Below are 144179 nucleotides of genomic sequence, written 5' to 3'. Positions count from 1 at the left end.
AACAGTGATCTGGTAAAAGTAAGTACTTTGCTGAATATTAAATTGTGATGACAGATTGAATGCCAAAGAATTTTCCAGTTTTAAACTTTTCTTTTTGTTTGCTTGTTTTTACATTAAAAAAGTATTTGGATACCAGATTACTTTGAATCCTAAATACTTTGGAATACATTGCAATAAACCTTACTAGAAGAATCGTGCCTCTATAGCAATAACACTAGTTTCCAAAATTATTAATCTTGAAAATTAGGTGAAATTTCAAACATTTTAAGCTCATAGAATCATAGAATCATAGAATATTCCGAGTTGGAAGGGACCCATAAGGATCATTGAGTCCAACTCCTGGCACCACACAGGTCTACCCAAAATTTCAGACCATGTGACTAAGTGCACAGTCCAAACGCTTCTTAAACTCCTACAGGCTTGGTGCAGTGACTACTTCCCTGGGGAGCCTGTTCCAGTGCACGACAACCTTCTCAGTGAAGAACCTCTTCCTGATGTCTAGCCTAAACCTCCCCTGCCTCAGCTTGACACCATTCCTGTGGGTCCTATCACTGGCGACTAAAGAGAATAGACTGGTGCCTTCTCCTCCACTCCCCCTTGTGAAGAAGCTGTAGACCGTGACAAGGTCTCCCCTCAGCCTCCTCTTCTCCAGGTTGAAAAGGCCAAGTGACCTCAGCTGCTCCTCATATGTCGTCCCCTCTAGGCCCTTCACCATCTTCGTAGTCCTTCTCTGGACACTTTCCAACAGTTTAATGTCCTTTTTGTACTGTGGTGCCCAGAACTGCACACAGTACTCAAGGTGAGGCCATTCCAGTGCAGAGTAGAGTGAGATAATCGCTTCCCTCGACCAACTAGCAATGCCATGCTTGATGCACCCCCGGATGTGGTTGGCCTTCCTGGCTGCCAGAGCACACTGCTGTCTCACATTCAACTTGCTCTCAACCACAACCCCCAGATCCCTCTCTGCGGGGCTGCTCTCCAGCGTCTCGTCGCCCAGTCTGTACTTACAGCCAGGGTTGCCCCGTCCCAGGTGCAGGATCCAGCACTTGCTCTTGTTAAACTTCATGCGGTTGGTGATCACCCAGTTCTCCAATCTGTCCAGATCTCTCTGCAAGGCCTTTCCACCCTCATCAGAGTCCAGAACTCCTCCAAGCTTAGTGTCGTCGGCAAATTTGCTCAAAACGCCTTCTAGTCCTACATCCAAATCATTTATAAAAACATTGAAGAGGAATGGCCCTAAAATGGAGCCTTGGGGGACCCCACTAGTGACCAACCGCCAGCCAGATGTCGCCCCATTTACCACAACCCTTTGAGCCCTGCCCGTCAACCAATTGCTCACCCATCATATGATGTTTTTGTTTAGTTGTATGCTGGACATTTTGTCCCGTAGGATCCTATGGGAAACCGTGTCAAAAGCTTTGCTGAAGTCCAAAAAGATCACATCAGCTGGTTTCCCTTGATCGACTAGATGGGTGATCTTGTCATAAAAAGAAATCAAATTTCTTAGGCAGGACCTACCCTTCATGAACCCATGTTGGCTGGGACCAATGACTGCACTGTCCCCCATGTGCGCTTCAATAACTTCAAGGATCATCCTCTCCATAATTTTACCAGGCACTGACATGAGACTGACAGGCCTGTAGCTGCCAGGGTCTTCTTTCTTGCCCTTCTTGAAAATTGGCACAACATTTGCCACCTTCCAGTCCAATCCTTTTCCCCCTCTGAGAGAGGCACATCCTATCTGGTGCCAGCAGGCTTGGTGTTGCATAGATCTTCCCATGATCAACAAACCCAAAGTTCTGCCGGTTGCACCAGTTCCAAAGCCACATGTTAATATTACAAGTCTGCTTGTCAGCATCCATCCCCCCTATCGGAAGGACAGAGGCAAACACAACCTGTGCCCCTGAACCTTTAAGTAGTCACCCTAAAGTCCCTTTTGATTTATGTCGGTCTTCTTGCTACTTCATCATTACCAGCCCAAAAAAACAGTAGTCGGTGGGCCGTACCAGGCAAGTGACTTTCCTAACAATGTCTCTCACCCGAACCCCAGAGAGGCAACAGACTTCCCTGTGGGTTGTGTCCGGTCGGCATATTGGGCCCTCTGTCCCTTTCAGAAGGGAGTCCCCCATGACAATAACTCTTCTGTCTTTCTTGACAGACGATGTAGCAATGCGGGGGGTAGGTTGCCTTGCCTTAGGCACCCTCTCCAACTGGGATGGGCTTTCATCTACATCGTTGTTTTGACTGTCATGTACTAGAGCATCATACCTGTTATATAAGGGTAGATGGGAAGGTGAGGCGGGCAGGGACAGGGCTCGCCTACCACCCTGAGCAGGAACCTGCCTCCATTACCCCCTTGGCCTAGGTCCCCTCCTACTGCTTGGCAGGATGGGGGAACTTTTGTCTTCTGTGTAGCAGGAGACACTTGTGCTGTGGCAGGCTCATGAGTCTGTCTCAGAGAGGGCAGAGTATACTTCCACCGGTCAATTTCCCTCTCTGACTTCCTTATGCTCCTGAGCCTACTCACCTCCTCCCAAAGCTCCGCTACCTGGCTGAGCAACTCTTCAACCTGGGCACACCTCCCACAGGCATACCCACCTCTGTCGCATACCAACAGAAGACCCAGGCACACCCTGCAGCCCAAGACCTGGACGGCTGCATGTTTCCCCGAGATCTCCATCTGAGTAGCCACATTGGTGACTGTGGCTGGAGAGGCCGCAAGAGATGTGGAGGCCATGGTTTTCTGCCTGGTGGATACTGTGGCTGGGCTCTTCACAAGCAGGTTACAAGCACTGTTGGGAAAGACCGCTGCAAAAGAGCGGTGAGGGCACCCTCCCTGCTTGCCCTGCCTGCATGAACTGCCACGCAAACTGCCGCGCCTCGCCTCACTACCGCGCCTCACCCTGTTTGCCCGTCTGGGTCACCGCGCTCCCTAGGGGCTGCCTTTGAACTGCTGGGGAGGGGGCGCTGCTGGCTCCGCCTATGCCTCGTCAGCCTTCCTTGCGATGGCTGCTGGGCCCTGGCGGCTCCCTCGGCTGCCTCGAGTGGCCTCGATGCTGGAAAAAAAGCCCTGCCTGCCTTGATCCCCTGCTCCGCTGCAGAACGCGTCTGCCCCGGAGCTGATCGCCTCGGCTGAGTTGAAAAAGCACAATGTAGATATTTTAACTAACCAAAGTTTATGTGAAGTTATTTTTGTAGCTTTTAGATGTTGGAATTCACAGAAACTTCTAAGAGTATTATGAATAAAAAACAACAATTTTGGATTACATAACATGAGATCTGAAGATGAGATATGGTGATAAGATTTTTGATACCAAACCTGAAAAAGCGATGTTGCCAGAATAATGCTTCATTATGTTGTTGTAAATACGGAAAATGTTTACATACTGGTAAAATTGTGCATACAATAACACATATGTAAAAATAAATAAAATAAAATAAATAGAAGATGTAAAAATAAATAGAAGATGAAGTGTTAAAAAAGGAAAAACAGAAAAACAAAAAACTTTCCTTGAAATAACTTTGGGAAATACTTTCTTGGATTTTTTTTTTTTCAGTAATATTTCAGTAATATTTAGTAGTAATATATATATATATTTTTTTTCCTGGAACTTGCCTGCCCTCGCCTTTTATGTTCTACTAAGTCTGTTTACTTAATTATTTCTGTTTCTTCCAAGCTCAAGCATTTATACAAAAGACAAAAGAGTAAAGGTCTATCATAAGACACCTGTGTATCCAGGTGTTGTGTTGTTATAGCACCAATTTTCATACTTTTTCAGTGGAACTAAATATAAAGAAAATGAGAGAGACAATTAAAATAAAATAAACACTGATCCTACATGTTATAGTTTCTGTAAAAGATTTTAATTATTAAATAGATTATTTATTTTCCAAAAGGTAAACTGTGCTTTCTATCAATATTAAACATTCTCTGTCTGAATGCTGAATATAAATATTTTGAAAGTAAGTTTGACCATTTTTAATGTTTCTGTGATATAAATCAATATCAAATTAGAACAAAGATGTCAAACCTGAAGGATAAAATGGCTCTGCTTGACCAGGAACTAGACTACTCAGTCATAAACATTATAACATAAAACTACCTTTGCAATACAAGATCTACCATAAGTAAATAAATAAATAAATAAATACATACATACATACATAAAAATACACATACCAATATCCAATATTGATTTCCTGAAATCATCCACACCTATTGTGGTTTCTTCTAAGGATCTCTTTCCCTCTTTCCCATTTTACTTTTTTTCATGTTCAGTACATTTTATTTTTTATTTTTTGCTAATATAACAATAAAAATAAACTATAATATGCAAGAGAGTTTATCCCCAAAGTAAATAATCTTTCCTTCATACGAAAATTAGTAAACCAAAGGGAATAAGAAATATTAGGAGTATAATAATGATAACAATGAGAATAGTTTATAATTTTGAATATAGAGATGTTATCATCTGAAACAAACATAGAGTAATGGTCTTCTACAAATTGATATAGAAGTTTCCTACTTAAAGAAAGTGGGAAGCAGAATGCTTTGACAATTTTAAATTTGCTCTTTCTCTTTTTTTTTTTTTAACCTGAGAATTTAATCAAGAATGTGGGAATGATTTCAGTTTTGACAATTCACTTACTGTCAGAAACATTTCAGAGGAAAAATTCCAATCAATCACTTCATGAGCTCTCTTTTAAATGCTAGCATCTAATTTCCCCATAAAGATTGTGCCCATCAACAATTTAAGTGTCTGTTTTCTCTCTTTAGCTAAAAAAGCAATCTTTTTCTTCCTTTTTTTTTTTTTTTTAAATGAAAGTTTTGTGAGTAGATAAAGTATCTCTGAAAGGAGATAGCTTACTCATTCTTCAAAGCTTACCGACTCCTTCCAAGATTTGCTTCGTTCCAGTCCTTGTGATCTCCATCCATGAACTTTCTGGATAAAAATGCTGGTGTCCATGTTCTTCTTTCTTTACTTCTTTTCTGTCTGGATGCCTGCATGAGCTTCTTTCTACTTTCTAGAGGCTTATGTGGCAGATCAGACCTCTCCCATATGTAGATAGAATAAATCATCCTACCCATTATCTTACATGGTTTGCCTTAATGTCAGGGAGCAGCAAGAGCTGATGACTCCATGAGGGAGGCAATCCAGGAACCAGAAGCAATTAAATGGCTGTCAGGGCAGGGACCTCACAGATGTGCGATGTGGTCCCACAGATTTTTTTATTCACATAGATCCATTCCATGTTTCTTAGTTATTATTGGCTTTGCCAGAGACCGTATTTCAAAAACACCTTCTAGAGAAGCCATAACTGCAGCACAACTGTGGGTAACTAGCAATAAGTCTGGGTTTTGCTAGTGATCGCATGCTATCTTACTAGTCCCTGTGACAGACTTCCCAAAATTCCCTCTTCAGAAAAATCTCATGTCATTCATTTTTTCCTTGCCACATTTGAAAGGAAGCAAAATATGCAAAAACTTTATGCAAAATGTAAATGTTTTCTTTGCTGTGTAATCATTTGAGTGACAGCTAATCCTTTTTATGGGTAACCAAATTCAGTGTGAATATTTCTTTTCTCCTATAAGCTGATGAAATGGGTACTTGAGAAGGATCATAGCTTCCTTTTCAGCCCTCCTTTGGACACTCTCTAATAGTTTTTAGTCCTTCTAATGCTGTGACACCCAAAACTACACACTACTCAAGGTGAGGTCACACCAGCTCCAAGTAGAGCTCGACAGTCACTTCTGTCTGCTGCCTAAAAATGGCTGGTAACAATAACTAACAATAACAAATGCTGGCTCCCATGGAGCTGCTTTCCACCCTCCCCATATATCCAGGGTTGCCCTGTCCCAGGTGCAAAGTCCATCATTTGCTCTTGTTCAGCTACATGATGTTGGTGATTGCCCAGCCCGCTAATGTGTCAAGATCTCTCTGCAAGGTCTCTCTACCCCTGATGGAGTCAATAGCTCCTCCCAGTTCAATGTTACCTGCAAACTTAATTATTATTCATTTGAGTCTTGCATTCAGATCATCTATAAAAACATTGAAGAGAACTGGCCCTGGGGAACACCACCAGTGACTGGTTGCTAGCTTGATGTAACCACATTTATGATAACCTTTTGAACCTAACTCATCAGCCAATTGTTCACCCATCGCATTATGTTTTTGTCTAGCTGTATGATGGACTTTTTGTCCAGAAAGATTCTGTGAGAAACAGTATTGAAAACTTTGCTAAAAACCAAAAAGATTACACCAGCTGGATTTCCTTGGTCAACTAGGTGGATGACCTTGTCATAATAGGAAATTAAGTTTGTTAAACAGGACTTTCCACTTTCCACATGAACCTGTGTTGTTCTGACCAAGGACTGCATTGTCTTTCAGATCTTTTTCAATAACTCCCAGAATAATCTCCACAATTTTACAAGGCACTGAAGTGAGATTGACAGGCCTGTAATTACCAGGGTCCTGGTTAAGGGGTTCTTGCCCCTCTTGAAACTTGGAACAACATTTGCCAGCTTCCAGTTGACTGGGACTTCAGATTCCCAAGACTACTGAAAAATAATCGAGAGAGGTCTCGCAATGATATCAGCCAGCTCTATGAGTACCCTGCCAACTCAGGGCACCTTGGGTCCCAGGGCTTATCATTGATGTTGAAGACAGAGGTGAAAGCATTAAACATTTCTGTTTTGTCTGAATTCTTATTTGTGAGGTGACCACCCTCATCAAGTAATGGACTAATGTTATCTCCTCTTTTTGCTGTTAACATATTTAAAGAAGACCTTTTTACTGTCCCCCACAGTACTGTCCAGCTTCAACTCTCATTGAGTTTTGGCCACACATTTGTTTCCCTACAATGGCAAAGACCATTTCTGTAGCCCTCCTGTGTCACCTGAACTTGCTTCCAGAGGCCATGCACTTTTTTTTCCACCTAAGATCTAGAAGAAGATCCCTGCTCAGCCAAGCTGAACTTCTGTCACACCTGCTTGACTTCTGATATTTTGAAATTACCTGTTCCTGTGTTCTTAAGTGGTACTTAAAAATTGACCAGCACTGGACCCCCAATGTCTTCAAAAGCGGTTTCCGAGGGTAGCTTACTAAATTGTCCCCTGACAGCCTGAAGGGAGAGCCTGCTCTCCCCATATCCAGGGTTGAAGTTTTTCTGGCAGTTTCCCTCCTATCACCAAAGATTTTGGTATGTTCAGCCTAAAGAGGAGTCTGCTTAAATATAAAGATATTTCCTTTATGAATGCATAAAGAAACAAAAAAGATTGGTGGAGTTTGCTAATTTTATGGCACCCATTTTTTTCTGTTTATTAAAATGTTTTTATTTCTCTTTTGAAAAACACTTTTCACAGAGAGAACATAGGAATCATGGATGACACCTCTGCAGAGATGAAATATATAAATGCAATTTGTAAGTCTAAATGAAAAAACAAACAAACAAACAAGAAAAGAATATAAATGAAATTATGATAAAGTATTACTATTTCCGGGGTGATTTTTCCTTTCCTAGTATAAGCCTAACTAATAGCAGAATCAGAACACAAAGGTTTACACATAGTCTCTCTCTTTTCCCCTCTTTCTCGCACATGTATGCACACACTCATTTTATCTCGTCACTCTATTTCTCACCATTTAAATGACAGTGTTTGTGAATACGATACTAACTAGTAGGCAATAACCAACTATGGTATGTCTCCATGATAAGATCTGTTTGCATATTATAGCTAAACATCATGTGAATGTTCTCTGCAGTACAAACATATGATTTTATTTGGCATAATTTAAAATGTGATTTTTATTTATTTATTTATTTATTTATTTGTTAATGTCTTCTTTAGCCTAACGGTGTCCCTCTGTCCAAAATACATTTCCTTTGATTGATCACTATTGCAAGGCTGGAATTTAGGCTTCATATCCTGTGTCTGTACTAATCTTTTTTTTTTTCTTTTTTTTCTTTTTTTTTTTTTTTTTGTATTCTGGTGAAGTTAAAATTATTAACATGATGCTGACAGAGATGCTGACATTAGGTGTTTAAAACAAAAGTTTTTGAATTATTAACAAAACTAGAAGGGCAAAATCAGATGATTCAATGGAACTTGGGATCTTAAAAATACCAATAACAGGTACTAAAATTTGATAAACTTCCAAAGTAACACTGAAATGCACCATTTAATTTTCTGTTAACCTCTTTGATATGCTGCTCTTTGGACTTTAACTTCTTTAAGACAGGGTGCCTCTTAATGACAAGGACAGGTGACCTTTCCATTTAAGTGAACATGCTTAACATGAACATGACAGGGAAGTTAAAGTTAACAGGGGCTAAACATGAAGCAATATAGCACATTGTTGTGGTTATTGTAGGCAGCTAAACATCACACAGCTGTTTGCTCACTCCCCCACAGTGGGGTGGGGGATGGGGGAGAGAACTTGGGGGGGGGTGGCTGAAGCAGAACTTCTGGGTTGGGGTAAAGACAGTTTAATAGGACAGAAAATGAATGGAAATAATAATAATAACAACACTAATAATAATAATAATATATACAAACCAAGTGTTGCACAATGCAAATGCTCAGCACCTGCCAAATGATGCCCAGCCAGTCCCTGAGCAGTGCCCTCTCCCCTCCATCCAACTCCCTTCAGATTTTATTGTTCTGCATGTTGTCATATGGTATGGAATAACCCTTTGGCCAGTTTGTGTCAGCTGTCCTGGTTCTGTCCCAGATTCTTGTGCACCCCCAGCCTCCTTGCTGGCAGGGCAGCAAGAGAAGCTGAAAAGTCCTTGACTCCGTGTAAGCACTAATCTGCAACAATTAAAACATCAGTATGTTATTTTTCTCCTAAATCCAAAACAAGGCACCATACCAGTCCCTGGGAAGAAAATTAACTCTATCTCAGCTGAAATTGGGACACGGGTTTAGAGGATATCACTAAAGACAGAAAGGAGGAGGAGATATGTAGAAATAGATAACACTGTCTTTCCTGAAAGAAAAAAATATATATATATATATATATATATAATACTAGTGAAGTGCTCTCCTACCAACTTGGTTAATTTTTAACAAAGGTGTAAGCATCTTTATGAAGTTTATAATGACAGTGAAATTAAAGTTATTTTCAATGATTGGCATGAAAACTGAGTCCTCACTTCCTGATTTTTTTCTAAAAAACACAACAAAACAAAACAACCCCCTACGGTTTCTACTGTTCCTAAAGAGCTGTTTCATAGTGCACTAGTTTCTATCAGGAAATTTGTTCAGCCTGTGATTCCAGGAGCCTTTGGGAAAGGCAATTTTCTTTATGGAAAAGGCAAGAAGGAATCATGACAGACTAGTGAGATGAAAAGCTTTACTTGAGACTAACCTGTACCCTCCAAAATTTTACCTGTTACAGGATAGTTACTGCTCTTCCTTCGGACTGTAGGCATGTATCTGTAATCAGCAGCCCCAGAGGCAGATGCTTTCACTGATTAATCACTGACTTCAAAAACTGCCATATCCTCATGTTGGATTATCTCCAGCCCTTCACAGATGATCATTTGTATTCATTCATGTTTTATTTGGGTCACCAGCTTCCAGACATTCTTATCTGGGCCCTCTGGGAGAAGATTCTAATGTTTACACCATTTTTTGTATTCCCTCTGACAATGTCCTAACAAACGTTATCATTTCTTCTTTATTCTTCATTTTTTTCTCTTGATTCTTCTTTTGTGCATAATTCCTTTCCCCCTTTTGTTCCTTTTTTTTTTTCTTCATAATTCTTTAATGACACAGAAGAAAAAATCTATTAGAAAACTATCTCTCTAATCTGCTAAGGGATTGCGTTCAATTTTTATTATTTATTTATTTATTTATTTTCATTCAGTAATTCCAGGTTTCAATAATTCCAAACCTACAGGTTTGGAAATCCTAATTACTCAAAAGGGACAAATTACATTTTCTACAGCAGATGTAACTAACAAGAATCTCAGTTTTTATGTGGGGTTAATTTCTTATATGATATGAATGAGCAGCAATATGAATAGCTAGGCAAAAAGTCTCTGCTGGAACTGTGTGCAGTAACTGAAAGACAAATGACTATGAGATTCATTTGGAAACAGACAGGAGTGAACAAAGTATTTATTTCCTATGGTCTCCTCTCCTTTGTGATTCCTTTTTTAATAGTTATAGTGCACCTGGAAATGTGAAGTTTCCTGATTTGTATTACCATATGTATGGAATAGTTCAAATTTCCACATAAAGTCAAATAATTATTTAACAAATGATTTTAAAAGTTACTTATCTTTCTAAGAACACAATCAGAGCATTTGCACTTTCTGACCAGAAACCAATATAAGTGATACAGGAAGGAATAATGCTAATTGAGGAGAGGTTATGAGTCTAGAGGAATAGAGGAGGGATTCAATCACAAATGTGTATTTAACTTGGCTTATAATTATGACCCACTCGGTTCAAAACACATCTTCAAAATGATTTTGAAAATTAATCTGAACAGTTGCTAAGTAGGGGAGATTTAATAGAAAATCTGTAAAATTCTCAGCTCAAGACCTACTGTTAACACTTACAGTATGTATTTTTAATCAATAAACATGTATGTATCCCTTGCCGGAATTTGCTACGGTACCCAGATAAAGCAAAATTAATTACTGTTTTAAAAGCTGATACTACCTGATAAGAACATTTATCTACTTTTCATTTTTACAGGACATCAATATTTAACTAGTTGCATGGTGTTCTTTTTGCTCACATAAGTCTTATCTAGAAATCCTCCAATTTTGTTCACTGACTATGAACATGGGAGCTACAGGGAGCTGTTAAGAAAAGATGTAACATTTCTACACCTTTGGAAGGGAACTGTCTTGTAAGTTTAGAAATCTAAGCAATTGTAGCAATTTTCTCTCTAATACATGACTATAGTCGAACACAACCACTTTTTTTTTTTTTTTTTAATATTTACTAAAGGTATTTAATACCTTGTAGGCATACCAAATTAACATGAGTAGTGAATTATCTACAGCAGCTAACTAACACAAGGTCACAAGTAACAGTAAATCAGGTGGGATTATACATATTAAAAAGTCCAGCAGGTGGTTCTCTCTCTCCTCTCCATATGCACATACTGCATCTTGCACATGAACAGCAAAAAAAAATAATACTAAAAAACATGACTCACTACACTAGCATTCAGCATCTCACATCATTGTCCTTCTATTATTTACACCAAAAAAAAAAAAAAAAAAAAAGGGTGGCCTTCCTTGCCAGCCTTAAGTTACTTAAACTATTATTTGGGAAAGGTTTTCTTGCACCTGCAAAGTGATGTTGCCAGCACAATTACTACATGAGTTCACGTAAGAGGATGGTTACTTGCTAAAGGCATAGATAGCTGTAAAACTCATGCAGAAATAAATGCACAAATAAAAGGATTTGCAATGTTGGGGTCTTGTCTGTATTTACTGTCCCAAGTAATTTTTTATTTACAGTATTTACTGTAGCCTTCTTTCCAGAAGTTTTGATCATTCATTGGATCCCAGAGATTTTACTGTGAAGTGTAAGAATCATCTGAATCATCTTAATATTCACTGAAGACCAGTATTCATTTTATACTTTTTACCGAAAATTAAACCTACCATTAATTTCTGCTTATTCTGTTCTCATTAAGTACTTCTTCTAACCTAGACCACCTGACATATTATGAAGAGCACAGTGAAACATTCAATACTTATCTGTTTTGTATGATAGAGGTAACTTAAAAATCTTGTTTGGGGAAATAAATTAATGAACTCTATTTGTCATTGTTTCCCCCTTAACCTAGTTCTGCAGCATATTTTCTCTGATTTTCAAAAGCTTGCAATAGTATCTATGATTTCTAGGTGCATCCTAAAAGAAGACAGTAATGTTCTTTCAGTACTTCTGGGGCTTTTATGCTAATCCATTCAAAGAAGACTTGATTGCTTGGCAAAGATAGTGTTAAAAAAGAGCTGAAAGATGCACAGAAACATAAAAATTGAATGGTTAAAGGAGAAATCTGGCACAAGAAATACCTACTGCATAGCTTACCTAGTTATGATAACTATTTTCAAAAGTGTGAAGCTCTTATGTCTAATGTGGAGAGAAAAGCACAATAAAATCAATAGCTTGATAAGAAAATTGTTAAAATGTGGATTAGTTCCCCAAAGGACAATTCTTTATGAAATGAAATATGTGAAGTAAAGGTACTCCTGTCACCAGTAACAGATGAAATTGAGATAACTGCATACAGAACAGTAATGGCACTGTGAGGGTCAAAGGAAGAAACATGACAAAATTCAGAAGTAATATAATGGAAATCATAAGAAAAAAAAAAGGTAAATATACTAATTACTTCTTCAGGTCTTCCTATGCTTTGGTTACTTTTTAAGAATAAATAAAATAATATCTCAGATGAAATATCAGGTTAAAAAATCGGTAAAATTAAGGGAGTTGTTTAAAATTTTAAATAAAAAATAAATTTAAAGTAGCAACATCACAGGGCTTTGAGAATAAGCATTAAATTCATTACTGAACAGAGGCTTGTCCTAATCGTGTTCATTATAATTCACAGAAATATGGATGGGTTATGCTTAAAGTAAGCTCTGAAGCTTACCTAGTTCAGTCTTATGCTAAAGGAAGGTTAAAATTCAACCTGAGATGAAGTCGTCCAGCTGAGTTCTGAAAATTTGTCAATAATGAAAGCAGACATTGGGAAAACTGAAAACACGAATTTTAAAAGTGTGAGCTAAAAGGCCAATATTTTAGCAACTCTTATGTACCTCTATATATTAATATTTCTCCTGAACTGAGAAAGGTTGTGTGCTTAGCCCACATTCACCAGTCTGCTACACTTGTAATTCATCTTTAAAAGAGATTAGGTTAGTTCCAGCCTGTACTATGTAATAAAAAATATAGTGCCATACAACTAGGTCTTGTAATGCTGAGAGTTATGCTGACAAGGGCGACTTTAAAAATGTCTGTACCTGGCATTAGTTAAAAAAGAAACAGAAGCCCAGCAGCATACCAGCTGATTGAAGGAAAAAACTCAAATACAGAATGAAGTTTGGGAAATAAATTAAAGGAATCAAAGGACAGTAGAAAGTAGTTTAGATTTTTAAAGTGAGGAAGACCTGATGAGACAGCAAGTATCCAGTATAGAAAATTCATTGCATACACATCTAAAAAAGCAAGACATAAAGGATAAGCTACTGCCAAGTTGTGCTCCACATTCTGTTGCCAGCACAAGCGTAACAGTAGCAATAGCAACTGGGGAAAGATATTGACTATAGAAGAAAACTGGGAAATCTGGAAACCAACAACAACAAGCAAATAAAGTGAAAAAAGACGCCTCCCCCTTCCCCCCCCATATTAAAAGTCAAAGACTCAACAAGGTTATTCTTTTTACACTATATGCATTTTCCCCCATCTTTTTTCCAGTGTAGCTCTTTCTTTATTTTATTATCATTATTTAATTTTATATGTATTTATTTATTTATTTCCTAGGTGATAATTACCCCTCCTTGTTTTGGCAGTCTATAACACCTTTCTTATCCCCTCCCACATCTAACTTTTTTTTTTTTGGTCTTTTTTTTTTTTTTTTTTTTGACAGGTTATACCTTCTGCTCCTCCAATTTTAATTTCTGGATACATATTTTGATTTTTAGTTGCTAACATCCTAACCAGAAAACAGAGCTGATTGGTGTTCAATTGTTCAAAGCAAGGAAGACAGTTTTATCAGGCAGGATATGACAAGTCTTGTTTTTGCTTTAATTCTGATAATTAATGAGATAAAAATATTTTCTTTCAAGTCAAAATTTCCGGAAAAAAAAAAAAAAAGAAAGCTTCTGTTTTTCTGTATATATATATATATATATATGTATATTTTTAAGGGAGGTAGAGGTCCCTGTGTTGAGATCACCACAATCTGCTGTCATTGTAGCTCCTGAGTGCTGGGACAGACTGCCTTGTCTTTGAAGTCCAGGACCTCAACAGGGAGAAGAGAGGAAATGGGAAAAGGGGGCCCCAAAACACACCTTTCTGAAAGAGGTCCTAAAAGAGCCCTTCTTAAGGCTCTTAAGGACTTTTTAAAGTAAGGGGACACCCTGGACCAATCTTGTCCCATCCCAATCCCCACAGCCCTGCCTTTCTTGGCCTTGGGCCCGCCCACAGGCCCATGTCTGTGGTGGTTTTACTCGGGTGGGCGGCTGAGCTCCACCACAACCGCTCTCTCACTCCTCCTCCTCAAAGAGGAACAGGGAGAAAATACTATGAAAAGGGCTCAAGGGTTGAGATAAGGACGAGGAGATCGCACAGTAGTTATCGTGACAGGCAAAGCAGACTCAGCGTAGGGAGATAGTAAGATTTATTGCCTATTACTAACAAGCTAGAGAAGCAAGAAACAAAGGAAAGAAACCAAAAGCACCTTCCCCCCCATCTGCCCTCTTCCACCTCCTCCCCCCAAGCGGCGCAGGGGAACAGGGGAATGGGGGTTATGGTCAGTCTATAGCACTTCTTCTCCGCCGCTCCTTCTCGATCACTCTCGTCCCCTGTGCTGTGGGGTCCCTCCCACGGGATGCAGTCCTTGCTGAACTGATCCGGCGTGGGCTTCTCAGAGGCAGCAGCTCTTCAAGAACTGCTCCACATATGGGTCCGTACCACGGGGTCCATCCCTCAGGAGCAAACTGCTCCAACCTGGGTCCCCCATGGGCAGCAGCTCCTGCCAAGTCAGCTGCTCCTGCGTGGTCTCCTCTCCACGGGCTACAGCTCCGGCCTGGAATCTGCTCTGGCGGGGGTCTTCCACAGGCCGCAGCCTCCATCATTGCAGGTCCACCTGCTCCACCGTGATCTCCTCCACAGACTGCAGCGTGGAACCCTGCTCCACCGTGGTACTCCATGGGCTGCAGGGGACAGCCTGCTTCACCATGGTCCTCACCACAGGCCACAGGGGACTTCTGCTCCGGCACCTGGAGCACTTCTCCCCCTCCTTCTTCATTGACCTTGGTGCCTGCAAGGCTGTTTCTCCCTCCTCTCACTCTCCCAGCTGCTGTGTGTGGCAGCATTATTTTTTTTTTCTTCCCTGTCTTAAATATGCTCTCACAGAGGTGCAAACAACATCAGTTATTGGCTCGGCTCTGGTCAGCAGCGGAGCCCTTACCTAACATGGGGCAGCTTCTAGGTTCTTCTCACAGAAACCACTCCTATGGTCCCCTGCTACCAAAACCTTGCCATGTAAACCCACTACAATGTCCTGTCCTGGCTTTGGCTCATCCCTGTACCCGTGGCTGTGCCCAGTGCTGGGGCTGCTGTACTATCCCCAGCTACCTTGTTCCTGGTGGAGTGGTGGGACTGGCCTAGCTACAAGGGCCTGCCCTGATGGACTAGAGGAGTCCCTGTGGTCCCTGGCCCCTACAGCACCCTGACAGGCTGCTGCCAAGGATCATGAACAAAACAGCAGATCACTGGTCCTAACAGCTTTTAACCTGTTTTCATTCTGTGCTTTAGCTTGCTGTAGTAGTGATATCAAAATTAAATAAACACCAAAGAGGAACAAGAAGATAGGAGTTACTTACTTATTTTCACTTAAGTTTAATTGTTGACATTTTGAATGGTAATTTAGTTTCCTGAGTTCTCCCCATCCCTCTTTCTTGTTAATGTTGGGACTCCTGCCAGATTTTTATTTATTTATTTATTTATTTTTTATTGCTTTGGGTTCTCTCTGTGCTGTTTGGAAATGAAGAGTTTTAAAATCTGAAAAGTTTAAAATCCATTTTAGTCAAGTGACTACATGGAGTAAGAATACCATTTGAAAGCTTAGCACTTCATTTGGGGAAGGGAGGAGTGATAAAAGGACCCAGTTCATCTCAGTACACTGAAATGCACGTTGACAGATTTGCATATATATGCTATATAGAGCCACTGCAATAAACACTGTGCAATATACCAAAAAAAGCCTTCAGTGCAATGTACAATAATAAATAAAAATAAAGCCCTCAGGGCCATTTGGACTAATAAAAGGAAAGATATTGGAAGGAAAACCATAAAAAAGGGGTTGGTTGTTTTTCTCTGCTGTTGCTGCTCTTTTGTTAAAACCGGACCAAAATAAATAAATAAATAAATAAATAAGGTAAATCTTATTAGACAAGATGGAAGAAAACCAGCAGACAGAACTGACAAGAAAGAGCATGTGGAGTTTTAGATACCATAATCCATTTATAGGTATAGTCATTTTCAGATGAATATTTCTTAAGAAGCCACTTGCAAACATTTGCAAAACTCCCTGCAGTTGTCAGCTGGATTGGTCTAAGGTAGTCTCTTACCCTTCACTGCATAAATGCTGACACCCTGCTTTTTTCTTAAATACACAGGCCATTCATTACTGACAACTTGCCTTCAGCCTCTGAGGTACCTCGGTGACTAGAAGATCTATTCCAAGTTCAAAGTTAACCATCTAATGTTATGTCAGGTTTTTGCTGCTGCTGTGTTTGTTTGCAGAAAAAAATAATTGAAATGTTCCAACTATCTCATTTGAATCAATGTCTCTGTTTTATTCATCTGGTACAGCTCCATACCACTCATAGATTTCTTAGTGCCAGTGTTTTCAGCATTATAGCCAGCATAGTTAGTGAATTTGCATATCATCATGATCAAAAACTTGTGAATCTGCTCTTTTACTGTTATGTCATATTGCTGAATATATATATATATATAAAAAAAAAGGTAACACACCAAAACACAAAAACACAACTCATGGTGAAAAACTGCTAAATGACTTGTGATGGGTTCAGTGAAATTGCAGATGATTCATATTGATTTTCCTGGAAGGCAGCATTTTTCTGCATTAAAAATTAACGAACAAATTACTGGCCATTCCTATAACTTAATCCTGCATTTTAACAGTTAAAAATGCTTCTACCAAATGCCCATATTAATAGAAAATGGTCACACGTTGTACTTAGATAAAAGCACAGCTGGATATTTATGAGACACCAGTTTTCTATAAATATAGAAATTCAGTAATTATCACTGTTGTGCAGTAGTAATAAGCACAGCTGGGGAATGCTTCTGCTGCTGCTGTTTCATTGGCTACAAACCTAAACTTCAGACTTATAGGTCCTTGCTTGTTCTCATCTGTTTCTTTATTCTACATAGGGAAAAAAAGAAAAAGAAAAAAAAAAAAAACACTAAAATGTCAGAACATCACAGTTAAATCAGTGCCTGATCCATACAACTGGTGGTTGATGACATGTTCCAAGGCTAGGGGAGTCAGCATAACAATCTTTCTGCTTTGGGATAAAGCCATGGACATTTTTCAGAACTGAATCACTGAAAAGTCTAAGTAAAAAGCTGAAACTAAAAATAATTGTATATTCTGTCCACACACACACATTTAATTTTTTAGCTCTCATAATAAAAACCTGGAATTATCTCAGAGCTCTTAAGTACAGCTTGCATGCTCATTTCCTCCCTCCCTCCCTTCCTTCTTCCCTTCCTTCCTTCCTTCCTTCCTTCCTTCCTTCCTTCCTTCCTTCCTTCCTTCCTTCCTTCCTTCCTTCCTTCCTTCCTTCCTTCCTTCCTTCCTTCCTTCCTTCCTTCCTTCCTTCCTTCCTTCCTTCCTTCCCTGTTTTTCTTTTATCAAATACCAGTGCTGTTGAAAACAATGTGCAGTATAGTATGGAAGAACAGTATCTATATAGTGATAAACAGCTAACCTGAACTACTGTTCAGGAGTCTCTAATTACTTTGAAATTAGCTGGATACATAAGCATCTTGTGGCTAACATTCCAAACTGTCACCTACAAATTAAATGTGAGGTATACATGGTTAGACTTTATTTATAGCCGGTAGAGCTTGGAACTACTTGACTAGATAGAAATTGTAGTATAGTTAAAAATAAATAAATAAATAAATAAATTGCCTGAGGCATTTCTTTCCTGTCATTTCATGTCACTTTGGACTCCCTGAACTGATGTAGGACTGGTGTCTTTTGTCTACTCCCTTCAGCATGTTTGAATCCTTGAAAGGGTCAGATAGTCCTGTTTTTCCACTACCTCCTTCATGATCTGATACAATTATCTTTAAATTCAGAATTTACTTTATTTATGCATTTCCCCTTCAGAAACAAGATGTCTCCAAATGCTGACTGGAAGAATTGCCCCTTTGCATTAGCCTTCCAAGCTGCCTGGCTGCACAGGGGACAGCTGAATACGACACTGTGAAAGTCATTACACATTTTTTTTAATTCCACTTCCTTCTCCCCTTTTATTACCAAGAAATATTTTTTTCTTTCCCTTTTAGAAAATTATATGGGCTCTAGATCTATGTCTTTTATCCATTTTAAATATTCTGTGAAATACATAGGTGGGAAAAATCATGTAATCACCAAGGCAGACTAACCATTGGACTATACTGGACTCTACACAAATATTTTCAAGAGTCCTACAAGATCTATGAGGTACCAAAAGCCAGACTAATTAGGATCCTCTTCAGGGAAGGCAACTTGTTTAATGGCTATTAAGGGAGATGGTTTTGGAATACATTCATAATCTCGCTGTGCTCATGATTTCTTGTAAATCTCTGTGGCTAGAAAGTGTTATCTGAAACAAATGTCTAGGGACCACATCTCAGCTGGTTATTGTAGGCAGTATTGCTGTTGGTAGTTTGTGATTGGTTGTGTTTTCAGCTCCCATGCAGAAGGACCGTATATAATATAAAACAGAAGAACAAAACATAAGGAGGGAATGGATAAAGCAGTGTCAGAACATAGCAGCATCAACTTCACAAAACTCAGTGCAGGCCTTCTAGGATGGACAGGTCATTTTATTAAAATAAACATACAATGCAAAAAGCTAATTGCACTCACTAATGCTCACATCCATACTCACATAATCGTAGTGGCATGGTTTAACGGCAGCAGGCAGCCACTCACAGCTCCTGGTACACCCCCAGCCTCCTCGCTGGCAGGGCAGCATGAGGAACAGAAAGATCCTTCACCTGTGCAAGGACTGTTCTGCAACAACTAAAATATTGTTGTGTTATCACCAGTATTTTCATCAAAAATCCAAAACACAGCATTGTGTGAGCCTCTATGAAGAAAATTAACTCTATTCAAGCCAAAACCATGACACATAGTAGTCACCAGGATCTGTGTGTGCTAGCAGTCTCTCCAATATGCAATTACCAAGGTGTTCGTACAATGGCAGTTGATTCAGGATGATACAGAGTAGAAGGAACACCAGGTACTCATCAGTCTCCTCAGTTTTTCTTAGGTTGGTGACTATGGACTAGTTTTGCACGTGTCTGTTGTACTCTTCAGAGGTTAATTTTTCCATCCTCTCCAACCTTTATGATTACTCAAAATTTACTCGCTTATTTGTCTGTTGATATGGATGGTCTGAGAATCAGCATATAAGTGTGGGTGTGGGAGAGGTCTTGATGACTTGATAATCTAGGCACTATCAGCACATGCTATTCTTACAAGCCTCTCTTTCTGCTCATTTTCCTTCTTTAGTTTCTATAGCTGAAAAGTCCTATTGATTCTCCACTCACACCAATCTTAATGATTTTACTGCATTTCCCAAAAAATGAATTTTGGAGAGCCAGTTTCCTTTGTTTGTGATTGTTTCTCCTTTATCAAAAAGGCATTAAGGCAACTCTTAAAATGGATTAAAATTATTTCATTAAATGCAGTGGTTTTTATGTTTTTTACATATTTTGTAAGCAAACCATGCAAATCAGTAATCATTATGTCTGGTCAGATCTGACAGCCGAGGAATATGAGTGACCTTGTAATGGTTCACAGTTCTCTGACTAATATACTCATCAATACCAAAGAATAAAAAGTGTCTGATATGCAGAATATTGACAGGCAGATTGACCCAAATCAGCAGCTTCAAGGAAAATAAATAAATAAATAAGTGTGGCTGGGTTAAAGACAAGAAGAACATATCTGCCTAGAGATGTGAAAACACTTTTCATCCCCAACTTTTGTCTGGCTAGTACAGACAAGGACAAATCAGCTGCTTAGGATCCTGGAACGACAATTCCTATTTCAAGGCTGGGAAAGTCTTTTGACAACATTTCAGCACATTCTCTCCTTGCTAAGTTTCTTCTGCATTAATTTTTCACTTCTGATTACAGGGTCCTTTAGTCTGAACTGAGGTCATTCTTATATTCTTATTGGTATTAGCATCTTGATCTGGTCCATATCCTGACATATCTTTCAAAATACTCAAGGCTTCTTTTAATGCCATCATATTTTTTGATAAATAAAATGCTAATGCAATATTAAAAATTATTCACATAAAAATATTTTAAATTCTCAAAAATACAGCAGAACATGGGTATTTTCTATTCTCTGCAGTTTTATCTAGACTACAATATTTGACACATATTTGACTAAAAAAACATCAGAGCAAAACTGTGTGAGGGGTAAGGAGAACATAAATGATAGACAATTACTCTTGGTTATAGTGCTGAAAGGCAGTCAGTCATATCTCCCTTGACTGAAGTGCTCTATGTTAAACATGTGAATGAAAAATATAAGTATGAATGATAATAAAAATGTAATGCGAATGTGAAGCAAATGGTTAATCACATCTTGTAAAAGCTTTTGTAGGATATCATACAACAAGAATCCTACAAAAGCTGTTAACATTTCAAACCTGTAGTCCTGTACTGCAAACCACCCTTAAGGTATGTGACAAATTAACTATGGTTCAGCAAGATATAATCAGAGACTATAAAAGATTAACAAATAGATGTTTCACATTCATTCTGTGCATTGTTGTATAATTTAGACCACTAGCACTTTCAACAATGTACTAATAAGTACATTATAGCACCCAAAAGTAATACAGAAAGTCTCTAGTTTTCTAAATCTCTGCATAAATTTAAAATATATTTTCTGCAGAGATGATTAAGTTTTTCATAGGTATGTTAAAAAATGTAATTTAAAACAGGTTTGAATGCATTGGGAAACCATTGGAAAATTTTATACTTTTGGAATATTTTAACTCTTGCCTGAATTCATAATTAGAATTTGATTAATACTATTACAAACTCTGGATAAAAAGGCAAAAGCTCATGCAAATGCATGTGCTTGTTATTGTTACATATTTTCTTGCTTCAATATCTATCATGAGGAAAAATTATGATATTTTTCTTTCTTTCTTGGTCTGATATCACACTGCCCTTATCTTGTGCCTTAAGTGTGAATATGATCAAAATAGTGGTATTTTATAGGCACTCTGAAAAGCTGTGAGAATGTACTCAGGCTTTCAGCAGTAGAGAATTGGATTCCCTACATTGTACATTTCTGACTAGTGCCCAGTTTTGCAAAAGTAAAAGATGCATAAAAGATGCATTGGTAGCTGTTCTATCAGGCAGTGAAACCTTAATCAAATGCTCCTCCTGACATTTTTATCAACTTATTTTTGTTCTTGTTTTTACCAACATGCACAGATCATTCTTCAGGAAGCAGAGACAGAGATTGCCAGCAGAGTGCAGCTATTTTCCTGGCAAACTTTTATTTAGTGGTTATATAAAAGTACATGACAAGCTAAAAATCAACTAAAATAACTAACTGCTGATGTTAGAAATGTTATGGGTCTAAATGTCTCTCCGCACTGACTCATCCCTTGAAAGTTACACCTGCTTTTGGGAATTACTGTTGAGAAAGGCGCATTGTGTTACCTCGGAAACAGCTGTGACTGCATGTGTATATTTAGATAGAAGGTATTTCACTTCCTTCAAATTTCTGTCTGATATGTCATTTGCTTTTTCTTTAAGCTGTTAATGCAGTCAGTTCTTTGCTATCACATCTGCTCTCTTATACTCTTGAGTCTAGCCAGCTGCAGAAGATGGTGCTGTAAGGATGCGTGTTTGGTGACACAGCCCTATTTCTGTTATATCCAAAAGTTCTCCAAGAGCAAGATAAAAAGAATATTATTAACATATTTAGGAGCAGAAAGAAAAATTCTATGCACCATCTTTAAGGGATGCAATATTTCATCAAGACATGTCAGCTAATAAAATCACACAAGGTGACTTCATTTCCTTCTATTTCACTTCACGTTTGAGACCAAGGATATTTGTCTATAAGACAGGTGCTTAGCAGGAATGAGGTCTAGCCAGGAAAAAAAGGATACTGAAATTATGGGGTCTTATTTTTGTTGCTGGAATTGAATTGCTGTGTGGCCTTGGGTAAGTTACTTAAACTGTCTGTGCCTTGTTTTTTACCTTCTCTGTAAATAAACCACTAATACTTATCTAGATGCTATTAAGCTTGAAAAAATACTTTGAATTCTTCACACAGAACACATAATAAAAGTGTACATTCATCACTGATTATTATTCTCATTCTACACTGACCTTTCCCTAATTAAGGGAAATAATCACATTACTGATTTAAAAGTAGCATGATTCAGCTGTCAGAAAAATGAACCTCATATTAGAAGACATTCTGCTTTCTAAGATGAGATATTTATTTTAAAAATATGTACTGTATCAAGTTACTATGCATAAATTACTAAATGCTGCTTCAAAACAGACAACAAAAGAATTGAGAAAATATGATCTACAATTTCCTGTTAAAGAATCAGTCAGAGGAAACAGGGGAAAAAACAAAGATTAAGAAATAAGATGAAAAATTTATTGTCATACAAGCCTGTTTTCATAATGACCTACACTTGCTTATTTTTGTATGTTAAAAATAGAAAAAATGTTAATTGAAAACATGGAAATGTGTTTCCTTTTCAGTATTCAAAATATGAATTTCCCTTTGCTAAATCTCAATTAATCTTCTCTCTCTCTCTCTCTGAACCTTAGAATATTTTTCCATTATTCTTTCCTTAAACGCTGTACCAAAAATAATGAAGATACCTTCTGAATTTCTTGCTTTCTCCTATACCAGGAAATGTGGAGCAGCAGCAGTCACGATAACTGAGTGATAAAGACTCCTGTGCACAAATATTATGAGGTGAGAATCTGCCAGGGTGGGATGTTTTTTCCTAATTAAAGTGGTCTTGAGTGAAATACAGTAGGGGAATTATAATAGGTAGTTTCAGTTATTCAGCCAGAAATGACAGAAATTGGGAAAGTTGAGATGAGCATCAGTAAAGGGAAAACAAGAAAACTTATAAGCACCTCACTAAAATCAGTGATTTGGTAGGTATGTACACATGCAGTGTTTAAGAACCTCTAACAACTAGAATATTGTTCTTTCCAATATCAACCCTAAATTTTATAATATTACATGTATTTCATCTAATCCTAAATCAGATTTATATTCATTTAGTAATGTGAACCCAGAATGTTGTTTTATGTCTCAAAAAACAGGAAGTGTGGTATTACCTCTGTTATCAGGTTGGGAAAAGAGTCAAGAATATAGTTTACACTCAGAAATTAACACAAATAAATAAGGAAATAGAACTGGTAGGAAAACAAACAAACAAAAAAATGTAGCTATGGAGTCCAGTGCTCACCAGATATAGATTGATATAGATTACTATTTAAACAACATTTAATTGAATAGGCACAAAAAATCCTTATCAGAATGTATTGTAAGTCATAATACTATGAACTTTCAAAAAACCAAATACTTCACTAATTCTACACAATATAAAAAGCTAAATGTATGGGAAATATAACTGAGGACATCATAGGAATTGATATTGTCTTAGATTCCTGGAAGACTGTGAGCGTATATTGGATGACACCATCTAACTAAGGCCACTGAAAAGCAAATTAAACCAGCTTTCCGATGTTTTCTGCAACTCAGCCTTCAAAAGGACTTCTTGACCACTAATTTAATGATATATGATAATTGCCTGAGTGTCTGAGCAAGAAATGCCAAGAGGGCACATAAAAGATTTTCAGGATTGCTCCAAATGCTTTACAGGATGGAAAAAATAAATATATATATTCATCTAGGAGGCAATCTCAGAGACATGTTACTTCTATGTAATACCAAATAAATGGGGTCTATATTTAAACAGCCTTTGAATATTTAAATTAGTTGAATACACACAGCCTTTCATCATGAAAGTTAGGGTTGGTGTATTTTTCTCATATGTATTCCCTTCTTCTATAATCTTATCAATCTTTGTGTTAAAGCCAAAGCATTAGAAAGGCTATGGCAGAAATTTGGTAAACATCCTTCTAATTGTGATGACAGAATTATTACCATGTTACATCCATATGGTTATGCACAGCATTATTTTCTAAGACAAATCCTTCCTGTCCTTCTTATATTTGTATATTTACAAAGAAAGTCATGGTCTCTCAATATTGGTTTTACTAACTCTTCTAACATCATTTCGTATGGAGTTTTCCATTCTCATGGTCATGCATAGGCTTTCCTGCACTTAATACAGGTTAATTTCATAATTATCAGATGATTAAGACTGTATAGAATATTTTGAGTAAGAACCTGCAAACGTGTTACACAATGGGAAGAACGTTTTTCTGTCTCTGCTAAGAATACTTTGATGCATCCTAGAATCTCATTAGCTTTTTCACAGACATGTCACCCTGTCTTCCAATGACACACCAGTGTATTCAGATTTCTCCCTTTGTCACCTATAATTGATGTGGTTTCTATTTGTAGGCTTAAATTCTATTTAAAACTAAAGTGTATATCTTTGTACTTTGCATTATTTCATTTAATTTTATTTCCATAATTTTAGTCCACAAGTTCATTTGAATCTTCCACTTATTGATCTGATCTTTCTGAGTATTCATAATACTTTCAATTTTGTGCCACCTGCACATACCAGAGAACACATTTAGTTCCTGCATTTAGTCCCCCGTAGTGATTTTACCCAGCTGGGAAGCCAAATTCAACTACAACTACTCTCACACTCACCCTCCAGAGAAGAAAGGGGGAGAAGAAAGTATGCTGGAAAGAAACAAACAAACAAAAAAAAAGACAAAAAAAAAGGCTCATGGGTTAAGATGAGGATAATTTAAAAGGAAAAGGAAGAGAGAAAAACAAAAACAAACAAACAAACAAAAAAACTAGCAAAAGCCACGTGGAAGCACAGAGAGAGAAAAAAAAATAATCTTCCCATCAACAAGTGATGTTTGGCCATTATTGATGAATATGAGCATTTGAAATATCACTTTCTATAGCAGATGTATCAAGTGCTTTCTTAAGACTAGATAGGTAGTACTGACTTGACTATGATGATCTAACCATCAGAGATCTTCAAATATGCAAATATATATGTATTTACAAACATATATGAAGCTGTTCTGGTTTAAACCAGAAGGCAGCTAAGCACCATACAGACATTTGCTCACTGTTTGACCCCCCTAACCCCAGTGCGATGGTGTAAAGAGTCAGAAAATAATAATAATAATAAAAAAAAGGGGTAAGAACTCATGGGTTGGGATGAAGACAGTTTAATAGGACAGAAAAAGGAAGAGAGAATGATAATAACAATAGTAATAATGATAAAAGAATATCAAAAACAAGTGATACACAATGCAATTGCTCACCACTGACTGACGACCAGCCAGACCCCAAACAGTGCCCTCTCCCCTCAAGTCAACCCCCCCTCAGTTTTATTGTTCAGAATGATGTCATATGTTTAGAATGTGCCTTTGGCCAGTCTGGGTCAGTTGTCCTGGTTCTGTCTCCTCCCAGATTTTTGTGCACCCACAGCCTCCTTGCTGGCCGGGCAGAATGAAAAGCTGAAAAGTCCTTGTCTAAGTGTAAGCACTGCTCAGCAAAAACTAAACCATTGGTGTGTTATTAGCATTATTCTCATCCTAAATACAAAACAGCACCACACCAACTATGAGGAAGAAAATTAACTCTATCCCAGATGAAACCAAGACAGAAGTAAATCAGATGTGATATCTCTTTAAAAGAATTTTGTTACTTGCTCAAGGGTCTGCAGATTTCCATGGATTTGGTAATTTTTTCTCCAAAATATGTTCTAATGTGTTTTGCAACATTGAGGCCTATTAGACGTCTGCTCTTTGTAGAATGTTTTTATTTGCTCCCCTCCATTCTGAGAGCATTGCCACCATTAATTTGTAGTACTGGACTTCTAACCTCAAGTAATGAGTCTTCCAAGGATAGATTCTTTAGAGACAGAGATTAATGGATGTGGTGGTTTTACCCAGATGGAAAGCTGAACTCCACCACAGCCGCTCTCTTAGTCCCCTTCCTCAAAGGGAAAGGGGGAGAAAATACAATGAAAAGGACTCAGGGTTGAGATAAGGACAGGGACATCACTCAACAATTATTGTCACAGACTCAGCATAAGAAGATTAATCAAACTTATTGCCTATCACTAGAAGACTAGCACAGTAAGAGACTAAAAAACAAACCTGAAATGCCTTCCACCCATCCACCCTCTTCCACATCCTCCCCCTGAGTGGCACAGGGGAATGAGGAATGGGGGCTGCGGTCACTCCCTAACATTTAGTCTCCTTCACAGTCACTCTCTGCCCCTGCTCCACACAGGGTCCCCTCCCACGGGATGCCGTCCTTCCCAAACTGATCCTGCGGGGGCTGCCCACAGGCAGCAGCTCTTCAAGAACTGCTCCAACATGGGTCTGTACCATGGGGTCCATCTGTCAGGAGCAAACTGCTCCAGCATGGGTCCCCCGCAGACAGCAGCTCCTCCCAGACCCCCTGCTCCTGCACGGGGCTCCTCTCCACGGATTGCAGCTCCGGCCCAGGGCCTGCTCCTGCGGGGGCTCTCCATGGGCCGCAGCCTCCTCCAGGCCACATCCACCTGCTCCACCGGGGGCTCTTCCATGGGCTGCAGCGTGGAGACCTGCTCCATGTGGGACCCATGGGCTGCAGGGGGACAGCCTGCTCCACCAGGGGCCTCTCCACAGGCTGCAGGGGAACTTGTGCTCTGTGCACCTCCTGCCCTCCTTCTGCACCGACCTTTATGTCTGCAGGGCTGTTTCTCACTCCTTGATCTCCCAGCTGCTGCTGAACAACAGTTTTTATTTCCCTTTCTTAAATATGCTGTCACAGAGGCCCAAACAACATTGCTTATTGTCTCTGCTCTGGCCAGCAGCAGGTCTCTTTGGAAAGGGCTGAAACTGGCCCTTTTCTAACATGGGGCAGCTGCTGGACTCTTCTCACAGAGGCCACCCCTGCAGTCCCCCGCTACCAAAACCTGTTCCAAAACCTTGCCATGTAAACCCAATACAACAGAGTATCCTGACTTTGTTAGAGTATGCAATCTAAGCTTTGTCTCCATTTCAGATATCCTTATTTCTGTTACAGCATCTATTGCTTTTTTATGATAGGTTACCAGTATTTTTCTCTGTAACAGTCACATTTTAAAAAATCTGAGGCAAAATATCCCTTTGGCACTGGAATAGATTAACCTTGATCTTTAATCCTTTTTTAGTACGTTCTAGTTTCACTTTTCTTCTGTTTCCTATCTTTGCTCACCTTTTTCTATGACAGCTGTTGTTTAGCTTAACTAGGTTGTAACTATTTTCACTATATTCCTGTACTTCTTTGAAATCGATTCATAGCCACTCTTCTCACAGATTCTTTCTCTATTCTTTGTGCTTGTCTTATTAATATTATTTCGGAAATGTTCATTCATGCAATAAATCTCATACTTTTTTCTATATCCATTATTTTGCCCTCCTGCTTTGAATACAAGCTCCAGTTCAAGGTTGCTCTTTTTAGAGAAAATAATTCTTTTTTCCATATTCAGAGACTTTCATCCCTCCTTCAATCTAGTCAACATCACCAATTAGAAGAAAGACACTAAAAATTCAGAGGCTTATTTTTGTCTTGAATTTCAATGCATCAGTCACAGATTACTTTATGTGGCTAATTCTGTTATAAAATACTTTCTGCTTGCTGATCTAAAACAACTTATTTCACTTTCTCATTTCAGATTTGGTAGAGATAACTGCCAGCCCAATGCACTGGGTCTGCTACTTATTTCTTCCAGATATCTACTGAGGTTTTTACATACTGAACATCTACAATTTCATATAGTTTAAAGGAAAAAAGATGTAAGAGAAAAGGAAGACATCAGAATTTTGTCTGAAATTGAATCAAAGTTTTGTTTAAAGTAATCAAATGCATCCATAGCTTGATGAGTACTTTTGACCTGATTTGAACATAACTGCTTGAAGTTTTGAAAGTTGAGTATAGCATCTGATTAAACATCAGTAAGGTTTTACGACTGATCTTAACTTGAATTGTATTTGCTTAGTTTACTATTTTCGTTTCTAATGCTCTTATAAAAGTGCTGAATGAGGAGTCCGTTAACATCTGAGGCTTTCTTGATCTTGTTCTGCAATAGCTAATGCAGGTTTTCTCCACAGGTGTGACCAAAAGAAAAATGACCTGAAGAGAAGTTTTGAAATAAGATGGAAAGACAGTGGGTAGTTTAGTGTCTGTGTTAGTTCAGTACTTTTTGTTCTTTAATGAGTCTGCCAACAAAGATGTTATTTAACGGTCAGCAGTAACGTGAACAATTACCCTCTATGAACTAGGCCTGTTAGTTTGACCTCAGTGCCAGGGAAGCTCATGGAGCAGATTATCTTGAGGGTCATCACGCGGCACTTGCAGGGCAACCAGGCGATCAGGCCCAGTCAGCATGGGTTTATGAAAGGCAGGTCCTGCTTGACGAACCTGATCTCCTTCTATGACCAAGTGACACGCTTGGTGGATGAGGGGAAGGCTGTGGATGTGGTCTACCTTGACTTCAGTAAGGCTTTTGACACCGTTTCCCACAACATTCTCCTCATGAAACTGGCTGCTCGGGGCTTGGACTGGCGTACGCTTTGTTGGGTTAAAAACTGGCTGGATGGCCGGGCCCAAAGAGTTGTGGTGAATGGAGCCAAATCCAGTTGGAGGCCGGTTACTAGTGGAGTCCCCCAGGGCTCAGTGCCCATTAATATCTTTATCGATGACCTGGATGAGGGGATCGAGTGCACCCTCAGTAAGTTTGCAGATGACACCAAGTTAGGTGCCTGTGTCGATCTGCTCGAGGGCAGGAAGGCTCTGCAGGAGGATCTGGATAGGCTGAAGCGATGGGCTGAGGTCAACTGCATGAAGTTCAACAAGGCCAAGTGCTGGGTCCTGCACCTGGGGCGTAACAACCCCAAGCAGCGCTACAGGCTGGGAGATGAGTGGCTGGAAAGCTGCCTGGCAGAGAAGGACCTGGGAGTACTGGTTGATAGTCAGCTGAATATGAGCCAGCAGTGTGCTCAGGTGGCCAAGAAGGCCAACAGCATCCTGGCTTGCATGAGAAGCAGTGTGGCCAGCAGGTCTAAGGAGGTGATTATCCCCCTGTACTCGGCCCTGGTGAGGCCGCACCTCGAGTACTGTGTTCAGTTTTGGGCCCCTCGCTACAAGAAGGACATGGAGGTGCTCGAGAGAGTCCAGAGAAGGGCAACGAAGCTGGTGAGGGGTCTGGAGAACAAGTCTTATGAGGAGCGGCTGAGGGAGCTGGGGTTGTTCAGCCTGGAGAAGAGGAGGCTCAGGGGAGACCTCATCGCTCTCTATAGGTACCTTAAAGGAGGCTGTAGAGAGGGGGGGGTTGGTCTATTCTCCCACGTGCCTGGTGACAGGACGAGGGGGAATGGGATAAAGTTGCGCCAGGGGAGGTTTAGGTTGGATGTTAGGAAGAACTTCTTTACTGAAAGGGTTGTTAGGCATTGGAATGGGCTGCCCAGGGAGGTGGTTGAGTCACCATCCCTGGAGGTCTTTAAAAGACGTTTAGATGTAGCCCTTAGTGGTATGGTTTAGTGTAGGACTTGTTAGTGTTAGGGCAGAGGTTGGACTAGATGATCTTGGAGGTCTCTTCCAACCTAGACGATTCTGTGATTCTGTGATTCTGGGAACTAGTTTCAAACCACAAATCATTTGATGTAGGCTCCCTGATAGCCAATCAAGTATAATGTAATGTCTTTCAGATATTGTTGACTATCATCTCCTTTCCACTCACAACTCAGTTTATATATGCAGTGGTTCTTCCTAATTCATTATTAACTTCTGGAGACATCAAGTCCCTTTTCTTACTTTATTATTTTCTCTACACAGTACAATGTTATCTTGAAAAGTTTTTATTTTAGAATTCTTAGACTACATGGCAGAAGAGGAAGACATCAGGTAATGTGTTTGTTTTATGTCTTTCATGAGAAACAAGGTTCAAATTCAGTTCAAATTCAGTTCAAATACCGAACACATGTATAAACTGCTGGAGAATTTTGTTCTAAACAGATCTAGAAGGCAGCACTACCAGCAGCACTGCTTTAAAAAGTACAAAGATTTTGTTTCTGTATAGCGAGAGCACCTGGTACATCCTAACCTTTAAGAGACTGAGAGGTTGTATGATATAATAAATTTATAAAGCAGGGAAGTGGAGGGGAATTAGAAGAGGGAAAAGACAGATGAGTGAAGGAATACAGGCTTAACAGAAGTCTATAGAATCATGTGACACATCATTTATTTTTCAAGCTGCCAACATGACTAACCTATAAAATACTGATGAAGTACCAATATGATTACCTCTAAATCCTCTTCTTACATTATACTTTAAATCCATTTTAGATTTAGGAGAAGGTTAAATTTATTTATTTGTTTGTAAACTATAATTTTTATTTTTTGTGTCCCATACTCAATTACATTATTTGAAGTGCACTAGGTTTAATAATTTGTACTTAACAGTTCTCTGATTAGCTCTCCATGGTAAACAAGTTTCTGAGCTGGTTAAAGTCATATTCTTTTAGTCTAGCATCATGTCATCTTGCATATGCTCAATCTTCTGCCTGTTGTGTGTAAATAAGATGTGTTACTAGCTCCTTGGATAATATGTATAAAAACTATATAATTTTCTGTCTTATAATGTGTAGGAAACAGGAAAAATATCAATAAGAAAAAGAAAAGGATGCTTCATGAGCAATTACAGCTGTATTCTAAGCCCAGATATCTTGCTATTCTAAACCATGTCTGATTCTACATCTCAGTTCATATTCACTATCAAAAGACAAAATTATTAAAAAACAAACAAACAAACAAGCAGTTTTTACTTCTCTCTCTCTCTCTTTTTTTTTTTTTTTTTCCGAAGCTTTAGTATTGACCTACTGCATAGTTCTTCATGCAGCAGGTAAAGAAAGGAGGCATAGCAACAGAAAAATAATTAGAAATGATAGAAGAATTCATTATGAACTACCAAAGATTCTCAAGAAAGGTCAGGGAGGCTTTCTAAAGAATTTAACTTATACAGTTTTAATGAGAATTGTTCAGCTGAAGTTTCATGCAATACTTTGGACATTTGTAGATGAAAGACTGGTATGATCTCTTTTTCTATAGTAACAAAGTATTTAAAAAATGGAAGATACATATGACCTTTTTTTCTCTTGTAACTAGATTTCCTCAGGTAGAGAGTCTTGACATAGTTCATTGTTTAAAGAGAGTTGTGTTCAGATGTCTGGTTTCCAGGGAACTTAGAAGATGAGGGAACAGCTCTGGTCCTGACTTTTAGAGGTCTTTAGCTGCCATACACCATTGATCACATTGCCTAAACACCTTTGAAGAGCTGAACCATGGCCTGATTGATCCCATTCTCTTGATCAATCTACTGCTCTACAAACTTATTGCCAACATATTACACCAAATATGAGTGATTGGATGACAAAATATTCCAGTAATAGCTGCTGTAGTTATAAAAAGTCATGTTTGAGTTCTTTGAACTTATCTTCTATGTCCTCTGTTTCTTCTGACTTTTGTCATTTAAACATGTTGAAAGCAAACAGTGAAACACATGTTCTGTGTGGTCCTATTTAGATTAGAAAAGTGTTTCAGTATCATATCATGGGCATCCTTTTCAATTCACTTTTAGAAAAAATTGAGTGGTCCAACATGAGGGGCCTGAAACTTGTTAAATTATTTCACACAAAACATTTTCAGAGAGTATCATCAACTTTAAATTACCGATGTATCAAATTTGTCTTATATAATTTCCATCCACGATCAAATCACAGAGATAAAGTGACAGAGCAAATTTTGTTACTGGAGCTGATGATGGCTTACCTAAGCTGCCTCATTTGAATTTACAATAGAGCAGTGATTCCTGTTGCACATGGTAGATAAACTTCAGAGATATTATACAATGAAGTAGTCTGTTCAAGACCATAGGCTTTTCCCATACATTGCTTTGCCAACATGACTTGGGTGACATTAATTTCACATTTCCAAAGGCAGGTCAGATTTTAAAATTTACTAAACTATAGTTTTGTGGGTTTTTTGTTTGTTTGATTGATTGTTTTTTGTTTGTTTGTTTTTAGATAAATGGCAAACAGGATGAATGAACTTTCCCTCCTCTGATGAAGCTTTCCTGTCGATAAAATTTATATTTATTAATCTCATTAGTTAAACCTTAGGCTTACAAAGATGCATTTTATATTAGGAATGGATTTTAGCAAGTTTCAGTTGTTGAAATAAACTGAAGACAATCTATATCCTCAAATCATTTCTTGATTACATGCAAAGATGGCTCCTTCCACAGTAAAACACCAATGAAGTCCTTGTACTATCTACCTGCATACACAAAGTTCTTTGTAAAAGAAAGCTTTCTTCAATGCCACTGTTTCATTATGGCTTTGAGAGTACACTTACTTCAAAAAAAGAATGAATAAACAAATCAGGTCACTCTCTCTTTCTTTGTCTGAAACTCCATGGAACAAAAGTTGTATGAGATGAGTTTGTAAAATAAAAGCAGTCCTTTTTTTTTGTTTGTTTGTTTGTTTTATTTCCTACAACATTCCTTTCTGCTGGCATGTTTGTCACATTGCATTCATATGCTTTAGAAATGCCAAATCATTTTTAGGAATGCTTATTGTCTCTTGATGTTACCTTGTCATCCCATATGCAAAACTGATATTACATTGCTGCTGACTTTGGCTCAGGATGTTTACTCCAGACTTAGAACCAGGACTGAATTTTATCCATAAGTATATCTCATAGTTTCTATTAAACAAAACAAACAAACAAGCAAGCAAACAAACAAAACCCACCACATTTATTATATAGATGTTGCAATACCATTTTCATTCTCAAATATATCAGAAACCTGCTGTTTCTCTTCAGGCCTCTATATCAACAGATACAAAAGATGGATGAAACAACCAAACAAAACAGATCTGTGATAAAGTTGGGCAGATAACTTGGTATTGACTCCAAGGCTAACAATGTCACATTTACCCACCATCATTATTAGTAGTAGTTAAAGTAACAGTAGCATTGATTTTCTTCTTAGAAGGTTTGATCAGAGTCTGGGACTAATTGTATGAAGTACAATACTAAAAGAATTCAAAAACAAACAAACAAACAAACAAAAGCCCACTTTCCTCATGGAAATAACAGCTAGAGAAAGAGATAAGAAATGGGTGTATACAGGAAAGAATGAAAAATGAGACAGTAAGACATTGTCATTTGGTGTGGTCTCTGTATCACCAATCTTAACTATATTGCAGGTGAGACCAGAGTAACAGTCTGCCACAGCTTTGTTACATATTTGCCTTACCTCTTCATGAATGCAAACTTACCAGAAGACAACAGAAGTCTTTTCAGTTTCTGAGTTGTGGGTTTTGTAGAATATACAAAGGCCAAGCTAGAGCAAGACAACTTTTAATATAAATAACAATAAACGGCCAAGTGAGGCTGATTAAAATGCATGTCATTGAAAGATGCCTCCTTTGCTTCCGTCTTGCTTTCAATTGTAGTCATTTAGATTCAAATTCACATTCACTACAGATCTTAAGTGCTAACAGATTTGCCTTCCTATCATCTCTGTATATATCTACCTGTAAAGACAAGAAATTTGGATTTTTGGTCATGTCTGTTTATTTCCAAGAACCCTTGTCTTTTGAATATTGAAATAACCTCAGATTTTTGCTGGAGATGTTTGAAAATTCCTTCTTGGATGTTCTTTGTACACAAGGCAAGAAGTCTATATTAATCTTGGAGTCCTAATAAAGTATATTGACCTGTGTTAAGCTACAGTGAAAAAGAGATATTGATTTCATGCATAATATATTAACCAATTTCTCATGATCAGTAGTTCCTAGGTATCATTTTTTTCATATTATTTTATTTTGCTGTCATATAAGTTATACTGAAAGATAAAGAATAGTTCTACCTTGAATCAAGTTTGTCAAGGTCATATAGCAGTAAAGTGTAGGAAACTATTAAATCTTTTTCCTAATTCTCAGGCTTTGACTTTGATGCTAGCTTGTTATCCATTCACCTTCTACATGTGACTACTACAAAACATAATGAATGTGTACCCAAAACAACAAAGTGATATATTAGAGAAAGATTTAGAGTCATATGTTATCTTTGAAGGGACTGAGGACAAAAGAGGAGGGGGGAGACCAAATGTTTTTCTTTTTACTAAACTCTTTAAAGAAGTAATTTTATTTATTTATTTATTTATTTATTTATTTATAATGCTTGAGTCTTCACAATGTCCCAATGTCCTTGGTCGTAATTACACAGTACTTTTTTATCCCTGTAGTTGTTTTCTATATGTCACAGTCAAACTCTACTAGAAATTGAGGGGAAGAAGAAAGTGAACAAATATCCAGCCATTCCTACATAGAAATGGTAACCACATCAACAGATTATACATCCTATGAGAGCTCGTTCACAGGTTCATTACACACAAACTAGGAAAACTTAATGTTTTGAGGAATAGCAAGTTTCTTATTAAGCTTGCCACTGAGATATTTAATCTTCCTCCTTAATAGTTTTTTGTTTTTGTTTTTTAAATATGTATATTTCAATAAAATGAGACTAGACCAAATACTGTAGATTGTTGGAAGATATCATTCCACAGTATGGAAACATTGTTAGTTCAGAGGAAATTGTATTCCAGTAGCATCTGCTAAAATGTTATTTTTCACATCATTAGGCCAGGTATGAAGCAATAAAAAATATCAGGAGTTCTTAATCTCTTTTTTGTTTTGTTGCTGCTACCCCTTTCTATGTTAGTAAAATCTCAAGCAAGAGCAAGAAAACAGGCTCCAAAACAGGAAGATTATAATCTATTTAGGTTGTATCTACAGTCATGGACATGATAAAGCTACAGATTGTCACAAAGTCCTATTAAAAGTGAAGTGTCATAATTTGATTTTGATAACATGAAAATTCTATGTGTTCTTAATTATAGGGAGGAAGAGCTTTATGTACTGTCTATATTTGTCTATACTGTCTATAGATATCAGAAATGAACTTTGACAACAAGGGTACTGTTTGTCACAACAACATTGTATGTACTGTGCTGATAGCAAATAGCTTATGCTATTAAGAATTTCCTAGTAATATATTTGTTTTACCATCAAAAGAAGAGAATTGTGGCTTATTGAAAATAAGAGATTGTGCAAAAAGAAAGACTATCCAGTTCAAACTGACAGACTTGAATGGTCTAAAGTGGCTTAAATACCTGGCTAGATATCATACGTCTAATAGATGAGTAGCTGGTCTCAATGAAAGGAAAAGAAATCAATGGAGTGGGGAGCACTAAGGGAGAATGATGAGTAAAGTACTGTATTAAAAGTCAGTGCACATAGGGCCATTTTGTACTTGTACTGTTTCACTTTTTGTAACTTTCCCATCTTTTTCCATGCATCAAGAATATGATATAAATAGTAATGGTGAAACTGCCGAGTGAAGAACCTCAACTATTCTAAATTCTTTGATAAACATGTAAATATTACTGATATTAGTGCTAGAAAATGACATCATGTTTTAAGTTGTAAGATTAGACCCGTATCATGATTTGAATGGTGCTAATGACAGCTTTGTTTTTGTGAGCTCATGTTTAGAGAAAGTGATGCATTTGTTTCACTGCAGTCTGCTGATACTGTCTTTAGCTTTTTCTCCACAACTTCTTGAACATCTCAGGACTTTCTTCTGTCCCATTAACAGAAGACAATAAGATGGGTTTCTAGTCAAGACTGCAAAAAAGTCAAGATATATTTTGGCTTGTATAGTTTTGACCAAAAGAAAAACAAAAACAAACAAACAAAAATGAATGAAAAAAAATTAACTCATCCAAGCATAAGCCTTTCACCAAGAATACCAGATTTAACAGAAACAAACAAACGAACAAACAAAAAACTTTGCAGGTCCAAGTTAGTATGACCTGTGAGTCAAGACATCATCACACAGGAATAATTGAACTGAATGACCTAGCAAAGAGTCTATTAGCCTTTGTGAGGAGGAGACTAAAATCCAATTGCCTGCTCTGTCTAGCTTCATATACAATGAAAACAAATTCTGGATTTTGCAGAGATGTTGGGGAGTAGAAGGAGAAAACAAAACTTTTAACTTTTTTTCCAGTCTTGGTTCAACTTTAAGCTCATTGTTATGATGTACAATTGCTTTATGACCTTAATTAATCAAGCAGTCATTAAACTCCATTAATCTTTATATCGCTTCTAGGAATAAGAATTTCAATCTGATTCTATAGTAAAATAACCCATGGCTTTACAGCATTGTAGAAATAGTAGTTCTTGCCAAACTTCTAACAGATATTAAACTATTTTTGGAAACAATATGAAGAAAAAAAAAACAGTAAAAAAATAAGGTTTTATTGCATGGGCAGTCTTAAAAGTTTTGCCTGAGTCCAGAAATAATTTTCTACTATGCTCAATCAGATAATGACAGGAAAAGGGGGAATGGTTTTAAACTAAAAGAGTGGGGACTTAGATTAGAGATTAGGAGGAAATTCTTCACTCAGAGGCTGGTGAGGCACTGAAATGGGTTGCCCAGAGAAGTTGTGGATGCCCCATTCCTGGAGGTGTTCAAGACCAGGTTAGATGAGGCCCTGGGCAACCTGATTTAGTTGCATGCCTGCCTATGGCAGGGGAGCTGGAACTAGATGATCTTTAAGGTCCCTTCCAACCCAAGCTATTCTATGATTCATTCTGTGATAACGTCAATCAAATATTCTGTGAATTATTGGGGATAAATTTGAGGGTAGGGTTAATTTGTTGGGATATTCTCTGGTTTAATAAGGCATTTTAAAATAAACAGTAGGTGGGTGGAATTTTTAAATATATGTATGGTTTCTCACCTTTTGGATTCAGAGGAGAAATATGTACATATAAATTTAGTCTTTAAAAAAAAGTTTTAACTGTTGTTAAAAAAAAAAGCATCCACTGTTTACAATAATGTAACTCTTCTGAATTCAGTAGATTTTACACTGGTCAATGCTGAGTCTTGCCTTAAATCTTCAGATGGTGTAATTTTACCTAGGTATTTTTAGTAGCACTCTTAAAGCAGACTTTTCAAGGGGCTTGGAAATCTCAATTTAAAAAAAAATCTATTCAGTTGTCGTATGATGAAAGGAAAGACGTGTTGGTATTTTACTCTAAGATGGATGTTACTGCAACGGTTGACATACTCTTTAAGGAAGACTTGAGGCGTGTAGGTGGATACCACAGCTCTTCAGAAAGTTTAGTGAATAAATAAAATAAGGATTCTTTTTTTAAAAGCCATTCTAATTAATCTGATCAACACTTCCATAATTTTTCAGGCATAGAGAAAATATTTCTTATATTTTACATTATTTGGTCAGTAGACTGTAGATTATGACATCAGACTATACAACATAAATAACACTAAAAGAAAGAATTTGAATCAGAACATTAACCACGGAAACCTATAGACACATGGTAACTTACGGAGAGCATTATATTATGTACACCAAATGCATATACTATAGTAACATCTGTCACTGAATGTAAAGGATTTTCCTCTTTCTCTTTTGCTGAAATAATTGTTAATATGTAAGCATATGTAGTGTAATAAAAATTTACTAGATTATATTAGAACTGTGCAACAGCAAACAAATATATGCAGGATTTTTTATGGCATTAGAATGAAACATTTCTTTTCACAGAAAACACGTACATAAAACTAATGCAGTTGAGCTATGAGGAGGGGGTTTTCTTTGTTTGTTTGCTTGTTTTTGGTTTTGTTTGTTTTTCACAGAAATATACCATAGGAAAGCAAGAAAATTGTGTTTACTCTAAACCACATTTAAATCTCCTTTGAGTGTTATGTGCTAAAATCAGCATCTTTTGACACCTTAGTCTTCCCACAAACAAAAAGTAGATTAATCAAAAACTGTTCTCCTGACACCTTGCTGATCTAATACCCCATTAACTCCCGCAGTATTTTTCACTCTCATTGAACTACAAATGTGGATCATTCTCTCTCTCTCTCTTTTTTTTTTTTATTTTATTATTTTTTATTGAAAATCTTACAGGTATGACTAAAAGTCATGGGCAATATCTTTCAGTTCCATTACAAAATCTGTCATATATATATATACATATATATATATATTTAGTACAACTAGAAGCAAATCTACTCAATTATGAATCAATGATTGTCTACCAAAGTGTAACTCAAAATTAAACATCCATGTTGCAGATGATTAAAATTATTTTGCTTTTCTCTGATGAAGCTGAAGGCCACTTTCACATAGTTAATTGATAATGCTGGGCTGCAAAAATTACAAAGCCTTAATGGTAATTTCCCTTCTCCCAGCCTTGTGTCACCCATACATTTCAGTACAAGGATCTTTCTTTCAGAAATAAGTACTTCTGGAGTGAACATCATTCTCTATGCAGTACCTTCTATTCACAGATAAAATCCTACAAACAATTCTGAATGACTCTCAGTAATTGCTGGCAAGTCAAATCATTGTAAGTTAGGTACAAGCAAAAGAGTTTGTAGGAGCATAGTCTAATTTAGAAACTCATCTACAGATTATCTAGAACAAAAGGATCTGAAATAATACTTAAAAACACTACTTTACTTGATTATATGCCTTATTATCTAATAATAAATCATGAAAGATGAAGTATAAATAGTCAGAATAATAAAAAAGTTCTCTTATTCTAAGAAATCCTACTTCAAAACCATACAGTATTTTAAGCAACAGCAGTTGTCTTTCTGTTTTGGCACTCCTGAACCAGTGTAGAAATTATGTGTACTGAGTTAACATCTTTGGGGAAAATACATATGTGCAGAAAGATCTAAAGATGGTTTCTGGAATTAATAGCATTACATTGCTTAACATAAGAAAGAAATTTAAGAGTCTTTTACTGTGATTCATCATCAGCAAAAGATAATGGGAGGGGGAAAAGCAGGGTGTTTAAAGTCTTTGAAGCATACAGGATATTTGACCTTGAAAATTATATCTTGCATTAAAGACACTCCCAGCTACTCTGTAGTCTTCTTTCCAGAGCTGCAATGTACAAATATTTTATTTGAATGTCTCAGACATTGTAGTGGCTCAGAAGAACAACTGTGTGTCCTTGCGGCTGCTCTCAGTTCTGAGAGATGAATGGTGGGCTCAATTGCTTTACTGTAATTTCTCTATTTCCACGCTTCATTTATCTGAGACTGGAGAAAAATCAGCATGTTCTGACAAGTCTAATACCATGAGGCAGTAAAATGGACCTGAATTTAGTGGAGATTAGAGCTCCAAAATAAATATAACGCTTTATGTAAAAATAATAATAAAAAAGGATAAATTCTCCTGTACAAATCAGAAGAGATAATAAAAAAAACAAATAGATAGCAACATCTTTTCTATACCTACATGGGCATCACAAAACTTTTCAACCTTGAGGATACCACTCTGTATTTCTCATTTTATGTGGTCTGTAAACTACATCAGTAAGTTGATGACAAACATGGAGTTTCTTAGAACAAATTGTAATATATATCTCTTTATATATATATTCATAATGTTACCCAGGAATTTACAGAGACTTTCAGTTAAATTAATTTGAAAACAAACAGGGACAAACAAAAAATGATCTGGGTTTTTGTTTGTTTTATTTTCTGTACTTCTGGTTTTGGCTTAGCAAGCTGCATGCAGCATTATAAAGAAAATTTGCTAAAAGGCCTACATTTGCAAATACTATATATTGTCATACTGTACTGAATTATGTTTGTTAATTTGCTTCTTCTTACACTTATATCAAAGACTTTGTGTTCTAGATGTAGCAATACTGTAAAGGCATCTACAGAGTGTAATTGACTCATTGAGGTCACAGTGCATAACATACTCTCGAAAGTGAGTTGCCTCTGAAGGTATCTTATGGTTGCTATCTATTTGAACGTGTCTGAGCATTTCATTTTATTAAAAATGCCTCAGATGATCATATGCTATGTGGTCAGTGCAATCCCTAGGACAAGTTTAATGAAGATATGTTCCAACAAGGCAAAAAGAAAAAAAAGAAAAAAAAAAAGATTCAAAATGGAGAACTATTTACAACTTTCTTCTGTCTGTAAGGTTAAGTTTTTTATTTTAGTATTCTTCAGTGCGTTTTCAGAGAAGGGTTCCAAGGCTATGAGTATAAGCAGTCTGGTCCAGTCCCATACATATCCGCAAGCCTTTTAAAGCGAGGGCCCCAGTCACTGAGGTAATCGTAGTTCTGGTCAGAGTTTGAGCTGATCGAATCTAAGGAGCTGAGCGACTCTGCAACTGAGCCATTCCCCTCAAAAGCATATGTCTGCAGGGAGTCATAGGGTGGTGCGCAGGGGTCCACATCAGCTTCTTTTAGTCTCTCCCAGATAAATTCCCTAAAAATTACATTATCTGGGATGCTTTTAAAAGTTGGTCTGCTCAAGAACTGAATCTCAGGTGTCACGTCCCTCCTGGTCTTGGTGTCTCGGATGATGTTGAGATTTCTCAAGGCAGCCATGTCAAAAGCCTCAGTGTCTTCTTCTCCACCACCCTCATCATCATACCTGACAATGTTCTCTCTGATGTCTCTCTCTTCATCAAAAATGAGGGGTTCTTTTTTCCGTCGCCTCATGGTGACAATCAGCAAGACAAGAACTGGAATGCAAAAAGACTGAAGTTTTAGCAATGCTAAAATTTGATCATATTTTTGTAGTGGTCGAAACACTCATTAATTTATATGGTAAAGACACAAGGAGTAGCAGGTAATTTATAGAGTTAGATTTCAGATCTAGCAGGTTATAAAATGGCTTTTAAAACATGAGCTTTTTAGATGTTAAAGAATCTATTTCCAAAGCCATTGTGAATTAATGTTTTCATCTCTAATTCTATATCCTATGCTATCTGTTAAATGTAAATTTTAGGACTGTTTCAGTCTGAGTGTTACAATCTCATAGCTATGAAATAAAAATAATTTATTTTTTAAAAAAGAGCTTTTCCTGAACACTTAATCGCCCAAGCGGTAAAAGCACATTTGCAAAGTAACTGAACAGAATTTAATGACCACAGTTTGGGAAGTCACTGAATTAAAGTATATGGCCAATCTCTGCTGGGAAACAAACAAACAAACAAAAACAAACAAACAAACAAACAAACAAAAAATCTTCCTAGATTGGGGAAGACTGAATTGTTAAGCAATGTGTAACATAAGACTGTTTCAGCTCATGGATTAAAAGAATGTATAAGAATGCACTTTCCTTTTAAGTGCAAAGCACTGTACTTCAGACTTATGAATTACTTCTAGTGAGAAATTCTAGGACTGAAATTTGCTGGATCAGCCAGTGCTAGAAAAGGTAATCATTTTAGAACTATAATCCTTAAATTTTCCATCAGGTTGAAAGCTAAAATTAAATGTCAGTGACAGCTAAAAGAACTGAGAGAAACAAACTCAAGACTCATCTTTTTCAAATACAGATTTGGTAGAGAAACACCATTACTGATACACAAATTATGGAACCAGTAATATGAATATTGCGCCCATATGTGGGACATGATGAAATGTGAGTCATACCCCTACAAAGTGATTAATATTATCCTGTAACATCTGGATAACATTTGCTGAGTTAATGATAATCCTAGAAAAGAGCAGGCATCTCTACGACTGTAAAAATAATGGTACATTGAAAAGTAAGTATCATTCCACATTCAATTGATCATTCCATATAACATTAAGTATATTTTTAATGTTAAGAATATATTATTTTTTATATTCAAATATCTAAGGTTTGGCATTGTTACTTACAGTACTTTGATATGCCTACTAAATTCCATATACATTTCTGAAAAGGAAAAACTGGTTCAGATAAAATTAAGATTGATTAGGCTGTCTAGGCCGTCTCAGAAATGTCCTCCATAAATTGAATAATATAGAATATTGTTGAAAGCCTTTCTTTTCAGGGAGGAATTTTTAAAATCATTATCAATCTAGTTATCGTGAGACATGACTTATTATGGGGATCACTTGGTTAGAATTAAACCAGTCTTTCAGAGACTATACATGTAGAAAACTGTCATATTTCCACAGATATTATCGTAATTTCCTTTGTAGTAATGTTTGTTTAAAAGTAAAACTGGAACAAGTTAATTTTTTCCCTTTTTAAAATATATTAATATATTACAAAAATATTTTTAATTTATTTATAGTAACTATGAGGCACAGGTCCAATGATCCATCTATTAACAGATGTCCTATGACTTTATACCACTTCAGCATCATCATAACTATTCCACTTTTTTTTTCCCCCTGGCATCTCACTGAATCATGTCTTGTGTACTGAATTTAGGAGCCACTGGTTTGGGGCACTTTGCTTTCAACAACATTTACATAAGTAGTTTGACAATGTAGGATTTTGAACTTTTAAGTGGCTTTTATGAAATTTCAAAACATTTTGATGATTGTATAATACAAATTAAGTTGTAAATTATACAACAGATAACGTAAAATTATCATCGTATAGATAACAGTTGCATTCCACTCTTACTGTTTTTCCTTATTATAAAAGGTATTTTTAAGTGAAAGACAAATTAGGTTGCTGACAGTACTAAAATATATTTAAGTCAAGATTGCTATTGATTTCTCTTTTTTGAGCATTTTTAAAATTTACTTACACATTTTTTATTGCCAAGTAAGTAAGCAGATAATCATTTCCTTTAATCAAGTGCACATGTGTTTTCACACCACTGTCACTCTTAACAGACTTCATTTTCAAAGTTAAATACCTTTAATAAGTGAAAAATATGAAGCTCAGTAGGTAGGTCTGCCTGAAGGTGCAATAAAGTCAAGATGCAATGAGTGTTTTATGTAGTATTCCTTGTACATCACATCCCTGCTTGAAGTCAAGAAAAATATGGAGTCTTTCTAAAGGTTAAACCTTTTAGCATGTAGATGGCTTTATGAGATTATTAATTTCTATCTGTTCCAGCAGCTATGAACAATAATGTTTAACCTCTAAATGAACAAAGCTTTAGCTGTATTTCAACAACTGCAGAGATGAATACAAGTGCAAACCAAATTACACTGGTAACTAAATCAAGTGAAAATGATTTATAAAGCTTATCCATTTCTCATTGTCATTTTTCCCCCTACATTTATCACAAAAGCAGAGATCAAGTCAGTGACTGTCTGAACATCTAGAGAATGCAATATCATAGAGGAGAAATAAAACACAGTGAAAAAGCTTTAGGAACACATGTATTGTACATTTTGGCCATCAGCTCTATACCAGTACACTGAACTGATGCCAAGATGATGAAATGCCAACACTGATTTTGTATGTGATTTAAAAAATAAATAAATAAATAAATAATTTTAAGCTAATAATTATGAGTGAATAACTAAAACTAGTAGAGAAACATCTAAACTAACCTTTTGTTCTGGTTTACCAGAATTGTTGGAACTGTTGATTTTGTTTAACAGGTACAACAGCTGACAGAACCTGGGCATTTGTATTTATATTATCTGTGATAAAATGTAATTTTATCTTTGTGTTGGTATAACTACAATCATAGTATCAGTAGTTTCAGTTCACTTAAATCAGTTTTTAAGCTAATGCCCTTGAATGCAAGAAAAGTTTTTTGTTTGTTACAGTGCAGTGTGCTTTGTGGAATTATTATCAAATTTCCACTTTAGTGTGATCTGGCAAAAAGTCAGGTTTAGGTTACCTGTGCTTCTCTGTTTTAGCATTAAAATTTCTGTTTGTACTCAGGGCAACTACAGTGTCAAAGTAAAGAAGCCATAATAGCTCTCAAAAAAATTGAAGGAAAAGCCTACACTCAGAAACAGGAAGAGCTGTAAAGGGACAGAGCTAAATCACAATCGTTATCATACTCTGTACATACTTCACTCTGAAGCCTGGCATTTACTATAGCAATAAGCCATGTCAGCTACAAATGAACATACCATTGCTTTATGCCTTAGGTGTATCATGAGTTATAAAGCTGAAGATTGGAGACACTTAGCCATCTGAGAAGCACACTAACCTGTTTAGTTACACATTGCAGTTGCTAGTACAGTCAAAAGAGATTTGAGAATACAGAGGCCAAGACTCAGGAAACGTGTATTTAATTTCCAGTTAACAAGTTTCATGTATAACTGTTGCTTAATCAGTTTACATTGCTATTTGCACAGTGATTGTGACCTTTGAATGCCCAGACTGAGTAACGTTAGTAGGCTCTATAATTTTCAGAAAATAGGTTCTGCATTGCGTAGTCAGCCACCTTTTAAATGACTCAATTTGAATTACCTCTAAATTGAAACAATTATTGATTTATCATTTTTCAGCTGTAAGACCCAGTCCATACATACAACATTGTCCCATACCATATCCATTTTACCCATTTAGAGAATAAGATCCTTATGACTAGTATTGTTTCTTCCTGTTTAAGAGTCACAAAATTACATGTGCTGATTTTATTAGGCTTTTGTAAGTAATATGTTAATAATAACTTACTTGTTCCTTAATTGAAAGCAAGTAATGATTTAAATCTGTATTTTGAAAGGTAATCAACCTATCATTAACTTGTAAAATCTAAAGCCAGATTAAGAGGAGGTTTGCTACATTGTTAGTGAGAAAAATGGTGGGGCTAATAAATTATATTCAGAAATACGGAAGATAAAAATAATGAAAGAGAATATGTCAATCTAGCTTTCTATTGTTTCAATACAAAGAAAATCTTTAACCTCTCAAATATGATTGGGTTATTTACAGGTGAATATTCTTTTTGTATGTATGATTTTATATATACATTTTATGCTAAACACTTGTTACAAAAGCAGTTATTTTGTCTGGAAGATGCTAACTGAAAAACAAATTACCTTGAATTAAATTACCATATAATTTTAAAAGGAGGTAAAAGTTCCTTTTTACTTCTCTAAAAATTATGTGCGGTCTAAAATGAATACAAACTAGCTTTTCATATGCTTTTTATAGAATAAATTGCAAGCACTTTTATTTGTTTTTTTTTTTTTTTTTTTTTCTTTAAAACACAGCCTCACTGCAGAGTGAATAATTATAAAGGTTTTGGGGTATTAACAAAGTACTGGAGCTTGAATGTGGAATAAAATTTAGAATTTAATCTCCATCATTCAATCTAAGAAGGAGAAAAAAATGGTAAAATGTTTATGACTTTTAAGATTATTTAACTTTGAAAAAAAAAATTAGCTATTCCACGTTATATGTGATTATAATAAACTGGTATAATGTAGTAATTTTTTTCCTTCTTACCATCACTGAAAACATTGTGCTTGTCTAAAATTGATCAGTTGTTTAAGTAAAAATAATAACACTAAGAAATCCCACTGAGACAATCCGAGTCTTCTTTGAGACAAATGGTTATTTATTAGGCAAAGGGATGTGCAGGGAGGAATGAATGTCAAAGCATATCATACTAACTTTAAGCAGATAAGAGTTTGTTGCAATTTCAAGATATTACAACCAGAATGTATTCATTCATGATAATTATGCAAATCTCATCTCTTCTCTGCTTTGCAACTGAAACTTACGTTGAGATGACATTGATGAATGTGACTAGATTTGCAGTGTATTTTAAAATTTAATCAGAAAAAAAAAAAAAATTTGATCCAGTAACCTGTTTCCTCTGATAAACCCTTACACGAAAATGTACATTGCTTGGTCCCTGGAACCACTTGCTCACAGTTTAAACTTATTTTTTATGCAGCACTAGTTGATCTTCATTATTTTATTTGTTTGTTTGGTGTTTTTTGTTTGCTTGTGGTTTTTTTGTTTGTTTCTTTGCTTTCCTTGGGAATTAATGTAAAAAGAAAATTCCTAGCATTATTGCCATTCAGCTGATCCAGCAACTGCCTTCTGGGATGAAATAAGAGAAGAAGAAAGGCTCTGGAACAAGACAAGCAACACTTGATTAGTGTTTCACTGGTCATCAGTGACGCTTTGATACCTCTACTTTATGAAGACTGACACCTGACCAGGAATAAAACAGCTGCAGGATCCAGCACCTTAGTGCAGGACTCAAAGCCAAGTTTAGCACAGAAACACAGACTAAACAGTGCCTTCAACTCTGAACTGTATCCAAAAGGAAAAGTTTAGGAAGGAAATGATGAGATCACATAGAAATATCTACTTGGACAAACAAGAGTAACACATTCAGATAGCTAAATTTGAAGTCCAGTTCTTTGACAACTAAAATCAATGGTGAGGTGGTTGTCTGCCAGATTCATTTGGAGTGCACAACCCGTTATTTAAACACTATGTTCACATAGTTTATCCTCAGTTCTTTACCAAATGCTTGTTCAGCACAATCCAGAAGTGACTGGGATAAAACCTCAGGTTACCTGATTTATTGGTTGTGTTTGAGCTGTGCTACACTGAGTGGAATAAGCAAGTTACTCTCTGGCACAATGCTGTGTCTCCACTGAGCACTCTTCTTCAACACATATGGTTCATATTTCTCAAAAGCTCATGCCCAGGCCAACCTGACTTTTAGCTACAGTAGTTTCTTATGCATTATTCAGAAATTCCCTTGATTATATATAACAGAAATGGTGACATTTCAGTTTGGGTTTAAGTTAATTGCTATCGTTACAGAATTCTTAAATACATTGAACCAATGCTTTCAACAGGTGATTTTCCATTAATGTCAATGCCAGTTGCTACAAGAGAAAAGCCTAATATTATATGTTTCTTTGAACTCTACTATTTACCTGCATGTGCAAATAAAGTTCATTTGGGAATAGATATGGACTAGAAATATTGCTAGAAGAAAATGTATTAAAAATGTTGATTAGAATTTTTGATGATCATTCACTTGTATTTCTCCTTAAGCCTTGGTCTTTACACATGTTGAATGAGATTAAACAACCTTATGTTTTTAGCTCTTTTTTTTTTTTTTTTTTTTTGGTCAAAAAGCTGAAAAACTCGGGAAATGTCTCCTCCTATACACAGACATTGAGTAAATTGTTTGGGTTCATTGCAGAAGCAGTGATTTTTCTTATTCTCTAAATGCAGTAAAAGAGGATTCCTTTTTCTGAGTCCTTTGGAATTGTTTGTAGCAGAAGAAACATTTCCTACTAATGGCTTACAGTGAGGTGAATCAGTCAATGAGAAGTCTCCCATATGTGGATAAAATACTGGCATGAACAAAAATGCAGACAAAAATCTTTTGATTTGATTTATGCAAATTACTTGGATAGCAGTGACAGATAAATCACCACTGGGATTATACAAATTTGAGGAGACTTCAGTCTTCTCCTTCCCCTTAGGCTGATATGTGCAGCCAAGGAATAGACGAATCTCTCCAGTGATAACACTCGTGAGAATTCTTATGTGCTGAATCGGGACCTTTTTACAGTAGATCTTTCTGACAATAAGTAAAATTGCACCTCTGCTTATCTGCATCCCACAGATGCAAGGATAATCCTTCATCTTTATTCCCTGATTTGGCCCTGTGTAGTATCATCTAGGCATTTTGTTTCAGGACTTGTCATGGAATGAAAAATGCTAACCAAACTAAGCTCTTGACACTGTTCTGCTGTTCACAAGCTGGTTGATCCCCTTGTCTTCTATCTAGCTGTGGTTACACTGCACAACATAAAATCCAAGAGAGACACCAGTTGCAGGAGTAACAAAAGATCCTTCTGTAGAAGATGTTCAATTAAATAAGATGATTCTAATCAGTAAATTATATCTGTTGTATTTCCTGAGTATCTTTTGTTCTCTACAAATCAATTTTTAAAAAAAGTTACATCTCTGAAAAGAACACACACTGATTAAAAAGTAAGTAATCTGGAAATAACTGGCTTTTATACTAAACTAGAGAAATACTCCCATAAACTGCATTGTTTATCTTTTAAATATTGAATTTGTTGTAAATAATCTTTTTTCTTCTAATATTATTTCATATGTATCTCTGGAGGCAACTTAAATTAGAAAGTATCTGATCTTGAAAATCACAGAATGAAGGTTTTTGTGGCTCATGATACAAAATGCTGTTCTGCCTGGAATGTGATTAATTTAGTGATTAAAAATGAATAAATAAAATAGTGTGTGTATATCTATACATATTTTTTTATTTTTTCTTTTGCTAATTACAATGCATTGCACTGAAAATAATTGTAACAGGAAGAAGACTTACCCAGAAGCGTTAAGACACAAGCCAGTATTGCTATCAGGGCTCCAGTGCTAAGTCCTGCAGGCAATATGTATGCTTCTGCATTGCATGTCTGAGCAATACCATCTGCATCACAGTCACAGACTCTGATGGTGAGTGTATTAGTGCTACTTAGTGAAGGTGACCCACTGTCCACAATGAATATTGGCAAATAAAAAACAGATTGTTCCTGTCTTCGGAAACCATTTCTTCTGGTTAATACTGTTGCGGTGTTATCTAGATAAAGGAATAAAAAGATAAATGTAAAATACTTGGCCTTTTAAGAATATAAGTCTATAAGAAATACAGCCTTTCTCTCAGAAGACTTTAGAAACACATTGTATTATTTCAATGAGCTTATATTGGTCATATATTCCTTAATCTGCAGAGGTAGGATTGGCTGAGAATTCACGTTCAACTAAACAAAAATATTCCTGTTGTCCATGAAAAACTATTTCAAAATTGCAGAGGTCTATTTGTTTTTAGTATGCTCAGAGTTCCACAGTCTCAATATATAGCTAAAGAAAAAAAAAAAAAAAAAACACTTCAGTAATCAGTTTAAGTATTTATATTCATGTTTCAGGTCTAAGTTCCAAGGATCTATTTCAATTATTCACAGATATAGAGAGCATGGAATAAGAGAATATATTAATACGTGAGTAGGTTCTGAACACCAATTAATGATTTTTTTTGAAATGTAAAAATAACCTCTTGGAGCACAAATACATGTAATTGCATGTATAACAAAGATGTGTTTGTTTTCAGTCTCAGCTGAGAGTCAGCAAGTTGGCTAATATAATCAATCTAAAACATGTGCTTCAACGTTGCTCTCATTTGTGTGACTAAAATGTCCATGTGTTCCAGAAAATATGTGCAAAACTCACTGTGTTCAATACAGGTTGACCGCTCCTGAGAAGTAGGGAGATACATCTCCTAGAAATGTATAGAAAAGGTTGGTCGGTCGGTCTGTCTAGCTATCATCTAGCTATTATCTATCTGTCTAACTATAGACAGATTCATTGATAATCCAGTATAGGTATCTTATTGTGTCATCTAATATGACCTATCTAGCAAAAAAATACAAACATTTCCTCATATAGCACCATGTGAAATATGTCTAAAGCTAAATAACATCAGAAGAGGCAACTGGTTCTGTCTCATAACTCCATTGATTTTACTGGCATTGCAATGGTCTGTTATCACCCTTTGCAAACTGTAAGTTCTCTGGAAGATGGACTGTCTTCTTACTGAGTACTTTGCAGTACTTGTAACAGCATCAGATTTCTGAACAGTCTTATTCTAATGCATTTTTATTATTTTGATCACTATTTACAATTTTTAGTTTCAAATTGTATGCCTGTGTGAGAGGTCTTTATTAGGTCTCATGTACTTAGTGAGTGTTGTTCAAGGTCTTTCTGTACAAACAGTACATCTTAGTCCACCATATGCTTCTTTCTTCTTATAAATAATGATCGCTTTGTAACTCTGGATAATACTGATAGATAAAAGAGCAATGCAAGGGTAAGATGGTGTCTATTTAGTTCTACTTGCCTCAGCTAACAGCTAAACAGTGAAACTAATAAGAACACTAATTAGAAGCATGTTCTCAGATATTTAACTAATAAAAACGTGATGTCAACAGGAGTCTTTTAATAAGTGTTTGGGGGAATAATACTAAGAAGTCAGTGTAAATGCTTCTGTTTTCAAAATCATTCCTCAGTAGGTAGTATACTTATTGAAAAGGTGCATAAAACAAAACAAAACAAAAATAACAAAAAATGAACAAACAAATAAAAACAAACAAACAAAAAAATGTGCACTTATTTTTTATGCCCTGAGTTGAATTAATAAAATATTGATTCATGGACATTTTTCAGTTATTGCTCCAAAGTATAATCTATTTTGGATTAAAACCAAACCAAACCAAACCAAACCAAACCAAACAAATCAATAAATACAAGGGGAAAATGTGAAAAGACTGCCTTCTGGAAAGAAAAAATAAAAATAAAAAAGAAGCTACTGTTTGGCTCAAGACTTTAAATGATTCAGACACCAGCTTTACTCCCTTGACAGACCATCTACAGATAAAATCACTTTTGAAGCTGATTGCACTTTAATTTACATCCTTACCAATGTTTATGTAGGTCATACTCTGCATGATATATTCAAAATGAAAGGTGTTGGTTGTCAATATTTACCCCCCCCCCCCCTCCCCCCGCAAAAGGTTATCTACCTTTGTTGTCCTGAAGTGTAAAATTGTGGTTATTTGCTGCCTCTGCTGTTAAACTGAAGTAGAACTGATGGCCGTTCGGTGGGTCATCTTTATCAATTGCACTGATTTTCTGTATGACCTGTTTTGAAATACATTGAGGTTTCATTATATGAAATAAGAAGAAGCACAAATACATACATGTTGCATAACTCCTCTGTTACATATCAAAGTATCAATCCTCTCATGGGTCCTGCTCATATATTATTATTGTTTTTTAATTTTCTGAACTCCCAAGCATGTAGAGACACTATTACATGTAAAATGTGACTCTTTTCCTTACTTTCCCTGTATCTGAACTTTATTTACCAAAAGCAATTCTCTGCAGTGCCTATGAGAGAGTTAGGTCCTGTCATGCACCAGCGCTTGAAGTATAAACTGCACAGCAGCGGAAGAATCATATCTTCCAGATGGCTATAATATGGCCCTCTTATTGTTAGTTACCTGTTGCTGTGATCAGTGTTGAACTGTAATCTTTTGCAAAGGAGAGATTATGCTTATGAGCACTCAGTTACTTTTTTATGAAAAAAAAAGAAAGAAAGAAAAAGAAATAGTATGAAAAGGAAAAATCCAAGTCCCAAGTATATTAATATATTCTTTTTTTTTTTTTTCAAATTTATTTTGTAAAATTCTGTCAAAACTTGTCTCTAAAGGAAAGATTTCAAAATTGCTTACAATTCATAATGGAAAGAATAGTAAAGGTGACAGTTCTGACTGGATCACAGGGACAAGAAACAAGTATTCCAATAAGAACACTCTTATTCTATTCCTGTGCTTCTCATGAATGCAAGCTAATGATAGTGTTTTCTGTTGAAGACTTCAATTCTGCTGTACTTTTGAAATGTGTAATAGACAACATCTGCCACAGAAAGGAAAATATTCTGGGAGAAGGCCTGAAAGTGCAAAGCATCCCCGGGATTACGTGGGATCTATATGTATGAGACATCTACTACTTTTCTGAGAGAGAGAAGAGAGAATTAGAAAACATATATTTCCTTAGGTCTTAAATATCAAAGTCGAAAAGCTAAAATATGACAGACACCAAAGATAAACAATACCAGATACTGTTTGTTAAGTCTAGGACTGTTTGTAAGTCATGTTGGGAGTTAAAAACAGTTTGGTAGGAATAGGTTTTGTGAAATTCTGACCTTATGGACCATACCTTCTAAGGGAAATAAAACTATGTGCTCATTTTAGGAATGGTAGGCCTTTAGTTTCGGAATAAACTCCATGTTAAGATTTCCCACTTCCTAGTAAAATGAGGAGGAAGTATATATTCTTAGTGTTATTAAAATTTTGGTGAGCTTAAAAATGTGTCAGTTATGTTGTAAGGAAACCTTCTTGTGTAGGTTGTAAGTAATTTTGAGAAAATTTGGAGCCTTTTTACCCTACCTCGAACACATTATTTTTACATCTGCATCTTTTTCTTCAAAAGTAAGGTGGATATGTTAGGACTTGAGTAATATTTGCTTGTGCTGCACATCAAAACATTGTTTTTACTCTCATAAACAGACTATATTTTATCTTAAAGCTGTCAGGCTTCTGAATTGAATGACCACCTATCTGATAAAAGTAAACATTAAAAAAGTATAAAGCCATACCTGGCCAGGTTGAGCATTTTCACAGACAGTTGTCTCATATTCCATGGCAAACTCAGGGGCATTGTCATTGATGTCAAGGATAGTGATGGCTACATATCCTCTCCCAATCTGTGCTGGATCCTCTGAGAAGAAGCCAACAATACAATCAAGTAGAGCTGCTTGAGAGTTATACTTTGGGTCAGTATGTTTCTCTTTTGTAATTTTCTTTTGCATATGCTTGTCAAATCAATTACAATCCCTTCTAGAAAGACAAAAGAAGCTCTTGGCTTGATCTTTTGGACAAAATGAAAACAATGTATGTGTTTTCCAACAGCATAAATGCAATTGAGGTTTTACTTTCAGGAATAAGCTGAAAATCTAACTCACTAATCAAAACATTCATTTACATCATATGGAAAGATAAGAGTACAATGATGTAGAACCATCACCCAGGGCGCACAGCGAACCAAAACAACCCTATTCAAACTAGGAATAGCCCAGATATCATGGGTGAAATTATATGTTGCAACTCTAACTGATCAGGCCAGTAAGAACTTAAAAACAGCTATTCCTTCAGCTATGTAAAAAAAAAAAAAAAAAAAAAAAAAAAAAAAAAAAGTGTATTTCCAAGCAAACTTGAAGTGGAATCACATTCTCAAACAGATGTACATTTCTAGCTAAAATACGAGTCTGTGAAAGACCTAATGTTATAATTTAATCTCAAAGAGTAGATATTTGGTGGACTAACCATAATGGACATCGGTGTCTACTATACCTATTTTGCAAAATAACACTTCTGGTTTGGAGCAAGGAAAAGAGAGATTGTAGGTGGTGACATGAGTGAGATTGCAGGGCAGAAGGAAAAACTTCACAAACATTAAAAGATGTATCTATTTCTTTATATGGTATTGCAACCAAATTTTATTAAATATTTTATATTTTGTTAAATATTAGCATTTTTAAAAGAAATGCCCAGCTGAAGTGCCTCTACACCAACACACACAACATGGAAAACAAACAATGGCTTAATTAGACAAATATTACCTGATTGCTGTCATGGAAGTGTGGTATCACCTAACTGGAAAACTGGAATGGAGGGCTACAAACTCTTCAGAAGAGATAAACAGGGAAGGAAGGGAGGGGGTGTTGCCCTCTACATTAGGGAAGGGATTGATTGTGAAGAGATGCCTCTGAGAAACAGCCACGGACAGATTGAGATCTTGTGGGTGAGAGTTAAGGACCATACCAATAAAGGACAGCTTGTGGTTGGGGTCTACTACAGGCCACACGATCAAGGGAAGCCTGTGGATGAGGCATTCTTGCTTCAACTATAAGAAACATCACGCTCGTATACTCTCATCCTGATGGGGGACTTGGACCACCCAGATGTCCACTGAGAAAACTACACAGCAGGCTGTAAGCAATCCAAGAGATTCCTAGAGTATGTTGAGGATAACTTCCTGGTATTAGACAAACCAACCAGAGGAGAAGCGTTACTGGACCTGGTGCTCACCCATGCAGAAAAGCCAGGTCCTGCACCTGGGACGGGGCAACCCTGGCTATAAGTACAGACTGGGTGATGAGACGCTGCAGAGCAGCACCGCAGAGAGGGATCTGGGGGTTGTGGTTGAATATGAGCCAGCAGTGTGCTCTGGCAGCCAGGAAGGCCAACTGTGTCCTGGGGTGCATCAAGTTGCATTGCTAGTCGGTCAAAAGGAAGTGTTTGTCTTGCTGGACTCTGCGCAGGTGCGACCTCACCTCAAGTACCGTGTGCAGTTCTGGGCACCACAGTACAAAAAGGATGTAAAACTGTTGGAGAGTGTCCATAGAAGGGCTACGAAGAAGGTGAAGGGCCTAGAGGGGACAACGTATGAGGAGCAGCTGAGGTCACTTGGCCTGTTCAGCCTGGAGAAGAGGAGGCTGAGGGGAGACCTCGTCACGGTCTACAGCTTCCTCACGAGGCATGGTGGAGGGGAAGGCACCAATCTGTTCTCTTTAGTCACCAGTGATAGGACCCACAGGAATGGTGTCAAGCTGAGGCAGGGGAGGTTTAGGCTAGACATCAGGAAGAGGTTCTTCACCGAGAGGGTGGTCGCACACTGGAACAGGCTCCCCAGGGAAGTAGTCACTGCACCAAGCCTGTTGGAGTTTAAGAAGCGTTTGGACTGTGCACTTAGTCACATGGTCTGAAATTTTGGGTAGACCTGTGTGGTGTCAGGAGTTGGACTCAATGATCCTTATGGGTCCCTTCCAACTCGGAATATTCTATGATTCTGTGATTAAAGAGGTCAAGACTGGAGGCAGTCTGGGATGCACTGACAATGCCCTAGTTGAGTTTGTGATCTTGAGGAGTACAGGCCTGGCAAAGAGCAAAGTCAGGACCCTGAACTTCTGAATGAGCAAATTTCAAGCTATTTAAAGACCTAGTAGCTGTGATTCCATGGAACACCATCCTTAGGGACAAAAAGAGCTAAGCAGAGCTGGCAGCTCTTTAAGGATGTTTTCCTTAAAGCGAAACTCTCCATCCCTCTGCATAAAAGAGCAAGCAGGGAGGGCAGACAACTGGGATGGCTAAACAAGGACCTGTTGGTCAAACTGAGGTCTAAGAAGGAAATGCACACACAGTGGAAACAGGGACACATGGCCTGGGAATAGTACTAGGATGCAGTCTGGATATGCAGGGATGGGATAAGGAAAGCCAAGGCATAGATGGAACTGAGCTTGGCAAGGGATGCAAAGAATAACAGGAAGGGATTCTGAAGTGACATTGCTGAGAAAAGAAAGGCCAAGAAATGTGTACCCCCTCTGATGAATGAGAAGGGTGAACTGGTAACAACAGACATGGAGAAGGCAGAGGTACTCAACAACTTCTTTGCCTCAGTCTTCACTGCCAGTCAGGCTTGCCAAGTATTTTGGTTCCTTGCACCCGTAGATGGAGGCTGCGGGAGCAAAGTCCCACCCACTGTAAGTGAACAGCAAGTTTGAGACCATCTGATGAAACTGAGCACCTACAAGTCTATGGGGCCTGATGACATGCATTCCAGGATCCTGAGGGAACTGGATGGTGTAGTTGCCAAGACTCTCTCCATCATATTTGAAAAGTCCTGGCAGTCAAGCAAAGTCCCCTCAAGAAAGAGAAACATCACTCCCAGTTTTAAAAGGGTAGAACGGAATACCTGGGGAACTACATACCAGTGAGCTTCACCTCTGTGCCTGGCAAGATCGTGGAAAAGATCCTCCTGGTAGCAATGTCAAAGCACATGCAAGACAAAGAGGTGAACCGAGACAGCCAGCATAGCTTCACCACAGGTAAGTTGTGCCTGACCAATCTGGTGGCCTTCTATGATGGAATGACTGCATCAGTTGACAAAGGAAGAACTACTGATGTCATCTACCTGGACTTCTATAAGGCCTTTGACACGGTCCCACATGATATCCTTGTCTCCAAACTGGAAAGATATGGATTTGATGGGTGGACCATTCAGTAGATAAGGAATTGGTTTGAAGGCTGCTCCCAGAGAGTGGTGGCCAATGGCTCTATGTCCAAGTGGAGACCAGAGACAAGTTGTGTAGTACAGGGGTCTGTCCTGGGACCGGTACTGTTTAATATCTTTATCAACGACATAGACAGTGGGATCGAGTGCACCCTCAGCAAGTTTGCAGATGACCCCAAACTGAGTGGTGCAGTTGATACAACAGAAGGAAGGGATGCCATCCAAAGGGACCTGGACAAGCTTGAGAATTAGGCCCACGTGAACCTATTGAGGTTCAACAAGTCAAAGTGCAAAGTGCTGTTCTGGGTCTGGACAATCCTGGACATGAGTATAGAGCTCACTGAGAGCAGCCCTGCAGAGAAGGACTTGGGGGTACTGGTAGATGCTCATCATGGGCCACCAGTGTGCGCTTGCAGCCCAGAAGGCCAACTGCATCCTGGGCTGCATCAACAGAGGAGGAGTAGCCAGCAGGTCGAGGGAAGTGATTGTTCCCCTCTATTCTGCCCTCTTGAAGCCCCACTTGGAGTCTGGAGCCCCCAGCACAAGGAGGATGTTGATCTGTTAGAACAGGTCCAGAGGAGGGCCATAAGGATGATCAGAAGGCTGGAGCACCTCTCCTGTGAAGAAAGGCTGAGAGAGTTGGGGCTGTTCTGCCTACAGAAGAGAAGGCTCTGGGGTGACTTCATTGCAGCTTTTCACTAGTTAAAGGGGTCTTACAAAAAAAGATGGAGCGCAACTCTGCTCAATCAGAAAATGATAGGGCAAGGAGGAATGGTTTTAAACTAAAAGAGTGGGGATTTAGATTAGAGATGTAGACTCAGAGGGTGGCGAAGCACTGGAACAAGTTGGCCAGAGAGGTTGTGGATGCCCCATCCCTGGAGGTTTTCAAGACCAGGTTGGATGGGGCCCTGGGCAACCTGGTTTAGTGAGTGGCATCCCTGCCTATGGCGGGGGGGGGGGGGGGAGTTTTCTGGCAGGAAGCAGTTTTCTGGCAGGAACTGTGGCCCTTGAGGGACCTGTGGTGAAGCAGTCTGCTCCTGATGGCCTGCACTCCATGGTATGAACCCATGTTGGAGCAGTTCTTGAAGAACCACATTTCACAGAATGTATTCAGAGCTGAACAAGTTTAGGTTTAAATTTTCATACAGCATTCTTGTACGTACTTGAAGAGTTTGATTCTTCATTATTTTTCAACTTACACCAGAAAAGGATACTGTGTACAAAATATCCTCTACCATCTTACTTGAGATTCAGGAAAGTAAAACAACATAGGTATTCACATGTCCTTTACTTCATTCTTTTCAAGAGTGTTGTGACTGACCAACAGCAATCAGCCTGAGTGTCATCACTAAGAGGAGTTAACTGCTCTCCTCTATTCCATATCATTTTTGCTCTAAATTATATTTAGTCTGAGACTCCTGACATTTTCAGCTTCTTTTGTGCTTGCTTTTCTAAAGTCAAAAAAATACATGAAGTGTGAGGCAAAAGAAAGTGTAAATGCTTAATCTGTTGTATTTCTGCATTTTTATCACATAGGTGTCTTTTACATTGAGTAAGAAGAACTGTTTTTATCTGCCATGTTTTGAAACATTGTCATATTTTCACTTGGTGCAGCTCATCCCAACTAAACCTGAAGTTTTATACATAAACAACTAATAAAATCTTTAAATTGTTACTTACGACTCTCCATAGCCAAGACTGTGATATTATGAACCGCATTTGTCTCCCTGTCCAAAGACTTGGCAGTTGTAATGACTCCACTGTTGGCATCAATATTGAAATACCTCTCAAGGTCTGTGTTTCGATCTATTGAGTACCTAGGTGAAGAATGAATGAAAACTTTTGATTTATGTTCAATTAAAGCTTGTAAAAATGTTTCATTGATTTCTCATTAGAGAGAAAGTGTTTCCATTGTTTCCCCATTTTGGACTTGGTTTTGTCCAGTTTCTCTAGGGTGTTAAAAGAAGGAAAGCTGCAAGCAAAGGCAAGACCACACAGGCAGTGACCTATGCTGACAGTGGCAGGCTCCATTACCACAGTGACCTGTTAAGCAAGATTATAGGCATTCCCCTCTCTTTTCTATCTCCCTCTCCATTGTAATGCAGCCATTCATTTACTTATGGAATAGTATCCTACTGAGACCAAGCTAAAGAGAAGAAGAGTTGGAAGTGTGCTGCATGGCTGTACCAGTAAGGCATGGCTCCCATGGGGGCTGGCAGCCTGAGCACAGTTCTCTGTCAGAAGCAAAAGAGCCCCTGAGTCACCCAGAGCTGCCAGGGCAGGGAAAAGAAAAGAAAGATAACGCAGAGTATGTCAAGGGATTGCATGTCATCATGCATCCCGTCAGCTCCCAGTGCTTAACTGTCATTTGACAAACACAGGCTTATGCCCTAGACTTAGCATATCTTTTGCCTCCAAACTTGTTTTAGGGAAGGGAAACTAGCTCCTTAGCAAATAGAAAATAGCGTAAGTGAAAAGGTCAGACTTCCTGTGGGTATTTTGCTTATATCCCTTTTGAGAGAAAGGGATAGTTGATTAGGCAGTGTTAGATTTACAACTATAGTATTCTTGACATTCGGCTTAATATTGGGTCAGATTCTTGCAGTGTCATTTAGATCAAGTACTTCAGAGCATTTCCCTACACTCAAAATGAATTAAAATGTCTGAGTCAGACCAAGTTTGATCATTACAATTACTGTCACACTGATGATATATTAGATTATTGATATAGCATTAATCAAAACCTTTGAACAATGTGGAAGGAAAGAATAATGGAAGATAGTGCAAAGACAGGACTTCCCAGACATAATGATATGACAACACTATTTGCTTGTTCTATGTTGTAATATACTAGCTTCTACTCTGCTGTATTATGATTATATCTAACCCTCCTGGCTGCAAAATCTCTAGAGCACAGACTTGTTATGCATTTAGAATTACTTTACTGCATTATCTCACTGTAAGAGAAAGGGATAAAGAGTCATAAAAACAACAGTAAGAGTTTTCATGGATTTAAATTCTTCCTCTTTCACTTTTCTTCTTCTTCTTCTTTTCTTTTTAAGTCAACCATAGTTTTTTTTTTTCTGTTTTTTTTTTTTTTTTTCTTTTTTTCCCTCCCTTGTTTTGTTTAGTTTTGATAAGCTTCCCCTGGGGACTATGCCTGTCACCTCTGCTGTGTGGTCAATCATGTCAGGTTCAGTAGTTTTGATTCAATATCAGGCCAGCCTTTACATTTCCTAATTATTAACACTGTTACTACATAACTTGAAAATTCAAAGGCCTTTCTTAAAAATATAGTAAGAAAGAGAGAAAAAGGGAAAGAAAAATAACAGAGAGGGAGAGAGAAGTGAGAAAGAGGCTGACAAAGAAAAAGAATGCACAAAAACAATAAAAGAATTCAATAAAAAGGAAGGGAGGAAGGGAGGAAGGGAGGAAGGGAGGAAGGGAGGAAGGGAGGAAGGGAGGAAGGGAGGAAGGAAGGAAGGGAGGAAGGGAGGAAGGGAGGAAGGGAGGAGGGAGGGAAGGAAGGGAGGAAGGGAGGAGGGAGGGAAGGAAGGGAGGAAGGGAGGAGGGAGGGAAGGAAGGGAGGAAGGGAGGAAGGGAGGAAGGGAGGAAGGGAGGAAGGGAGGAAGGGAGGAAGGAAGGAAGGGAGGAAGGAAGGAAGGAAGGAAGGAGGGAGGGAGGGAGGGAGGGAAGGAAGGAAGGAAGGAAGGAAGGAAGGAAGGAAGGAAGGAAGGAAGGAAGGAAGGAAGGAAGGAAGGAAGGAAGGAAGGAAGGAAGGAAGGAAGGAAGGAAGGAGGGAGGGAGGGAGGGAGAGAGGGAGGAAGTAGTGAGAAAGCAAGAGAACAAGTTATGTAAATTAGACAACAGACTGTAATGAAAGAAGAAAAAGTAGTTTTTATGCTTAGGAAACAAGCAGTTTTCCTTAACTTTTATTTGCAACTATTGTATCCATGTTGAAATTCTGAAAAAATATTTTAAACTCTCTAATCCTTTAATTCCTTGTGGCCATTAATACTTGAAAATCTTTGAGCTGCAGGAGTTTTAAATCCTTTGTTTAAGATAGTTCAAACACCAATAGTTCTCACTCCATATAAAATAACCTCATTTTCTTTTTATTGATTTATTTATTTATGGATTTGTTTAATTATTTTAATGTAGTATTGTCAAGGTATGGCTTTAAGAGTGTCTGATCTTGCAATTGCAGCATTGTCTGAATTGTAACAAACCAAAAATTTTAATCTATCAATATAATCTAATGTTTTGAATATGGAGTACTTATTTATAGATTAATAATTTAAACTTAAATAGATCATGAAAAGTATTATGCTATCATCTTCCTTAACACATTCCATTTTTCTGTGTCTGGTCTCCGATGTACATCACAGCAGATGCAGGACATCTTTACATTATATAGTTTGTCAATACCCCTGACAACGTAAATAGCAGGTTCACAAGCATAGAGATAAACCTTCACTATTTCTTATTTTCATCTCCCTCAAATTCCAAACAACTTTGAAGCCGAAGAAATCTAGATGTCTGTTAAGCTTGTGATATAGTATTTTTTGATGCTGAAATTCTAAAAAATAACCAGAACAAGGCCAATAAATTCATCCTTACATTTACACAGGAGTCAAAAGCATACAGAGCATAGACTTAATTTATGGAACTGGATTTAATCCTACTCTAAATGGTTCTGCTAAACCAGATATTATACACCAGATGCTAACATCAGTGCCAGAAAACACTGCCACTGTAAAGAAAGAGCTCAGCAAAGATAAATTTCACAAGTGAATCCCTGCCAACCAATCCATCTAGGACTTGTTTATACATGATAGGAAGCAGCTATTTCAAATCTGCTGCAAATATATAATGAAAAAAAGGGGAGAGAACACTTGTATCACCTCTAGGAGTGAAACATATGCTTTATTTTTACAACTGAAATTGGTCCTTCAGAAATTACAGAGCTACAGTAGAGTCACAATTTCATATTCAATACATTAATGTAAAAATTTAGCATCTCAGAAAAGGTGACATCTAAATGAGTTCTGTATCTGTGAAGTTTTTTTTTTCTGTATATGCTCTAGATGAACAATAACAACAAATGGAATTTAGTACTAACTTTTAACTGTATTATTGTCCTACTCCTGAAGATGTTTAAGTTCTCAGAATTCCCCTGAGTCAGAAGTCATGGGCTCCAGACCCTTTGCATGTTTTTGTTGTTGTTGTTATTGTTGTTGTTGTTTTTGGCAATTAATATTACTATTCTGCATAACAAAACTAACAAGTAACTCAGTGTTTTAATTAGAGTTTTAATTTAGGTGATGAGTCTTTTTCTCTGAACTTTTTCTCCCTAAATACAGGCAAACATAATATCAATATATATTCTTTTGTTGCTGTTGTCTACAGGTTCCTTATGTTCTTGCACAATATATTATGAAAGAATTATTATGTATATATATATTTTTTTTTTTCACACAAAACAAAGGAAGAAGCCCTTGAGAATTTTTGTTTCTCTAGTGTTCATATCTCTTCCCTTTCAAAAGGAAGATATTTGGCTGCAGCAGAACTTACAAAAGCCAAAAGAGTTTTGCCTTTAACCATCCTGGTAAACACAGGACGTCTTGTTCTACCCATTTCTTTCGCATAAAAAGTTTGTAGCAATACATTTTTTTGTGGGACATCAGTTCTGGTTTACCATGTAAAAGAGTCCTATTACTTGCTTGCACATACTGCATGCAGAAAATTAAGAGAGGGAGAGAGAAAGAGATTTTCATCCTGATTGATTAAACAGAACATAATTTGTTATAGATTGTTATAGATATGGATATAGATATAGATTTGTTATCGATATGGATTCTTTCTAAATTTACAAATAAATCAATATGTATAATAAAATAAGGATTATTTTTGCTTTGTAATCCTGAAATTTTAACTTTGCTAATTTATTTATTTATTTACTTACTTATTTTACAGAGATGTAAATATATTATTTTTTCAAAGGTTCTGCAGTTTATGAGTATAAAAGTTAAAATATGCAAACTCTTAGAACATTTCATTCTCCCGCTGTAAGGGAAAAAACAAAAACAAACAAAAAAAACCTAGTTGCTTTCAGTGCAAACAATCTCCCATCACAAAACAAACAGCTTAAAATAAATAAATAAATAAACAATTAAGAAGTCTTACAAATTGCATCACGGCAGGTTTGGATTGGATATTAGGAAGAATTCCTTCATGGAGAGGGTGATCAAACATTGGAAGGGGCTGCCCAGGGAAGTGGTGAAGTCCCCATCCCTGGAGGTATTTAAAAGACACGTGGACATGGCCCTAAGGGATACGGTTTAGTGATGGGATTCAGTAGGTCAGGTTGATGGTTGGACTTGGAGATCTTGAAGGTCTATTCCAACCTAGAGGATTCTATGACTCTAATTACCTGACAGGACTATTTGAGGCATCTGGATCATGGGCTGCTACAGTTCCAATGATAGTGCCAACCTTTGCTGCTTCAGACACCACCATGGAGTACAAACGTGAAGTAAACACAGGCGGCTCATCAACATCTTCTACAATTATCTTCACTGTTGTCATGTCATTGAAGGGTCCAAGACTCAGGAAGCGAGGGTCAACATGCATATTGGCTGCTTCTATCCTCAGGGTATAGCTTGTTTTAGCTTCAAAATCCAGCTCCTATACAGGTAAAATTATTTGGAAATTTTATTACCCAATAATATTGCAGCAAAACTCACTTACAACACCCAGTGAATATAAAATGAGGTTTTCCATTTGTATTCAAGCAATACTTTTGATTGGCAAAGCATAGTTGATGTCTGTTTTTTCGGCTTTCTCAAAAAACTGGCTTTGTAGTGTCTTGCTCAGTCTTATCTGAGATAGCTCAAAAGACTACTGTAAGGTGATAAGATAAAGTTATTTTTCATCAGTGTATTAGTATTGTTAAGAAAATCTATAATTGCCTAAACATGTTTGATTTTGTAGAAATATTATGAGTGGGATTTTCAAGAATACTCTTAATTCCACTATAATTATTCCTAGCGAGTATTTCCCAATAATTTAATGGGAAGGATAGTTCTGAAAATTCTGCCCTGTGAATTAAATAAGAATTCTCTGAGTTAATACCAAAACTTTGCGTGACATCTTTGGGAACCAAATTCTCTTTCATTATTTCATTTCTGCGAATGAATTCTTTTTGATTTATTTGTATTTTTCTAAGGTAATATTAGATGCAATGCGCCATACTACCCAGACATGAGAAATCAATATAACATTCACTAGTGAAAACACCTCTTTCAGGAAACTATGGTTTTGTTTTGCTTTGTTGTGTTTTTGCATAACGTTGGCACTATAAACTATTACTCCCAAGTTCTTTATAAGTTTGTGGAGGAAAATATGGCAATCAATCCAATGACATTGCTTATATGACAATATTTTGTATTTAGATACAGCCTGGAGATTTATTTGTTTTATACATTAAACAATTTTTTTTCCATCTTCTTTCCACTTTAATTTTCTTTGATTAAATTAGAATTCCCTTTGGAATTAATACTGCTTTAGAATTAAAAATATAGCCCCCAGAACTCATGGTATATCTGTGATCCAGATAACAGTAACATTAAAAAAAAAATGTTTTGGAAGAAAAAAGTCTTTTTACCTCACAGGTAATTATTGAAGGAAAGCACCATATTAATATTAAAACCATTTACCCTACTTCTATAGTCTTAGACCATTAGCTTGCACCAAATGCCTGGCTAATTATTTCTTTGCAATTCCAAATTTAATCATCAAGAACAACAGACCCAACTGTTTCTAAAACTGCAATCTGATTACTCAACTGTCTTTTCAAACTATGTTTCCCAGTGTACAAAACTGATTTTAAAAGGGTTTCAACAGTTTTGATCCTGAGCAAATCATAAGTATCCAAAATGGCCCTGCAAAATAATCTGAGAGCATCCACAAAACATTCCTGTACTCACTCAGAGGAGCAGCAGGGTGAAACACTCATCTGTTGACCTACTAATGTGAGAGTCTAAGTTGTCCATCAAGTTACAGTAAAATAAATCCCAAATGAGCATCTTAAAGTCAGTGATTAAGCCAACATTACAATACATCTGTAAACAGCCTGGATTTTAAAAGGAAAAATGATTTGCAACATATCACATTTGGAAAGGTACTGAACTTTTTTAATATCTATGTGGCAGCAAAAAGCTTTTCTGAACAGGAATGCTTATGATCCTCAAGATATGTAAGCACTTACTTCCTGCATTGAATCAGAGAGCTAGTATCCATAGTTCTCCAAAAAGGGTTATGCCGTAAAAGAAGGGTTGTCTGGATACTGGTCAATACTCTGCATTCAACTGGTCAGTGTTTATTACTAAAGAATGTTGATATTGTTTTGAATCTTTATCTTTGTTTTACATTTAAAGTACAAAATATGTGCTATGGAACGCACCTTAAAAGCATAATGCAAATGTACTGTGATATTAGAATGATGAAAAATTTCTCAGAAATTATACTGTATGGTAATAACAATGAAGCAACAGATATAACCAGATAAGTGGCAAGGTTAAGGAGAAGAAAACCAAATGCAAATATGTTAATACTCTTCTCACTTTCAAGTAGAATCATCATATGAACTAAACAAATGAAGATATGAAGACAAATGAAGACAAATGAAAACAAATGAAGACAAATAAAACCTGAAGAACTTCACAGACAAAAGACTGAGATTTGATGAATGATAATAATAATAATAAAGCCTTAATCAAACTATATATTTTCTGTTACAATGAACAAAAATATATGGCTGACTTCTGTACCTCTCTAACATGGCAGACAAAAAAAAAAAAAACTATGCTGACTTAATTTTCATTAGAAACTAGTGTTTTCAAATGAAATAGAACAGTACTCTATTATACAGTACTCCTGATTCTGCTTATTTTATTATTCAATTGAAATTGATATGTGCTATCACATGCCATTTATTTTTAATCTGCCCTAGATGCTTAGAGTAACATTGTATAACTGAATTACACTATAGAAAAGTTGAAGCTGTGGTCCGCTGCATGAATATTCTAAACTTGGGTATGTTTTCTATTGAATAAAAGGATAAACTATTAGTGTTAATTTCTGTTAACACAGAACAAAGGAGTACCCAATACATGGTAAATTATGAGGCAAAATAAGTATGCATCAAATAGTGATGTTTCCACTTAATTCTTACTACATATATCATGTCTTGTGACTCCAAGACAACAGTATAGTACCATATAACTAGACTGTGCTTCTTTTCTTTCCTTTTTTTTTTTTTTTTTAAATTTTATTTTCACATTACACTTCTAACTTTAAAATTGCATAGGGTGGAGAAGGGAAGGCCACTTTGTTTTCATTAATTAGTAATATCTGTTTAAATTGGATGATACAGCAATTTTTAATCAAACATGAAAGTCAAGGCAGATGCAGACAAGATACTTTCTAATGACATGTGAATGTCAACACCAAAGTCATCCTAAGGAAAAAAAAAAAAAAGTTTGTGAAAATTTTGAATTAACAGAAAATGTGCATAGAGCAAATTATATAAAATTTATTTTTATAGTCTAAGACCAATAGTGAAGTAATTATTTAAATGAAAATTTTGCAGACCTTCTCATATTTCCATATTAATTTTAAAAAGACTAAATTAGAGCCTTTGTTTTTAATTAGAAGTCATAAACCCATTTGTTTTCCACGTGAATTCTTACCACAAAGCTTACATACTTTTAGATCATCATATTTCATTCTTTAATATAGAAAGAGATCATCATTTATTTGACTACAGTACAGGAGTGTTAGACAGGTAGGGAATACACAACACATTCAGTAGAAAGGCTTTTCTTCATAGAGAACGGTGGAAAACTAATGATGGTGGAGATGCGTATTTTTAACAGGTTTGTTTACTAAGGACAGGTTTCACCTTCTCTAACTTAGCTGCATACATCTGAGAAAATCAATATATGCTGCTTCCTCTGAGTGGAGAGAGATTCTTTTAGGGAAGGAGTCAGCTGGCCTACTTATGAATGTTTGTTTTTCACCAGGCAGTAGAAAGCATGTCTCAATAACTGGAAGATGTAAACACCTGCTTTCAGTAATATGAATCCTGCCCTAGGATTCCCTCAGATATTCTCTGGTACCCAAAGCTGCTAGTAGTTTACAAAAGCTATAAGGTTCTCTGTTCATAGAACACAAACAAACAAACAAACAAAAACCACATAAATCTAATGTATGTATATATATGGTGGGGAACGGTGTTTAGAAGAGGGAGAGAAAGGCAGGGGTTGCGTCATCAAATGGTATAGAGTTATAAAGGGGCAGTACTATAGTTTGTTTCTTAGTTCTTTGCAGTAGAGTCTGTTTCCTGTTGGCTGTGACAATGACTACAAAAGCTAAAGTCATCAACCTCAATCTCTTCCTATAAGATACACATCCTTAGATCCTATGGTGAGTAAACAAGTATCAAGTTTTGACGCAGAATATAATCTGGGAAAATAAACAAGATCTCTAAAATATGGTTAGCATGCAAATGTTCTTGACCTGCAGGAAATGCTTAGACATTCCATATAAAACATAATGAAGGTATTACATACTACAGACACTAACAGAAGACTGAAAAAGTGAATTGAAAAGATCTCCTTTTTTTCTCTCCTTATCTAATTATCACTGATGCCTGTTATATAGTGAGCATTTTTTAACTGGCCTGTGAATCATATCTTCATTATTTCCTGCCATAACAAAAGCACAGATTCCAATAACAGAATACCAAGTCAACAGTTTACAAATCACTGCATCAGCATTGAAGGTTAAAAGGACAATATATACTTCAGTTCTTCAGTACAGTGAATAGAGCTTGACAGCTTCATTAATATCTGTGTATTAGTGTTATCTGATTAGATCTTGTTCAGGATCATTCATCATTCTCTCCTTTTGGAGCTCTCATGTTTACTTTCTTTTCTTTCTTTCTTTTCTTTTCTTTTATTTTTTTTTAAAGGGTGAGAATTTTGTCCTGTCTGAATGAAATTACAAAACAAGTCACCTATATCACAAAGACTGGATATGAAGTTATCTTTCACAGGAAGCCTATTTTTGTAATGTTTATTTTTTACTGTATGGTAACTTTGTAATAATGTAGCTTACAGAGGTGAAAATCCATTTTTAAGCCCAGTTGAGTTTTTTTTTTTTTTTTTTATTGAAAACTGCAGTACAAATGAACATTATCTCTCAAAGGAACCATGGAAGGCTCAAGTTGTTACATTGTAAACTCTGATATAGAATTGAAAGCAAATTTTCCAGCTGAAAAGAAAAAAAAATGTTAACACTAACAGAAAGATAGCTTTTCACTCAATGGCTTACACATTACTTTTAGAATGAGATCAGGTTTTAGAATACCATCTTAGTGGCCTTTTCTTTTTTTTTTTTTTTTATGCGAAAGTAGTTTGCAACACTTATTTTCACATTTCTCCATATAACATTCAAATTGTTTGATGATATTGGTGGTAGGGCTGTGTATTGGGGGGGGAAATTAAGACAAAGTGGGCAATAATTGTATAGTGGAAAATCTTGATGCTGGTCACTTGGTACTGTAAGACATGACAACCCTCTACAGAGTCTTCAGACATTACATCTATATTTATTTTTTTAAATTGAGTCCACTAAAATTTTTCCCTAGGCTTCAAAAACTTGAATCAGATCTCATAGCCTTTCAAAAAGTTACATATAATGCATATAATAAAAATATACCTTGCACACTTTTTGTTATTTGTAAATTACAACTACAACTTCAAACACCAAGTAACTAGGAGGATGCATATTATCTATCAGGTTTTATCCTACATTTTTTTGCCACTCAGCTATTATTATTACTGAGGCCTCACTGTAGGCTGCAACTTTATGAAGAAAGTGGAAGCCATACTTATATGATGTTCTTCTCAGTGCAATATTTTTAGGAATAGTGTTTTTGAAAATCCAAACGATGGGGTCTCTGTATTCTTTTCCTTAGTAATTAAATCCAAAATTCCATTCATGTGTATTACGATCAGAATTCTGTGAACAGCAATCCTGAATTCACTTTGAAATTGTACACACGTAGATTTGCAACACTACAAAATTTGTTCTATTAATTGATTAATCATTCACTTTCATAAATGTTACTTCAATTCTAAGTCTGCTGCTGCAGAGAGACCAATCCAACACTTTTTCTTTTTTTAACTCCAATATCTGCAGAAGAATCATGCATTTTTTCTAAACACCCTCACCACTGTCAAATGAGATACTGCTCGTAGGCAAATAGTTTGCGTCTTTTTTAACAGAGCATTGATAACAGTATGTTAATTACAAATGAAACCATAGGAAGGAATTGATCCCACTCTACAGATGGAAAACTGAGTCACAGTGTGAATGAGGATAAAATTTTCAAATACTTCTAAAGAATATAAATGCCTGATTCCATTTCAAAAGCTGCACAAGACAATTTTTCCAAAAATATCACCTAAGGTGGATGTTTCACTAGTCCTCCTTAAAAGTAACTTAGACATCTAACTGAACTTTGCTTAAGAATTTACCAAAGAGAGTTTGTGCCTATGTGGTGGAGGCATAAAAAGAAAGAAATAATCTGGGGCTAGAGAATAGCCAAATTCTCCGACTATTTTCAACATCAGAACTCTACCATTGACTATGAGTAAGTGATATATCTGATCTGTACAGGAGAAAAGTAAAGGGAAAGCGTTCTTTTATTTCACTTAACAAACCAGAACTTTTTATTTATATATTATTATTATTTAATAAAAGAGAAAGTAGAAAAAAAGAAACAGGAAAATTTCCACAGTGACTTCAAACTGCTAGGGAACAAGTAGTATGAACATAGTAGGTTACAGGGAAAGACCCCTACTAGTTTTCCCACCATTTCCCACCCTTTCTGGAAGCTGAGAATACTGTACTGAACTTTGCTTATGGGTCCCATTTACTTCTTGTTTATTCTAGCTTATGAAAAACAAAGTTTTTTTTCTGGCTTATTTTAGGTTGGGAACAGAGCATGACATCTTAAATACAGCTTGCATATTTTTATATGCCTTCCTAGATGCATACTGGATATTTTGTTTGCATGCACTTTCAGTTAATGAATTCAGTTAATGTATTGTGGTAGAAGTTAGACTTTATTTTTTAGTGCCATCAACCAAATAAATGGTTCAATACTGTTTTTACTAGCTCCTCTCATAAGATGAAATTCTAACTTCACTGGTCTCATGAAAAATCTATGCTGTCCAGGTCAAAACTTTTGTTATTATTTAAGCCATAAGACCATGAAAAAAAGGTAACACTTGTCCCATTTATTATTTTATTTTATTTTATTTTATTTTATTTTATTTATTTTATTTTATTTTATTTTATTTTATTTTATTTTATTTTATTTTATTTTATTTTATATTTTATTTTATTTTATTTTATTTTATTTTCCTAGAATGAACTTAGGAAACTTGCTGCAACACATTAGCTTCACATCTCATTCATTTAATTCATCTTCAAGCATGCTGACCAGGACATAGGAAAATAAGGTGTCTCAAGCGTAAGAAGAGTCATAGAGTAGCAAATTTTATAAAGTGCTACAGCATGCATGTTATTTAGTCATAATGAATAAGGTAGCACAATTCTTCTCTTTACTTTTTGGAGGGGCAAAGACCAAGTGGAAAAAAATACAGGAAAAAAAAAAAGTATTCATTCTTTGTTTGATTTCATATTCTCAAGGAAATTATTATAAGAATATCAGCCTATTGTAAAAATATTACCTTGAACTAAGATTTAGCCCAGCAGCTTGTATATACTGACATTAGGCAATATGCAGCAACAGCATCAGCAAGCTCAAGAACACATATTCTAGTCTTGCCATGGCTATAAAAATTATGAGCAACTTTCAATCTGTTTAGAGAAAAATCCATCCAGAATAAACCACAAAAGCCAAGCTGATGTCTGAATTTAACAATGCAAAATAGATAAATGAAACAGCATACAATTCGTATATCAATGAATATCACTGAATATCCCTGTTAGGATAAAATCATGTTTGTTTCTTTATTTTTCTGACTTCTGGTATTTTGAAGTCTCTGTGTTCTTACAGTACAGAGAAGAAATGTGTTAAAACGTGCATGAATAAATAAATAAATAAGCCAATTCACATCTCATTCATCAGACTTTCATGCCAATAACATGCATTAGTCAAGGACATTATAGACAAGTAAGCTTGAGAAATACATACAACATTATGTTTCTATAACATTTTATTAATCCTACTGTCACTATCCTTGTTACATCTCTTTTTCAAACTTGTTCAGTTTTCTCTATTTATATATATAAATGCATTGTTTGAATTTTTATTTTGCCAATCCTTGGACATTTTCTTTCATATTCCATTCACTTGGAGAATACAAAAATTAGGCTTTTCTCACCAAATGCCTAAATCTTGTTTCTTTCTTCTTTTCTCTCTCTCTCTCTTTTTTTTTTTTGTTTCAAGAAAACTTTTTTTTTCTTGTTATGAGTTAAAACATAATTTTTAACATAAGTTAACTAGTTTGGGAGTCAGCTTTTCAAATTTTTTCAGAAAGGTTATCTAGGAACAGAACATATCCCCAGCTTGTGTGTGGAACTCTGTTAAGCAAGTGCCAACTTTCTCCACAAAACCTAGCGCAAAAGTGGATGGAGTAGTGCCTCCAGCTGCCCAGATATACTGACAGTGATTTGGATGTTTGGCCTGTTGATTTGTATGTACTATTACAGCAGAAGTACACAAAACTAAGTGTATGTATATGCACTTAGAACTGAAGCACACCTTTTCACAAGTCTTTGCAATGGCATTTTACTGCTTGATTTGGATGCAGAAGTGTTATCTGAACATATAAGTACGCACGAGTTTAAATGATAGGCACACATTTAGAGGCTGAGCTGTTTCTCAATGTCTCAGCTGACTTTAGGGGCATGAAAAGAAAAGAGCTAATTGTACTCAGAGGTGTACAGAACATCATGTGCCAGGTAGTAAAATGTTTAGGCAGTTTCCATGCTATAATTTCTTCCCTCATTCCTTACTGAAAAGCACACATCATCATGCAAGGATAACCTCTGCCTGACTCCGTAGTGACCTATAAGGTTAGGCTCTGTAGTTGAAACTCATTTAACCTGTGTACACTTGTTAATGGCCTTCCATGTGCATGCCCTCCAGAGAACAACAAGCTGTCTCATAGCTACTGTGCATGGGATCTTCATTTTATTTCTTCCCTCCAAGTCAATGGTCTCTGCCATTTTATTTGCAGATTTAGTAGGGAAAATATTTCAGCCTTGAGCAAGACATCAATTTCCCTGGAATTCAATGGAGACCTAAGAGGACAAAGAGGTTTGGGAGGTGCCCCTCAGTATGGGGACTCACTTTTAGGTAAAACAGGGGAAAGGTAGTTAGTAATCTTAGGAAAAAGAGAGAAATATTGTAATGGTGCAGAGGAAAAAAACAAACAAACAAACAAACAAAAACCAGAATTCTTGTGTCCACAGCAGTATCCACTAGGTTTAAAAATGATTAGCAAATGGTTATTTCATTGGGTCAAAATTTGATAACTTCTTTAGTTCAGTCCAATAGCCATTTCATAGAGCATTTCTCAAAACAAATGTTCTTTACTGGAAAATCCAGTTCAGCTCCCTAATGGAAATGATGACAGAAATAATAAATGTCAATTATTTGGCTCACTGGAATCAGGAGAGTCCCAGAACAAACACTGTGACTACAAAAACATAAAATTTAAAACATTCTCATACGCTCCCAAATAAGACTGTTAAAGCCCCCAACTGATTCAGTGTTGCTCACTGTGACACTTGATAAACACTCTCTCTCTCTAGAATGGGCATATGTTCTTCCAGATCTTTCCTCAAAAACCTTAAATGAATGAGCTAAAGGAGCCACATTTAATTTGGCTGTTGAACAGAGTCAACTGGCTTTTCATCCCTTGTATTTCAAACATGCTAAGCAGAAATTAGCATAGTATGCAAGAAGTCTCAGACAAATGCTTTTGCCTTGAAAAAAATGATTTACTTTACATGTATTAGAGCCTGATCTTTCAAGGATGCTGAACATCCTACATTTGCTCTGACATCTATGGATGCTTACCAGCTCTCAGCAGGTGTTCAGGGCATCAGAGAATTAGCCCATTACTTTGCAACATCATGCAGTATTAAATTCTTTCAAAAGAGAAGTGATACTGAAATTTATATTGCTTTATAAAGAAATTGATGCACCAGAAGAAAAAATAATGAAAATTGGTACATGAAATTTGCAGAGATTAAAGAGTACCTAGGCAAGAGAAATCACTTAGAGGATCAATTTAACTGTAACAATATGTCAGAATTCAGGAACATAGCTACACTTAAAATACTAAGTCCCACATTTTGGAGGATAATTAATAGCTTAGAACAGTTAGGACCATGGCTTCAGTGTAGTCAATGCCAAACATTCTCATATTAAGAGTATGAAATTTTATGACATCATGTTCTTCTGTCTAAGGCTTTGTTTGTTAGTTTTCCTGTTCTACTCAAAATTGAATATTTCTGCCAAAATATTTAAGCCCACTGTTATTTTGGAAAAAAAAATACTCTTTAAAATGTGTTGCATCAAGGCAAGAATGCTCAGTTTTAATATTTTATATAAACTTGATTTTTCTGTTTTAAAATGCTAGTTATTTAACTGCATGTATGGAAAGCTAAAATAAAAATATTTCTAAAAATATCTCTATTTTTTGAAATAATATTTTGATAGTAAATTATCTTGTAAAACAGCTAGTCTTACTGATACATATTTTTAATATTAATATTGTGTGCTTTCTGGATAGAACAAGATTGTCTAAAGATAATTTGATCTTTATTTATTTGTTAGGCTTGAGATATATTTTGGATTTGGAGCTTACATTTTTAATGTCTGATATATTTTTCACATTTTCTATTTAATTGAAAGACAAATGAGAGTAAAATTGACATTCTCCTTCAAGCTTGTATGTTCTGGGTCTTTAAAAACAGACTAACAAGCAAAACAATAAAAACAAAATACCCTTGGGAAAAAAAAAATCACAATAATTTTCTCTGTAAGGCATTAAAAAGCTCAGAACCAGGTACACACACATGCATGGTGAAATTCACCAGTGGAAACTCTTACATCAGAACAGGGTTTTAGAAACAAACAAACAAAAAAATCACCTTCATAGTTCCTGCCCTTATCTTGCCCAGGTCCAAGCAGAATCAGTAAGAAAAATTAGACTTACCTTCTGAATGGTGATGATTCCTTCCTGAGTGTCTTTGTCCACAGAAATTTTGAATACTCCCAAACCATCACCATCTACAATCTTATACTCCATTTCAGCATTGGGTCCCACATCTGCATCTGCAGCTTTTATTCTGGCCACCACAGAAGCCACAGGTAAAGACTCTGGGACATTATATTGATATGATCCTGTGAAATTTAGAAATTGAATAAATTCATAGTTTTCTGAGACTGTAAGCTAATATATACGTATATATTCTATTATATATATTTTTCTGTATTCATGCGTCTGAGTACTTGCTCAAACTACCAGAAAATATTCTTCAGTTTAAATAGAAGGTTTGAACCTTCTACAGATGGACTCTACTTTGAATACCATGGGTATTCTTTTTTTTTTTTTCTACCAGAATTACAAGACAAAGATGCATGAACATCTTTCCACACCCAAGTGTAAGTCATGAGGCAAATGTATGCAACTTTCCAATGAAAAAGATGTTTTCCTTATTTGTTTTCTACGAAAGGGGAAAAAAAGTTAATATGTCAAATGAAATTAATATAAAGACATTACTTTACAAATCTATATCTGAGGGGAAGGAATTCGCAGGTGGCCTTGCACTGTTTCACACATCCCTGAACTAGAGATAATGAGGAAGTAAGCTGTATAAACAAAAACTTGAGCAAGTTTGAGATAAATAACTTGGCTGCAGTGTTAAAGATGAGCTTTGCGCAGTGGCCAATTGCTGGCTGGTTTGAGGCACGTGTCCAAGGATCTCTAACCAATTGTATGACAGATTCAGGCGTGTGGACAGCGCATGGAGCTACAGGGAAAGTATATTAGTGGAGAAAAATGGCAATAAAGGTTTCCTATTCAAGAGCCATCAGGAGTCCGTGTCTTTCATCCCTTCATATATCTTGATAAGGCAGTTTACAATGTGAATATGACTAGAAACTGAGAGATATTCATTTCTTTGACAATAAATGCATCATCTGCACTCTTGAAAATTCCAGCTTTTTCGTTCAAGTAGAAAATTATATATATGCTGTCAAAAGGATATCTGAATGCAGTCAGTAGCCAATAATATCTTCACCTTCAAAAATAACTTGTTATCCTATGATTATTTGGAACAGTTAATGGTAGGAAGCCTGTTTTATACTGTTGGAGGTGAAGCTGGAGTGAATATATTCATCACATTATTTTTGTGTTACTTTACAAGGACTTTATAAGATCATGTGACTTTTGTAAAATTATCCCAAACAGAATGTTATTAAAAACTGGTCTGAGAGAACAACTGTGTATTCCTTTATTTGGCTGGGATGAGAGCCACCTTGGTCAAAAAAAGTAAACTGAGGCAAGATGAATTTCCAGCTCCTCTGTGATTAACTTCTTAGGAAACACTGTATGCACAAGAGAAATCCTGCTGAAGTGCCAAAGGAATATGAAAGATTAACAGTCAAGTTAAGAAATTAAGTATCCTGAAGTCCAGCTGGCAAGAGATAAAGATCTGTTAAGGTGTATCTTTTTGTCTTTTTATTGGTAGTGAAGAAGTAAAATATTTTAATAAATGCACCTGTTCTATATTACTTCAGTTCAGATGATCTAAAATATATTAGGTAAACAAACAAACAAACAAAAAAAAAACCAACAACAACAAAAAAAGGATTATTCCAATTTAGTAGTAGTAGCAATAATAACAATAATGATAGTAATATACGTTGCTGTCAGTGGTTCTCAAAGTATTTAACATGGAAGCTGACTAATTTTATTTTTTGTTTAGAAATAATGAAATAAATAAAGAAAATAACAATGTTTAGAAATAATTCCAAAATTCAAGTAACTTACGTCGTGGAAAGCGGGGTGGATTGTCATTTACATCAGTCAGTGTGACAGTTACAGATGTTGTTCCTGATAATCCACCATTTTGCCCAACCATGTCCTTTGCTTGAATAACTAGTAGATACTGGTCCTTGGCTTCTCTATCCATATTTGGAAGGGCAGTCTTGATAACACCTGCAGTAAGACAAGATATGTCAGTGGTTGCAGAAGTAAATATATTGCCGTGAAAGCTGAGTTTGTCTTTAAAAGGTAGCAGCAAACCAATGATAACAATATTTTACTAGGAACTGAACTGGCATACTACAAGCTTAATTTAAGTAGTCAACGAAAACCACATATATATATATATTTTTTTCCAGTTTGTGCTACATTGTTTGGGTAATGCCATCCATGACCATGTTTTCAGAATATCTTCTCCCTGAACTGCAAAGTTACTCAGGTAACATTCCCTTCCTTTAAAGATATCATCTCCTGTATTTGATTTCCCACTCTCTTACAGCTAGTAAGAATAGCATATTCTGTACTCGTTTTCAAGATTCCAAGTTCAAGATTCATTTCACAATGCCCAACAATCATTCAGCACATTAACTCTTACAAATATTGATATCATGACGCACTCTGCATATATATGCAATTATCTTATTTCACCAAATATTTGCTTTAAAAATAACTACTTCTAAAGCATTAACGTAATTAAGATACCTTGATTTGTTAAAGAAAATACTGTTATATCTGAAATAAAGTTTTTGTTATACCCATTTGAATATCTGCATACAATTTGTAATTATTTGATTTGAAATAAAAACCAAAAGAAAGCTCCATGCTTCCTCCTTTCAGTTCTGTTGATATAGATCAGAAAATAAATACTCTTTCTCAAAACCTGATGACTTTATGAATATTTCATGTTCAGCACACAGTACAGCTGCTAACTCTGATTTCCAGAGAGGCAGCCACTTACTCCAGCAGCACTTAGTGTCAGCAGTAAAGGAAACATAAACAATCTAAATAAAGGAGAGGCACATTGGGGCACATATCTCTTCATGTGATATTTGCTGAATGTTTAGTTACAGTTTGATTTCTTTCTTCCCTTCTGAATTCAGGACTTGCCATTAATAAACTCAGGGCTGAAACATTTACTTCACATACAGACTGCCTAGCACTATTTTTACAGGATATTAAAAATACAGTTAACTTACAATTTCATAACTTTATTGTCTCTAAAATACTTTTCCTGGACTGCTTGTTTTTCTATCATATTTAAATAGTCAAGCAGTGTTAAACAGTCATTTGGAAGCTAATTATCAGGCACACAGGAAATTTCAGTATCACATCAAAATCAAAAAGAATGCAAACATTCCAGTCTCAATCTTTAAAGGTTTTGATTTAGCAGAAAAATACCATATTATTGGTCAGGGACTGTTTGCAGTCATTGTGACAATATATATTGCACATACACATAGAAAGCCAAAAATAAAATGCTATATATCATATCTTTTTGGGGAAAAAAGTGCTATATTGAGGACAGATTTGTTGCAATATGAATATGTTTATACTGCTTATTTCTGCAAGTTTAGATGCTGTTAAATGGAGTGTAACTTTTTGGTCACAACAATAGGATTCTGGTCTGTTTCCCAACACATTTTTTTAAATGAGAAATAGAGTAAACAGTTTGTTTCTCTTTTGTCCCAGCATGTCCATCTCTGAAATGGAGATTATAATTCCTCTCCACATACGCTAAAATACCAAACTGAAGTAAGCAGATTAAAAATGTATTTTCCCACTATGTGAAATGATACACAGAATCATAGAATTAGAGAACAGTAAAATCATTTAATTTGGAAAAGATCTTCAAGATCACCAAGTCCAACCATCAGCCCAACCTACTGAGTCCCAACACAAAGCCAAACCTCCAAGGGTGGACACTCCGCCACTCCCTGCACGGGCCCTTCCAATGCTTTGACCAACCTCACTCTGAAGAAATTCTTCCTAATGTCCAATCTGAACCTCCCCTGGTGCAAGCTGATACCATTTCCTCACATCCTATCACTTGTCACCTGAGAAAAGAGGCCAACACCCTCCTTGCTGCAACCTCCTTTCAGGTAGTTATAGAAAGTGTGAGGTTTCCCCTCAACCTCCTCTTCTCCAGACTTAGCAGCCTTAATTCATAGAATCACAGAGTCATAGAGTGGTTTGGGTTGGAAAGAACCTTAAATATTCCAAGCTCTCTGCCATGGACAGAGACACCACTGAATCAGGTTGTTCAAAGCTCCATCGCACCTGACCTTAAATACTTTCAAGGACTGGGCATCTACAACTTCTATGGGCAACATGTCCCAGTGCCTCATCACCCTCAGAGTCAAGAATATCTTCCTAAGTCCTAATCTAAATCTACCCTTTTTTTAGTTAAAAATTACCCCTTCTTGTATCACTACACCCCCTGACAAAGAGTCCTTCTGGTTTCCTGTAGGCCCCCTTTAGGTACTGGAAGGCCACTATAACGTCTCCCTGGAGCCCTGTCTTCTCCAGGCTGAAGAACCCCAGCTCTCTCAACCTGTCTTCATAGGAGAGGTGTTCCAGTCCTTTGATCATCTTCATGGACCTCCTCTGAACTCGTTCGAATACATCCATGTCCTTCTTGTGCTAGGGGCCCCAGAGCTGAATGCCATACTCCAGGTGGGGTCTCATGAGAGCAGAGCAGAGGGGAAGAATCACTTCCCTTGAACTGCTGGCCACACAGCTTTTGATGCAGCCCAGGATATGGTTGGCTTTCTGGACTGCAAGTGCACCTTTCCAGCTCCTTTCTGAATTTCTCGTCAACCAATACCCCCAGGTCCTTCTCCTCAGGTCTGCTGTCAATCCATTGTCCACCCAGCCTGTATTTGTGCTTAGGATTTCTCCGGCACAGATGGACCTTGCTCTTTGCCTTTGTTGAACTTCATGAGGTTAAAATTCCCCAAGTTGCTTTCCATAAGTCTTGTTGTCTAGTTCCTTCACCAGCTTTGTTGCTCTTCTTTGCACATACAAGACCAACTCAATATCCTTCTCATTGTGGGGGACCCAAATCTGAACAAAATATACAGTTAAATGGGCAATTTTTATTTAAAAAAAAAGGGGGGGGGGGATTAAAGATTGTGTTTTCCTGTGGCTGAAAATACACAATAATTTTTCACAAAATTTCAAGGAAACAGTAAAAAAAAATAAAAAAGAAATCCCATAATAATTTGTTTTGAAAGTGGCAGAAAGATAGTGTATCAGATGAGGATGGGAAGTACAATGATTTCTGGTTCAAACTAATGAATAAAAAATACATTTCCCACAAAAGAATACAGTTTGAAAAGTGAAGGAGAGAGGTGGTCATGCCATAAATCTACACTTTAGGAAATCTGGTGAATAGGTGACATTTGGACATTTCCATAACAAAAATCTGAAAACAAAACAAATCAAAACAAACAAACAAAGCAAATGTTCACAGCATCTTGAAATTTTCATTGTTCAGAAATACTGGAACAGGCAGTAGACCAGGGAGTTGGTAGATTGACAAAGAGGTAAAAATTTCAGTTCCAACAATGTAAGCTTATCAAATCACTCTGATGTGTCATTTTTGTGGTATATTCAGAAGAAGAGAGTAAAAGATCAACAAAATCATAAAGTATTCAATTAACCAAGAGATCATATTAGTAAGTTGCTAGCAAATTTTAATGCATATGCTCTTTTTTCTCAGCATTACTGTAGAGAGAGTTTGTGGAAAGTTACCTGTCTTTGGCTCCACAGAAAAGTAAGGTTGTCCTTGCAATATGCTGTAAACCACTCGGGCACTGTTGCCGTAAGTAGGATCATCTGCATCAGTGGCTGTTACTTGAACCACAGAGGTACCTGCAAAATGTTTAAGGAACTATTGTACATAAAAGATCCATGGATTTAAACTACATGCAACATGCAGTTCCAATATATAACTGGAACAGTGTGAGGTGGCTTTTTCACAGCTGTTCATCACTTTCATGATTCAGCCTAGAATATAAGGTCCTTCTTGTAAACCAATAATATTGATCATTATAGAATTTATTCTTCCTAAATAGTCTCAGAGTTTAACTCACAGTAACAGAAACCACATCACTCAGTAGTTCCCCTCTCTATTTATAAATTTGGTTGGTGGAGGGTATATATAAGAACAAACTTCCAATGAACAGTGTTTTAAATGATGATGAAGCCTGAAGTATGGTTGAGGATGATGCCTGAAATATGTTATGAAATATCAAGTATGAAATATAGTAACAATTGCCCTTTGAAGAGAAGTCCACATATTAAAATTATAAATGATGAGTAATACAGATTCAAATATAAACATATTCACATAAATTATATATTTTGCTATTTATAAACACACACATATATATAAATACTTGCCCTTTCATACAAGAGAAGACTGAAGAATTTCTGTTTCAGCTCAGACAAAAAACATGTGAGAGATACCTCTAAATTCCTTTAAAAAGCACTCATTTCCCTCTGCATCTACAATATTTCAGTAACACTTGAGGTCATAATCTGCTACATAAATATTTCTTTAGGATAAATGTCTGTATGTTAACAGGAATAAGAAAGCAACATATTTAACTGGCTAGCAAGAAGGGTATAATTTGTGAGAATCTCATTCAACATCCCTGTCCTATTTATTATGTTCTCCATGTATGTTGCCATTTGTTTTTGTTCTGTACACGATCTATGATGTATGCTGAGAGCAGAATAAGCCAACACATGGGAGCCAGGGTCTTGGCCGTGGTCACCACCTTTGATAGGCAGACAGGATTATTATTTCTCACTGGCAGATTGTCTGGAACATTGAGACCTTCCACTCAACAGCCCAAGGACTCATTTGGAGGTTAGGTTGCAAATTAATACTGTAGCAATTTGGCAGATGCCCAGTGCAGATCTTCAGCTGAGGATCAGATTACCTATTAAACTGGATTTAGAAACAAGATTAGAGAGAAACATTTGTTAAAAAGAGTGTTCGTTTTCCAACTGAACATATTTTTTGTTATGTGAAAATGAAAGCAGCAAATCCAGAAATCATTCTTTAAGAACAAACTGCCATAACAAGTGACCAGGATGAATTCAATATAAATTGTACTCTGCTTAGTTTTATTTTGACTTATTCAGGAAAGGATGAGAGAAAGTTCTGAAATTCTTCATGTTTAGTATAGTATGCGCACCATTCACTCTCTTCAGCTTTTCTATTCTCAGGTAAGTAGAAGATCGTAAATGGGTCTTGGGATCAGGTTGAAGGTTCAGAGAGAGAGAGGATTAAATGATGCCCTTTATAAAATGGTACAGATAACAAAGGAGATCTACTTGAATGAATTCTGACCAGAAGTCATCTTTCATAAGATAACTTTACTCATATATGACCTAACTAACCCACATTCCTGATCTATCTTCCTAAAGTATCAATGGCAAAGCATTATGACTGCAATTTTATTTCAAATGCATTTTTTCACTCTCATGGACTGTCTAATATTTTTGTACAGAGAGAAGGTCCCTCTCAACCTGAAATTTCACGGGCAACTATTAAGTAGATGGGAAGTTTAAAAAGAAAATTGATAGTTAATCCATCAAGTCATTTATCAGTTACAGGACTTAAAATACATCAATTTTCTCTTCACCACTAAGAGCTTTGATTCAGTATGTCAAACTGATTTTACAGATTACTCTATAATGTTACCCATATGGAGACCTATTTTAAATTTTCCAGAGTCTCTTAAGCTTTTGAGTACAAGGGTATCCTAATGACTATTTGACATCCTGTGTTTTTTTGTGAAAGCCAGGCTTACCACATTTACACAGTCTCTAAGCCCTGACAGTGAAGCTTACGATGTCTGCAAATATTGGTAAAAGTTCTTATAAACCTCAAGGAGCTGTGCCTTTGCTCCTTGTTCTTGCTGCTTTCAAGGACTCCAGACCAATAAAAGATCAAAGAAATTACAAGCTCTGCAATCTCATCACAGAAATTTTGGAAATCCTGAAAGCTTAGAAGGACTTGTTTACTGTAAAAAACCTACTGATGTGGCAAGCAAGACTTCTACATTTTGTGAGATAAATAAAGCCAGTATCTGAATCTAATTGGCTTCCTCCTAAACTGAAGATTTTCCCATTCAAACACATATATCTACTAGAAACAAAACCAAACAAACTAGCAAACAAACAAAATTAGGCAGAAATTCTAACACCAAATATTTCTGCACTCATCCTACTTGACTGTAATCAACAACTAGAAAATGATGATACTTTCCTAGTCCCTTTGTGCTTATCATATTTTTTTTTCCTCAAAGTTCATGGGAGAGAAAGATATTTTAAAACAGCTACTATTATCATTATTTCTTTGAGATTTGCACTCAAAAAATTTCCAGAAATTCTATGTCCAGAGGGAGATTTTTGCGCAATATAATTTTTTTAAAAAAATATATGCAATCTAACATAAGGTATTTTAATGATGTGAATAGACCTACTTGTAGGAGATCTGTTGCAAGGAAACATAATACACAGAAAGATCAGTAGAGATTTCCAGAGATATTTTCCCAGAGGAAAATTTCTCTTGAAGAATAAGGATTCCTTAAAAAGATCCACATTGCAACACAGAGATGTGTTCCTTTACTGAAATCGTCTTCCTTCCTGAACACTTTCCCTGACCTCACAACAGAGGCAAACAATTATCATGTAAGTGTCCAAGTAATGTTGGAATCAAAGGTAACATGGGACAATCTACAAACAGAACCACACCTTCTTTTCATTTAATGAACTGGTTGGTGCTGTAAATCTTTACCGCAGCATTGTTCAGAGCCCTAGACTGAGGTAGAAACAGGACACTAACCCTACCTCAAACCCATTAACATGCAGTTATAGCCTGTAGCTTCATGACTTCAATTTCAACAAAAACATTTCTTATAGTTTGTATATCTGATACAGGCTGAAAAGACAACAGACATTTACTGAAAAATCATGTATTTTCCTCTTGGATATGTATTTATCTATAATTATCTTTCTATACAATTGTCTAGGGCTTTGTAGCAAAGCTAGGATGTCAGTTCATCTAAATGAATTCGACATAAAGCCACTTCATAAAATTTTTAAGCAATTGCAGCAAATATTGAGGGAAAGTCTGTGCTGCTATATGGATGTTCCACACATTTTGTTATTGCTGATATAGTTAATAACACGCTGGCTTCTGGGTGTATGGCACAGACTTCTGTTTTGTTGCTGTTATTGTTGATGGTATTTGTTTGTTTGTTTTGTTTATCCAGAATGGTTAAGTTGTCATTTTTAACATAACCTTTAACAGATACTAGTAGATATCACAATATAACAGTCATCCAAGAACTTGACATATTTAAGTTCTGATATTAGGCCAAAAAGAAGGAAAGAGGTTCTTTTGTTGAAGGGACCCAGAATTTAGAATTATATTTGTACTTTAATTTACCGGTCAAGATTCACAGATGTGTCGGATGTTGCAGAGATCAGCCTTTTCTGTGATAGGGTCAAATAAAGGTGAGCTGAGCTGGTTGAGCAAGTTGTTGATGTTGTTTTGAGATGGAGATACTTCACAGGGATCTTTTTTAAACCTCTAGGTTTATTGTTTTAGGAACCTCTCCACAGAGTTTTTTTGTTTGTTTGTTTGGTTTTTTTAATTGTTATTACAGTGTGTGGTACTTGATCAAAGTTTTAAAATAGATTTGTATGAGAAATGTGTGTTACTTCAGTTTTTAACACTGGTGAAATCATTTAAGGGAAAATTGGTTTCCAAAATGAGATGAATTTAACAAATGCAGATTTTTGAAACTACACAAACCCTTAAAATAGAATTTTAGCCACATTAAAAAAATAAATCTAGGCAGACAGTTACTAAAGACATAGACTATTATAAATTAATGATGCAAAACATGCATGCATGCATATTTTGCATGCAAAATATGCAAAACAATTCTATGATGGCTTCACATTTCTAAGGGATAGCAGCTTATACCAGAAATACTAAACACCATTACTACCAAGGTATCCATAGTACCTGCTTAATCCCTACATGCAATTACCTAGCCTGGTTTTGCTCCACAGCTTCTGGTATTTCTGTGTTTCTGCCTTTGGGCTAGATCTGCTGCCATAATGCCTTGACAGCCTTTCCCCTCCAGGAGCACAAAGTAGGAGGTACAGTAGCTGGAAGCAGGTTCTACACTCATCCCTTCCTCTTTAGTCTGCCTTCACTCAGAGAAAAATCCTAAGACTGGTCTCAGCCCAGCATCAAGGTCAGATGAAGTGCTTTTTTTTTTTTTTTTTTTTTTTTTTCTGATAAATATGAAGTGTTTCCATCCACCTCAGTCAGAAATAATAAATGTAACAAGAAAGGAAGGCATTACTTGTGTTAGGTAATAAGTAAGGCTCTTCGTATCTGTGGAGAGTCTAGAAAACGAAACAAAGCCAAAACTGTGTTGTTCATTGGATTTTTTATTGCCCGTTCTCTTGGTTATAAGCCAAATGGGTTTGTCTCACATCAGCTATTTTTGTGTACAACATCACACATCACAGTAATGCTCTTTTAATACTCTTTTAAGTATGATTTACAATTTTTTGTTTGAAATATAAAATTGCCAGATGTTTTTAAGTAAAATGAATACTTAAATATATATGATTTTCAGATAAGCCATATCTTTGAGGTTTTGCTATGAATAGATTTATAAGCCATCAAGATATTTACCTTATTCAACTTAATCAGTATAATTGGACCAGACCCAAATATAATTTGAACCTGACCCGAAGTCATTTCAAATAACAGAAAAGATTGACTTCAATTAGCCTTAGATAATGCCCTAAAATATTTGCCAAATATAATACAGAATCATTACACTTGCATAACCATCCTTAAGGTTAAAGGTGATAGTTCTAGCTTTATAGTTAATTCGGGTTTATAATCCTGTGATCTCTTTCATTTTATTAAATATCCAATTAAAAATCATTGTCATTGATATAATTTTATGCAAAATAGAAGAAAAATATACTTTGTTTCTCCTGAATATTTCACAAATGCTCTGAGTGGTTAATTAAAAGTTGTGTTATGTGAATAAACTATGGATCTATGTAACTATGTAAGACAAGTGCCACATAAGCACTTCGTGGTAATCCTTAATTTAGTAATATTTCAGTATTCAGTAGATGTGTGATACAAACAGTGAAGATATTTTAAATGTACAGTTTCAGGAAGTTCATGAAGATGAAACTGCCCTGCCTCAACATAGATCTTAGAGACTGCACAAGGTACAGTTAATGATAACTTTGTACAATATTCTACCTAAGTTGAACATATATTTGGTGCTGCTGTCCATACAGGATAGAATTTCTTTCAAACATTCATGTGGTAAAGATTCATCAAAATATGCAAAACCATCTCATTTTGAAAAATAGTCCTTATGTCACCCATTGTTTAACATGCACTTCCCAAGAGTAGATTCCCAATGTGTTTTTGGAACAAATGGAACATCTGTGGGAGGTTGGGGCAAGGATCTGTGTGTATAGGCAAACCTCAGACATTTACAGGAGTTGTTCATATGTCAATATATCAGTGCAGGACAGGAAAGTGGTAACTCATCCAAGAGGGAAATTAAGAGATATTATTCTTAAAGGAGAAGGACAAAGGTGTAAAAATCTAATTATTGTAGCATTCTACAGCTAACAATCAAATCCTAAAACAAAACATCAATTGCTATATATAGATATATATATTTACAGAGCATGTTTTTACAGTGCTAAATATAGGTTTTATAGTCTTATATTATCTGATTATTTTTGCCAAGTTCAGTAGGAAAAAGTTCTCAGCAATGTATCACGATATCATATCCACCCTAATGCTGCTCAAAAGCTATGGTGTCCATCCTTCTTTCCAAGGATGCTACTGCTTCTTCAGCTATTCACATAGTGTTTGAGTGATAATGAATAAGTGCCAAGTATCAAATAAGAGATAGCTCACTGGTTAGTAAAATAAATAAATAGAAAACTCATTAGCATTGTTTTACTAATATTCTATTTGCTCCTAAATTGAGACTCAAATGTAAAAGCAGTGTTGACTAATGATTGCTGAAGGGCAAACAGGCAGGGAATACTTTTTCTTTCTTTCTTTCTTCCTTTCTTTTCTTTCTTTCTTTCTTCCTTTCTTTTCTTTCTTTCTCTCTTTTCTTTCTTTCTTTCTTTCTTTCTTTCTTTCTTTCTTTCTTTCTTTCTTTCTTTCTTTCTTTCTTTCTTTCTTTTTTTTTCTCTCTCTAACTCTAATTTAGAGGCATTGTTCAGTGTCCAAAAATAAAAATAAAAATAAAAATATATAAAAAAATGTCTTGAGAACACTACAGCAAATTCTATATTGGCAGCTTACCTAAGAGTGTCAAATTTTGCTGTGGTCTAAAATCAGTCAAACAAAGACATTCCTACTTTCAGTCACCATAAAACTTTCTTAACCAGAGGTAAGAATTCCCATACATGTATTTCCACTGACATAGATGAAGTTCTTATGCTTTTTAATGTCATGCTTGTATTTAGAACTTCAAGATAAACTAAAATTCAACAAAATGTCTCTGGGCAAAATTCTTATCTGGCTTGAATCAGACAGGTTTTGAAGGAACACAAGCACCTGACAACAGATAAACATTTGTTCTCTTTAAAATGAAGAGATGGTGTGTTTGATGTTGAAATTCTTTTATAATTCAAACTCAGGAACAGAAGCTTCACTCCTTTTCTAACAGAGGGTCTGAAGCCTCTAACAGCTATTCTTCTCTGATTCCACTGGAATTTTACCAACTACCCCCAGCTGTACCCCAATATCTGCTACTTGCATATATTTTCCAGAGAGCTGGATTTGAGTATTAGAAAAGATACACAATAAACTGTTACCAATATATGCAACACTTACCAAAAATGTTATGCATTAGTAGGAATGTGAAAAATTTGTTAAGAACAGACTTTATCTGAACAAAATGATATATTATCACTTCTGAGTACCATAGCATAGGTGTGAAACTTATTATTGTTAATGAGAATTACAAGACAAAGCCTCTGGGCACTGGAATGAGAAATACATCATAAAATGCTTATCTGAGTCCCTGAATAGCTATTTGAGTTTCACAACATTATCGAGGGGTAAATACTTAATCTAGTATGCTATTTTCAGTTCAGCGTTGAAATATATATAACTGTTGCAGGTGGCTCATAGATAATTAAGTAACTTATTGTGATACAGTAAAAAATAATGAAATTTAAAAAAAGGCAATAGGAAAAAATTTCTCACAACATCGACGGTGTATTTTGCACTTACCCACAGGAGACATCTCAGGAACTCCAGCAGTGTAAGGACCATCCAGAAATTTTGGCTCATTGTCATTGATGTCCTGAATCTTAATGACGAACTCAGATTCTGGTTCCACAGGTTTATTAGTCAGCCTATCTAGTGCTTGTGCTCGGAGTGTGTAGTAGGCCTGCTCTTCTCGATCCAGCCTCTTTGTAGCATGAATATCCCCTGTGTTCTCATCAATAATGAAAATGGAACTTGCCCCTTCGCCTGACAAGATGTATTTGATGGAACCATCTCCTTTATCAACATCAGAGTGAAGCTGGTGAAAAATTGATGAGAGATGAGATTAACTTACAAGAGAGTCAGTGGCATGGAGATATGTAAAAATAATTCTTATGTCGAGCAGTAGTACATGAAATTTTATTGTTCTTGGAAAGATAAGCTGAATGTTTATCAGGCACAGCACATGAGGGACTATTAGAATCTGTCAGCTTACTCTTCTGAGCAAGACAATTTCATTCCTTTCTGCAAACATCTCATTTTCAGATACATTTTATATCGTCTTATAGTCTTCTCCTTCTGAAGATTTACGTAGCCATGCACACACACACATTATTATTATAACCATTACTTTACTACCCCCCTAAATGTAACTGACTTTTGGTTTCTTCTTATTGTTCTACTAAAGGGTGTGACTTCAAATAAATGTCATTATAAACTAAATGTCAGTGTTTGTTTACTCCTATGCATGTATGGGAAACCACGTACTGTTTTCCACAACGTTTACTGTGTAGTTCACTAAAATATATCAAATGAATAGAATGAACTGGCCAATAGGTTTCTCAATACTATGCAATGGACCTGTAGCTTCACTTCCATATCTTGCTTTCTGTCATCTTACTTCAGAATAATACAAAGTTTGAGAAAGACGAAGAAATGTCCTAACGCTGACTGAATATCAAATGACAAGTGTAGTTTCCCCGGGTCAAAATGTATCTCCCATTGAAACTGCAAGACATCTTTACAGAAAGGAGCTTTCTTCCTCATCATGAAGGCTCTTTTAAGTCATGGAACAAGATTCCATAGTTTTTGTAGCTCTTTTATGTTTACTGAGTCCCATGTTCCTGTTACAGAATGCAGGCTCAAACACCTCTGATATACTTTTCAAACTTGTATCAACAATATAATTGATCTAGATATCATGTCAAAGTAACACACACACCATAATTGTTCAATATTTTTAAATAGCTGAGGAGAATATTAAAGATGATAAGATTCTTTCTCTCTTGTCTACTTTGTATCTGCTCTTAACTCTATATCACACTGGTTTTGGAGGTAACTCTACTGTCATCATCATTACAATGTCCTCCACTGAGGAGGTCTTTTTTTTTCCCTTCTCAGTTGGGATTATCTTTGAGATAGTAATCACTTCCAGAATGCACTTGCAGTAAATTGCTGTCTCAGGCACAACTTCGTACAGCTGCAAAACCTTCTTCTATTTCAGCAGGGAAGAACTGGTGATCAGTTTTGAATTTTTCAGATGGGTAAAAACCTGCCTATTTCTTACACATTTGTTCATTTACACTGTCTTACACAGTCAGGGTATCTCATGCAATTACAGTGCACTTCCTCTCTCTTTTGAGACAAGAATGAAATCTGAGCTTCAGAGTGGATCAAAAAACAGAAGTGGGGTATCTAAAGATTAGGTACATTATTTCAAAATATAGCTTATCCTCATTCGACTGCTTCCTAACTCCTGAGATACCTAAACAATTCTGAGATTTCTTTGGTGGAGCTTCCCAAACCTTTAAAGTCCTGCTTCTTAGCACACTGAGGTGTAGCCAATGCTGACACTGTGAGCAGATCAAGGGAAAATGTATTTCACACCAAGTCTCTTCGAATATCCACAGAACTGCCTATTCCTCAGCCATAATGAATTCACTCAATAAACTATACAGCTGTTCTTCTCACAAATCTGGTAGCTGTGGCTCTTGCTGTTTTTTCAAACTTGACAGGAAGGAGTACTCATCCTTCTTAAAAAGGAACAGTGGTGTATGCAAGTAAGAATCTGTTTGGCTTCTTGTTTGTTGTTGTTGATTTGTTATTTGTTTGGTTGTGTGGCTTTTGTTTGTTTGCTTGTTTGTTTTCCTAAGGCACATTTTCTGGGTTCTCTTGTGTGCTGCAGAGGCTTTGTGTAGTTTTCCCTACATAGCCAGATTACTGCAGTGTAGAATGAAATATTGAGCACCACATTAGCTAAGAACTGAAACTATGAGGTACAAAGATTCAATGCATTTTTCTGCCTGAAGAAATTCAGTTTTTTCCATATATCATGTTCTAGTAGAGAATTGGTCTTCCTGTGGTGGCTTTAATGCTCCCATTATCTCTGTAAGAATTACTCCACTTTCTGTGGCATACTTAAGGAAGTGCTGTTTATCAGGTAGAGCAGCTGCCTGAAGGTTAGAGCTGTGAAAGTAGATCTCTTCAGGCAGGTAAGGGAACTGAGTCCACACCTGAAATTGCTGAGAACAACTTCACTCTACCTCATAGGAATGAAGCCTCACCTGTCAGTTCGTCATACTGTAACACTCATGCCTGGGTCTCACACTGCAGGGCTGTACAACCTCCTTTTCACATTGGATTTGTATCAAGACCAATCCTAAGTAATTTTCTAGCAGTGTTTCAAAAGAAAAGAGACCTTCAGGGGAGAGAACAGAAGTGTAAATCCTCAAAGATGCACTGACTAAGGCTTTCACATCCCAGAGAAAAAAGGAAATCTGCAGCTTCAGCATTTCCCATTTGCTCACACAGTAGATTTCTGATTAACACATTGTTTTTAAGGTGTTCCACTCTGAGGTCCATAAATCTCCACACGGATTGCACTACACTGATTGGTGCCCTGGAGTGAAATACTGAACAGAAGCTACTTTTTGGAACTATGCCTTGGTAGAAAACTGCAAACAGATTAGTAAAGTGATTAGCAATGGCCTCTTTTACTCCAAGGTTGAAGTTCTGAGTAATAAAACTTCTTTGAATATTTATTTATTTATTTATTTATTTTTCTACTTAGCCTGTATAAAATAACACCGGCCCATGTTCAAGTTACTAAAGTACCATTCTCTACCTACTTAACCCCAGGGAAGGTGATGTAGATAAAGAATTAGTTCATTTCTTGTACTATGGTATAATCAATTCTATGTAAAACACTCTCAAGGATTTGTCTCAACATTTCTGTGTGTATTTTAGAGTCAGTGTGAGGTCACTTAAACTACAACACAAGAAAACAATACAAAAATAAGCTATTCTTACAGAATCCAGATATATGTTTGGTGCAGTTTTGACACCACCTCTATTTGTCCAGCTATTTATATTAAGAGTCTATGAAGTGAGAATTGATATTTTCCTTACAAAGTTGTCTTTAGAAAATACATTATTTCCTTTTATTTATTTATGTATTTATTTTTTTAATGAAGAAGCACACTTAAGTACGAGACCTCTGATTAAGTACATATTGTTATTTTTTCCTGTAATTGATTTGACGGTATTTATCCAAAATACTATTAGTCCCCAGAACAGTTGTACTTTACAGGAAGATTCTAGAAAAATCTGTAGGCTTCAGAAATATATCTGTGCCATCTACTAGATTGTCTATTGCTCCTGATACTTTCTACAGAGAGATCCATATAACAGTCAGAACTGCAGCTCAGCTGAACACAATGACAAAAATATCAGAGGAGCAAGACAAACTCAACTTTAAATTCTTGTTTCAAGAGACATGGAAGATTTAAAGATTCACTGGGTAAATCTCATCTGATCTCATTCTGGAATATCACAGAAAGATTTTCTTTCAGAAGCAGTTTGCAAAAAAAAATAATATTTCAAATAAAATAATTTCTCATCCTTGTACAGCTCTTTTGAAAAGATAGAAATCTAAGCCATGGTGTAAGGCATCTTCATTTCTCCTGCTGTTCCATTCTGAAAGGGGAATGCTCTAGATTGTTTTCATGCTTCCAATTCATTCCACTCATTGCCACCTCCATGAAATATCCATCATGGTCCACATCCTATTGCTTCTTTGCTAGATTCCACATACAAACAACATGAAGATGTTAGGTGTTTTGGTGTTGGGTGTTCTCTGCAATACACTGCACAGAAAACAGAGAAAGAAAGCAGCAAGCTTTTGCAGAAAGAGAGGATGCTTTTTAGACAGAAGAACAACTTCTGAAGTTCTGCAAAGGTTAACAGAGAGCAAACAGATATAATAAGGAAAGCTACACAAGCTTTGTGGAGGCAGAGAGTGTGAGTGCTTATTAGAAGCGAGCTTTTTTATTTATTTATTTATTTTAGAAGAGAACTTACTGAGTATCTTCTACTGTCTATGAAATCAAACTAAAAAGAGAGCACTTAAATCTTCTAAACCAAGCTCTAAATCTCCCCTCAGATTTAGAAAATGCTTGTTTAGATATGTGTGATAGAAGAGAGCACTCAGTTTGACTCAGTAGCAAAGGCACGTCTACCCTAACTCCTGTGATGAATAAAATTTTGTCTTCACATACATTTCTCATTCTGCAGCAGTAAATGCTTAGTATACTGTCTCACCCAATGATTTATGCTTATTTGGACTCTTAGAATCATGAATATTCTAGGGAATACTCAAACCTAAATATTATGTTTCCTTCAAGATCCTGAATACTCAATAGCTTTTTGGGTTTAATGCATTTGTAGGTGCAGATCTGTAGTTTGCATCACTTGCCATTAAAGTAGGCTAATGCAGTGTTTTCAGTAGAGAAGGACATTTATTTTTATCAGTAAGCAGAGGTACTGCAATGCATTAAAAACAATTTATCTGGCCACCACTGATCTGTCTGAGTTCTGAATTAGAGGTTTTCTATTGCTCTGATTTTCTGTTCAGGCTCCCTTAAAGTAGATACAACATTCATATGCTCTTCTCCTTTTTTCTCCTTCAAAGATCTCACTTTATAGAAGTTCCTCACTGTGGTAGCATGGATGATGTTTCACTGCAGACTCTACAGATTCAGGGCTGAATCTGGGTGAAGAAGAAAAGCACAGAGAGAACTTGAGGAGGTTTGCAGCAGCAGCAGGATCACACAGTAATGATGGCAAAGGGACAGACATAGCAAATATGAGATACTTCAGTGAAACCCAGCTCCATATCTCCCTGATGCCAGAAGAAAAAATCATTTACTTGCAAAACAACTGAAGTTTTCTCAAGAAGGAGAGCCTGCCTGCCTGCACTCTTTCCTTTCTTGATGTGCAAGTAGCTAGAAAGGGAGGAAAGAAATAAAAATATGACTCATGATTGTGCAGGCATCTGTACTTCTTGGTGATGTGGAAGTGGCTAAACTGTAGTTTTATTTCTGCCTTGTCTCTAAAAGCACAGAGGAACAAGGAAGGGAAAAAAAAAAAAAAAAAAAAAAAAAAGAAAGAACACCAAGCTATGAGTAATCTTCTTGTCTATTTTATAACCAAAACTTTCTAGCACAAAACTACACAGAACTGACTGTGGGAGAAAAGCACTCTTGTCTTCATATACAGTATGCCCCAACTGCTTTTAGGGAAGATACAGAAAAGAAACTTGTCAACTGTATACATATTAAACATGTAATTGCTAGATGAAGGAAAGTAGGCGATTACAAGCAAAGACTTAACTTGGTTGTTTCTTTTAAATTGTTCTCATCACAACAGCAAAGTTCTTAAAACTTCTGTTCTGAGGTTTTAAAATGCCTTTTCCACTCAGATTATAACTGTCAATAAGTATTTTGAATTGTGATAACTCATAAATTAATAGACATTTGTATTTTCAGTATTTTTTTATAAATGATGTTATATTTATTAACTATCAGGATAACTAAGTGTTCAGTACTGATGATTTGGAACAATTTTGTGTCAATAACTAATATTTAAAGTGGAGCATAGACAATGGAGTCACCATTTAAATCCAGTTTGTGCACATATCACCATGTGTAAGAGCCTTACAAACATTAGTTATTGATATTGTTTCTGTTTTCAGAGAAAGCTATGAAAGTCTCACTTTTGTAAACTGTAACTGTATTTCATTATCAACAGCTTGAGACATCTTTTTGAATTTCTTTTTTTTGGTCTCATTACAAAAGTAATGTGGGACAGAAACAGATTTTTCAACATTTTGTTGATGTCAGCAAAGCCTTGTGATTCACATGATTCATTTCATACCTAGACAGTGAAAGCATTATTCAGCAGGTGATGAGTTTTTCCCTTCCTTCCTTCCTTCCTTCCTTCCTTCCTTCCTTCCTTCCTTCCTTCCTTCCTTCCTTCCTTCCTTCCTTCCTTCCTCCAAGAAACATTGAGGAAATGAAAAAATAAAATAAAATAAAATAAAATAAAACAAAATAAAACAAAATAAAACAAAATAAAACAAAATAAAACAAAATAAATAATGAAATAAAATAAAATAAAATAAAATAAAATAAAATAAAATAAAATAAAATATAAAATAAAATAAAATAAAATAAAATAAAATAAAATAAAATAAAATAAAAATAAAATAAAATAAAAATGGAGGGCTTTTGTTTGCTTTTGGTTTTATTAATTTATATAAAACTATAGTACAAGCTTGGTCTCAGAATGGAATACTCTGTTCTAAGTTCTGTGCTTCCAGCATAACAGATGATTATCAAGGACAAGAGATCAAGTAAACATAAATGGTTATACCCCAAACCCCTAGTATTTTTAATAAAAGGGAGATTGAATAGAAGAAATTTGAGAGTACATACTTATGCTGCCTGTTTCCTCATCTCAGGAATGTTATCAATGTGGTAGGGAACCAGTACGGACAACAGTGCCACAGTGGCAAAATTTGCCACTTTGAAATACTAGCAATTTCATGCACTGTTTTGTTGCCTCTGGACTTTCTCCTTGTCAGGAAAGAGCAAAGACACATGGGAATGCAGCGAGGTCCCATGCTGCAGATCACAGCATAACCACATTATATTTATCTAATACAAGGAGCTTGTGACAGCCTTGTTCAAAACCCAGTCAACCTAGACAAAATTTCTGCTCTGTTCTGAACTAAACCCCTGAAAATTGCACCTAGAGTGCCCAGAGCTGACGGAAGACCTAAGAACTGCTGTAATGACTGAGGTCCAAGACATTCCTGAGATCTCTTCATTCCCAGCATCATCCTTATAGTCTGTCTGAACTCAGGCAGTCTCCAAATCCTCTTTTATATTGCATCTGGTAACACTGCTGTCCTACAAATGACCACAAACTAATATATCTATCCGAGAACATCCCAAAGTCACATGCATAATGAGAGGTTACATATCAGATGAGTGCATTTCACCTTCAAGGTAAAACCAGAGAACATCCCTTTGGGAGTACCAGCTGTGTCACCCCACAGCTTGTCCTTAATAGCCCTCCTGCAGGCAAATTATATGTTGTTTGTGTATCTTGGGCTTAGAGGTCTTCATATTCAACAGTGTATATATAGCCAGTAAGTATAACGCTCTATCTAAAGTCAAAGTATTCATGTAGATGCATGATAACAAATAAAATAAATGAATAAATACATAAATAGGTTAAAGAGAGGAGAGAGGAACTAGAGATTAAAAACAAACAAGCAAACAACAACAACAAAAACACGTGTGAGAACATAGCTAGTTCTGAGGGACCAGCAGAGAAGCTGAATGGGAAACAGACTGATGAAAGACCTCAAAGGGATGTGATGGGGTAGAGGAGATGGAACATGAAGATGAGGACAAAGGGACACAGAGAAAAGGAAAAACAACAAGTTGAAATAAGAGGAAACATTATGAAAAAAATTTGGAAAAAAATACTAATGAAACAAAATCAAAAAATAGTAATCGAGCTGTTTTTTCAGTGACTGAATAGTGTTAGGCAGTCACAGTATTTAAGAGTAATGTTGTATAGTGTTACCAACATCTTTCAACGTCTTTTCATGTTGTGTGTAATGCAACAATGATAAAAAAAAAAAAAAAGGCTGATAACCTAAATCTGATCAACTGTCTTTTTTTTTTTTTTTTTTTTTTTACTCTGAAGTAAAAATAAAATAGAGGGTGAGATTTAAATTGTCTACGGAATTAAAATTCTGGAATCAGGGGAGCAAATAAAGAAAACTGGCTGAGGGGCAGGGAGAGTAGCTTAAGTATCAGCCTGTTCTAAATGAACTAGGTATCATTCTTGAAAAAATAATTATTTGCCCTATTAATTTACTTTCTGAACCATTTCTTGCTGCTACAGAACGCATGCTTCTATGCCTAAGAAATTAAAATAATAAGAATTTTATTAATTTCCTCAGACATGTCTCCCATCATCAAATTTGGAATAAGCAGTTAGGCTTCACTGTCTCCTTCTTCCCCCATGATGGTTCCCCAGTCAAAAGTTCAGACATGTCTGTGGAAAAGTTCAGAAAAAAGAATATAGCCATTACACTCTCTAGTGACTGATCAATGCTCCAAGAGGATAATGACCTTAACAACTCAACGACAGGAAGCAAAGTGAATGTTTGATTTTGCCAACTTTTTTAAAAAGGAGGGTGAAGCAGAAAAGAGAACAATGAAACTTTTTAACTCCTTGATAATTATTATTCAAACAAAATTCAAAATAGAAGTACCAAAAGTCTAAGACTTATACTTCATAACATTCCAATTAGTATCTAAGTAAGCCCCCAAGGCTTCTAAGTGAATGACAAAGTTCAGATGAAAGGATCCCCTAGGAATAAAAGAAACTGTCATCTAAAGGCTAGTAAGCTGAATAATTAATAGGAAATACTGAAAACTGGATGTGATAAGAGCAACCATATCACATTTTTAACATTTTTATTTTAATAATACTCAGTTATTTCTATAGTGTTTTCTATTTCTGTATACATGTATAACAATTCTTTATATAGACCGATAGTGATCATGTACATATAGAAACACAATGCCTGTATATGCATGTGTATGCATATATACATACATATGCACACACTCATACATATATTTCCTTACTGTGTCTTCTTTTCCTACTTCTGCAGATGACGTACGCATAAATCCGTGCCTCTCCCCCCCCAGTTTTAATAAGGGAATGAAATTCCCTGTGGCAACAGGGACTTGTGCAGCCAGCCCATTAAGATCAGTGCAGCTACAGGAGGAACTCAGAAGCAGCTGCTGCTGTAGATGGAGCTGAGTGGGCATATGTATCTGGCTGAGTATTCTTGAAGAGTTTTAATGGGCCATCATCATGGCATGTCACTCTCCAAAACGACTATTTGTCATTCACACTCTTAAAAGACAGTTTGGCAGCTTTGGGAGGTAAAAGCCATCTGTATACTCTGCATCACCATGTACTAATTGCATAATATCTACTAGGGGGAGAGGGCCAACAATACTGTATTGTAGCACCACCAAGAGCCTGCAGGCAACATAACATGGTTGAAGTGGAAAACAGGCCTGATTTTCCCTCATATACACACTTCAAGTTTTTCCAGTGTTCCAAATTTTTCCTATGTAAATAATATGCATATCACATTTTTTTCAAAACACTCTCAGTACACCAGTATTTATTCCTTGGAATTCTTATTCTGAGTTTTTCAACGGAATTGTATCACTGACAAACCAAGCCATAGAGTAGTGGATTTGCTCTCTGAATTACAAAACAAAAACTATTTCTGCTTCAATCTAAATAGATTTATTTTTTGATTAAATCACATGAAAATACCACCGGAGTGAAATAGTATTTATGAATTCCTGAGTAATTGTTCTTACTAGCTGTATAGGGGTCTCTGCATCTATTTATTATCAGAAGAGAGAGACTAAGTTCTCTTTTATACATACCACTAGTATTTTCACATGATACAAATACTTGCTGCTCTGTACTAAAACAATGCATTTCCTGGTCCAGTGATTTGATTTATTTTGTTGCCAAGAATCACTGAAGCTATAAGAGAAAATTCTCCTAAAGTCACTGCTCTTTATTTCAGCAGTAAAATAAAGGATGCTCTCTTCCTGCATTCCCAACATGTAGCATTTATGAAAGTGAACAGGCTTAAAAAATGCAACATGGCAAATAAAATGCAAGATACCAAAGGCCCTAGCACACCCCGTAGAAGAACATCTCTGGGCTTGCAGATGTCCATGGGCTTGAAAAGGTTTATGCACATGTAGCATCTTACAGAAACAGTTTTCAAGAAACTTCACTTACTATTCTTCTCAGATTACTTCCCCACTATGCATCTAACAACCCCTACTGATGTAAATTTAATATACTTAAGGAACTATTTCTAATATACATAATTTCCTTAAATGAAAGATAAATATTTTTACATGTATATATGCATGTTTTTTCCAGTTCTTATAGCATTATATATTAACATATTAATATTTTTGTTATTTATGATATTAAAGTTTTGAATTTTATTTATTTATTTGTTTTTGAAAGTCCAGAAAATGCATAAATGCACTTTACCTTGTAGTACACGAAAGAAGGGGAGTCAGGAGGGGAAACGATGTTGATTGCAGAATCTATAAACCTGACATAATGCAAAATTAATACTTCTGTTTTTTCCAGTTCTTGGAAACAGAAATAAAAAAAGAATACCAAGTTTTTTCTCCCCTATCACTTTTTCTACTTATTCATAATTCAGGTCTGCCATTTCAACCATAAAAGATGAGAGCATATTAAAGATTATTTTTTCATCTCTAACTCTGTAATCTAAACAATTAGCTGTAATAGCACTGAGTGGGAAAATAATCACACACTTTTTTGTTGAACTATTCATATCAATAATACCAAATTTACAAACAAAAACTCATTTGGCATTAAAGTACTTTATGAGATAGGTATGTACTTATACTGAGTGACTTCATTTTCCAGTAAAAATTATACCTTCATATAGTGTCTTCTTTATCAAACTACTGATCTATAGTTTAGTGTGATTATCCTTTTTTTTCTGCTTCAGCTATCCAAAATAGCTTGCAGCACTGCTTGGTTGATAATGATTTTCTCATAGGAGCCTGATTCCAAAGAACATTAGTACCAAGTACTAAGAAACAGATTCCTGGAGGGTGTAGAGGTATTTCTTTGTCTTTTTTCCTTTTTCTTTTATTCTTTTTCTTTTTTTTTTTTCTTTTTTTTTCTTTTTCTTTTATGTTCCTTTTCCTTTTCCATTTCCTTTTTCTTTGTGTGTTTCTTTGTATGTTTATTTTTATGTTGTATCCATTCCTGAAATTTCATTTGCTCTTGAAAGTTAATGCTACTAAAACTCCACTTGTAATCTTACCTTGTGTGCTAATAGGAAGTGCTGAAACCCTAACTTCTAACAGTCTAGAAGACAACTGTAAAATGTTTAACTGTAAACTGTGAAAAATTGTGACTATAGAAGCTTATAGAATACTGGACTATGGCAGACAGCACAATCTGATCATGTTAATTACAAAAAAAAAAAACATAAAAAAAATAATTAACAACATCTACAGACACACTAGCCTTTAATTCTCTGCAAACAGTTAAGGACTTACTAAATAAAATTTATGAATCTATTAAAACAAAGCAGAATTAATATGTTGGTTGACATCTAGATTATATTTTTTATTTTCTTACAGAAATGATAATATACATGTCAAAGCATTGGCATTTTTATTGTATTTTGCTTTGTAAATATTAAATTGACTTTTGTGAAAACAGTCATAAAATTTTATAAGTTTGGACAAATGCAATCCTTAGTGCTGTCTTTCCTGAAAGACTTATAGTCGATTTCAAATTATATAGAACAATTCTTTATATAATTATGTTGATTATATGTTATAAAATATTTCACACCACCCAGATATTTCTCAAAGCATTAGCTGAAACCTAATCCCATGAGTATTCCCATTGAGATCAATGGGACCACTCCCAGATTTAAAATGCAAGATTAAGAGTTTGACATGATGCTCATATCACACATAACTATAGTCCCTGGAGAGGTATGCAGGGGAAACAGTAATATCTGCTCAGAGCTGACAGTGGGTCAAGGAAATAAAGCAAGAACCGAGAATTTTGAATATAAATTGTACTATAATATTTTAATGTGTGAACTATTTTATTTGAAAAGGATAGCAATGAAAATCTATAGTAAAGCATTATAATTTCATTGCTAATATGAAAGTATAATATAAGAAAGCAATGAATGGCCAAACAAAACACAGGTTTAGATATGTTCCTCTAGACCCTTGTGTAGTGACTTAAAAATGAGAAGTTCACTTAAAAAGAGCAGAAGAATCCCTTGGTTAACTTATTATCTCAAAACACATTACTGTTAGCAGTGTGTTTGCATTTCATTTAGAATCTCTTTTCAGTCTGGCTTGATTAAGTTCTGTAACATTTCTGTAGCGCTTTCTATTAACTGTTATGACTGATTAATAGCACTGAAGTTTAGACTTTTTAAGGTGAAACACTGAATAACAAATAAGTTATTATTTTCTCAGAAGCTTATAGGACTAGTTCCTTTAATTTTTATCTTTCCCTTACACTTATATATTTCACTTAAGGTGGTTTATCACATTCATTTTTACCCCAAAGTGTTTGTGTGTGATATCCATATCCATCCATCCATCTACGTTGACTAGTTAATTAACAGCTTGTTGTTCAAAGTTTACTCAGAAGAATAAGGAAATTTAACACTATGTTACATCAAAGTAAATCTGTATTTTATAATTCTCTGGGTTAAAAAAGCATCCTCATCTGTGTCATCCTCAAACATTTCAGGACTTGCTTAACACTTATGGAGTCTTGTGCTGAGCATACGCATAAGCACCGTTCTGAACCTGAGCCTTAATCCCTGAGCAAAGAAAGGGTGCTTTAATAAACGGCAATGTGCATCACATTGACTAATTGTAAGAAGCACCATTGAAAGCTTAAGTGATTCCATTACCTAAGTTCACAATGTAGTTGTTCAGTATTCAGAACAAGAAGTAGGATATGCACAGTAAATACGGATGTTTGAAAGTCTGTTTTAAATTGTTCTGATCATTTAAGTTGATCCCTTGTGAATAAATACTTTAAAAGGTTTGATTTCTTCTTAAGTTTTTTTTTTTTTTTTTTAAACTATTAAAATTTACAGGTCTGCCAGGGCTGATCTCAAAATAGTAATTCATATTTTGATGGACATTTTCACTCCATAGGATTAAGGGCTGGGGAAAAAACATACTTTTAATGCCTGTGTTTTATGCTGTTTTAAAAAAAAAACATTTGAGGGGGAGGATAATGCATTGGTATTTCAAAACCATAATGAACTGTCTTAACATGAACAATGCTAGGTTAATTGTATATAAAGCCTTCCAGCTTAGAGGGATTTTAACAGCTGTACAAAAAGGACAATGATCTCCTGATGCCTTTTTCTATTTTGGTGAGTATGAGGCCTGCTTAATAAAGACAATCTCAGCAAATTCTTATGCAGTCATTACACCTTGATTCCTTAAATCATATTTTGACATTTAAAATTATGAGAGAAGGTAGTTATGGATTAAAACTGAATTTCACTCGTTTTTCAGAAAAAAAAAAAAAAAGCCAACCCAGGATTTTTTATGTGTTCTTTGTGTTTTCACCATAAGACATTCTTGCTATGTTTCTTAGTCACTACCATTAAATGCTGGCAACACAATCAATGTATTTGCCATTGATGAACAAATGATGATTATGAGGCAGATATTATTTTATGTTGGTCTTGTGTACCTGTTGAATCTATATTAAAATTCAAATTGTGCAGACCTGTTTCTAATTCTGAAAACCATCTGAATTCTGCTGAAAATCTTCAAAGTATTCCTTCAAAAAAACATTTATGAAGGCTCTAGTACTTCACATATATTGAGAGCTTCTCATTTACATAAAGACCCCTCTGATTATCTAATACTATATGTTCTTTTAGCAGTATACAAGATTTTGCATAAAGTACATAATTCAAATTCTTAGCTAGTCCCTGATAAAATTAGAACACTTCTGTCTAATGACCATTTCTACTTTGTTTCCATTCTGAGTATAGTCTGGTTCAATGAAAATGGAACAGAGAATGATTTTCTTACAAGAACACTCCCTGCTTCTGAAGCACTGTGGTCATTATAGAATCATTAAGGTTGGAAAAGACCTTCAAGATCATCTGGTACAATCATCATGTTACTACCATTGTCACCCACTACACCATGTCTGTAAGCATCAAGTCCAACCTTTCCTTAAACATCCCCAGGGACGGTGATGGCACCACCTCCCTAGGCAACCCGTTCCAATGCCTGACTACTGTTTCTGAGAAGAAATATCTCCTATTTCCAACCTAAACTCCCCTGCTGCAACTTGAGGCCATTCCCTCCAGTCCTATCACTAGTTATCTGTGAGAAGAGGCCAACCCCCAGCTCCCCACCACTTGCTTTCAGGTAGTTGTAGAGAGCAACAAGGTCTCCCCTGAGCCTCGTCTTCTCCAGACTAAACAACCCCAGTGTCTTCAGCTGCTCCTCACAGGACTTGTGTTCCAGGCCCTTCACTAGCTTCGTAGCCCTTCTCTGGACATGTTCCAGGGCCTCGATGTCTTTCTTGAAGTTAGGGGCCCAGAACTGAACACAGAACTTGAGATGTGGCCTCAACAGAGCTGAGTAAAGGGGTACAATCACCTCCCTGGTCCTGCTGCCTACACTATTCCTGATACAAGCCAGGATGCTATTGGCCTTCTTGGCCACCTGGGCAAACTGCCGGCTCATGGTCAGGTGAGCATCAATCAGCACCTCCAGTTCCTTTTCTTCTTCACAGCTTTCCAGCCACTCTGCCCCAACCCTGTAGCATTGCATGGGGTTGTAAGGTATCATGAAGGTATATAAGATGTTAGTATTATATATTCCATTAACTGCAAACAAGATCAGCCATCTGAATTTATTCTCATCTACCTTAAATTGTTGACATTAGCTGACTGTTACTAATTTTTCTGTCATACTTCTTGTATATATATACCTTCAAGAATGTCCTAAGGGGTCTTTTATTAAGCTATCTGATCATTTTCTTTTATAAAGAATCTTAAAACAATGGATTACCTTTGGAGATTAGAGTTTAAATCACTGTAACGCTTGCCCCCAGCATTCAAGACTGATCTTTGCTAAGTTTCACTTGACACAGCATGTAAACTTCTCTACCAGATTGTCTGAGCACTCTCAAAGCTTAATTGATCCAATTTGCATGTCTCATCCTGGCAGAATTGTGCATCATTTCTATCCTCTTGGACTAAGTGATCACAATCTAATCACTTTGTATACAAAGCAGATGGAAACTTTCCAACTCCTTTGCTATCCCTTTGCATACATCCATATTAAAGCTATTCTAATTCTACAAGCAATCTGATCTTTCTGTATTTTTATAGGATTATTGTCTCATTGATTAGCCTTCTGTCACCAATTGTAATGTTCAAAACTTCATACTCAAAGCATTTTCAACTTTTGTCTTACACCTTCTGTGTGGGCCATTAAAAGAAATGCTCAGTTTAACAAGCTGTGCCAAATAACCCCCCTCAGGGAAGTTCTGTGAGGTGCTTCACTTCGTGTAAATCAGCACAGCTTAGTGGTCTGCAAGGAGAGAGCAATTTCCAATCATTGAGGAGCTGCTCCTATATTTTTAAGGAAAAAAAAATATAACCTTATTCATAAAATTTTGAGCTTTGTACATTAATAAATATTGATAAAATTTAATAACTTTCAGAAAGAAAATATTATTTTTTTAATTCAACAATCATATTCCAAATAATAACATTCTGCACATGAAAAAAAAATCTCTTATTTATGGTGGGGTTTTGCATACTTTTTCCCTTCAAAGATGTGCAGACTGTACGTTAAATACAAAAGCAGTTTAGTGAGAAGTTATATTATTTATGAATGAAGGAGATCTAGCTTTTGAAAATAACACAAATAAATAAAAGTTTCCACACATACAAAAAAAAAAAAATCACAAGGAGATCAGCTGAACTAATGAAGATCAAGAACATATAAGCTTCAAATATACTTAAAATGAAGCATTCTAAAGTAAACAAAGGTCTGCTTAATCACTTCATTTGTAGTTCACAGCTGGAATTTATATTCCTCTCCTTTCTCTAGTTTATATACATTTTCAAATGCAATTGTGTTTCCTCAGCCTTACTCTATTCCTCACATTGCTAACTGGCAAACTCTTTGTCCTCTTAATGGTCCCATAGATCCCATAGTCTGGGAGTTTGTGGTTGGCTAGTTGCCTGATTAGCTCTTTTGTTTCTTTGTTTTTTCCTATATATGTTTTTATTGCTTCTTCCTATTTTGTATCTCCATTAATCTCTATTCATATTTTATAAATAAAATGAGAGGAAGCAAAAAGATTTTTTTTGTTTTCAAATAAGAATACATGATAAACTTTAAAGTGTGTTGTCTACAAAAGTGATCAAACATTGGTGGTCAGTGCTTATGACAGCACTGGATATGGAATATCCTTAAGTTTGCTCTGCAGCTACTTTTAGAACAGGTGGAAGACTAGAAGACAAAAACAATGACTATATAATAGGAACTAGAATGCTCTATTTATTGCTATATTTTTTCTCGAGGAGAAAGCATGCCAGTTGAGTAAGAGAGCCATGTTCTGTTCATATATAATCAATAATTGTGGTAATAGTGATAGGAGCGGAAGGAGAATAGTTGTTCAATATTGAATCTAGTGAGTTAAATGTTAAGAGGCAAAGAACAAACTGAATTAATAAAGTAAGCCAATTTTATCATAAAAAGGTGTTAAGACAGTAAACAGGCTTTCTTTTAATGTTCTACTTGCTGAAAAGTGGCAGTACAAAAACAGCAATGCCTTTCTGCAATTCACATTGCAAGTAGACTAAGTGGATCAGTCATACATTGGCTTCCTGTGTTGCAACCTTGGTAGAGTCTTGTAAAGACAAACTCTCATTCCACAAGATGAATTATGCCTCTGGTTACATAAGTAAAACCCCTGCTATCTTGAGACTCTGTTCTCATTGTGAAAATATATGGTCCCTTAGCTTACAATGGGATTGTGCAGGTGTAACTTAGTGGAACATAACAAACAAGTCCATGGATGGCACTCAAGAAATAATAGAATGCAGTTTGCTGTCTCTCAGCTGTGTTAGCTCAGCAGGACTAATAGCAATAACAAGTAGGAAAAATTATCTCCAGAATGGGCAGGTGTGACTCACACATGGAATTCATCTACTGAGAAACTAAGTATAATTTTATCCAGTCACTTTTAAGAGCAAATTTTCTGCTACTCTGCAAACAATCAGACACATATTTGACTGTTGTATTGTACTTAGTGAAGAGACCCAAGGTGTGGAGATTCATGTTTCTGAGCTGCATTTTCCATGCTGCTGCTTCTGACAGTCTCACACTCCACCGTGAAGGTATTCAAACCTTCATTTGAAGTAAAAATAATAATAATTAAAATATATATATATATTATTTTTTTAAAAGTATTTAACATTACAGCAAAACTTCAGGAAGGGTAATGGTACACACAACTTTAGAAGTATGAAAAACTCTTACTGTGCCTTTCAATTCATCACACAGAAAATAAAGCTGTCATCTACCAAACACTATTAAATAGAATCTTAATGCTTTAGAGTTAAAATAAATAAATAAATAAATAAGCTTATTTCATTGCATTATTTCTGTTGCCACCAACAAAACCAAAGGTGCACTTTGATATCAATAAAATAATAAGAAAATGTTATGCCATTCATAATTACTATATTTTTATTTCCAACAAATCAAATTAGTTATCAGGGAAAAAGTTCTGGTTTCATCCCAGTACTCTCTATGATGGCACTTCTGAGTTTGTATCAGTTCTGTCAGAGTTCTGGTAGAAAAGGTTATTTACATATGCAAGAATGCTGGACTCCAGAAAACTCTGTAATATTGCTGACAAATTTCTTCACTATAATAAACTTAACTCTTCTGACCTTGATAGTTAAGCTGCAGTATGTTTCTCCTGTATCTTGTTGATTACCTTACAAAGTAATTTTCTGGTGAATTGAATCTGATCCACAACCTCTTAGCTCTCCCTGCTACAGTCCAAACGTATTCCAAATTGTTCTTTGCAGCCTAAGGACTGTAAAAAAAGAAAGCATGAAATGGTCAGGGGTGGACGGTGAGCTGCTGTGTCTAATACACAGAAGGTAAAATTATTCCTGATTCAAAGGTAAATATCTTATATTTTTAGTGTAGTCTGCAGATAGATCCTTATATCTTTAAAGGTCTCAGAAGGGTCTGTCATCAGGATGCACCTCTTATCGTTCTGTCTTCCTCACAGTCTCATTGCCTGCTTGGCAGTAATTTTGGAAGCAAGACAAAGCACCTGGGCTCTCAGTCTGCACCATCCTGTATGAAAAGCATTCATTGATTTCACTTTGTGCTTCTAGAAGTAAAATTTGCAAAAACCGTCTGGAAAAGATGATTTTGCCATCAATCCAGCAGAATGGACTTTCATCTTCTACCCTGCTTCCACTTATAAATTAATAGATAAAAGGAACGTTCTGAGTGTGGCACTATGGCTTACATAACATGAAACAAAATCTAATCTTGACAAGACATTAAAATTAGTCTGAAGGAAATGTTCTCGTGTAGCCTGCAAACAGGTTGAAGGAAATACAGTGACATGAAATTATGAATGTTAAAATATCAGTCTAGAAGGAAAGGTATCTACTGAGAAACTGAAAGCCCTTGAAAACACAGGGGTATCATTATTTCATCCTCTTGACTCCAGCAAGAAGTTTACTTCATAATGTGCAGGCAGCATTCCTTAGTGGTGAACCACAGTATTAATCCCTTTCATTTTTAGCTTTTAATTTGGAAACAGGTTGGACAAGGACCAGATGCTGCCCTGATGGCTACACATGCTTGCATCCTTCTTCACATCTGCTAATAGCTTAGTCTTGCTTGAACTTCTCGAGATCTGCCTCTCCTTCATTAATCCACACTCTATCTTGCTTGACTCAGCAATTCTTGGAAATCATACTGATATAAGGCTTTTCTGTCTTGTCCTATGTTGTTTGGCATGATGTTACTCATGTTTAAGGCTTCTTCAGGTCAAATGCTGAGTTCTCTGGCTTACTGCAGAAATGTTTTATAAGAAATATTTACATTTTTCCTTTTATATCCTCTGCTTCCCTGTTACCAGAAAAGAAACATAAAATCACCTTTCCGTTATTTTTTATCTTGATTGTATTTGTTTTTACTGCTGTCAAGTATCACAGATTACCTTGTCATACATAGCATCTTTCTCCTTCCATTACAAATGAGCTTTCCTTACCTTTTTGTCCCTTTTAGCCTTCTGTTTAGCTGACCTAGTTATCTACATAATTCTCAAACCAGAATGTATCTGGATCTATAGCTAGCTCCCCTTTTTTTCCCATCTGAACTAACAATACCTAAGTCAGCTAACATTATCAGTTACAAATAAATAAATAAATAAACAAAACAGCAAAATTATTCTCTACTCCCTACCAATGAGCAATGTTCAATGTTCGGCCACATCCTGGGAAGCAGGGTGCCTCGACACGTATAGCAGTTCTTCAGGACAACAGACCTGTTCATAACAAGAGCCCCCCTTCTCCTTCCCCTTTCCCAGCTTCTGTTGCTGAGTGTGGCACAGGACATGGTGCTCGGCAATGCAGAAGAGTTCATTAAAGAGATTAAGATTGGAGGAAGCCTACATTGCAGTGACCACGCTCTGGTTGAGTTTGTGATCTTGAGGGATAAGGGCCTGGCTAAGAGCAAAAGCAGGACAATGAACTTCAGAAGAGCCAACTTCCAGCTGTTCAAAGAATTAGTAGATGAGATCCCATGGGCCGTGGTCCTTGGGGATAAAGGATTTGATAAGAGCTGGCAACTCTTTAAGGATATTTTCCTTGGAGTGCAAGAGCTCTCTATTCCCATGTGTCATAAATCAAGAAGGGAAGGTAGGAAACCAGCATGGTTGAACAAGTACCTGCTGGTCAAATTTAGGCAAAAGAAGGAAATGCACAGATGGTGGAAATAGGGTCATGTGCCCTGGGAAGAGTACAGAAATGTTGTCTAGATGTGCAGGGATGGGATCAGGAAAGCCAAGGCATTGAAAGAACTAAACTTGGCAAGGGATGCAAAGAATAACACGAAGGGGTTCTACTGGTAGGTACATTGGCTGCAAAATGAAGACTAAGGAGAGCATACCGCCTCTGACAAATGAAGACAGAAAACAGGTAACGACAGGTGAGGAAAAGACAGAGGTACTTAAAAACTTCTTTACCTTGGTCTTCACTGGTGATCAGGCTTCATACATCTGTCATGTCCCCAAACCTCTAGGTGGGGGCTGGGGGAGCAGAGTCCTACTCGCTGTAAGCAAAGAGCAAGTTCAGGACCTCCTGATGCAACTTAACAACTACAAGTCTAAGGGACCTGATGACAGGCATCCCAGGGTTGTGAGGGAATTGGCTGATGTAGTCACCAAGCCACTCTCCATCATATTTGAAAAATCATGGCAGTCAGGCAAAGTCCCTGGTGACTGGAAAAAAGGAAACATCACTCCCATTTTTAAAAAGGGTAGAAAGGAAGACCTGGGGAACTACAGACTGGTGAGCCTCACCTCTGTGCCTGCCAAGATCATGGAATGAATCCTCCTGGAGGCAATGTTAGGGCACATGCAGGACAAGGATGTGATCTAAGACAGCCAGCATGGCTTCACCACAGGTAAATCGTGCCTGACACATCTGGTGGCCTTCCATGATGGAGTAACTGCATTAGTCAACAAGGGAAGACCTACAGATGTCATCTACTTGGACCTTTGGGTCCAAGGACTAAGGCCTTTGACACAGTCCCACATGACATCATAATCTCTAAATTGGAAAGATGGATTTGATGGTTTGACCATATGGTGGATAAGGAATTGGCTCAATGGCCACACCCAGAGAGAATGGTCAATGGTTCTATGTCCAGGTGGAGACTGGTGGTGAGTGTTGTCACTCAGGGGTCTGTCTTGGGACCAGTGTTTTTCAATATCTTCATCAATAACATAGATGATGGGATTGAATGCACCCTCAACAAGTTTGAAGATGACACCAAGATGAGTGGGGCATTTGATACCAAAGAAGGAAGAGATGCCATCCAAAGGGACCTGGACAGGCTGGAGAAGTGGGCCCATGTGAACTTCATGAACTTCAACAAGTCCAAGTGCAACGTTTTGTAGCTGGATTGGGGCAATCCCAGACAGGATTACAGACCGGGGGAAGAACTCATTGAGAGCAGCCCTGTGGAGAAGGATTTGGAGGCGGCAGTGTGCACTTGCTGCCCAGAAAGCCTGCATCCTGGGCTGCTGTGCTGGGTCTGGTTGGGATGGAGTAAACTTTCCCTGCAGCAGCCCATAACGTGCTGTGCTTTGCACTTGTAGCCAGATCAGCACTAGTATCACATCAGTGCTTTGTCTATTGCTGTGCAATACTGGCACTGCATCAGGACTCTCTCCAACCCCCCAAGAGGCAGCAGGCTGGGGGTGGGCAAGAGATGGGGAGGGGACATCACCAGGGCAGCTGACCTAAACTGACCAAAGGGATATTCCATACCATATGATGTAACACTCAGCAATAAAAGGTTTGTTGTTGTTTGTTTTTAAACATAAAAATATGCAAAGCACTTCCTCAAATGCTTACTCTATCCATATATGTAAATTGTGTAAGAAAGACAAGTTAAGTATTTGGCTAATTTATAGTATTGTTATTATACCCTGATTATAGAAACTTAAGAAATGACCATCTGCTTTTCAGAGCTGTGTCTGAAAACTTTCAATTGTTATGGAATAACAAGCTAAACCTTTCCTAATGCAGCACGTGTCTACCTTGTGAGAAAAAAAAAAAAAAAAGTGAATTGTTTGATTGCCTAGTCAGGAGGGTTACAATTTGATACCTCGGTATGAAACGTTTAAGCAGCTTATCATCCTTACACATGTATCCAAGTACTAGGTTTTTGTGTATTTTGGAAACATTTCAAATGGAAAATAACATTATGGGCTTAATTTTTCTCACATGCACTCCACAGCAACAAAATTTCATGTCTCTCTGGTCTTCAATGCAATTTCTCGTGATTTACTGAAATAGGAAGAGTAAATGGGACAGTATGACTATGGCAACAGTTCATGGAATTCATGCAGGAAAATCTTCTTGTACTACCTGGAAAATACCATTAGGTTTATTTCTTTCTACTCAGAAAGGGACAAAGAATCCCTTGTGATGTAGGTAGAATGTTATGTTGGACTACTTTTAGCTGTTTGCAACATATATCTTATTCACCCATATGAAACACCATAAAGCAGACCTTCAGAGCTCAAAGAACACTATATGACTGTACAAAAGGAAGGTAATTATTTCATTGTCGAATATGTGAAATATGTTGCTACCTCTTGTCCATCAATCCTCAATATTCTTCTTTTAATAAACAGTGAAATAAAATATCAGTTAAAAAATCAATTAAAAATGGACAAATAGTTTTATTCCAAAAATAACATTCTCAGATGACTTTCTAGGGTTAATAAAAGTGTTCTTCTCAAGATTCTGGTTTAAATCTTCAATTATTCCATGAAATACACAACTTAATAAGCCACACATTAAAAAAAATAAATAAATAAAATAAAATTCCCTTTTTCTCAGCTGTTTAGAACTACCTTGTCCCAGGGGAGCATTCTGAAAAACATAGCCTGAGACAGTAAGGCATATTTTGTATTTTCTCATATTTTTATGTGCAAAAGAGCTATATTTGTCTTGGCATTTCTATTTATCTGAAAGATAAAATAATGTTTATTCTTTTTTATATTGTTTGTGATTTATATAGTGCTACTACAGTACTGTGTGTTTTAAACCATTGTAAAGGACAGAATTCCTTTGCAACAGCACAGGCATGTAACACCAGCAAATACTGTACCATATGAAAGGCACTATTAATGGTAGCAATTTTAAAGCTGAGTCACAAACATTTGCAAGAATAAATCCTAAATATATATAGTATAATTTTATGAGCATATTTACTGATTTTGATGATCAACACCTTTTTATGATGGCTCTTCTGTCATTAACAGAGCTCCTTCATTGGCTAGATCTATGTCAGCAAGTAGTAAAATACAATGGGTTGGGATACTCAGGGAGAAAAAGTTGGTGCTGAGCGACCAGTGTCCACACTATGTGTTCTGGGGTTTTCCTTTGGAAAGGAGTCTTTTCCTTTGCAAAGAGACGAGTCTGATCCCATTAGGAGTTCAATGCGTGCATTTATGGATCTCACTTTTCTAATTTAGTCTTGACTAACTGGAATCTAGTTGCCCACTCAAATCCCACTCCACAATACAAACTGGAGTATAGTAAATGGAAACAACAGACGTTAACTTCAGAAATGCACAGCTGATCCAAGTAAAAATGCTAATGCAGATATATCACTGTCCTCTTTTACTTAACCAAACTGAGTTTCTCTCAGTAATAAATAGGAGAAACACACAGTAGTATAACTTGTGTTTTTCTGTTGTTGTTGTTGTTGTTTTCTTTTTATGCAAATAGAACACATTAATAAACAAGATAAATATTTTCTATACCATTGAAATTATAAAGTTGAATGTACTGAATGTAATGATTAAGAAAATGCAGTTAATACCATGAAAATATTTAAATTTGGATTTCAGTATTATAATTAGGATGCGGGTGAAATGGTTAATTTCTATATTTCCAACAGTATTCAAATATATATATTTTTAAATCATAAATAATTTACTTTCATTGGTTTAATTTCTCTTACATTTATCAAAGCCTTGGGTAAAATGAAATATGAGCTTACTTCTATAATATCCTCCCAGCTCTCTCAGAATCTAACTTAGCAACAACATATTTCTGTAGTATATGTTTGTTCAAAATGAAATGCTCAGGAAAAATATCGTTGTTAATTTATCTGTATGATTTTTTCTTTCAAATGAAACCACTGTAAAATATTAAAAATACAGTAATATGCTACTATAATAAAATCTTTTCTTGTCTTTTAAGTTTGAGAAAGTTTAAGTAGATTTTCAATTGCTGGTAATCCAAATGCAACACTATAATGAACTATCCACCAAACATAATATGTAGCAAAGACTGCATTTGTAGTATCTTGAGGGATATAAACCACTGATTTTCCTGAACTCAAACATGACTTCCTCTTGTACCAAGAAATTGTAAAGGTGTTCCTTTTCTCTTCAACTATCTTTTTCTCCTGAAATATTGAATGAAACAAAAATGTTATGCTGCACTGCATTTAATATATATCAGTCAAAAAATATTAGAATGCTCTGAAAGTGAAATCTATTTAAGTCAATATTTAAAATACCAAAAAGAGAAATATAGTCTCTCTCTTGGACTGACAAAATTCTACCATAATGATCCTGGAACAAAGTTAGTTAAGGCTTTGGAGCTGAGATAACATGTGTTGATATATTCACTTATTCCCGGGTTTTGGGAAGGCCATGTGATCTATAATTAGGTGTTGACATTACTTTTTTTAATTTTTTTTTTTTATTTTTATACCATGTAAATACACTACCCCCCTTTAAAAAAAATAAAAATAAATAAAAGATATTCATTCTTAGAGCCTTAAAGCTATAAGACAGTAAGCATTAGGACCGCCTCAAACTTCTGCTCACAGTGTGTGCTGGTAATCGTATAATTTGGACATAATTTGAACAGTTAGGATTCACCTAACAGCATAACTTACACTGATTTTTCTAAGAGTAACTTGTCTCTAATTTATGTGACAAAACTGTCTCTTCTAGCACAAAAAGCACTGAGAAGATATATATATATATATAAGAAGTTATATATTGGTAGTATAAGGTAGCTAACAGGTATTCTGACAGAAGTGGATGACCTAGTGTATTCACGGCTTTCTTCTTTCAGCCGTTCCAACCTCAACACACAGTTCATCCACTTCTTCCAGGGAAATTCATGATGTTGTGACAAAGATCTATAATGCAGAGATTTTCCAGCATTTATTGCCATTATATTTATGTTAAAGATGACGTACTGGACACAAAAGCACCATTCCCTGACTTTTCAGGATCTCTAAGTATATTGTCCCAGATACTCACCTCAACCGGTAAAAGTTAACATCAAAATCTGACATACATACATGGCATAATTTTACTGAGTACTCAAAAAAAAACACACACACACACACAAAAGAAACTTAAGTTGTGCAGTGTGAGACTGAAAAACAACAACAACATAGATGCAATGGAACAAAGAAGAAATTTGGCAGAAAAAAATGTGACAGAGCAGCAATAGTGCTGGACTATTAGACTGTGAGGTGAAAAATGCTAAATACATGGAATGAACACCCAATGGACCTGTAGACAGACACTTGTGCTGAACAGTACAGGTATAAGAAAAAAGACAACATGGAAAATATAGAGTGATAGCAGGTTACAAGATGTAAAACTTTGAAGCATATGCAGTTTGAACTTTTGAAAGCAATGGAAAAATTTCCTTTATCTTCACTGTCCTGAAACAAGATTTTTAGACATGTAGCCTCGTACTAACATAGATATCAAATAGATCTGCCCTTAGGAATTTCACCCAAATTTTCACCTATAAAGGTTAGAACATAAAGGCAGGAAAAGACCCTCTGTTACCTATTCACGTTGTTTAAAATATAGTTTTGATTCTCATGTTTAAAATAAGCAATATTCTATCTTACTGGAAAAGGATGTGAGCGAGTTATTGTTCTCAAGCTATTTTCAGGATGTTGATTGATGTCTCCATATTTCACTGGATTATATTCTTACTTCTTAATCCGTTACTGCCTCTTGTTTTACAAGACCTCTGTCTCAGGGCAGAGGGTTGTCTTTGCCTGCACTGCACTTAGCTCACAGTGGGGATTTGATTCCTGACTGGACTTCCTTAGCAATAATGGAATTCACATAATAATGTGAATACTGACACTTCTTGGTAGCCCCAGTCTTACAGCCCTGCATTTCCAACATCATCAGTAAGACTAGAGGACAGAAGTAAAACTGGATAACAAGTAAGAGCCAATAACAAGGGCTAGAGGACAGAAAGCAACTTTAGCATATAAATATATACAAATGTTAGAATAAATGTTAGAAAATAAAAAAAAAAAAGTCAGCTGAGGCAACAAGAGCTTCACTCACATTAAAACTGTAAATCTCCTCAAGCTCTCATGAAAATAAAGCATTTCTTGATAACCAGCCAAGCATACAGGAGACTTACATCTACATATGGTATAAAAATTAGCTTTTACTCTTGCTTTTCTGATTTGTCAGAGAGGTCCATAAAATATAGTTTTAAATAACATCCCAAAGAAATTTAGAGCAGAGCACTGCAGGTAGAGCTTATTAGTCTATTGAAATACAGAGCTGGTATTACAGGATTATACAAATAGCATAGCTGTGCCACTGAATAAAAAGCTGTGATGAGGGCTACTTAATTTACAAATGTTGTCATCACCTTCACTAACCTTCCTCTTCTGTAATGCCACATGTTAAGGATCTATGTTCTATATTATACTAAAAGATCATAAAGCTTCATGTCCTGGTTCAGTATCCAACCATAAGTCTCTCAACTCTATTATCACTTTTAATAATGAAATTACATATAAATTGTCTTTTAGAGCTTGAACATGTGAAATTGTCATCGCTTTAAATCCCCTGCATAAAACCCATTTCTGTATCCATTCAGCTATGTGAGTAAGACAATGACTTCCTATAAAGAAGGATAGAGGAAATTACACTATAGCTGTGCAGGCTAATGAAATAAACGAAGAAAAAAGCAGTAGATTTTGGGTTATCCCTTCAGATAATTCTTCCTGTGTGCCTTAATCTCACTGTTCTCCCCAGAGATACTTTAGCCCTGCATGCTAAGTAGGAAACATTCAGATTTTCTGTCAACTCTGTTATTTGGGGTAATCCAAATAAAATAAAGCATGGGATAACACAAAGCCCATAGTGACTCCCCAGTGATGAAAAACCTGTGCTACTAGCAACTTATAAATAACAACTTGAGCTGGTAAATTCATACCTCTTCTGTATGGCTGGGGCACCCCTTTGCCAAGACCTATTCCTTCTACAAAGCAGATATGCAATATTTGAATATTTTGTTTATTCATTTGTTTCATTTGCAGCACTTGTGGTATAATAATATTGACAAGAGAGGTATGTCCGATTTTACTTAAAAGGTCAACTGTTATCAATTTTCACAGCACAGAACAGAGTCCCTGCAATGGATAAATATCAGAAACAGAGCAGATTCACATTTTCAGGTTCAGAAGTTAACTTTTGTGAGTATATAAAATAGTGATTCAAAGATTATGTTAAAATGAAGATAACAAATAGAAAAGGAAGAAAAGTTTATGTAACAATGAGGAAGGAAGTTTCTCTGATTCATTATGCTACCTCTGTTTTCCACACAGTGTATACAAATAAAGATAAGGAACAAGGAACCTTTTTTTTTTTTTTTCTCTTAAAAGTACTTGGGCAAAAAAATATATAAATTATTTCTGTGCAGAGCTGTAGCTTCTCTCAGCTGGGTGCTCACTTGCAGTTTTTCAGAGTAGACTTGAACATTTATCTTATGCAGGCTATTTGGAGAGGCAAAAACCCAAGGCTGAGACTGGGCTCGGGTCTCCATGGGTTACCTCCACAGAAAACAAGAGGAAAAAGAATCGCACCCAACCTGCCTCCTGCTCCCTTATCTATAAATGTGGCAGCCTAGCCCCTTTTGCCTAAATTTAGCGCTTATAACTTCCCTCCTTCTCCTCTCCATTTCCCAAAGTGACAGTAAAGTTGTTGTGGTGGGTTTCTAGAGAGATGAAAAGCTACTGGGCTTATTTCTATTCAGAGGTTCTCAGCTTTCTCATTCACAGATGAAGTTTTCTCTGTTTCTCAGTGACTGGTATTCGGTACATTGTTATGAGTTTGACAGTGTGTGGCCAATGCTTTCACAGTATTTACTGATTTAAAGTATTTTTAAAGTATTTTAGCAAGAATGCTTATTATCCAACACAGTCCAAAAGTTACCAGGCACATTTGAAAATGGCAGGCTATGAGCTAGGAAAAGAGCTGCATTTCTCACTGTATGACTTGTTATAGGGTAAATATATTGCAATAGGTAAATATCAAATGTGAATTCTTTCACACCAAAAAACAAACAAACAAAAAAACAGCCTTCTTCCCTCCAAACTGATGAGCCTAGAAGAAGCATTCTACAGACTATACCAACAAATAATATACATTTCTGGTTATTTTGCTGCTTAGAAAGCCCTTTCTCCACCCTGCCTCAGTGCATAACTGCAAATTCTGCTTGATATATCACTGATTTTCTTTGTTCCCCTTTGTTTTCAGCCCTTCACATCTTAGAAAGGTTTCAAGAAAATAAAAATAAAGATAATAATTTAAAAGTTTAACTCAGTAGCCATTGTGCTTGTATGCTTGAAACTGTCTCTGTCTCTAACTATCCCTAAATCTAGAGCCATTGGAAAAGGAGCTTTGGTCTGGGTTCAAAAGAAAATAATAAAGTCAACCATCAATTTTCACACTCACTCACATGGAGTTCACAGCTTTGTTTCACTTCAAGTTTATTTGTGGGCTGCTTTTGATTCGTTTGTTGTTTTTTGTTTGTTTACTTATAAAAGACAAATAAAAGAATTACTGTCTGTGGCTTTGTGTCATTCTGATGCTTTTGAGGAGACCAACATTCTTGTAGGCAAACACTGGTGAAACTAATTGCCACAAAACCAGAAAAAAAAAAAAAAACATACACATGCATGAAAAAAAAAAAAAGAAAAGAAAACACAAATCCTACAAAAAAACAAAAAGCACACACAGACACACACACAGGATGTTTGCATAATTATGTAACAAAAATGATGGGAAAACAACAACAAAAGAATATCAGACATAAAATTAGACTTCAACTGCATCTTTTTTTTTGCCTGTGCATACCTATACAGACTTTAACTACGTGACTGTAAACAGATTTTCAAATATTCAGTATTATATCATATATTTTCTAATTTTAGGTATTTATATATCAAATCATTTTAAACTGTTCTATACTATTATTTTTATGCCCAAGTAGAATCAATTAAATTCATTTATATGGAAAATACAGAGTAAGGCATTTTACAGAGCAATAGTAAACAGTTTCTGGAAAACAGAAACCACCTAAGCTTCCAGCTAAATTAGTATCATAGTTAACTGCTTCAATTCCTACATAGAATGTCTGGAAGATAATGGGGGCCTATCTGGATGGGTAAATGGGCTAAATAGTTAATTGCTTCAACCCTTTTGGTGAAAAAAAAAAAAAAAACATATGCTGTGCTGATGGACAGAAAGAAATTGTATATGGTTCAGTCCACAATCTGGCTATATGTTAAGCACCTCCCAAGAGGCACTCAGAATTACTCAGGATTGAATCCAAGATGATTAAAATTCATACCACAGAGAGGAAAGACCTACATATAAAAGCAAACAAAAAAACAAAAACAAACAACCAGTAACAGCAACAAACTTCAATCACCTCTGATTCCTATTAGTGTAAAACTATCAGTGCTTCTCCAGAGGTTTCTCCAGAGTGATGGGAGAAACAGGACCCTGCTGCCTCAAGGAAATAAATAAGTTTAAAAACAAACAAACAGAAAAACCCCACTGAAAATAAATACACTTAAGGTATGGATCTGAAATCTGAATATGAAAACATTGAAAAAAATATTTTAAGTGAAAGACTCATCTTAATGAAGTGAATAGGAATCCTATTATGTAATTTCCAAGGAATTGGATTTTGCCTTGCATGATCATGTAATTAAAATGTCAAATTGCATGCACCCAGGAGGACAGAATTAATGCCAAACATGGAATTAACATTGGTATTTCATGACTTTTAACTAATTTGCCATGTAACCCTAACATTCTCCAAATACTGCCTCATCCAAACAGAACTGCTTAGGGCTTTTTAAAATTGGATAGTGGCAGAGAGAAAATATTCCCTAGCACAGCTCCATTCGCCTGCGTGTTTCTGAAGCATTTTTCTCTCACAGCCCTTAAAATCTGAAGGCAGGTTCCTCCTTCCTGGGTGTCCACAGTCAGACTGGCACCCTGCAAAGCATCCTGAACTTCTGTTCAGGTAGCACAGGACTGACCTCCCCAGGAGCAGAATGCTCTGCAGAATATGAGGCAGAGTCTGGTTGCTGTTTCCACTTCACTTGATGAGAGAAGTGAGTTATGCCAGCTCTTCACTTTCCTCACCAAGGGGAAGGAAAAAAAAACACCCTTCTATCCAAATCTCAATCTCCTCAGTCCCTACCTGCCTACAGAGGCTTTGAAACAGGCACAGCAATATTTTTTTTTTTTGGGGGGGGGGGGGGAAGGCGGAGGAAGGTGACTGCTGCTCACTTCAGAGTAGTGCTACACATAATATGTTAACACACAGAAAGAAAATCACTTCTTCACCTCTTTTCTCCCCTGCATGGGAATTCAGCTTCGGTCATGATTGCACCTCAGGAACCACACAGTAAAAAGCATCTCCAGAGTGAAGGTTAGGAACTGGGCACATCTTATCTTATAAGATGCTCAGCAAGGGCTCTGTTTCCAGGAAAATGTGCTTCCTTTTGCAAGTGCAAATTTATGTCTGCTTTTCCTACAAAATGAATTGCTGGTACAAATGTGAATTCTTGAGCCAACAATTCATACTGCTGATACAAAAGCAGGCTGGGCACAGACTGTTACTAGGAAAAAAAAAAAGGTGGTGGTGGGATTGCTTTTCAGAATATATATATGAATGCTAGGACTCCTGTAAAGGACTGGAAAGAGCAGACTGTGAAGCTAAAAATAATCATGTCGTGTACTCCAGTGTTACCACAGCATATTTGGCCAAAACACAATAATCGAGTGAATATGAGAATTGCTACAGATCAAAACCAGACTTCTGTCAAGTATTTAAAGACATTTCTTTTCCAAGAGAGAAATTCTAAATTGTAAGCCACACATCCTTTTATATCACCAGGTAAGAATGCCAAATATACTATTTTCCAGAAGCACAGGAGAGGCTCCAAACTGAGAATGTTTTGGAGCTCCCTTTCCTCTTCACTCCCCTCCAGCCCCCCAAAAACAAACAAACAAACAAACAAACAAAAACTTACAAAGCCAAGTAGTTTCCAAGTTGAAACTGCTACATACCCTCTAACTTAACAAAAACTTTCATGATGCTTGCAATGAAATATATATATGTTTATTCTAGTTCTTCTTTCTTTAGTGCTCAGTTGTGCATAGTACTAGCCCCAGTTCAGAAAAACACGTAAACACAACCATAGCTTTAGTCACAAGAGCAGATTGCCATTCAACTTGATTATTTGATGGCATGATTAAATTCTAAGTACTTAGCTGTGTTAACGCAAACATTAAGGTTTTTGTCTCAGTAGGGCAAATCAAGTAAGCTGAAATTCCCTGCACTCGTATATTTGAAGTGTTGGATTTTAGATTACTTCTCTCTCTCTTTTTTTTTTTTTTCTGTAAGCATGCCATTTTGCCATAATGTCACTCCCTTGTTTTCTATGCATTTGCTATATTTTAACGAGAAACTGTATTTATTGATTCCCATATTACCTAGAGAAATGAGTTTTTCTTTCAATAAGATGATTACACATAAATGTTACATAGAAGTACAAGAAAGCTGGGTGTTGTCTTTTTTTTTTTTTTTCTTGATAATTGCTGAAGTGTATTACTCATCAGCACAGCGCAGTGAATGAACTAAGGCACAGATTCACAGCTGTGCTCAGTGTGCTCCACGTGCAGCTACGGGCACTGACAACGAGCCATTTGGGATGCCCTGATGCAAGGGCTTGTTCTGTGCTGGCCTGGTGCCCATCAGAGGGTGGGTAAAGCCACAAGGCTATTCTGTGCTCAGAGGGCAGGGAGGCCCCCAAGGTACCGCTCTGCCAGCCAAGCAACATCAAAGCATAGCAGCAATGCAGACGTGCCCTCCTTTCCACTTGTCACACCCTTAGATGCCTGAATATTTCTCTCTTGACCACAATAGTGCCAGTCTTTAGGGAGCAAACAGGATAATATAGAAATGCTGTTTTCTGAGACTAGTTTTTTGTTCTTAGGAAAGAATATGCATTATTATACTTCTGTATTCCCATGTAACAAAACACAACTATTAGTAATAAAATATTGTCTTTGTATCAGTAATGGTAAAACACCTTCATCCTTGTACTCCCTTAAATAAGCATAGACAATAGATTAAGCTCTTAAATAAAATTGTGAGAGCGGTCAGAAACGTGATGCATTGCTGTTCTGAAGTGCTAAAGGTTTTTCTTTTTCAAACTGCATAACTTTGTTCCGTCCTGGTTTATTTCAGACACACTGACAGAGTTGCAATTTTCAGGTTACACCAGATAAACAGATCAAAAAGCAGGCATCTGTACTTTCCAAAGTTTGGTTAAATCCCCTACCTTTCCTACATAGAGTGGGTCTGTGCCCATGTATTCTTCCAGCACAAAGAATTGATTCCACACCCAGCTGCGTTTGGTTCTTGTCCTCCCTGATTGAAAGTAGGGCTTTGACCTGGACCTTGAGGGCTCTGCTTGATTCATCCCAGAAAGACACAGGAAAAGAGCTATTATCTGCAACAAATGGCAGAACTCCACTTTGCCCAACTTCATCTTTTTTTTTCTCCTTTTGATGAGAGCAGGCACAATTCCAGTTGTCTCTGCAGCTCTAGCTTCCAGCAGGGTGCCAGCTGGGAGTCCAGAGATAATAACTTGTGGAGTGGTCGATTGGGAGAGGTCACCACTGCTGAGTAGCCTTCACCAAAGAAATGGCATAACAGGTACCTGTCTGTGGAAAAAAAAAAAAAAAGGAAAAGAAAACAAAAAAGACAAGAACTGTTGTCGGAACTTTATTTGTTTTTATATTTTTTTTTACTAATGCAAATTATTTGCAACATTTGCATAATGCAGAAATGTCTATTTATGATTTTTCTAATCATCAACACTGTTGAGTTTACTAATTAGTCTGTGAATTTAGACTTCATTCCTTGGATTTTGCTACTACTGATCGATATGTATTTATATTTATAAAGTTTTCTTGTGACTGTTCTCTTAATACACCCGTTTCTCCAGTACAGAGGCTGAATTCTCTTCTCTTTAAAATAAGCAAAACAAGTGTATTTATTTTACAGTTATTACTTCTGATTTTTCCTCCTCTGCCAGCTATAGTCAGCTTTACTTGACATTACCATGACATAATTATAAAACAGTTACAGGCGGGAAGCTATATTAATGGAAAGGACATATGTTAGCTTCTCTTTTCCATATAACTGAAGAGTAAAATAACAGAGTATAAGATGAATCAGAACAATTTGATTGATTCTTAGTCACAGTAGACCAGATGTTATGATTTGTTCTTATCTGAATCCGACCAGCTAAAAAGCCCTCCAAGTGTCCCCACTCATTTTTTCTATGTTTCTAAAGCAAATGTCAGGCATGATAAGAAGCATGTTAGACTAGCTTATGTACTTACTTATACACATGTATGTTCAGCAAGATCAGAAAATAATTTGATTTTGTGTTTTCAATGGAACCTTACTTTAATGATGAATGATTTTTCAGCAGAAACACACAGAAGTTTTATCTTTCTGTGCATCTTGTCTGTCTCCTTTTCAAAACCTTGATCATTTAGTAATTGATGGAACTTGCTAAGAATAAAGAATCATTTACAAAAACAACAAAAACCTTGAACAGCATTTAAATCAGTCTTAATTTTTTTTTTTTTTAAGTGCCTCTTACAGTTACAAACCTTCTCTGGCCAAGTAAAAATATATACATAATATAATGATTATACAAGTACAAGTTCTGTTAGCCAAAACCAAACGCAGCTTTGTATTTCAAGGGAATCATCTCCATTAAGTCCAAGTAAGCAATGCTCTCTCTGAAATAGGCATCCTCCTTGTCTGAGTGAGCAATACGGCAGACAAGAAGTATTTAAGAAGTGCGAAATACAAGATGAAAATGAGGATGAAATTAAAACAGTTAACAAGGCTTTCAATTAGAGTGAGCTGTTGCTACTTAGGAAGCCATGGAAGAAAGAATATTGCATCCTTTATACATTGTATTAAATCACATTATGCAGTAGACATTAAATCACGTATGCATTAAATGCTCTAGATAAACTCTTATATTCCTACCCACTACTATTAAAAGTGATTGGAATGCGATCTCTGATATCTGTTTTCACTATGTCAGGCTCTTTTAGCTACAGAACTATGTACCATGCTGCCAAAGGTACCTAGAGGGCACAAACATGAAACAAATAAAAAGCTCTTCTGATTATAGACTGTATTTAAAGCCTTTTTATAGTAATCCCTTCTGTGGTACTGCCCTGCACCAGAAAGGCTTTGCTTAGAGAATGGTGGGATAAACCACAAACCCACTGAGCATGTATGCTAAGCAGCAGCTATTTGAAAGCTTCCATATATGAAAATTTAGTGTCTCCCTACATGCAAAACAATGGGAATAGGTGTTGTCTTACCTAAACATCCTAATTTTCAAAATGTGATGCACAGTTACAAAGCATATCCCTCCACCTGCACCAACATTTTATTATTATTATTATTATTATTATTACTTTTTTTTTTTTTCAGCAGGATTAACATGCAGGTGTCATCGTCACTAGCAGAGCGTAATTTAAAATGATTAATCCCAGCTAGCTAGGTTTTGGTGTGGGCCATTGGGTAAATCATGACCAGGTGACATTGTAATAACCAAAAGGGCTACCACAGGTGTTAAGGAAAGTAGTTGGGCTTCCCAAGTGGCACATTCACTTCCTACCACTCCTTTCAAGTATGATAAATATTGTCTGTATTAGGGGCTGTTTGCACACCCTTTAGTTTCCCTCTCTGTATCTAAGTTACATTAGGTTAAATACATCTGATATTGATAAACTGTCAGTTTATTTCAAAGAAGCAGCAGATTGTTACTTAACAGAGATAAAAATATGAAATGGATTTTCTTAAGAAATGTCAGTAAAACATTTACAATATGTTAGAGTCTTTCCACTAAGCAGTTTGAAATGTCTTGTTCTTGCTCTGAACAGACATTTCAAACCTAGAATTGCTCTAACCTTTATCTCGAACAGTGTTCTCTTATATCCTTTCTTTTACACCTGCAGGGAAGTATGAAAGCCACCATATGGAGCGCCATGGTCCCCAGCCACACACCACAGCACAGAACTGAAAAACGCACCCAAAATACCAACTGAAAAACAGTCCATATGCTAGACAGCACAATCTGATGAAAAACAGAATACTCACACCCCCTGGAAAAAAAAAAAATGTTGTCATTTACTCATTCTCAAATCTTTTCACCACACAGTCTCCAGAATTCCAATTATTTTTGTTCAGCTGTGTGGCAGCAGTTTGCTCTGAAACACTCTTCCCTCCCTTCCTCCCCTTCAGGATAAATCTTCCTATTCCTCTTAGAGCACACCTCCCCTACCCCCCTTTGATTTTTTAGGGTTTTTATTTATAGTTCTTTCAGCACATTGCTTTTTGAGTGTGATACTTCCCAAAGCAGAAGTAAAAGGGCCTGGTGATTAAAAATCTTTTCTGTTTTGGGAATAATTACTTATTAAATTGTATTAAATTGTATCTTTTGTTCTGATATAGACATACATATTTATATGAAATTTTTATGGTTATGTGTAAAATATATATATATATATTATGTTTCTGTCCAGGCGTAACTAGCACTTCAACATCATCTGCTCTGTGAAATGCCTAGGTATGAAGTTGATATGTAAAACACAAGCAACATCATGGCATTCAGAAAACTGAAAAGTAAGCTAAAAGGTTGCTTTTTTTCCCCTCATCAAGGCATAAACTTAATGTTCTGAGAGTGCTTGCAGCTACAGGTATGACGAACAATGACAGCAATAGATGGAATGAAACTCTCTGATTTAGGTGCCTTCTCTATCACCTGCATTTATGCGCTTGAGTGTGAAATGAAGGCAAAATTGACCTGCACTGAATTTAAGCATTTAAATTAATCACTGAGTTTAAGCATTCTCTTTTATGAAATGGTAACCCGTTCTGTACAAACAAACTATGCAGAACAGAGAAATATTTGTATTTGTAATTAATGTCTTTAATTACCCTAGGACATTAGTACATCTTCATATAATGTTTCTAAATCCATGAAATGCTACTTCCCTCCTCAAAGAGGGTCTCGGGTGCAATAATGTCTCCTCAAGCTTTTTCTTCATGAAAAGTAATTTAGGTTTTAAAAATAAAATGAATTTGACTGCTCATGTATTTTAAGCAAGAGGCTCTACCTTCTACATCTAAGCTTGTATTCCTTATTTACTTTACATATAGTAGCAAAATTCACAAATATAAAAAAATATAAACCCAAACAACCAGTGTGTAATTCAAAGAGTACGTTATGTGATTTGGACTGTGCTTGTAGTGTGTCTTACCATATCAGTAACATGCTATCTAAGTGAACAACTGCAAGAAATCCCATCCTCCCCCCCAAAAATTCATTTATATATATATACATATATATATACACACATATATATACACACACCGAATATCAACTCTCTCATGTTGTGTTCTTAAATACTTGGTTCATCTATAAAACATCAGAATGAAGAATACACATCTCAAAAAATAATAACCTCCTTATTCAATATATACCATAAAATTTACATTTTCTCCCATCTGCTGTAGAGAAGTTGGGCTATATTTAAGTCATAGCCTAGTAGCAGAAGTGTTCTCATGAACACTGCTAATCTGAAAAAATGTTACTACTCTACTTCGCCAAAACAATCTGCTAGTGTCAAAAAGACACCATTATGCACTGTCTCCAAGGGGCAATCTTGATTTGATGAAAACATTCAGATCATGAATAAGATCCTCAGCTTTAAGGAATAGTTCCTTTCACTGCAAGCAATTAAGGGTAATTTACACCCACTGAAAATCTCTCTGAATATTTTGCTTCACTCCATAATTTCTAAAACAACACATCAAGAGTAGTCCTGGCTATACTCATGTACCCCTGAGCCCCACTAGATATGGACAAAATATGTCTTTGGTCCCCTAGAAGTCCTTATGAAAGCCCTCCTTCCCCACATCTGAATTTTCCCCAGTCTTGTGGGGCCTTTGGTGAAAGCCCTTGAGGTCTTTTTGGTGCCACCTAACCTTTGCAGCCAAAGCCCAAATTTCTACAGATTTCTCCTCACACATTGCTGCTGGTATCACAGTGCCAGCTTAATATATGAACCATATTATTTCCCTATCAACCGTGTCAGCCTAACATAGAATTTTGTCCATCAGCATATATTGTCCTAAAGACTTTGCAACATATAAAATACTTCAGGAAGAAGAGGTGGAAATCCAATACCTTTTCCATTACTAGACTCCACCTGACTGGATTACATTTCTCTGTTTTGAAAACTCAATGTCAGTTCAGAGCATCCATTTAAGGTTTAACTGAAGAGCTTTTCATTCCTATTGCCTCCCCCACCCCTTATTCTCCTCTCCTAAGATTGCTTCAATTTTTGACACTATAGCAAAAATTTACTGTTTAAACTCAGATCTCACTGTCTCTGGAATTGCAGCCCTGAAAATACTTGTAAATTTTATTTTAGCTTGATCAATAGCACATAGTTATCCTTCCTGCCCAGCCCCCGTCTCACTCCCCTACCCACCTCTCCCTCTTCCCCTCTCACCCGTTCCCCATACACAATTTAACCTTTCAATAAAACAAGACCCTCTGTGTTGAGATAATTCTGAGGGTGACTATTGCCACTGGATCTTGAACCAGGATCCCATAAGCACAGTAGAATCAGCAGGTGAGCCCCTTGACAGCTGAACTAATCTTGCTGAAATATTTATGTTTTGACATTCAGTTTTACAATGCCCATTGGAAAAGGTATCACTTTCTGTGGAAGAGAAAATTCCCCTTCGAGGAGCTGTAGGCTCACAACAATGTCACACATCCTAAATATCACAGGGACTCTTTTTGCAGGCACAGTAACTCTGTGATCCTTGAGACAAAAGACTTAGAGAACGTGTCTAATTATGGTGCAGATTGCAACGTCTGGTCGCAACATTTTTTCATTGAAATAAATAAATAAAGTAAAAAGGAGGGTGCCTTAGAGCAAGTGAGGTGGGGACCCTTCCATGAAATGAAGGTCTGTGAGTCAAGGCATTACGATCAAACCTGTTAACTCCCTGTGCCAGATGACATTATATCTACAGACCACAACCTCCTGCAGCTAACTGGCCTAAATATTCACATGGGAGATCTGTAAATGGAGTGCACATCCTGCAGTCTGCATCTGGTTATCAAGCAAGAAACTATCACTGCTCCAAACATATGGCACTGTTACACTAAGCTGGCTCCAATACCCTCTGACTCAGGTGAAAGGACTTGACGACACAACAGAAAAACAGTAGGCACACTTCAATAAATGATATGGCTTCACAAAATGCAGAAAGAAAACCAAGCAACTGTCTTTGGTGTTTCACAATATTCTGCAGTTGATCGTAAGGCTTTATGTGTCTGGAGAGCTCATATTTTACTTTATTTTTTTTCCCTCCCCCTAGAAAAATTGACAAAAGAAAGAAATTTTATATAATTTTCTCCACATGAAAGTGCTTTTTGGTTTTTCACCTTGCTATGACACATTTTATAGATCTAGAGTTGCTGGAAAGGAAAATGCTAATTTGATCAGTTATTGAAAAGAAACGCTAGCAGTATTTGTATGTGCAAGACCAATCAAGTCAAATATTTAAAATTCCACAAGCTCAATTTCTGCAGCCTCATTTAAATTGAGGAATTTCACATAATACCTAAGGGAAGAAATGACTTCGTGGCATTTCCTTGCAGAACCACTGAATTCCCAGAGGAGGCACTCCTGCATTACTGCTTAGAGTTAAACCTAGTTTGACAGGCAGGACTGAAGTAACCGTCATATATTTTACGCACCCTTCCTCAGCTAGAATTTAATGATTTTTATTCCTCCAAGAAAACAATACCCAGTAGTAGCATGAAAGCATACATGAAAAAAAAAAAAGAGAAAAAAAAAGTGCATGCTAAACTACAGTAAATTGGATGGCTCAGGAAAAGCATTCATTGAAGAACCACTGAGCAGATCAGATATTAAGTCAATAGCCAAAAAAAAAAAAAAAAAGTTACTACTCAAACTGACACTAAAACTGCCTTCTGAGTAGTATATTCATATGCAAAGCATATTTAGTTGGAAATACCTTCTATTTTCATTGCACGTTGGAGTCAGTTTGTGTGTTGAACACCTTTGAGAAAAGGCTTAGCCAGGTTTACAGCAAAGTAGGACTTTAATTTAGAGTAAAGCAACCAAGGTTTTGCATTAATAATGATTTTCTTGAGCCAAGCATCTGACAGCTGAAGAAACATAGAAAAACGTGGACAGAACACACTGAGGATCCATGAGAAAGATCCATTCTGCTCATCAGATAGTTCATGGGTAATCTGCAGTTAAACAAATGATTTACAATTACCTCTTTATATATGAGGTCTAATGGAAGGTGTCCCTGCCCATGGCAGCGGAGTTGGAACTAGACAATCTTTAAGGTCCCTTCCAATGCAAACTATACTATGGTAAGATTTCTATGTTAAGATTTCCTTGCTATTAAATCAATAGCAAATAATCAAGAGTGCTTTGCAATTATATCAATAAAAGTAGACTTAAAAGAGCTCTGAAGCTGTCATGTGGTACATTATTAACAAACACACTTCTAATGACCTACAGCAGCCTTTAATTACAATAAAGTCTTCCATTATAAGGGTGAAATGCCCTCTGATTAAAGCTCCAGTCTTTAATGATTTTTTGGTCTGTTTGTTTTAAGAAAATACTCTACATTACCAATGACTATTTTTTTCTTCACATTCACTCACATTTCTAAAATGCAGTGGTAGCTCAGATTATTAACTTGGATATTTAGATAATTTTCCAGGCAGTTCTTAATCTACTAAATTCTCAAACCCAGAATATTCCACATAACGTAAAAAGTTGCAAGAGTCAGCTTCCAGCTTCTTTGCTCTGCTCTGCTTCCTGTGGATTTTATTGTAATTATTTTTTAATCTTACTTAGGCTTTCTTCATGTCCCCCAAAAAGAAGCGTGTCTATATTAGATCCCCTGGTATTTGCAGGCTGTGAGAGCTAGAAAAGTGTGTAAAAGGAATTTAAACAGGATGTCACATTTGGTCCCTAGAGAGTTGGTTTGGACTTCTTTGGTGCCTTTTATTATTATTCCCCCCCTCCCCCCGAAGATGATAACACCACAGTCACACTGAACTAGTTTCAAATGAGGCATGCTTATTATTTCTATATATTGTCGCTTCACTTTTGCATTTTTAAAACTGTTAGGATATTGCTAAGAGCAAACCAGCACCATTTCCCAACTAATCTTCATCTTCTGACCTTTTGTACATTCAAAAGCAAAATTCTAAGCAAACTTCATTTATTTATGCAACTTGCATGCTGTTAATTTAACTTGCTCATCTGAATAGCTCTTCACCTGAGATTACATAGACCTATCTTTTCCAGAAACAGAATAACATCTACCTTTTACCAGTAACAATCCCCTACAAACTTCACAACATGTAACAGATGAGCAATTAGTAGATATGATAAAGGTAGAAAAGTAAAGTCACACATCACTGTCAAAGAGAGACTGTTACAGAAACTGACATACAAGAGTTTGGCTCCTTTATCTATTTATTTACTTATTTGTCCTGGAAAGCAATTTATTTTCTGCAAAGCTTTACGATCACCTATGTTTTAGCTGAGAAAATGGCAAGGCACTTTGTCTTGTTAGAGAGACTATAAAGTATACACTGCCCTTTCAAGTCTCTGCTTTGACTTGAGAAGTTATCTATCAGAACATGAGACTTTTTTATCTTGCAATGGGAAAAAGATTAAAGTATCAGCATTTCAGTTCCCAGAATCAGAGTGCCTCACTAGTCTCAGTCTCCCCTCCCTCCCTAAATCCTCTGGTTTGCTGGGAAAGCTATCGTTGTTTGCAGAATCCTGGCTCACCTGAACTACTTCACCTTTGGAAAGCATGGGGTATGAAGGCTAAATCCTATATCAAAAAGGGATATTTCCCTCTGTTTACCGACTAGAAGTTGGATCCAGATCACAAAATACTTACTGCCAGTGCACACAGTCTATTAGAGGAAAGCAGGACCTGTCTGTGTGTGGATATGTGGATAAATGAGGGAATGGGGCAGGGGGGAAGGGTCAGTATCAAACAGCCAAGCACTGCAGAGCCTGCCTTACCAGCTGAATGCTAATCAAAGAAATAAGCTCCCATCATTTTCACATTTGCAAACTCCAGAACATCCTTGACATAAAAGGACGAAAGCTCTGGGAAATAACTCTCGGGAAATTTCCCGGCCTCCGCAGTATTGCTCCGTAGCATCAAAGCTGGACTCAGAGAGCCAGGAAGACGACCGCTTTGCTTTGGCAGAAAGGACCGAGGCAGTCGGGACTTGCTGCTGCCTACATTTTGCATAAGTCTGTAGCCCTCCCTTCCCCCACTCCATCTCCCCCCTTGTCTGCGAGACTTCTCCGAAGAGTCAGAGGGTTGCTATTGTTCTCTCTCTCTCTCTTTTTTTTTTTTTTTTTTCCTTGATGCGGTAGGTGCACACAAGCGTAGAGCATCCGTGCTCTCTCTCTCACTTCTCACCGCTCCCCGGCCACAGCCGGCACTTGGGCGGCCGCTGCCAGCCGCGCTGCCCCGGGCCGCCCCTTCCCTTCTCTTCCCTTCCCTTCCCCGCCGCCCCCCGGCACGGGGGAGAGGAGACCACGGCGGCGAGACACGGAGGAAAGTTGCCGCTGCTTCCGCGGCCGCTGCCGAGCAGGAGCGGTGCGGGGCCGGGGGAGAGGAGCAGCGCTCAGCCCCCTGCCCGCAGCTACTCCCATTTCCCCCTGCCCGCATGGGAAAGCGGCGGGGGCAGTTGCAGCCGGCACTCACTCACCTGCCGTCCCTCGGCTGCCCAGCGCGGTATTTTAATCCCAAGGGCCGGCGGTGCCTCGGCGGAGAAGTGCTGGCGGGATGCTCCCAGGCGGCGGCCGGGAGCCCGCCTGGCATCGGGGCTGCGCGCCCGCCCGCGCACTCGCCCGCACCCGCGGAGGTAGGAGCGCCGTTGCTGCCCCGCTCCTCCTCCTCCTCCTCTTCCTCCTCCTCTTCCTCCGCGGCGCGGCACGGCGCGGCGCGGCCAGCAGCTGGGCGCACGGAGGGAGAAGTGGGCGCCGGTGCCAAGCCCAGCTCCGACTGGGTGCGGATCCTGGCTGCGGGAGGAGGAGGAGGAAGAGGGGAAAGAGGAGGGAGGGAGGGATGGAAGGAGGGGGGAGGGAGGGAAGGAGACGGAGGAGGTGGGGATGCTGCTCTGGGCAGGGGATGTCACCGCTCAGTGGCCGGTGCCGGCTGCCAGCTCGGTCCGCGGGCGCGGAGGAGGCAGGGCGACTTTTCGTACCTCCAGCGGTGCCTACTGAGCAGCAGACCCGGAGAGCAAGCAGCCTGCCGGCCCCGCGCCCCCTGCCTCTCCTCCTCCTCCTCGACACGATATACAGATGGAGTCCTCTGGATAAAAATCAGGAGCAGGGCTAGGGGGTGGGGCGCGAGCCAATCTATCTCCCCATTTGCATTTGAAAACACGGAGCTGAAGGAAAGAGTTTAAGATATTTTTTTTAATACTCCCTGCTCCCGTCCTCCCCTCCCCCCGCTTCCCGCCCTCTCCCCCCGTCATACACAAGCTTGTCCTAGGAGCCGTGATCAACTCAGCACCCGAGGCGTGAAGGCAAAGTCGCAAAACTAACGCGAAGTGTCCGGGGACCCTCCTTTATAATTCTGCCCTTTCAGCCCCTCCAGCCTGCCCTGTTTCCAGCCTGCAGCCCCCTACCCCCAAATTGGTCTGGGCGGCGCTGGGGGAGCCGGGGATCGTGGGGCCGCTGGGCACGGAGCTGTCACCAACCAAGCGACCGCAACCCCCTCACCCCTGCTGCCCTCAGCCTCCCCAGTGCCGCTGTCCCTCTTCTCTCCCCGGCTCTGTTTAAAAGGGGGGAGGGGAAATAATAATAACAATAAAATAAAGTGTGTGTAAATAGCTGGAATAAATAAACCAGGTGCTCTCGTAGAATAAACGGTGAGAGAGGCGCCTGTGCCAGGGGCGGTGTGCCCGTGCTGGAGCTCTGCGCACCGGTAGGAGGAGGAGGACGAGGAGGAGGCGCAGTGTCACGCTGGGGATGGAGCCTGGCAGCAGCCACGCACAGCCCCGCATCCCCAGAGCTGCCCGGGGAAGCCGCTCTGGGCAGTGAATACCTGCTTTGTTTGGACTTGGTTCGGCTGGGAAAGCGGCAGCACAAACTTTCTGCCTCGTTTCAGCACCGCTGAAGCCTTTTGGGTCTGCAGCGTCCACCAGGTCTGCCAATGAAATGCGATCACCCGGGACCCAGGACGCCTCCTGTTTAAAAAAAAAAAATAAATAAATAAATAAAAATGCAGAGGTTCCAAGTGCTGGCGGAGCTGCTGAACTGACATTTTCCACGGACAGAAATATTTTTAACAGTTACTGTTTTTAGAACAATGGATCAAACCAAGGGCAATAGCAAGAAATGAGCCTTGGCCAATGTCTTTTGATTTATTGCTTTATGAGGAAAGCGTTCTCAACCTACTATGAACCAACTAATAATCTGTGTTTGTAATTAATTTTAATTCCTCATATATATACAGTAAAATGTGGTGTCAACAATAATGAAGTAATGTGAAGACAAAGTCACTTCTTAAAAAATAAAATAATTGATTTATATCACAGAGGATTTTCCTTTTTTCCCTTTTTTTTAATATAATTTTAGTTTCTGGATGTGGTTGTAGCCTTTGAATTCAAGAGTGCAAACAAGTATACATATTTTTTATAAATGTAATAGGTAATCTCTATGTGTTTCTTGTCTTGTAGCTTCATTTTCAGATATGTAATTTCTGATGTGTCGCCCTTCTAACCAGAGAGCAGCAATTCAATAACATGGCATTTGAGGACGGGAGAAGTGGTTTAAAGAGGGCAACTAGAAGCAACTTCATTCTGGATGTTCAGCAGCATCTGAGTGTGTGGTTACAATGCAACAGGATGTATTCAGGCAAGAAAATCCTGAAACATGATTGCATGCAATTCCTTAAGATTGCAATTAAGGATTCTTCTTTCCTTTGTCCTCCTTCCCCCAATCCCTAATGCATCTTTCACGAATTAATTGAAATAAGACTCTTTGCACTGATCCTTAAAGGGCAAAGTTCAAGGACAATTTGTCTTTTCGCTCACAAAATATCACAAACATCTTTGCTTTATCTTCTTTCAAACTCATTCTGTAATGAAACCAGTACTTGGGAAAATTATTTTTTCATACTTAATTCAAAAGCTGTAACTTCAATGATGAAAAATGAAGGTTTATTTATTTATTTAAGAATATTTTATTGTTTGGGAATGGGATAAAATGGAAGAAGAATCTACAGAGGGTAGTGATCTTTATAAATTTTTCTTACCACCTTCAAGCACTTTCTTTGCTCCTCAGAATCAAAATATGGACTAAATAATTTTACCATCATTTTAAATCTTTAGAATAGAAGGATTATTTCTCCTTAATTTTGATTCTGATCCTGATATTCCTAATCAAGAATTGGCATAGCCAAATATCACCCAATTAAAAAGCTTTCATGTGTAGACTTTTACAGCATATTTCATGACATTCCTACTAACTTAACAGACCACTCTCAAGGATGTGGTTTATGTTCCAAAAATCTATATTCTCTCAAGCAAAACCTTTAATTAAACTGTATGTCTGTGAAAACATTTGAACTTATTTTTACTGTGTTGAAAATAGGATAGATATTTTTGTCTGATTTATTTTTTTTCTAACTGCTTACACAGTCACATCAAAATAAAATGTATTGTACCCTTTGACTTTCACAGGAGCAAAACAGCCCAGTGACTCCAAGCAAAAAGTATGACTAAGCAGACCAATTTAATTTCATTGCCCCAGCAGAAGAAAATATAAAGAAGCAATTATTCTTAGTCAGTTTTGGCAATCCACCATTTTTAGTAACACAAGAAAATGTATATTTTTTTTAATACAATTTGTTCTTGACTGTCTTCTTGGTGTGTTTTTGCCAGTGAGTCAGTCCATTCCAGTACATTGACTGGAAGATTTTGGCTGTAATCCATACTTGCAATGCTGTTGTATTTCTTTCTAACGCGGTTTGTAGTGTATTTACTCATCCTGAGAGGTACGTATGTACCACTTCCATGGGACAGTCTACTGTTTGTCAAAACAAACATCAGACCTGCATCTTAGGCCCTGTAAGGACAGCTGCAGGCATCAAAGAGCCTGTTGGTTCTGGCACCTTTCCTTTGACTTCTCAAAGTGTCATGTATGCCAATGAACAATATGAGTTGTGATCCCATACTATACAGCAGAACCATAGGCAGATCTAGGACCAGAAAACATGCTCTCACACACTCTCAAATACTTCTCACACAGTGAGGGCTTTGGTGGCCACTACTTAGAGAGCAATTTTGACCTAAGGCAGAAAACAAAACTTTTACAGTTCTCTTCAGTTCCCTGAACCACTGAGAGTCTCTCAATATTAATATTTCTATCTTTACAAAGTATGCATTCAGAAACAAACAAACAAACAACATCTGGTAACAGCTACCTGGATGCTGATAAATCATTGACTATGTAAGCAGAAATAACTTCTATCATGCACTCAGCGATAGCTTGCAGAGTTCCTTTGATATGCTTAGAGGCAAACGCTAACTTTTCATTATGTTTCCTGAAATCCTGAAATTTTATACAGATATTAGGTTTTCATGAGGCAAATAAGAGAGCTTGCAGTTTAAGATCATTTTTAAAGGAAAACATTACTAACCAACATTAGCACATGGCTGTATGAGTACTAATGCAATTATAAATTACTTTTAGATTAGGGCTTCTGCTGTCCAGATATATTATTTACAGGTGGCTATAATTCTGATGTACATTTCTCACCTCTCATATCACCATCCATTTCTGTGGTTATATTAGTTCAGATTCAGATCTAAAATGAAGTATTGCTTGTCTGATTTTTAGTCTACTTTTATTCTAATTTCTGTAAATTGCAGAAGGAAAAACAAAAATCCTATTGTAATTTAAGACACTTACTGCCTTTAACAAGATACTCAACACAGGAATGTCTCAGCCTTTCTTTGTCCACCCTGTTATGACTTAATTCCATACTTAAACTGAGTTTTTTAGTCAATTACATTGTTGCCTAGGTTCCAGGAGTTTCCCATATTCCAGGAACCTCCCATCAAGCCACAGTAACTATGGGGACATAATTAATGGTCCCCAAAAGTTCAGCAACCTGCTTTATAGAAGACTTTATGCAGAATACCCTTTAAAGACTTGGCAACCCAACTGAGATAATAATATGAACTAAATTGTAGAAAATAAAAGTAAAGATGATTCAATTGGTCAAGTTATTAAGCCTCCACAACCACCCATTCCACTTTGGAATTGGTACTTTATCAATTCAGCATTAGCATCATGGACACTACCTGTCCTTTTCTCGTTTCTCTGTATCTTCTCTTGAGTTTCCACAATCTTTTGATGACACGGTGGGCCCACATATGCTGGCACATGTGGTAATATATTCTCAAGAATGTTATTCTTCTTCAGAAATAAATCTGATTAATATAAGGAAATGTAACTGTAAAAGTAATAAAAAGTTATTATTGCCTAAGGTAATAAATGTGAATGCAGAGAAAAATGGAGTTCATATTGTCAGGAAGTGTAATTTTAAGAATGTATAGATAGAAAACTGGGCTGTTTAATCCTAAGAAGGGTCCAAAATTAAAAGAAAAAGATTCTACCAATTAGAGTAACTTATCATTCACATAGTAGTAAGAATAGCGCAAGCAGAAATCAACTGAAAAAAAAAAAAACACCAAGAATTTCAAAAATCTCACAAGAAGGTTGTGGCAAATGTTAAGCAGGCTGTCAGAAGACTGAAAAGAGAAATGAAGAATTTCATTATGGCCACACAGGAATGAGCAATTTGTACAAGCAAGGATAGATGGCTTAAAAAACCCTAAGACTAGAATGTAGGATGTGTGGCCAGGCTCCAGATACTATTCATCATATTACAAGTGGATGTACCAAGCTGGCCAGCATTGAGATAGAATATGGCAGGACAAAGCTGGCAGTGTTGTGCTCTAAGCGCTCTGCAAGAAGTATGGATTACCAATAAGGAAAAAAAGAATCATCAGGCAAAGAAAGATACTGAGAATAAAAACATGAAAATAGTTTTTAAAACGTTAGAATTTATAACATAGGAGCTAGGACTAAGGGATAGGAAATAAGATTGTGATAAGAAAATTAAAAGAGAGGAAGAATGCTTCAAAGCAGACATTTTTTCTCTTTCATTTGATGAGATCATTCAACTAACAATGCTAGGAAAGGCACAATCAGGATAGGAGCAACAGAAGAAAACCTAGTTCCTGAGAAGTGTAAACAAAGTGCTAACTACTTGTGTATCCTTGGACCTCATGATGTGTCACTCACATCACAGTAATACTGAGTATGTCAAAAGGTAGCTCTCCAACAGACCTCTCACATAGCGACATTTATGACCATCTCTACAATACTGTTGAACATAATAGCTCAAATTGCAAACAAATACATCCACAAACACTTGGGTCTCAGATTAATGCTTCATACCAGCAAGATCCTGCTGGTGGAGGAGAGGCATCACCATTTTTATAATCAACACTTCTCTCTTTTCTGAAGTATGCAGAAAAAAATTAGGTTAGATAAGTTTCTGCTGGGTATTAAGCTCAGTTCTTCAGGGCATTCACACTGTGGCAAAACTAAGGTCAATTTTTCAGACGAATTGCGCTGCAGACTGAGAGCATTTGTCTGATCCTATGAAAAGTTATGCATAGGAAGTCCAATTGACTTCAGGGATTTTTGCATGCTTCAGGGGGCTACTACTGTGTAACAGCCTTCTCAAAATCTGCAGCTAAGTTACATGTGAAAAATTCCTATTTATATATAAAAAAGAAAAAAGAAAAAACAACAGTAAATGCTCATACACAGCAAGATGTATCATTTCAAGTTACAGCCTGTATTCTGCATCTTCTATATGAAATTAATGTGAATAACTCCTTCATTGACCTCTAAGCCCATACCAGATTTTTGTGTTCCAGTGTAGCTTGTCAATACAAACTCAAATATTTTCATAAACAAAATCAGAGATTACAGCTGCAGTTCTAGAAAGATTTTCTGAATAATTAGCTAAAACTATGTAAATTATTGCATCATGGCTGATATTGAAGATCTCATAACCTTCCCTGTGTGAACACATTAGCTAAGTAAACAGATTTTATTTGTATATTTTTCCCCTGACCACATTAATAATTGGACAAGCTCTCTCTCTCCTTCAAAATATAAAAATAAAATGCAACAACAGTAACATTTACAAAATGTACAGTCTAAGCATTATAAGCACTAGAAACAGTATAAGCAAGGAGCTTGTTGGTGACTCTACTTTTTCACCTTCAGGCAATCAAACTTTTCATGTCTGAATGTTAAGCTAAATGCTAAACTCCTATACCTAAATATTTATGGAGAGAGAATGCTAAATTGACATGTAAGCAGTTGTATGGGAAGCAGATAGAAATATTTTCTAAGTGAACTATAGAAAAAAAAAATGTGACTATCTCCATCATATTGAACTGCTCACTCTAACAATTATTTGTTGTGAGGGACAAAGGAGACATTATATATATCGATCTTCCACCAAGTTAATAAATTCAGCTTCCAACCCCCCACCCCCCTTAGGAATGTCAACTGAAACATTACTTTTATGTTAAAAATGTTAAAAGCATTACAAATCTCTTAATCCTATCTAAATTCTACCTGTTCTTGGGATGGATTCTGTGTTCATTAAAACCAGTGGGGGGAAAAAACAAACAAACAAAAAAACCCACTGGATTTGATAAGAGAAGAATATGTTTTATGAAAGATCTAAGTCCTTGTCAGTTTGAAAATTAACTCAGGGGATGGAGCACAGCACTTTGCTCAAGTCCTAATGAATGTGGTGGAAATCTCTTCTCATTGCTCTGAAGATGCATGTCCCAAGACAGTATATACATGATTGTGTTGCAAGAATCAAAATCGAGGCTTATCGGTTCCTATCTCCTCCTCTTACTTCTTGTGCCTGTAGGTGTAAGGAGAAAGAAAAAGGCTGAGGGCAGTTGAAAGAACACAACGGTCCTCTGGAACGTGCTTCTTCCCACATTTAGGAGGTTAATGGTGTAGTGCCCTGGCACCAGAATTAAGAACAATTCAATCCCCTTCACGCTTTCAGTGTATTTCCTCTACAGTCTGGCCTTTAGAAACATTAGATGCTGGTCACTAGGATGCTGTGTCTGATCATTCAGCAACATTGACCTTAGTGTTACCGGTCCTACATGCCTTGGTTTTTCAACAGAAGCACTGCTTTTGTTCTTCTTTTAGTCACTAAAGTTTGTGTCATATTTCTGTTGTGAACTTTCCAAGACAAGACTTTTTTAGGACATATATTTCTATAAATCACAGGACAGACAGGACACAAGCACCCTGATCTCCTAGTGGGAACTACCACTATACACATAAATATTAATAATTTACTACACACATCCAGACAATACACATTTACGCAAGCCACTTTAAGTCATCTCATGTCATGGAGTTAGTGTTCATCCATACATATTCATGTTACTTAATGACCATGGCAAGACGACCCAAACAAAATTCAGTAAAACTGGAGGTACTGCAGAATTTCTTCTTGAGCACTATCTTCTTTGTCTAAAATTTTGTACTTACACAAAGCTTTGTTGCTAAACTATGTAATTGAATAACTCTACTTGACTTCTTTTGAATAGCTTTTATTTAATTTACTGTGATTACCTTCAAAATAGTGGAAAGCTGATAAGAATGGCTTCATGTATGAGATGCAATATACATTCTCAGTCCCAAGGCCAACAAAAGAATAGGTACCTTTTCAGCAGCAGATGCCTTCCGGAGGATAATACACCCACCAGCTACTCAGCTGCTTCATCTGTCATTTTTATGAAGGCATGTCATGGTTGGACAGAGCAAAATTGCCTGTGAAAAGCTATGTGAAGAAAAAAAAGGAGACAGAAACAGGTAACTGCCTCTTCCTAAGTGCTGGATAAAATTAGTGTTTGGGGAGAGTGAGGTGATGGGGAAGAGAGAAGAGTATACAGGAAAACAAACATAACAAATAACATCAAAGTGCTGCAGTTGCTCCAGCTCTATTAGTAGCTGTTTTAAAAGATAAAAGAAATTAGAAAGTAACAGATGTGAAACAATCTTAAGCATAAATTCCTTCACTCTTCTTATTAAGCATGGTTAAGATTTCAATTGTCAAATGTTCTTTAGTTCAGAGAATGAAAGTAAACAAGGGAAAATTTAACTGTTCTTCAGCATTGTAAGCCTACTGAGCTCTATAATTTTCTGAAGATTTGTTTTCTGACACTTTCACCAGAAAAGGGAGAGAGAAGAGAGGAAAAAAAGTGTTTCACCAAAAGCATTCTGACCCATAAAAAGACCCAACTGTGTGTGTTGGGAAACATGTCCAAATGCTTCTCTATTTAAGGCTTTTTTCTCTTTCAATAAAATGTCAGTACCTCTTTGAATAGATATTGTCCTTGGCCAAGACCCTAGTGAAAGGCAACAGATGTTGCTAAGATTGTACCCAGGCTATCCTCTATCCTGTTTCATTTCTGAAAGGGAAAAGAGAGAAAGAGAGAAGAAAACTTACTTTAAATCACTGGACCATTTTGTACTTCAGCAAATGTGTTTGCACATGCTCGACTGGCCTCGCAGAAAGGGCTCAGCCTTTTGCATTCAGCCTGAGGTCAGTCTTACTGCTCTGTTCAGTGGTCCACACTCCTTTCACATGGAGCAGCTGCCTCTGATTGCTAGAACAAATTGAGGTGATTCAGGCCACCAGCAGGGCCATGGTACAAGTGCTTTTCACCAGAAAGGGAGGGAAAGCCTTAGAACAGGACCAACTGGGGTTGCCTACAATAAACCGTAGGATTAGATTTGATACACTCAATATTAAGACATGCTCTTGCTGAAAAGTAGGCCATAGTGACATAAACTACAAGACAGTTGGACTGAGAGAAGAGGAGAGAAAATGATGTTCAAACATTTATTAAGTTACACCTAATTATTTAATTGGCAAACATTTAAAACAGTAACACTGACAGTTCAGGCTGGGTAACAACTTGGTGTTTTAACCCTTGATGGAATATTATTGATGTAAGTGTGATTACAGATCAGTTTCTCCCCTGCTATAATATTGTTAGAACCATTGCCTACAAGTTCTCTATACTATTCCTGCTGTCAGTTTCTAGAGAAGAATAATCATCATTTCCTACTATTTTATCATCCATTTCAGTAGCTGGAAACTGCCACACAGCTGTTAACCTAAGTGGTCAGGGGAGAAGAAAAAAAAATAAAAATTATGAAGATTTGGTATTTACCTCTTTTTAAATTCTTTCTAATCTACCAAATGAGATGAGAGCGTACAACAGGCATTAGCAGGGAAAGATGAAGGCATAACCCTCCCCTTTCCCTAGCACAGCCAATCTCCTGTAATTACTTGGTTCAGTCCCAGATATCAGATCACAGTATTTTCTACTGTGCGAAGGATCAGACCAACAGCTCTCTGAGGCTGAGGTCAAACAAAACAATACAGTACTGCATTAAGCCATAGCACCAAGCACTTACCACTTCAAAAGGATTCATTATTTGATGCCTCTGACAGGAAAGCAAAATCTCTATGTGTATATGGGTAATTCCACTAGACTGAACCCCTCCCCTGCCAAAAAAAAAAAAAAAATGTTTATGTTAATTCATAACACCATGGATTTAAGATCGGGGAAATTAGCAATTACAGCATTTACTCTGGGTGTGCATTCAGATGGAATGTCTGGGTCTAACACATGACCTTTGAAGTACACTCATTCGTGAGGTAGTTTAATATGCTGAAGAAGAAAGGAAAAAGATCTTTATATGTGTTCATTTAACAGGTATAGAAATGGAAGCTGGGGGAAAAGATATGTAAAAACCCTCCTGTTGACTCAGAAATGTTGAACTGTAGAAAAGAAAGTGCCAAGTGGTATGCTAGAGTCTCTGCTACTTGACTTAACCAGAAAACAAAACAAAACAAAACAGGTTTTAACTCATTGAATAACAGATAAAAATTTGAGGTATATCTCAATCTCTCTTTATTATTTCATCCTATTGCTTGTTACACAGATATTAGGAAAAAGAAAATAAAAGCTGTATATTGAAATAAGAGTTTTAAAATAAAAGACTAAAATAAATCTGTATCTTCAAGATAAAAGTTCAGTTATTTTCCTGGTTAAAAACAATAAGTAAATACATAGTTTGTATCATGAAATTTTCCTCATAGAACTTGTTAAACCTTTGTTTTCTCTAAGGCACAGGAAATAATATGTGTATGAATTTTGAAGAGCTGCATATGAAAACTCACTTCTATTAGTAAGGTAATATACAAGGCAAAATAAACAGTGGCCAATGCCTATTAAATAAGGGATGGTTTTCAGCTATGTGAAGTGTGGAATTGTGTGTTTCGGTGACGCTGGAAACAAAGACAGCCAAAACATTCCTCTTCTCCTTCCTACCCCTGTGCTACTGCTCACCATATCCTGTCAGCTGGGGTGACATCACGTGTGTGAGGCTACATTGTAAAACACATTGCTTGATGATTCAAATTGAAATAGACAATGAAAAAAAGTGATCTTTCCCATTTGTTTTCTTCTTCCAGGATCAACTTTTAAGCAGAAGTCTGTAACAGCACAATTAGGTGGAACAAATAACAGGGATGAGAGAGCAAGAGTAAGCAATAAGGAAAATAATAAGGAAAAAAGGAAATAATAATAAGGAAATCTTCACTGTAAATTTCCTTCAGAAACCACATAACCTGGGGAACCTCAACATCTTTGGGCACATCTGCTGGTATATTATCTTTTTTTTTTTATCTCATTCTATTGGTGGGTTATATGTTCTTCTTGTTGGTCTTTTTCCAAGCCTTTGCAGTCCTAATTTCCGCAAGTATAGACATTGAATGAGAAAGAGGAAGGAATTGAATCTTACTAAGTTCTTCAATGGTAAGTTCTGGAGATAGAAATGGGGACTTCTGGGATTAATCTGACAGAAAAGATCAGTCACTTGCATGCTTCTGTCTACACTTGCCAGATTTGTGCAGCATGTAAACAGCAATGTATGACTGACAGTGTCAAATACTGCTGAGGAGACAGGCAGGAAGGGTATGGGTATTTGCCAGTTGTCACTCCAAGGTGATATGCACTTTAATAAAATAGGCATGAGGGAACAGAAAGGGACTTGATTAATGTTTTGAAGGAAACAAGTTCTCATCTGGGATTCTACTAGCAAACAAAAAAACATGCCACAATTGAGTGTGCAAAAGCTTGTGCCAGCCCCTTCTGGGTAGAAAATCATATTGAAATAAATAATAATAACATCAGTTCATTTTGATGGTTCAAATATTAATATTCAGGTGTACAAAATTATTTGATGATATCTAAATTATTTGGTGATATCTGGTCTTACATAAATAGGCCTCAGCAGACCATAGGCTGAAACCCAAATACTCTAACCCTTAAAATTTAAGCAGAGAAGCTACTAGAGAAAAGAATCTTTAAACCCTTACTGTTACAGAGAATTAATGGATGGCTGTTGTTATGACATATTTTAGTAGATGCATTATCCATATCACATGTATTATATTCCAGGCAATTTCAGTACTGATATGAACAGGAAAGACCACTATGTAACTAAGTCTGATCTTCTGAATGTCTATGGTTTTAATTGGTATGACTCACTCAGGGTTCATAAGAATCTCTGATGACTACAACATGAAAAGGAAAAATAAACTACTAAGCTTATTATTACAGAGAGGTTTACGTTATTAAAGGGCTATTACTACTTGGGATAGTTAACAAAATACATAAAGAAGCAGACAACATAACTGATTTAGAATTTCAAGAGTCTTTTGAAAAGTTCTTTCTTTTGAGGATATTAAGTGATGAGAGGGAATGATGCACAGTCATGTTATGGATTAAAAACTAATTAGGAGACAGAAAACAGAGTAAGAATGTATTCCTGCTCACAACCTAGAAGTGAGTTTCTTTCCACAGCAGTGCCAGAGCTAGCCTTATCTGCACCAAACCACGTTCATTATTCGCTACTATCCTTACAAATCAAAGGAAAAACAAAAACAATTTCATATCTTTCATTTTTTGTATTACACTAGGACTGGGTATACCACAGAGATGTGCTAGTTAGTCTGAAGGGTACAGTGTGTTATAGTTTTGTTCTTGACTATTTACCTGGAAGAAAGAATTTATAAAGAAATGAAAACATCCACATGGTCTTTCTTCTTCTACCTGAAACAAGCTGATGGAAACCGAAAGGGAGTATTCAGCTCTGAAGTGGCTTCATTCTCTATAGAGGCCATGGTTTTTGTTGTCTGTAGTTAGCATACAGGTTGATCACCTGGTTAATTTAGTGCTTATATTGCATGCCTACATTTAGTTGGTTGGCAATCTCAGGGCAATCAAGGACCTTCAAGAAGACTGGACAGCAGTTCAGAGATTTAGTCCGCAATGGATCCATGGGAACCCTTCAGGTCAAACTGTGCTCATTCTATCCATTCACAGACGTTCATAGGTCTCCCTTCGGTTATGATTACTCAGTAACGAGAACCTCTGGCATCCATTTGCATATGGCCATGCTGATAGGACAGGTGATACTCATAACACTATGGTGACTATAGAGCATAGCCCTGTGAGAACTCATTATCTCAGTTTAGTTCACAAGTCTTACTCTGTCAGACCCTTGAGGCTACGAACTGCAGTTATTCTTTTCCTATTGAAATTAGGAGCCTATGGTAAGCAACTTACTTCTCTACAAAGTAAAAAGTCTTCTATTGCAAAAAGCCACCTACTCTCCTCTCTTGTTTAAATCGAATAGAGGCTTATAGGAGGTACAATGAATATGGACTGAAACGCCAAAAAACTAAAAATGTAATTCAGGCTTTAGTATAAACTCCAGTCATGTTTTCACGGTAAAGGAGCTTCACTCTTTCTCACTTGTGCAGTATCCTTTTACTCTCTGGACAGTAAGATTTATCAACAAAATAATCTGAACCAAACACAAGCTGAATGATTATGAAGGTTTTTTGATCTTGGCTTAGTTTTAAACCCAGAATAAGGAAAAGATTATAAATGAGAGGATTAGCATATACAGAAATTTACACTGCACTTTCATCTCCAGGCAGTACAATAATACCTCAGAGAAATAAAATCAGAACATGGATCCAATTTAGTTGACTGAAAATGATATGATGGAGGTAAAGATGCTTTTTAGGGAATGAAAATCAGATAAGAGTTGGAGTTTGTGCACACCATTATTCCTTGAGTATCCCTCACGATGATTATAATTATGAGAGCTATGGTAGCCCACTGGTTCAGTCTGTGTACAAATGCCAAAAACTTTTTTTTTTTTCTTCCCAAAGGAAATAGCAATAATCATATTTTTGTATATTAAAACATATTGAAATATTTTGTGCTTGGGGTTCCAATGAATCATTGCTTGCAACCAAAAAAATTTCAAAACTCAGGGCAGACTATATGATATGGAGTGACTGGGGAAAGGGCTCCAGGTCTTTAAAGAATCCGATCCCAAACACTCTTTCAGAGAGGGGGCTCTGCTCAGGATAGGCTATGGATCTTGTGCTGATTTCACATTGTTGTCTAGCTAAACTCCACCAGCACTGCCCTCTCACTCTCCCACCTTAAAGCAACTACGGGAGAAAACACGATGAAAAAGAGCTCAAGACTTGAAGAACCATTTACCGTCACAGGCAAAACAGACTCAGAGTAGGGAGATTAATACCATTTATTGCCTATCATTAGCAGATTAGAGCAGTGACAAACTAAAAGCAAACTGAAAATGCCTTCCCCATCCTCCCTTTCCTCCTCCCCTCCCTCTTCTCCTCATATCATCCCATCCACCCTCTTCAACACCCTTCCCTTGAGTGGTGCAGGGGAATGGGGACTTCGGTCAGTCCATAACACTTCTTCTATGCCATTCCTTCATGTTAACGACCTTCCCCAGCTCCAACTTGGGGTCTCTCCCACAGGATGCCGTCCTTCCTGAAATGATCAGGACAGGTTTTAAAATAACAGGTTTCCCACAAACTGCAGCTCTTCATGAAGCTACTGGCCCATACCATGGGGTGCAGTTCTTCAGGGGAGGACTGCTCCAGCACGGGTCTCTCACGGGCAGCAGCTGCCCCCAAACCCCCTGCTCCTGCGCGGGCTCCTCTCCACGGGCTGCAGCTCCGGCCCGGGGCCTGCTCCTGCGGGGGCTCTCCACGGGCCGCAGCCTCCTCCAGGCCACATCCACCTGCTCCACCGGGGGCTCCTCCACGGGCAGCAGCGTGGAGATCTGCTCCGTGTGGGACCCATGGGCTGCAGGGGGACAGCCTGCTCCACCAGGGGCCTCTCCACAGGCCGCAGGGGAACTTCTGCTGTGTGCCTGGAGCACCTCCTGCCCTCCTTCTGCACTGACTGCAGAGCTGGTTCTCTTATCGTTTTCTCACTCCTCTTTCGTAGCTGCACAGCAGTTTTTTCCTTTCTTAAATCTTCTGTAACAAAGGCACAACCTGTGTCACTAACTGGTTTGCCTCTGGACAGTGGCGGATCCCTTTTGGAGCTAGCTGGGACTGTCTCATAACTAACTTGGGGCAGTTTCTGGAACCTTCTCACAGAGGCCACCTCTGCAGCCTCCCCTCTAACAAAACCTTGCCACACGAGCCCAATACAGATCTGAATGAGTACTGCAAATCCTACATAATAATTGAATAATGCAGTCACAGAACTAGTTATAACTTTGCAGGAACATGTCTAAGTATATGTTGTGTCACCTTTTTACTGTACTAGAACCGATCCAATGATGAGCTCTTTCACTCAGCTTTTGTCCAGAAAGGAATGCTGTATCAATTACTGAGCAGTTAGAAATTATATAATGTTATAATGTGTGAATGGGAAATAGCCAGAGTTGTGCAATATATCTCCTCATATGTACAGTGCTTCCTCAAAGCACTTTATAAACATGAACTACTTGTTCCAAAGAGCATATATTAACACTAATTTTCCTATATGAATCACCCTTAACAATTTTAACTTAGAAAAAGTAATAGACAAGAAAAATCAATGCTAAAAATTCCTTATAACACAGAAGTTAATGTCATCAGCTTTCTTTTTGAAATAGAAACACTTTACGTTTAAATTTAAATGTACTTGGCAGTTGAAACGGTACTTTCACCATTTCTAAAACCTGACACTCATTTTTTACTGTTATCTTTCTTATTCTTTTTCATTTATCCTATTTTGAAATTTGCCTATTCCATATTTATATATGTATGTCTATGCATCTATGTGTGTATATATATATCTATAGGTCCTTCACTATTTATTTAGGTAAAACTCTCACTGAAGACAAGGAAAATTGTATTAGCCATAAAGTGAAGATTCAGGATACAGATGTCTCTCCAAGATAAAGTGTTCCATAAAGTAATATTCCCTGACTCTTTCAGGCTACTTAAGCCTGAAGAAATGCCACTGGGTACCATATCATGAAGAAGAAGAAGAAGCTCCCTTCCAGACCAGAGGCTTTCAATAATATCTTCAT

The 144179-nt window shown here is 36.8% G+C and overlaps 1 protein-coding gene across 11 annotated transcripts; it reads right to left on the bottom strand.

Annotated features, from left to right (window-relative positions):
- Nucleotides 1-37504: 37504 nt before the first annotated feature.
- Nucleotides 37505-129068, bottom strand: CDH7 (cadherin 7). 11 transcript variants are annotated; one of them, XM_083822719.1, is made up of 13 exons: nt 121591-121795; nt 121401-121509; nt 118733-119117; nt 86259-86553; nt 78674-78793; nt 74927-75094; nt 73088-73275; nt 62191-62444; nt 57438-57574; nt 52285-52406; nt 50648-50765; nt 48400-48651; nt 37505-40887 (listed from the first exon to the last, which is right to left on the bottom strand). In XM_083822719.1, the coding sequence occupies exons 3-13, from the start codon at nt 118940-118942 to the stop codon at nt 40394-40396; spliced, it is 2358 nt and encodes a 785-aa protein (XP_083678845.1). In that variant the 5' UTR covers nt 118943-119117; nt 121401-121509; nt 121591-121795; the 3' UTR covers nt 37505-40393. The 11 variants fall into 11 exon arrangements, with proteins under 11 accessions (XP_083678845.1, XP_083678844.1, XP_083678838.1 ...); XM_083822718.1 differs by lacking the exons at nt 121401-121509; nt 121591-121795 and adding an exon at nt 128807-129068; XM_083822712.1 differs by lacking the exons at nt 121401-121509; nt 121591-121795 and adding an exon at nt 128309-128449.
- Between the last annotated feature and the right edge of the window lie 15111 nt (nt 129069-144179).

This window comes from Anser anser (assembly GCF_964211835.1).
Source record: "Anser anser genome assembly, chromosome: 2".
Lineage (NCBI taxonomy): Eukaryota > Metazoa > Chordata > Aves > Anseriformes > Anatidae > Anser > Anser anser.
Note: the sequence above shows the minus strand (reverse complement) of the source record. Positions and strands in the feature narration are given on the sequence as shown.

Coding starts and splice junctions, on each gene's coding strand:
- CDH7 (XM_083822718.1), bottom strand. CDS start 118,942: ATGAAGTTGGGCAAAGTGGAGTTCTGCCATTTGTTGCAGATAATAGCT. Junction 75,095..78,673: donor TTCTGTGGAGCCAAAGACAG/GTAACTTTCCAC, acceptor GTCTTACTGCAG/GTGTTATCAAGACTGCCCTT. Junction 52,407..57,437: donor AGTCTTGGCTATGGAGAGTC/GTAAGTAACAAT, acceptor GCTTCTTCTCAG/AGGATCCAGCACAGATTGGG.